We start from the raw sequence: 124901 nt of genomic DNA on the forward strand, positions 1-124901 counted from the left end.
ATCCATTTGCCAACATGGTTTGATTGAATTATGTCATTGTTTTGGTGCTTCCATAATGTGACTTAACAAGTTCACATACTTTATTTTATTTACCAGGTACCACAAAACCCTCGGGTTGTTCCATGTAATTTCTTCCTCCAATTCTACATTTAAGAAAGTTCTTTTCACATTCATTTGATGAATTTGGAGGTCATATACTACAGTAATAATTTTTGCATCCGAATGGATGTAATTCTAATTACTAACGAGTATATATATCGACAAGATCAAAATCTTATTTTTTTTAAAGCCTTTGACACAAAGTCTTGCTTTATATTTTTCAACAGTTCTATCAACTATTATTTTTCCTTCTAAAGATTCATTTTGAACCCAAAGGTTTATTTCTTTGAAGAAGATCAGTTAACTTTCAATATTGTTTATTGACACCATCTTTCCAAAGGATGAGTCTACAGAAGACACAAAAAATGTTACAAAATCATATTCGAAGAAAGTAAATGTCCTTTAACATTTTACTTAGCCTCTGAATCTCATTATTAAGTACATTATCCTTTTCATTTCCTAGGCCTTTTAGACCCTTCTCTAGACTACTCAAGTCTAATTTTACAGTCCACAATCATAGGTCCTATTTTAATTCTTTTAGGAATAGGATCTTGGACTTTGACTAGATACCCCCACACTTTGAAATATTTCAAGTTGTATTTCCTTTCTTTCCATTTCTCATATGAAAAAAATCATATTCTGATCAAACAAAATCACTTTCTTTCTAAAAGGACAAAATTTTTATTGATCCCTTTTGCAGTAAGGATAGTTCCTCCACACAAGTTTTGTGTAAAATCGAACTTATAAATTATGCATCCATAATTTCTTTCAACGTTCGGTTTTTCATTAGATTGAGGTGAATATGGCAGTAGTTTGATATTTCACTTTCCAAACATATTTCTGCACAATGAGATTTATACTCTCCATTCTTATCACTTCTTATATAATTTTTTCACACTGATTTTCAACTTCGATATTACATTGTCTAGACATTTCTATTGCTTCATCCTTACCATTTAGCAAATAGACATAGTCATTTCTAATGCAATTCTCATTAAAAGTAACAAATACTTTTTCCCACCATGAGATGGTGTTAACTTCATATCATAAATTTCAGTGTAAATCAATTCTAAGGGATTAAAATTTCTTTCAACAGATTTATAAGAATGCTCAACATACTTTAGATTCCACAAAAACTTGACATTTTTATTTATTGCACTCAAAGTTAAGCAAAACTTCTAAGTTGATCAGTTTTTCTTACAAGGTTTTGTAATTGACATGCCCCAAGTGTTCATGTCACAAACATTGACTCAAGCAAAAGAACAAATAAAAACATTGAGTTTGAAAAGCTCTTCGCGAGGTAGCTTTTTCCTCACTAATGTTTTGTTCCTATTTCTTACAATTTTGTGTGATATAAACATTGTTTAGATTGTCAAATATCCTTTTCAGAAGGACATTTTCCATAACTTTAAATGTGATTGTTAAAGAACTACCTATGAACAAAGTTTCATTGGGTTCAATAAAGACAATATAGTCCAACTGTTATTTTTATAAAAAACATAACAAATGACTATTCACCAATATTCACGTCTATGCAAATACTTTTATTATAATAGACATATCTTTTCATGAAAAATCACAACATTTTAAGTGATTTTTTTTCATAAAAGAACACAATTATTTTGAACAAGTATATATATAGTTTGGATGTTTCATACTAGTCACACTATATACTAGTAATAGAGAAATTCAACAACCACAATATCAAATATACTCCAAGAATTTTGTGGGTATAACATAATACAAAAGTATCATTAAATTTCATATCTTTTGCTCCAAAGTTAAATTAGACACCAAGTCTAATCATAAGCAAATAACCCCCACATTTCAAATGTGATCTCAAAAATATTTTTCAAGTATTTAAAAATAGTGCTGCAATTCTCTTTGGCAATGTTTACACAATGTCAAAGTTCATTCCATAGAAATACAAAATTACAAATTCTAATTCACTGGTATTTTTTCTCTATCATAAATAGACATACCACTTAATTTTTTAAATACTAACAATAAGGACAAAAAGAAATTGTACAATTTATTTCTATATTACATTGAAGTTTATAGAAAATCAAAAGTACAACATTGACTTATTATGTGAAGTTTTTATATTCTTCAAACCAATTGCATAGTCCAATTTATCCAGAGTATAAAACTACAAAAGTTTTTAGTCTACAAAAATCAGACACATTAACATTTCTCATGGAGTACAAAACTACAAAAGTTTTTTTTTCCTCCAAACAGAATAACACATATTCTTTATCACATAGAAATGTTTTTCTTATCAAATAGTCTTCCAACTATAACAATTTGACATACTATTTTATCAAATAAAAAATATGCATCTCTTATTTTTGCAAACTAAAGAATTTTAAAAGCAACAATATTTGCGAAGTAAAATTCATACCACAACATATGGTTTGCAGATCTTTTTCCAAAGATACACATAATAAAAAAAATTAAAAACCAAAGATGATAACTCTTAGAAACTATTTTCCTCCTTAGATAATTTAATAGAAGGTTACCTGGTAATCTTTAAACAGAATACCATAAAAAAAAATTGTTACATTCTCACTTCGACCTTGCTAAACAAAGCAACGAATTATGGAGAAGTAATGCATTTATCTTCTACTTCCATGATCAGATTCTCTCAATCAGTAGAATACAAAAATACTAACAGTATAATAATTTCCTTAAGATTGTTTATTGTTGTTCATCTTGTATTCCTAACATACTTAGAACAAAACTTTGAACATCTTTGTAAGAAAACAAAGTTTAAGAACATTTTCACAACAAGAAAATTAAAACTAGTAGCGAAACTAGAATCAGAAACAGATTTTTAAAAAAATATACGAAATATTTTTCTTAAAGAGAAATTGTTGTTAATATGTGTCTGAAGAATCTTACTGATTCCAACAAACTTTGCAGAAACACGAAGTTACCAAGTTTAATGAACCAGTGAAGAACAGAAGAATAGAAGAACTGAAATTAATTCACAAATCTAAAATTTGTAAAACACGTACCAGAATCTGAAAATTTTTAATAGGAAAAAGATCAAGTCCACTGAATTCACAGTGTCCCCTTAAGAAAATTATTCCCTTCTAGTATCTGAGGTTTGATTTGGAATATGACCTCCCAGGGTAAAATGATCTCAATCACCAGAGTATAGATACCAAAAACTCCGGTGTCAGCGAACCACTTAACGGCAGTAAAGTACACTTAGAATACTAGATTTAGTAGTTGAAGAAGAAGTCAATGAATTCTTTTTTAAAATGAGAGGAAATCCCTCAATTTATAGAAGACAAAGGGTGATGCGAAAAGGTTCTTATTGTGCCTTACCGGAAAGGTCACAAACCTTTGAAAAAGTCACAATCTTTCAGAATGGTCGTCACCTTTCATAAAAGTCACAACTTTCCATAAAAGTCACAACTTTTCATAAAAATTGCAACTTTTCATAAAAGTCGCCACTTTTCATCAAAGTCGCAACATTTCGTAAAAGTCACAACTCTTCATAAAAGTCGCAACTCTTCATTTTCCATTCACACCTTTTTTAAAATCCAACATATCTTGCTAGGTAGACTTGGTTGTTCCTACATGATACTTAAATATTGTTGTATAGTCGATATGATGATCATGAGTGTTTCTTGATTGGTAGACTATGCCCCCCTACTTGATACATGAAGAATGTGAACATGAGCTCTTGACTTAATAGGCTAAAGCGTCTTTGTCATGTATGTTTGTATGATTGAAACATGACCTTGAATATGGTTAAGAAGGTCATTAACTTGGAACCTTCAAACTAGAAAGGAGGTTGAGATATCCTTAAAGTTGAAAGTCGTAATAGTATCCTTCTTGTGTGAATGATGAACTTAGGGGTAGGTTGGTTGGAACGACATGAAACCATCTCTAAGAAAGTCATTAAGCTATCCTTATTGACCATTGAGTGGCAGCCCTAGTGGACCCATCCTCGGTGAGGTGTATTATGACTTGGTAGTGACTAAAATATGGTACCTTTTCATATGCCCTTGTCATTTAACTGAGAACAAAGGCTAGCATCGAGTGAGTATGCTTGGGGAGACTCTATTTAAGTTGAGACTAGAGTACAAAGAAACCTTTATATACTTGGTGCATTCTAATGTACTAATTTCATATATTGTCTTATCACTAAAGGTGTAGGTGGCAATTCAGCGGTGCCCTTTGAAGCGAAGCTTGGATATTAACATTATTTTCTAGCAAGTGTTGGTATGTCCTCACTTAATTCGAGGACGTAACTATGTTTAGCTTTTTGTTTCAAAGACATTATGATAGACTTAGATATTTCTATATTTTGATATTGAATGGGCTGTGACCCAAGATTTTCTTGAGTCTGAGATGGCTATAAAAGACTTAGCATTTCCTATGTTTTTTATGAAAGAGATTTTTAGAAGATGTGAAAATTTTTAATTCTGCACTACTTTTCATATATGATTATGCAATGAATGATGTCAAGGGCTTGTATGAGACCTTCGAGAGGTTGAATACGTCGTGTGACAACTTGAGAATACCTTTCTTCTAGGGTATACGCTCAGGCCATGACATGTCTTGAGATTGAATCTTACCGCTATCGAAAAAACTAAAAAGAAAATCATGTGCTTGGCCCATGAAAAAATAAAGCTCGAGTCACTGAGGGGTATAAGGTTATGAACAAAATAGATGCAACCAAACACACGTGGAGGAAGAGGGAACAAATTTTTTATTTGAGTTGTTTCAAGAGAATATACAGAAAGTCCCCATTAAACATAGACCTTATTTTGAATTAAACACTTAAAGTTTGCTGGGGTCCTATTACCCCACTATACCATTTTCAACCAAATTAAATACATCCTTTTTAGCAATTTCTACTCCAATTTCTCTCACCCTCTAATAAAATAATATAATTATTTGTATGGTTTAACGAGGCCGTTTTGAGAATCTAGTTGAGTATGAACAATAAATATTTTTTGGGTCAATTTTTCTTTTTGCTTTCTGTGTATTTTGTCTGAGTTTTCTTCAATTTTTGAATAATATTATCAGGACAAAGGAGAAGCTAGCATCTTTTGCCATATCCTCTTTCTAAAAATGAGTTTTTATTTTTAAAAAAACCACAGAAATTCGAGGATTGTTGTTCACATAATGTAGTACCCATCTTGTGAAATGAATTGAAGTTTGAGAGATATTGCATTGTTGACTGGTCATGGCACTGTAGCAAGCTTCCATGGCTATCAATGGTGTTTGAATTAATTTGGGGAAGAAACGGGTCAAAATGACATATTTAGTTTGATAGAAACTAGTTCAGTGGGATAATAGAACTTTCGCAAACTTTAAGTGTCTACTTCAAAATGAGGTCTAACTTCAATGTGGATTTTATGTATTTTCTCTTGTTTCAATTAGATGTTTGTTCTTTCATTCAGCAAATTCATTTTTTTAGGAGTATGTGCATAAGAAGACAAGTGTGATAGTCTCTAGAATGAGGTGTATGTGCACAAGAAGACAAGCAGGGGCGGAGCTACAGTAAGCTTAGGTGTCCAAGCGGACACGCTTCGTCGAAAAATTATATTGCATATATAAATAAAATAATCTTATAAATGGTTAAATAACATATTTTGGATACCTTGATAACATTAAAGAGTCTTTGACTCATTAATTTCAAATGCCCAGCGAAAGCTTTGATGGCCAGCGTACATGCAGGTTCAAATCCTTGTGGCTGCACTTTTTATTTCACCTAATTTATTAATACAATACTATCAATTATTACTACACCTAATTTATTAATACATTATTATCAATTATTATTACACCTAATTTATTAATATAATATATTATCAACTAAAGTAATATTTAATATTAAATTAGAGACCAAGGCTACCACTTAAAAATTTAAGGAAAACATAAAAGGGAAAAGGGTCTGATATACTCCTCAACTTTGTCATTTGGAGCTCATACACTATAAAAATGGCTCATATATATCCTTACCGTTATACAAACGGCTCACATATACCCCTGTCGTTACAAAATGGCTCACATATACCCTTCATTTAACGGAATTTTAAATAATTAGTTTTAAATTTAAATTTATTACTTATAATTTTTTTTATTTTTTAAAAAAAATTATTTAGTGGTATATATGATTCGTCTATAAAAGCTCAAGGTATATTTTAATTTTTTTCATACATAAATTATTTTTTGACTTCTTTTATTATAATTATTTGAGTTTCTTATTCTTATTTTATTTTTTTCTTTCATTCCTTAGTTTAAAGAAAAAAATTAAACTATTTTTTTGTGTGTATTGTAATTTAATTTCGTATTCGAAAAAAAATTTGGTCATCTACAATAAGTTTTACAAGAATATTAGTGAAACATAAATAAATTTGATTTTCAAAATAATAATTATAAACTAGTCATTGAAACAAAAAAAGTCAAAAAAATATGTTTGACGAGGATTAAATTTACTCATATGGGATTATATTTTTTTGAAAAAAATAATAAAAATTTAAGTTAAAAATTATTATTTTTTCATTTCCGTTAGAGGAAAAGGGTATATATGAGCCATTTGTTTACAAGTAGGGGTATATATGAGCCACTTTCATAACAAGGGGTATATCAGCTCTAAATGACAAAGTTGAGGGGTATATCAGACCCTTTTTCCAACACAAAATTTTAGTAGTCAATTGATCTTTCAATCAATTTGACTTCAATTTTTTTTCTTTTCATTGAAATTTTAAATAAAATTTAAAAGTTATTATTTAATTTAAAGTTAATAAGTAAATCCTACTTTTTTTTAATTTTTTTATAAAACTACTAAAAGTGAAAAAAGCTTCCATATAGAATTTCTTTTTAAAAGAAAACTCGTTCGATTCTACTCAGAATTTTTCATCTCTCATTGTTAGTCCTGAGAGATTCGTGAAATCTTGAAACATAAAGTGATTTCATTCTAAATGAATTCTCTTTTTTCAATGCTAATTAGTACTATGTAGTTTAATTTTAAAAAATTTGGTATATTTTTTCATTTAAAATAAATTCTCTTTAAAGTAACGTAGTTTGATTTAAAAAATAAATTATGTGTTAAATTAATTTTATTTACCTATGTGATTCTTGGACATTCTTTGTAAAATTTCTGGCTTCGCCACTGAAGACAAGTGTAATATTGCTTAGGGCATCTCCAACCCTACATTCTATTTTACTCTTTAAATATAGAATTTTCTATTTTTCCAGACAACCAACTCCAACCAAATTCTCTATTTTACTTTCTAAAAAATATTTTTTTTCTCTTTTCTCAATATTGTATTATTATTTCTATTTTCTTTTTATTTTCTTATTCCATAATATAAATATTTTCTTTCTTTTTTCATGAATAGTCATCTTATAAAATTTTATGTAATATAAATTCTAATTTTTTTTGAACTTTTTGTATTTAATATTAAATTATATATTATTCTAAATTTCTATTGAACAACTACGAATAAATAAAAAAAGAAATCAACAAGCACAACCGCAATCACAATCACAGCTTCTTTAAATCATTCACTAATTTCTTTTTCGAATATCGTTAAATCTAGAAACGACTTACCGAATTACTAAATTATTATTGTGATTTTTAAAATTATTATGTTATTCATTGTATCTATTGTTATCTTGTATCTAAATTATTATATTATGTATTATGTTTGTAAATTAAATTTTTATCTTATCATTTAAATTTTGTGCATTCTTCATGGTGAAAATTAATAAAAATAAAATATTTTTTAAAATTGTTATAATAAATTTAAAAAGAATTGCATAAATTAGAGATTTAATTAATAGTCTTATATAAAAAATAATATGTTAATTACAAAAAAATAAAATAATACTGTAATATTCAAAAAGTGAAATAGAGAGTATGAATAGTAGTTCTTCAAATTTAGAGACTATTATTCAACTCTCTATCATTATAGAGTAGAGGGTAAATTCGTGAGGACATTCTCTATTTTACCCTCCAAATATAGAGAATGGAGAGTAAAATAGAGTAAGGTTGGAGATGGTTTTAGGATGACATAAAAGAAGAGAGAGAAGTTGAGAAATATTTTTGGACATTATCACCGATTAACTTCTTAATGGAAATACAAAATTAATTTGGGAATTTCAACATGAAATTTCTGAAAAATAGAGAATAGCTCAAATATACTGCTCATTAAAAATTACCATGTGCCCCGAGAATATACTATACTAGTATGTATATGTATATATATATATGTGTATATATATATGATTAATGGTATTATTGTATTTCAACTTTTAATTTTTTTATTCCACTTATAGTAATACCAGCTTCGAGAATGTGCCTTGCATCGTTTGATCTTTATTATTATATAAAATTTATATAAGCCTAACTTATGTATAGAAACATGTGTAATATCTACCAATTGACTTAAAAAAACATGGCATAACTCATCGGTGCCCTCCTAAAATTGGCACAAACTTTCACTTAGGCACCTTAACTAGACTTTTTTTCATTTTAGACATCTTATGTCATGTTGTATTTTATTATTTTGATACTTTTTGCTGACATGATATGGTGAGTGTAATACAATCATAAAAAGCTCGTGAAAGACATTTTAAACCAATTTTTATTTAATTTTTTTCCTTCTTCTTTCCTATTTTTAGGCCACCATTTTCCCTATCTTAAGGTCCTTCAATGGTGAAAAGTGTTGAAAGTGATTTTAGATTTGAATAAACTTATGAATGTCGACTAGATTTGATGGTCAAATTGGTGAAATATTTTATTGTTAAATCATGACAGTGCAAATTATGGGTGAAAGTCGTAATTATGACTTCACTAAAAAAATTCTAAATTTGATAATTTACTATGTGATATTTGGCCTTAATTACTATCTCCAATTCTTCATAATTTAATCCTCTTTAATGATTATTTGGACAAAAATGTCAAGTGTCATTGATTCATTGGCTAATTTTTAATTTTATTCAAAATTGGCTTAACCCATCGGTGGCCCCTTAAATTTGGCACAAACTTTCACTTACACACCTTAACTAGAGTTTGTTCATTTTAGACACTTTATGTCAGGTTCTATTGTGCCATTTTGACACTCTTTGCTGAGATGATATGATGAGTGTAATGCAATTATTAAAAGCGCGTGAAAGACATTTTTAGCATATTTTTTTTAAAATTTTTTTTGCTTCTTTCCTATTTTTGGGCCACCATTTTCCCTACCTTAAGGTCCTTTTAATGGTGAAAAAAGTTGAGTAATTTTAGAGTTGAATAAATTTCTCTATGTGGATTGAGATTTGATGGTCAAATTGGTGAAGAATTTTATTGTTAAATCATGGCAGTTCAGATTATGTGGTTGAAAGTCGACATTATGACTTCACTAACAATTTTTTTTTTCTAGATTTGACAATTGATTATGTGATTTTTGGTCTTACTTACTATCTCAAGTTCTTCATTAAAATGGCAGTCCTTAGTTTAGAAGCTGAAAAAATGACCACTTTGTTAGTGTATAAAGGAATCATCCTACGAATAAAACTAAAAAGTATTGAAATATGACGGTCACCGGAGAAGACGAAGCGGGTTGAGTTAAATTTGTTGGAAAATACGAGTAGGGTCGGGGATGGGTGGGTGAGGGGGTTCTCTAAAGTAATATTTTTTTTAAAAAATAATTTAATCCTCTTTTATAATTATTTGGGCAAAAATTTTAGGTGTCATTGATTAATGGGCTAACTTTTAGTTTTATTCAAAAGTCATTATTAAAGAACAGTTTTTGTGTCAAATGACAAATATGTTCATTTAATTTGGTACTTTGACACGTCATCGGCGAGTTCTTTAATTTTTTTGTTGATTGTAAAAAAAGTATCAAAATGACACAATATAACCTGACATAAGGTGTCTAAAATGAATAAAGTCTAGTTAAGGTATCTAAGTGAAAGTTTATGTCAAGTTTAAGGGGTCACCGATGGGTTAGACCTTCAAAATTCATTATTAAAGAATTGTTTTTGTGTCAAACGACAAATGTTTTCATTTAATTTGCTATTTTGACACGTCGTCGACGAGTGAGTTACACTCACTTTAAATTTTTTGTTGATTGCGAAAAAAGTGTCAAAATGATACAATACAGCCTGACATAAGATGTCTAAAATGAATAAAGTCTAGTTAAAATATCTAAGTGAAATTATATGCCAACTTTAAGGGTTCGCCGATAAGTTAAGCCAAAACACAATAAAATATACATGTCATCATATGCATACAAAATGAAAAATGTTAAACAAAGCAATATATTAATCTGAATAAGAAAGAAAAAACAATAAATTAAAATTTTCATAAGTCTAGTGGACTAACATTTTATGTTCAATTTATAAAGGAAGAAACTATGTATGTCGTGATAGAATTATTAACATCCCAAGAATAATCATAATCAAGCGTGATAAAATTTAATAGATGGTTAAGAGAGTCGAAATGTGAGAAATATCAATGGAATCCTTACCAATCACATTGAAGATGAATTTAGAAGAAGAAGAGGAGGGGGAGAACATCAATGGATCTAGTCTAATATGATTCACTGATCAGATTATTTATAAAATTCTGAAAGTTACTATTATAAGTTGAAAAGAACTTTAAAACATTAAATTGGTATAGAAAAATGATAAGTCATTTTAGAATACGGAAATAAGTGGCACTATCAATGAAATTAATTCATATGTATATATACTCAAATACATATTAATTATATTATTTGATATTTTTAATTAATGATAGAATTTTTAATAAATTAGGTATTTTATAATAATTTAATTTAATATAGGGGGAAAACAACAATTTAATTATATATATGTATGTATTATCATTGTTATATTTTTAATGGAAAACTGACTTTTCAAATTCCTCAGGCATTTTACTATTTCATTAAAAAAAAAAGTAAATTTCTACAATCCCATAATATTTATATTTAATATATAAATTGACTTTTCAAATTCTACAGAAATGTTACTATTTCATTAAAAAGAAAGTAGACTTTTTAACATTCCATAGTATTATTATTATTATTATTATTGTTATTATGTTTTAATGAAAAAATGACTTTTCAAATTTCTCAGATATTTTTTTAAAAAAAAGTAAATTCCTAGCATATCATAATATTTATATTTAATATATAAACTGACTTTTCAAATCCCTCAGACATATTACTATTTCATTAAAAAAAGTAAATTTCTAGTATCCCATAATATTTATATTTAATATATAAAGTGACTTTTCAAATTCTTCAGACATTTTACTATTTCTAAAAAAGAAAGAAGACATTTAGCATCTATATTATTATTATTATAATAATAATAATAATAATAATTATTATTATTATTATTAGAGGAACCTCCAAAGTTTAAAGTTGAAATACCAGTTTATCCTTATATTTAAGAAAAATAAAAAAATCATAAAACCTTTTAGAGAATTGATATATTATTAATTATTATATATTAAATATAAATATTATGGGATGCTAAAAGTCTACTTACTTTTTTAATGAAGGAAAAAGGGTCTGATATACCCTCAACTTTGTCATTTCCCCTTGTTATAAAAGTGACTCATATATACCCTATCTAAAAATAAATGGCTCACATGTATTATTTTCCTCTCACGAAAATGAAAAAAAATTTAATTTTAATATAATTTTTTCTAAAAAATATAATCTCATATGAGTAAATTTAATCCTCGTCAAACATATTTTTTTGACTTTTTTTTATTTCATTGATTAATTTAAAATTATTATTTTGATAATCATATTTATTTATGTTTCACTAATATTCTTGTAAAACTTACTGTAGATGACAAAACTTTTTTCTTCGAATACAAAAATTAAATTACAATATAGACAAAAAAAATAGTTTAATTTTTTTTAAATAAACTAAGGAATGAAAGAAATAAAATAAGAATAAGAAGCTCAAATAACTATAATAGAAGAAGTAAAAAAATAATTTATGTATTAAAAAAATTTAAATATACCTTGAACTTTGATAGAAGAATCATATATACCGCCTATATAATTTTTTAAAAAACTTAAAAGTAAAAAATATAAATTTAATACTATTTTTTAACTACTGTTAAATGAAGGGTATATGTGAGCTCATTTTGTAACGGCGGGGGTATATGTGAGCCGTTTGTATAACGGTAAGGGTATATATGAGCCACTTTCATAACGAGAGGTATATCAGCTCCAAATGACAAAGTTGAAGGGTATATCAGACCTTTTTCCCTTTAATGAAATAGTATAATGTATGAAGATTTTGAAAAGTCAGTTTAGCGCGATTCTGATTCTCAATTTGGTTTTCTGTTCTGGAATGAATCTGTTCTAATGAAAGACCTGCCTACACTGAAGAGGGGCTGGTTCACGATAATGAATGGTGGTATCGATCGGGGTAAGCACAACACTCATTTCTGCAACCCTTGTTGCAACTGATAGACTCAAAAGTAAGGACACGAAAAGTTGTCTTAAAGGGTCAGTTACAAGAAGAAGGCGGAGGAAAAAAGACGAAAGAGCAAGACCCAGGAGGCTCGCAGCTACCACAACCATAAGCACTCCGCTCATTTGTAAGCCCCTTTAGCCAGGAGCTTACTTCGAGTATTTTGACTCAGGTGGCAACACGTGACAGGCGAATGACATGATTCTCGAGGAGTTACACGACTATATATATATATATATATATATAATGATATATGATATGTATATATATAATGATATATGATATGTATGATGGATCGAATTTTTCCAACTTGACCAGATGATATTCTTACTTCAATAGTTGAACGGTAAGTATTAATAGTCTCATTCAATTGATCCATATGACAAAAAAGATATGAAATGTACATTCATATTCATCATATACGTAATCTGAGAATATGGTAAGTAATTTTATAAAATATTCTATTTATTGACACGACTTCTTCTACAATATTGAAATTTGTTACTCCCTTTCTCTTTCTGGGTCTCTTGCGGCCTCTTTATTGCTCCTTTCGATGAGGCAACAACTTTTACCTAAAACTCGACTTGATTGTGCAGTGTGATGCAAAAGGGGAAAACATGGAATGAGCTGATTCCGCTTCGGATTTGCATCCTGATCCATTATCGCTGCTAGACTAAAAAGAAGGTTTTCTGTTGGGCTTGAACTAATTTTTGAAAAATGAATCTCTTTTCAACAGAAGAAACCGTCTCAAGTTTCTAACCACTTTTCAAATTTTAATATTTGATTATTTAAAAAAAATTTCATATAGATCTAATTAAAAACGACAAATCACATTTTCAAAGAAAGTTTCTTCCGATTAAAAAGCACAAATAAAGCGTGATTGCTCCATCATCTTCCGACCATCCCGATTCCTTATGTGAGTAGTGGTGTTGGTGTAACTCACATACATGTCCAAATGGGGAAAGTAATTATCAAAATCGATTAAGACATTGGCTTTTTGTATATATCGAAAAACCCTACACTAAAGTTATCATCTTTTTTGTCTTTACTTCAACACTAACCGTAGACACAGCTGACAGCCGAATAGCTCTCTTCTTGCTTTCAGAAGCAATGGCCCTCAAAATCAAATCCCGCTTAGTAGACCAGCCTCCTTCTGCATCGTCCTCTGAAGATCAAGAACTGGTGGAGGAATCCCATGAAGAAGAACAACAACAATCGGGGGAGGGGGAAGGAGAAGAAGAATCAGGGGAAGAAACTGAAGAACCCAAGACAGCTCATCCAGTTGTAAAGAGATTCCTCACTCAGAAACTCCAACTTTCTTCTGAGTCCGGCAGCGAGAATGGGTCAGGATCCGAATCGGAAGCCGAATCGGGCCATTCCCTGCCTTCCCCTTCTGCATCGGACTTCACCGTCAAGCCCAGTGTTCCTGCTAAAGCTGCTGCCCCATCGAAATCAGTAGCAAAGAGGCCGCAAAAGGCCCAGAAAGAAAAAGGGAGGAAGAAGCCCAAGATTGCAGAAGAAGAGGAGAAAAAATCAGCTGCTACTCCTCGATTTCTTTGGAGCGATGACGACCAGCTTGCTCTGCTCAAAGGGATTGTTGAATACAAGGAGGTAGAAGGAATGGAACCTAATGCCGATATGTCTGCGTTTCATGAATTCATCAAAGGGAAGTTGCAGGTTGAAGTTTCAAAGAGTCAACTCAGTGAAAAGCTAAAGAGGTTAAAGAAGAAATTTTTAACTAATGTGAAAGGTGGTGAGGAGCCAGTTTTCATGAAGGATCAGGATTTTTCAGTTTTTCAGCATTCAAAGAGGATTTGGGGTGCCCCTGGAACAAGTAATGGAGTTAAGGAGATTCTTACCAATAGCACTAATGGCAAAGCTAAAAAGGCTGTTGAGATTAAGAAGAGTTCTGAACCTAAGGAAAGTGCTAAAGTTAGCAAACCCAAGGATGATGAGAAACATAAGGAAGTAGAGGAACAGGTTGCTGTAAAAGAGGTGGTTAGGGAGGATATAGTTAAGGATGATCACCAGGATTTCCAGTCCGAATATCCAAGATTGGCTGCATCATTTGAAAGTATGGCTGGCATGTCTGCAATGTATCCAAATGGTTCAAGTTTTTTGAAGGAGAAGTTGAGTTTGATTGCTACTGACAAGGCTAAAGAGTTGGAGGAGAAGTGGAAGAAACTGGAGGATGATGAAGCTGCCTTGATGGTGAAGCGCTTAGATTTCATTGCAGAGCATTACAAATTGGTGGTTGATGCAATGAGAGGTAACTAGATGCTGGTGGATCATGTTTTTATTGGATGCTATAAGTTTTGATACTGTTTCGGTTGAGTTTTGCGTTTTGTTTCATATAGTCTTGTTTCTCAAGACAATTTCTTCTCGCGTTGATGTACTTATGTTTAGTCCGCGAGGTAGATTTAGTTTTTCAGGTTAATTCATACATTTTTATTGCTTATCTAGTTTTACTAGTGAACTGGTTTGGATGATATCTGCTGTGTTGCTTCTTTTTTATGTTAGTGTGGTATGGAGTGATTGGCTCTATTTAGGGATTGCAGTGAAAGGCCTACACATTCCTATCATTCAATGCCATGCATGGTGGAAGCAAGCTTAGGAACAGCTGAAGTGGAATGTCTGGAGACGTTCTGGTTCATCCTTTGTAATATGTTATTTCCTATTCGAGATGGAAATATATTTAAATGCGATCTTTCTCAGTTCTTGCAGTTTATGTTGATTCACTTTGTTCTCAATTGTTGTGCATGCCAACTTATCATACCAGTTAATTGATTTGGGGGGGAACAGTTTTTTCTAGATATTTACTTATAGTGTGCAATGTTGTCAGACAATTGTCCAATCCTATAGGTTTTAAGTACTCCTGTAACTCTAAAAGAACTTAAATTATAATAGAAATTAGAAAATTTTCTGTGACTCTTTCTTTTCCAATCACATGTCCCGTACTCTGATCCTACACAAGAACAGAATCATCAAAGAAGGTTACAACTTTCAAGTTTTTTGTTAATTTGCTAATAGAAATAAGATTATATGTACATTCAGGTGCAAAAAGGACCGAGTTTAAAGGTATGAAATGATTTTGAGGATATAATTAAATATTTAAAGTGTGCTATCTCTAAACGCTTAAACTTTTAGATGAGATGGTCACATAATTTTATAGTTTCATTATGCACCATAGCTCCATCTTATGGTACAATTTTAGCTCTGAAAACTTCAAATAGTAAACTGAAACTATCAATCATATGAAAATCACATCTATCTCCACATAGAAGTTTTGTAAAAAGAAAACTATCTTGGAGGTCGTCTCAGTAGTATATAACTAAAGTTTTATCTATATCTGAATAACTTTAGGTATGTGGTGCCCAAACTATATATGACTAAAGTTTAGCTTTCCTTAAGTTTAAGCAATAATGATTCAGTTTATTCATATGATTAAAATTCAGGCAATAATGAATGTACTTCAGTTATATCTAACTCAACTTTGAACTTATGCATTCTAAAATTATTTTAAATGAACAAGTTTATAATCATTCACGTGTTATGAACGTAAGTTAAATGATAATTCTAAAATTGGGCATCATAGCATATGGAGATGAATGCAATGTGCATCCAAAAAATGTGTTTAGATATGAGTTGCCTAATGTATATGTCAGCTATGGTTGTTATTGACATGTCTACACATTTTTTGCCGATACCTGATTGCTATCTTCTGATGAGTATTAGCAATTTCGTTGAAATTGAAGTAGCCTTATTTTTGTTGAGAACACAATTTTGTAATTTAACTGTGCTTCAAAAAGCTTATGCTTTTAATAAGACGTTACACACTTCAACAATTTTCATAAGAGGTAAAATTTTGGATTATTTAAATGAATTTGTGTTTCCAATTAAGAGCAAGATTTAACCAATCTGGTCTTTGCCCACAATCAAGTAATATGGGTTTAGGAGTATATGCCAAAGTTCCTGAGTTTTTTCATTTCCAAAAAGTTCATAGACTAAGCAATTAGTAGTAAAAATGGCTGAAATTTGGATGTTCATAGGAAATAAGAATATAATATGTATCTATAACGAATACAATGTGGAAGAATCTGTAATATTCCACCTTGGAACTTAAATACGGTGTTTTCCTGAAATCGGTAACCTTTTCAACCTATTCCTTTGAATTTATTTGTATTGCATGAAAATTTGAAGATCATTGTGCAAGATAGACTGGAGTCACCTTTCTGATTCCCCAAGCCAGCCTGGTATGTAAATACGTATTCCTGAGCTGTTGCTTCTATCCAGCAAAATTTCTTACTTTGTATCTTTTTCCAACTTGAATAAGGAAAAAAACATTATGACAAACTTCTGTAGTCCAGTTCTCTGTATCTGGATTCAGACAGTTCAATTGCATAGGCTAACAAGTTCCAATGCTGCCTCTTTTAGTTGTTGAATGTTTTGATTCATTGTGCCTATAATAAGGCCATTAAATTTGAATTTTCAAAAGATGCAAGATGGAGAAGCATATGTTGCATCATAGTGAAATTCACAAAGACAATGTTATGTTTGGTATTTAGAACTCACTCTAACTTAATTCTTGCCTTGTCAGAATATTATAACTTGATGAGATCTTCTGTATGCAGGCTGAGCTAATATGGTTCATTGCAGGTAAGAGTTAGAAGAGGGTACTGAACTTGCAAAATTTCTGGAATATTATATTCAACAGACAGGAAGTTACAGTTGCTTAAAACAGGATATAGATTTGTTGACAAAAAGAACCTTACAAAAGCCCATTGAAGATTTGCCTCTCGGAGAGAAGAAAATTTTGTTGGAAGTGCTTAAGAAGGGAAAATATTCCAATTCATGTTTCTGAAAGTGACTATGCATCCAGTACTTGGTTTAGCAAGTACGAAGAGCTTTTTTCACAATTGTCAAGAGTTCCCAGGAGGTACCTAAGAAAAGAAAGAAATCAATTTTGCCCCAAAAAGGGCTCCAGTTCCGTCCCTCGCTCCATGTCCAGTCCCTGCAACTGTTCCGTCTCTCGCTCCCTCTCCAGGTCCTGCAGCAGTTCTAATGCTCATTCCATCTCCAGGTCCTGCAACTGTATGACCAGTTTATGCTCCAGTTCCTTCTATTGAAGTGCCCTGTAGCTCTCCTCCAACTGTGCAGCCTCCTGTAGTTAAAACCTCCTGCAAAGCCTCAAAAACTTCGAACTCATACCAATTCTTCTAAACCTTTGCCTGTTAATCTTTCAGATAAACTGCAAAATGGTCCTCATTCTAAGGGAGATAATCAGCAGCATCGAAATTATTTAATTGCTGCAGTGGCTGGTTGTTCTGTAATTCTGTTGCAGGAGTTTCCTTTTTAGCTCTGTTGATATTATTTTTTAAGAATAAGAAGAAAGAAGTAGTCCAGATGACGGGCAAAGGGATGGAAACCGTATCTGACTTTGAATGCGGGTGTCTATTTGCTTCTATTTATGATGATGGTTAATTAATCTCGTCGTATCATTCTTTTTCATTACATTTCAGTAATTTGTATTGTCAGGTTCTTCTCTAAATGTCAAGAGTGCAGTGCTGTTAATGATGCTTATCCTCATAAATCTTCCGAAGCAGACGCGGAACTGTCAAAACCTGAGATGAATGCAAATGCTCATGCACCATTACCACTTCCTTCAGGAAATCTCCACCTCCAGCTCCATCTCCTGGTCCTCCACCACCCCTCCTCCTAAACCACCTGCTCTGAACCCACCTCCACTTCCAAAAGTTTGCCCTCCTAATCCACAAAAAAAAACCCTGGTAATTCGCCGAAGCCTTTACCTCTTGGAGCACATCAGAGAGGACGTTCTTCTGAGACTGGGGAAAGGGACTCATTGGGTGAATCTGATGCTCCTAAAACAAATTAAAACCAGCGTTTCGGGGCAAGTTTCTTGCGAACCCTGACCACTCTATGGTTTGGCATGAAATTCAAGCCAGCTCGTTTCAGTAAGCTTCACACTGATCTTGCTATTTACTTTGCTCCTGCGTGAGTTCTAACTGTTTCTGTTTTTACCATTCTAATTGCTGAATTTATTACAGGTTTAGTGAGGATATGATAGATTTTTTGTTTGGATATATACCAGGATACCAAGGGAAAGATAATCGAAGAAAAGCTTCCTCGTCCTTAGACCAAACATCAAAGTGTATTCAGATTATTGATCATAAGAAATCACAAAAGCTAACAATTCTTCTCAAAGCCTTAAATGTGACAACATCAGAAGTTTATGATGCTCTCGAAGAAGGTAAATCTCTCTCTCTCTCTCCCCCCCCCCCCTCCCCCTATGGTGGCTGTAATCTGTGTTAGAATAGTAATAGTACATACAATCCTACTTTGAATAGGAATAGTAATGGTAATATGAATAGTATATAGTGTCCTACTTAGAAAATGATTGTATTGTAGTGTCCTTGTTGGAAAAGGAGTCTATTGTAGTGTCTATAAATAGGGTCTCTACTTAATAGTGTAGAGACAATAATTCAATTATATTTTCCTCTTATGTTTCTCACATGGTATTAGAGCTTCTACGATCTTGGTAGAAAATCAAAGAGCTTCCGCTGCCGGCAGACAACTATTACCCGTATATGTTGCCCGTCGCGCCAATGATTATGTTAACAAAATAGAACCAATGATATATGCATGAACACTATATTCCAGGAAAGAAATCCATGCCTCATTTGTTAGCACTTAATGTGGGTCTGAATCTCAATCATTCAGATTCGCCTTATTGTTTGGATTGAATTATAAGTTGGTCAAACCTACTTTTAAGTCAGTTTTTGACTTCTGGATGTGTTTGACAAATATAAAAAATAACTTAAAATAAGTTGAGAAGTGTTTGACAAGGTTAAGAATGACTTAAAATAAGTCAAAAACCAAAAGTGGGTCTCCCCCTACTTTTTATTTTTTGACTTAAAAGTCATTTCAATTTGATTTTTTTATTTTTGACTTGAAAGCTACTTTTTTTAAGCCAATTTAAACGGGCGTGTTTGTTTATGAGGACTGAATCCTAATTATTCAGATTCAGTTCATTAAGTTCGTTTTATTTCCTTACAAGCCTCTTAATTGGTCCGAATAGATCTGAAACTAGATCTGTAATACAATTTTAACACCATTCAGACTCAAAATAAGACTCCTATGTTAATTAAACTACATCACAACAAGTCATAAAAGTCACGTTGTTTTCTTATTTAATCTTAATTGCATGCTTACCTTTATAATTTCCTTTATTCTTATTAACTTAATATATACCTTTTACTTTCATAAATTAATCAATATATTTGATAGCACTGTGCCATCTTTTCGGTGACTATTTTTTTCATATTAAATTTATGTAGCATCATGCCATCATTTCGGTGACTATTTTTCGTATATCATTGCATCGTACCATCTTTTCATGACTACTTTTTTATATTGATTTTGTGTAGCATGTGCCATCCTTTCGGTGACTACTTTTCTTTTCGTGCGTAGCACCGTGAATCTCTCCAAACTACTTTTCATATTTAATTTGTGTAGTACCATGGATTTTTCATGAATTACTTTGTCATATATGAGTTGCATAGCACCGTGTCTTTTTCGATGACTCCTCAGATTTGTTTCATTTGTCTTTCCGGTGACTCCTCGAATCTGTTTTGCGCAGTATTGTGCCTCATAATTTTACCCATATACTTTCTCTTGTTCATTAGGGTTGTGTCATCAATTCAATCCTATTCATATTATTTCTCTTTTTCAATAGGATCGTGCCGTCAAACCGACCTTTTCTTTATAATTTATATTTTCCAATTGGGTCGTATCATCATTTTGATCCTACCCATATGGTATTATTTGTTAGATTATGACCACTTTTAACCATCAAATCCAATACTCCGATATATGATCATGTTCCCACCAGTTTTTCGGTGACTTTCATGTTTAATATCGACTCGTTTATTGATTCTAACATGATCCATATACTTAATAATAGATGTTGAGCACTTCCAGCGATCGCTACATCGTGAAGAAGTTTATAGGGAGCAACCACCTATTTTTTTTGCTCATGGGGAGTTTAGTAGCCTTTTATGTTGATTACGTAAATCACTCTATGGTCTGAAATATTTTTTGCAAGCTTGGTTGTATTATGCATCAAATTCAATATTTCATGAGAAGACCAAACACATTGAGATTGAGCGACATTATGCATAAAATCCAGTATTTCATGAGAAGACTAAGTTCATTGAGATTGATTATCAATTTTGTGAAGTTCAGTGATCAACTTGTAAATATCTCTTCAAGCTTCTCATTTGTCCTCATACTAATTATATTTGTAACAAGCTAGATACATATGATTTGTATGCACTAGCTTGATGGGGAGTTAGAATAGTAATAGGTATATACAATCCTACTTAGTGTAGGAATAGGAATAGGAATATGATTAGTATATATGTCCTGCATAGAAAATGATTGTATTGTAGTGTCCTAGTTGGAAAAGGAGTCTATTGTAGTGTCTATATAAGGGTCTCTCTCTAATAATGTAGAGACAACAATTCGATTATATTCTTCTCCTGTATTTCTTACAGGTTGTATGAATCCTTTTTAAAATTCCATTTGATTTGGTCCATTTCCTTTTTGAAATTCCATTTGATTTGGTCCATTTCATTCCAGTACTAAATATTTTATCTTAAAGAACAATTTTTTGGATTATCTAATACAAAAGGACTTCCCATCTCACATTGATCCCTAACAAAACTAATAGGCCCTTGGCAAACACCTAATCTGAGTAAATATAACATCAATAACTTAGCATAATTCCGACTAGTTGGTATCACCTATACGAATCCTTTGCTTCATTTTGTTCCATTCTTAGCTATGTCCACATTGATTTTGAGAAAATGTAGTGGTAACTTTCCTACATATGGTTTTAGGCTTACCTCATTCTCTTTTGGCGCCTGAATTAATCATATTTTTTCACCTGTGAATGGTACATTTGGGAGTCTATCTATGAAATGCTAAACCATCCTAAGAAGCTTTCCTGATTTTATCCCCTCTGTCAGATGTGTTTATTTTAATCTTTTTAGATTTTGTACAATCGCATATCATAAACACTCAGATTGTGGATATGTTAGACCTTTGCAACCCAACATTTGCCTCCATATAATATGGTTAGATATCCTCGATCTGATAATTTTCTAGTAACACCTCTCTGTTTTAACCTTTTATATTTCAAGTAAATGTGATACATTTTCATTTATAATGACATTCTCCTGGAAAAGTTAACATGGATTTGAATTAAATTGACATCTTAACATCCGCACATGCTGTATTTACTTTTGTGTTTAAGGGAAAGAAGTCCCATCTCAAATTTTCATTAGGTGTGTTGCAACATGCCAACAATCACCTAGATACCAATCACAAAAACTTTAAGGAATGTGAAGACCAGTAAGAATAAAATGTATACTTTGAATGATAGCATATGGTTATTTTGTTACAACTGGGTAAGTTGAAAAGGAAGTCGTAGTTCAGAACTTGAGGTCGCAAAATAAAACATGGCAAGTTTGCAAAGCATGTAGTTAATCGGAAAATTACACTATTCCCAAGGAAAACATTCTCGTTGCACGATGTCAAAAATTCGCTCATTTTCATGTACCTTGCTGCACACAATCGATCTTATCTGCTATTTAATATTAAATCGTGAAAATTTTGACGTCAATTGGTACTTCAGCTTAAATATATTGCAAATTTCATGCTCTTATAATTATGTATTATTTTCATCAAGAAGGTATCTGAAGCTTAACTCTAATTACTTATGTCTCTTATCAGGTTATGAGCTACCTCCTGAACTCATATGAACTCTCTTGAAGATGGAACCAACAACGAATGAAGAACTAAAACTCAGACTATTTCCTGGAGACATTTCTCAGCTCGGTCCTGCTGAACGTTTCTGTAAGTCCATGGTTGCTATTCCATTTGCATAACAGGTGGAAGCATTGCTGCTCATGTGTTCTCTTCAGGAAGAAGTTTCATCCATTAAAGAGTCCTTCACAACCTTAGAGGTAACTTGTAAAATATTGAGTTTCTTATAATTTGATGGTAGCAGTTTAGGGTGTTTTTTTGTTATTCTTCTTTGCCCTCAGTTTTTCTCTGTCGATTCTCTGCTTGGTGGTTTGCCAACTATACATTTCTTCAACTACTTTTTCTCTAGTGAAGATATTCTGCAGCGCATGAATGTGCACTTAGATACTCCTTTTAAGTGTGTGCATGTCTTCACACTTGCATTTATCATCATTCAATCAAAACTATATTTCAATTCTGAAACCAATAAGGTCAGTTATTATATGAATTCTCAATATCCATTCGTTTTGTTCAGTTTCATTGCATTCCTATATTGAATAATTAGGTCTTAAAAGACAAATTAGGGGTTTCCTAAATATCCCGCACATATCTCTATGGTATCTACTGACTAGTTTAATTTCAACTGTTTGGCATAACTCGTGCACATCTCTTGGTTTGATTGTGTTCAGTTTTTAACCAAGTCTACATGGATTTCAAAAGACTTCAGGATTGAAAACTTCTTTTCTCCGTGTGACTTAGTTCACCTCTTAAAAATCTTAGTTATTGTGTTGTCAAACATTTAAACCAGTGCATTTTGGAGGTCTTAACACATGGGGAAGCCATCTAACTTTATCTTCTGTATGTGCTACCTGCACTCTGATAGATGTAATAAGTTCCGACATTTTCCAATTTACTTTTGTCTAGAAAGGTCGTTCAGTTTCCTAAGATCATATATCTGTTTTAATGTCAATTCTTTGACAACTTTTATCTCATGAACATGTTGAGCATCTTAGAAATGCAATTTATTACCGTATAATTCTATCCTGAACTCTGTTTTTATTGGATGGAACCGTTTCAGCTTCCTTATTTGGCTCTCTCTCTCTCTCTCTCTGTCATACCTTTTTCCTGGTAGACTCAGAATAAATATCTAAATTGTTTTTGTTGAGAATATAATTAAATGATAAAAGTGTGCTCTCTCTAACACAGCTTAGGTCCTGAGATTGAATCCCACCACCATACAAAAAATCAAAAAGAATATTCACGTGCTTGTCACCTGAAAAAATAAGGTTCACTGCCCACACGTGACAGGGTGTGTTGAGAATATAATTAAGTAATAAAAGTCTGCTTTGTCTAAGGAGAAAACATTGTTGGAGTGGGTAATGAGTCACCAAGATTACTTTGTGCACCTGTATCAGATTTAGACATACCAACTGGATTAGCAAGTTCAGAAGGAGGTTTGAGGTTGATGAGGTCGTCGGAAATAGTCCTTGAGAATTGGAGGTGGAGCTGGTTGGAAAAGTTGGAATGTTGTTACGGCCTTCTTATTTTCCGTATTAGGAGAAAAATACGGAGAGGTCTCGGAAAACGTAACATCTGCCGAGATCAAGTACTTATTGGTAGAGGGATCAAAATATTTGTATCTTTTTTGTAGACAAGAATACCCCAGAAAGACACATTTTGAAGGCCTTGTGTTGAATTTTATCTTTTTTTTCAGGGGTAAGGCTATGAACAAGGTGCAACTAAAGGAAATAACATTGCACATTTTAAGTTCTTTTAGATTTATAGCAGGACTTAGAACCACTAGGACTGGAGAACTGTCTAGTCAGGAAACAACATTGCACACTATACCAAAGGAAATATCTAGAAGAAACTGTAACTAACCCACCACTCCCTCCCCAAATCAATTAACTGGTATGGTAAGCTGGCATGAACAACAATTGAAAACAAAGTGAATCAACACAAGCTGCAAAAACTGAGAAAGATAGCATGTAAATATATTTCCATCTGGAATAGGAAATGACATATTATGAAGGATGAACCAGAATGTCTCCAGACATTCCACTTCAGCTGTTCCTAAGCTTGCTTCCACCATACATTATATGATAGGAATGTGTATCTATTTCATTGCAACCCCACAATAGAGCCAATCACTCCATACCACACTAACATATATAAGAAGAAACACAGCGGATATCATCCAAACCAGTTCATAGTAAAACTACAAAGAAGCAATAAAATGTTTGAATCAACCCGATAAACTAAAGCTTCCTCACAGACTAAACCCAAGTACATCAACGCGAGAAAAAATTGTCTTGAGAAACAAGACTACATGAAACAAAATCTAAAACTCCACTGAAACAGTATCAGAACTTGTAGCACTGAATAAAACATGGTCCATCAGCGTCTAGTTACCTCTCATTGCATCAACCACCAATTTGAAATGCTCCGCAATCAAATCTAAGCGCTTCACCATCAAGGCAGCTTCGTCATCCTCCAGTTTCTTCCACTTCTCCTCCAACATTTCAGCCTTGTCTGTAGCAATCAAACTCATCTTCTCCCTCAAAAAGCTCGATCCATTCGGATACACTGTAGACATGCCAGCCATACTTCCAAATGATGCAGCCAAACGTGGATATTTGGATTGGAAATCCTGTTGATCACCCGTAACTATATCCTCCGTAACGACCTCTTTTACAGCAACCTGTTTTTTTTCTTCTATTTGTTTATGCAAAAGTTGTTTCCCCATCGAAACAGCAGCAAAGGCGGCAAGAAACCCTAGAAAGAGAAAGGGGGGAAGAAGCCTGAGATTGCAGAAGAAGTGTATCAATAAATAGAAAATTTTATAAAATAACTTACCATATTCTTAGATTACGTATATTTTGAATATAAATGTCTATTCCATATTTTTTATTGGTCATTAAAGAAATTATTAACTCTTATAGTTCGAATATTGAAGTATCATCCGGTCATGCTGGGACAACCTGATTCATAAAAATGTGGTCACATAGCACTCGGGCTAACCATAAAAATGTGGTCACATAACCGTTAACATTAGCTATGGTTAGCCTGAGTGCTATGTGACCACATTTTTATGAATCAGGTTGTCCCAGCATGACCAGAGGATATCCTTACTTCAATGTTCGAACTATAAGAATTAATAATTTCATTAATGACCAATAAAAAATATGGAATAGACATTTATATTCAAAATATACGTAATCTAAGAATATGGTAAGTAATTTTATAAAATTTTCTATTTATTGATACGACTTCTTCTGCAATCTCAGGCTTCTTTCCTCCCTTTCTCTTTCTAGGTCTCTTGCCGCCTCTTTGCTGTTGGTTTCGATTGGGCAATCGCTTTTGCAGAAACATATGGAAGAAGAGAACAGGTCGCTGTGGAAGAGGTGGTTAAGGAGGATATAGTTGAGGGTGACCAAAAGGATTTCCGGTCCAAATATCCACGTTTGGCTGCATCATTTGAAAGTATGGCTGGCATGTATCCGAATGGAACAAGTTTCTTGAAGGAGAAGATGAGTTTGATTGCTACTGACAAGGCTAAAGAGTTGGAGGAGAAGTGGAAGAAACTGGAGGATGACGAAGCTGCCTTGATGGTGCAGCGCTTAGAATTTATTGCGGAGCATTACAAATTGGTGGTTGATGCAATGAAAGGTAACTAGACGCTGATGGACCATGTTTTATTCAGTGCTACAAGTTCTGATACTGTTTCGGTGGAGTTTTAGATTTGTTTCTCAAGACAATTTTTTCTCGCGTTGATGTACTTGTGTTTAGTCTGTGAGGAAGCTTTAGTTTATCGGATTGATTCAAACATTTTATTGCTTCTTTTTCCTCGCACAAGCATTTTGAAGATCATTGTACAAGAAAACTGGAGTATTGAACAAACAGCCACGGAAAGTTATAGTTACTTAAAACAGGATACAGCTTTGTTGAGAAAAAAACCTTACAAAAGGCTATTGAAGATTTGCCTCCCCGAGAGAAGCTGATTTTGTTGCAGTGCTTAAGAAAGAAAAATGTTTAAATTCTGATAGTGACAATGCATCCAGTACTTGGTTTAGCAAGTACGAGATATTTTTTCACTTTTTTCAAGCGTTCTCAGGAGGTACCTAAGAAAAAGAAAGAGTCCATTTTTGCCCAAAAAAAGTCTCTGAGAAAAAGAATGAAACCATTTTTGCCAAAAAAAACATGCTCTTCCATCCATGCTCCATCTTTAATCCTTGCAACTGTTCCGTCTCCCACTCCCTCTCCGCGTCCTGCAACAGTTGCAACCCTCGCTCTATCTCCAGGTCCTGCTACTGTATCCCCAGTTTATTCTCCCGTTCCTTCTATTGAAGTGCCCACTAGCTCTCCTGCTGCTGTGGAGCCTCCTCCTCCAGTTTTATAACCTCCTGCAAAGCCTCCAATACTTCAAGCTTACACCAATTCTTTTAAGCCTTTTCCTGTTAATCCTCCATATAAACCACAAAATGGTCCTAATTTTGCGGCAATTAATCAAGAGCATCGAAATTATTTAATTGCTGCTGTGGCTGAATATTCCGTGGCAGGAATTTTCTTTTTAGTTGTATTGATATTCTGTGTTAAGAAGAAAAAGAAAGAAATAGCTCCTATGGGTAAAGGGATGGGAAACAGCCTCCCAATTTGAATGCAGGTGTTTATTTGCTGCTATTTATCATGATGGTTAATTAATCCGTCAAATCATTCTTTTTCATTACATTTCGGTAATTGGTATGATATGTACTATCAGGTTCTTCTCTAAACGTCAAGTGTATCAGCTGTAAATGATGCTGATCCTCATAAATCTTCCGACGTAGACACGGAACTGTCAAAACCTGAGATGAATGCAAATGTTTATGCTCCAGTACCGCTTCCTCCAGGAAAATCTGGACGATTAGGATTTGCTTTCCTATTTGAGAAAAGGAGACGATTAGGATTTGCTTTCCTATTTGAGAAAAGGAGATCTGTGTCACTCTCACTATGCTTCACGCATGAAATTCTACAGCTTTCAAGGGCTCGAATAGATTGATTTGAGAACTTGTTTCAGGGTTGCCCCGTGGGAGAACTTTCATAATCTCTTTCGCTCTCGGATCTAATTCTCTGCTTAGTGACTCGAGGTGAGGCATTGTGTCGTCGAACAGAAAGAAATTTGCTCTTCCATTTCTTAGTAAGAGTGCTCCTATGTTAGCAGGACATTTCGTGCAAGAACTAGGTTTGAGTTAGTGCACTAACTAGGTTGTTTTTTCTCGCCTAATGGCTCTATCTCTGAGGTAACCCAGACAAGTGGGAGGCATACGATTCTGCCAGACTATTCTATTTCATTCATTCTCCATTCCATCTACTCCGGGAACCCATAATATGACGATTCTTTCACATATGATCTTTTTCGTGAATTCGACATCAGTGATCGTAGACCATCCTTTCTTCTTTCCATTCCAAAAAGGAATAGTTGGCTGATAGGTGCCCAGCCCAGGAACATGTAGTGGGTACCGGCTCGCCGAAGACTCATTCTTTCCTCGGGGATGACTTCTTGCTGACCTAAGCTCAAAGAGGTGAGAACTCTCAATCGAATGTGATCGACACGACAGTCCCATCCTTCTGCTTTCCTTTGTATGAAATGAGGGCCCCACCTCCACCACCTCCTCCGAGCCCATCTCCAACTCCAAAAGTTTGCCCTCCTAATCCACCAAAACGTTGGTAATTTGCCAAAGCCTTTACCTCTTGGAGCACATCAGTGAGGACGTACTTCTGAGGGGGGGGGGGTGACTCTCATTGGGTGAACCTGATGCTCCTAAAACAAAATAAAAACCATTCTTTTGGGACAAGTTTCTTGCTAACCCTGACCACTTTATGGTTTGGCTTGAAATAAAAGTCGCTCGTTCCAGTAAACTTCGCACTGATCTTGCTATTCACTTCGCTCCTGCAAGAGTTGAACTTTTTCTGTTTTACCATTCTGATTGCTGAATTTTATGACAGGTTTAATGACGAGATGATGGATTCTTTGTTTGGATATATACCAGTAGACCAAGGGAAAGATGATCTTATAAAAGTTTCCTCATCCTTTGATCAAACCTCACAGTACATTCAGATTGTTGATCCTAAGAAATCACAAAATCTAGCAATTCTCCTCAAAGCCTTAAATGTGACAACAGAACTTTATGATGCTCTTGATGAGGGTAAATCTCTCTCTCTCTCTCCACCTATGGTGGCTGCATGAATCCCCTCTTAGAAATTCCATTTTGGTCCATTTCACTCCAGGACTAAATATTTTATCTTGAAGGACAATTTTTGGATTATCTAATACTAGAGGACTGTCCGTCTCACATTGACCCTACATTGATATATATGTCTATAACAAAACTAATAGGTTCTTGACAAACACCTGAGTAAGTATATATCAAAATGATCTTGACTAGCTGGTATCACGTATAGACTATACGCATGATTTGATTCATCTTGCTCTATTCTTTGCTAAGTTCACTTTGATTGTGAGAAAATATAGGGATAACTTTCCTACATAGGTTTACCTTTGTTCTCTTCTGACGCATGAATTTATAACTGTTTCACCTGCAAACAGTACATGTGGGTCTAACTATGACATGCTAAACCATCTCAGTTGATCTTTTCTAATTTAATCCTCTACACGTGCTGCTCGGCCTTTCTGTCTGATGTGTTTATTTTAATCTTTTCAAATTTTGTAAAATCGCATTTCTACAACACTCATATTGTGGATATATTGGACCTTAGCAACCCAACTTTTGCTTCCATAGAACATTGTTAGATATCTTCCGATCTCATAATTTTCTAGTAACACCCCTCTGTTTCAATCTGTTATATTATTAGTAAATGTAATTCGTTTTCACTTATCATGTCATTCTCCTGGAAAGGTGAACATGCATTAGAATTAAATAAGTATCTTAACATCCGCACTTGCTGTATTTACTCTTGTGTTTAAGGGAAAGAAAAAGTATCTAAAATTTTCATTACGTGTGTTTGCAACATGCCAATAATCATCTAGATACCAATCACAAAAACTTGAAGGTATGAGAAGACCAGTAAGATGAATTTGTACTCTTTGAATGATAGCATATGCTTATTTTGTTACAACTGGATATGTTGAAAATAATGTTCTAGTTCAGCTTGCAAAATTAAAAGTGGCAGAGTTTGTAGAGCATGAGGTTAATTGGTAAACTACGGTATTACTTCAATCATTTACATTTGGTATGGTACTTATTTGATACACTGCTCTTTAGAAGATGTTCTAAACAATTCTAAGGAAAATATTGAAGTTTCACGATGACAAAATTCCCTTATTTTCATGTACCTTGCCACATACAATCGATCTTATCTGCTATTTAAGATTAAATTGTGACAGGATTGACGTCAATTGGTGCTTCGACTTACATCTTGTAACTTTTGTACAGTTTCAATTATGTATTATTTTTTTCATCAGGAAGATGCTGAATCTTAACTCTTTTACTTAAGTTGCTTATCAGGTAATGAGCTGCCTCCTGAACTCAGACGAACTCTCTTGAAGATGGCACCAACAAACAGATGAAGAACTAAAACTCAAGAGAGTATTTGCTGGAGACATTTCTCAGCTCGGTCCTGCTGAACGTTTTCTTAAGTCCATGGTTGCAATTCCATTTGCCTTCTCATGTGTTCTCTTACGGAAGAAGTTCCTTCCATTAAAGAGTCCTTCTCAACCTTAGAGGTAAAGTGTAAAGTTTCTTATAATTTGATGGTTGCAGTTTAGGGTGATACTTTTTATCTGTTGATTTTCTGCTTGGTGATTTGCCAACTTATAACGTAACAGTTATAAACTCTCGAAATTTCACACAAGTCATTAATCAATACAATTCAACTTTAAACTAAACGAATTTGTGAAAGTAAATGTTTATTTCTTTTATATCAAATTTTGAATTATTTGACATGTTTAATTTTATTTGGGGGATATATGAAACAATTTTTTTTTTTTACCCTTAAAAAGCAAAAGGTGGTGCATTCCTTCTCTCCAATCCCTTCACTAAATATATTTGTTGTTGGGTAAAATTTAATCTCCTTTTCCTAATTTAAATTTATGAAATTTGAGATAATAATTTTGTCAGTTTTCTATTAAATTTTACAGTTTAGCTATTCATAAAATAAGTGTCTTGTTCAAATAAAATAATTTAGAGATAAATATCAATAAATATTACTTTTAAAAAATGTTTTGACATATCAAAATTCAATGTTATTTCCAAAATACAAATTATACAATAATTTAAAAATGTATGAACAAATATAACTTAAAAATATACTTACATACAAAGTTCAATTTTATATTCAGTTTCAAAATAATACAATACTTGCAAAACAATATTAGCAAATATTGCTTAAACATATATTTGACATATATAAAAGGTCAAAACATGTATCTTGTTTGAACAACAAAAATTTAGCATACAAAATAAATTTTACTTTCAAAATTCAAACACACAATGTTCTGAAAATAATGTTAGCAAATATTATTATTTAAACATATAAATACATATCAAAATAATTTAGTTGTATATGTCGTGTGTGCGCGTGTGTTTGAGATCATATTTTTTTAAGCAGCGCTAATTTTTTAAATTTGGTAACAACTGATTTTATTCAATGTAAATATTAATACCATTATTAGAAACTAAAAGAATGAAAATTTTCATAAACGAATTTTATGAAATTACATTCCATGGGCATAGTTTACATAGTTTCATTTCATGGGTATAGTTTAAGCATCAGATTAACGTTCAAAATCAAATATATATATATATTTTTTTAAAAAATTAGATAAATCTATGAAATACTCGGGCGTTAATAATCCTATTTGTATATATACAAATTGATTATATTGTATATATTTGAGAATTGTATATAATTGTTATACAATAATTGTGTGTAATTGATTATGTGTTATTAACTGTATATGTGACCATCATAATATGTATTTTTTTTAAAAAAAAAATTTGTGTAGTCTGTTTGTATACAATATTTTATTATGTTCTTATTTTTTATTTTGTTTTTGTATATATCTAGGGATTTATATAATGTACAATAATTTTGGTATATGTATTATATTTATATAGGTGCATCAGCAAATTTCATAGTTTTTTTTAAAAAATAAAATAAGAAAAAGTATTCATTACCCCCCTGAACTTGAAGCTTTTTAGTCAGTGTACACCTAAATTTTATTTCGTTTTAATTACCCCTCTGAACTTGCTTATTCATCCAACACGTATACCTTTTCTGTCCACCCGGCATAGAAATTGAAATCAAACTCTACAAGGCGTGTGAGAGAGCGATTTTTTGCCACATCATAAAGTTACAACGGTAATATACGTAAAATTTTTATTTTTTCTTTAATATTGGGCTTATTTTAAGGATTTTTCTCTCTCTATTCTCTAGCTATTTATTCTTCTTTATCCCTTCTCCCTTTTCAAATTTCAGATTTTTCTCACTTTTTTTGTTTTAATTGTTATTGCTAAATTCATGAACTATAATAGAAGACTTGTTTGTTTATGTGGGGCTCCTCCAATTCTTTAAATTTCATGGACAAATGACAATCTTGGACATAGATTTCTCGGTTGTAGACACTATGGGGTATGTACTGTTACTCCTTTTTTACTTTTTATTTGACAAGTTCGTATTATGCAAATTTCATTTTTTTTAACTTTGATTTTATGAAATGCAGTCCTCATTTCGAAATTCTTGTAAGTTTTTCGATTGATATGATCCTAAATTTTCGATCCAAGCGAATATTGTTATTTTGGGTTTGTTGAAGAAAACCAACAAACAAGAAGAACAGCTCAAGTGTAAATGGATATTGAAACTGATTTTGGGTATTATTTTGATATGCAATGTAATATTGTTCTTTTATTTAGTGTCGTTGAATTTTATTTTTTTTAATGCAATTGTTATTAAAGCAAAATCATTTGGTTCTAGGGTACTCATTTTGTGTATTAGTTTGGTTTGATGTTCTAGTAATGTATGTTTTTGCTGATTAAAACTATATATAATATATATATATATAGGCAATTGCCTTATCCTTTTTCATCAATCTACAATTACATGTAATAGATAATATGATACCACGAAATAATAACATGAAGGCAACAAACATAACATAACTAGTGCTTTTTTATCATTAAAAAAAAAGCATCATAGTGATTCATTGTTTCAACCAACAACAACAATAACTTAAGTCAACCAGCAAAACATAAAACAATCACTACTTTAAGGTTGGTTGAACAACCATACAAGCACCAAAACACTAAATAGTAACTACTTTAAGTTTGGTTGAACAACCACAGAACCATCAAAACATAAAATAATATTTCAAGTTTGGTTGAACAACCGCAGAACCATCAAAACATTAAACACTATTTTTAAGTTTGGTTAAACAACCACACAAAAAGCAAAACAAAAACAGTCAGTAACTTAAGTTTGGTTGTTACACCACACAACCACACCACTAAGAAGTTTTCTTTGTGGGTGGGTGATTTTCCTTTGGCTTGTGACCTTGTTTGAATGTCATCAGCTTTTGATCTGGTTTGAATACGACGCATAACACTTTTGACTTGAAGTTCTTTTTGAGTCATGACCTGTTTGTCTTTCCACTTCAGTCCCTTGGTAGGTTTAAAATCAATATCACCTGTCACATGCACAGAACTCACTACACCAGTATTAACCCTTCTCCTGCTAGACAATCCTTGCTGCAATATCAACTACATAGTTATTTTGGGACTCACATTTAGAAGACAAATATAATTTTGACAGTTTTATAAGACACTTACATTATTACACGTATATCCAGTATCAACAACAAATACACCTTATCCAACAACTTTAGGCCTCTTCTTATAACCACTTTCTGCACCTCTTCTTGTACCAGTCTTATTGGTGCTTGCTCTTTCATAGTGACCTCTACCCCTCTTTTTTTTCAGTGGTGGACTAATATGAGTGGAAAAAGAATACAACAAGAGATTAAATTAATAAGTAATCTAACATAATTTATGAAAGCAAATCAATATGAATGTATCTCTAGAACGGGTGTTGGTGTCGACTTAGGTTTAGAATTTTTTGGACAATTTCTCTTGTTATGATTTGGTTCTTTGCAAATTGAACTAGTCATTACTGTCTCCATTCTTGGCAACTTTCCAGCTTTTCTCACTTCACCAATTTCTCTTCTTCTGTTCTTTGGTGGCCTACCAGACATTTGTCTTGCCTCAGATGATTCAACCATTGGGTTTCCACTTTCAGGCCACATTTCCATGTTTGGGACTGGTTGAATGAAATGAGAATATGTCGTCATATATGTGTCTTTTCTATACCAGCTAGATATTACTTGTGATGCATCCATGTTTAAGTAGTTCATTGTTGCTATACCCTGTGCACATGGGATACCTTTTAATTTTCATGATCTGCAACTACATTTTTGTTGACCCAAGTTCACAGTATGCTTGTATACCCCTTCTAACACTTCAAATCCAACATCACCATTCCATTCAATGTTGCACTGCATTGATCTTGTTACATTTGTATTGAATACCATCATTGCCATTGGAGATATTCCATATGTCCATGTTTCATCAAATGATCTTGACTTACTCACTCTATTCATCACCTTAACTCTAATTTCTTCCGACATAGTTACAATGGTCTTATTCCTAGGTCCCAAGATCAAGGAATTGAAACTCTCCGCCATGTTGTTATCTATACTATCACACCTTGAAAATGTCTGGATAAAAGCTTTGCACCATATCTCCTTGTTGTATTTGATAAGGGATTCAATAATGCCTATTCCCAGCTTGGACAGGGCATTTATATTGTACTTAAATTGTGCCTCAAATGTTGATCTAGCACAAGCCCAAAATTTCTTCCTTCTCTCTAAGCCTCTGAAGTTATGTGACCAATTTGCTAATATGTGTCTAACACACATTCTGTGCTCACACTCTGGAAATAGTTCATCTACAACAGCTATTAGTCCCTGTAGTTGCAAAGCAAAACAAGAAAGTTAAATTTTGATCCAATTAAATTAGCAATTAAATTAAACATAAACAAAAGAAAGATATTCAATTACCTTTAGCATATCACAAATGATAGTTAGCTGGGAACCATTTCCTAGATTAAGATCATATTTCGAAATAGTCATGAACCGTTTTCATGTCAACTTGCTATCAATATCAATTACCGCCCATGCTATTGGATATATTTGGTTGTTTGCATCTTTAGCAACAGCTATCAAAAGTTGACCCCTACAAATTTCCTTTAGAAAACACTTATCCAGCTCTATACATCTTCTGCATCTTTGTTGGAAACCTTTTTTCATAGCATCAAAACAAATATAAAAAAAGTGAAATTGTTTATCCCATTTCCTGATTCTGAATCTTTAAGCTTCACAACACAAGTGCTACCAGGATATGTTTGTAGTAACATATCCTTGTAGTCTAGGATTCTGTTAAATTCTGCCACATGATCCCCTATAATTTCCTTTAAAATAATTTTTCTTATTTTTAAACAAATTGTCTTGCCTACATGAACATTCAACTCTTTCCTCACCAATTCTTATATCTCCCACCCTTTTATACTAGGTTGAGAAATAATCATATCTTTCAATACTTGCATAAGAACTTTGAATTACACAAACTATTATTGGTGGTCCTGGTACATTTGTGCCTTGGATTGTATGTCTTGATAGTAAAGTTTTCACTCCTTCCTTCCTTGTTTGCATACAACAGCCATGGACAACCACTTCACTCTCACTCTAGTACTTTCATTCACATACTTATCTAACTCAACTCTTTTTTATAGCATATTTTGTAACTGTCTCTCTAAAATGCTTTACACTTTCAAATACCAAATCACACTGCCATATTACAATATCACAAGAAGAATCATATACCACCCTATTACTCTTCTTTCTCCCCCTTAAACTTCCTCCTTTAAGTTCTTCATCAAAAACAGGTTCTTCTTCATCACTTTGAAAACTATCACAGTCAGAACTGTCATAGTATGACTCATCCTCTGTTAGCTTACCCTTGAAATTCTTTTTCCCTTTTTCAATATCCTCATACCCTTCATCAAATCCAACTTCACCTAAAAAAACCTTTTGGTTTTCCTTCTTCTTTCTCCTCCTACTTTCTTTAAGTTTTCTCACATCTACCTTAACAATTCTTAACTCCTCATGCACATCACTTCCATAGTCAATAGACTGGTCAGAACAGACGGAATCACTGCCTATGTCTTCCTCTACGCACTTAGCTCAACTTTTCTTTAATAAAAGGTTCAGTTCCTTGTTGGACAGTTAGTTCAACTTCTTCTTCAGTATCAGTTCAATCTATTGAAGAACAATCATCATCACTTTTTTGTTCGACCCTTGCAACCCCATCATTTTCAAGTCTTTCAGTAGCTGGAAAGGAAGAAGAGGAACCTAACCCTGGATCTGATTTTTTTGGTTGTGCAGTTAAAGATTCTCCGTGTGCATTAAAAGACTCAACCACTTGACTTAAAGATTGACTAATTTGACCTTCACTGGGACCCACATCATCCAAAATAGTGTCATTACACACATAAATATCTGTTGTGTCCCCATCACGCATAAATAATGTCATGCTACAAATGTCCATGTCATTTTTCAATTCCACCAAATCACCCCTAGAGATGGAGCTGCATATGTTTTTCCTAACTTACTAATCTCAAAAGACTTAGCATAATCTGTAAGTTCAGGAATTGATAAATGATCTTCTTCCATATTTTCTACATATTCAGTCCTACCCCCAACATATATTGGATCTACCTCACTCACCAAGATACCCCCAAATTTGAACCTTAAATTGAGGTACCTATTAGCCATAAGTCAACCTATAACCACAATAACAATCAGTATATTGTATAATGCAAGCAACAAAATCGAAGCATATACAATAACATCAAAACAGAAGCAACAATTGGTACTTAGTATAGTAGACATATTACTCATCAACATACAATAGGCATCCCACACAATATACTTAAACAAATTACAAAATACCTTACCATTTAACAATACCAGAAACCCTAGCACTTAAAACCTTAATTTTACCAAAAAGCCTTAATTTTAAACTGATTATCAGAAACCTTAATGCTTATGCATGAATAAGGTAAAAAAAACTTCATAATAATACATTCATTAAGTGAAAATTCTAGTTGAAAACTATTAGACCCCTAATCGGAAACTCAATCGGAAACTATGGCGAAATCTCAAACAAAAAATAGGGCAAAATATGAATGAAAAGTAAATTAAACATACAACAATACATCAAGCCTTCACGAAATCGAGTGGATAATCACTTACTTGTTAACAATTTCAGACAAGATCCAAAGAACCAATCGACACCAATCGACCAAACACTTCACGAAATCTAGCAAGTCTTTACTCCAGAACTGCAACTGGCAAAAATCTACTCGTTACTTTGTCGATTACACTTGTCAAATCTACTCGTGGGAGGTTTAGAGAAAAGCAAAGAGGTTTAGAGCAAAACGAAGAAGCTTCTTTGAGAAGTTTTAATCGATGTGAATTGTGAAGGTTGGTCCCGAAGTTTTAATTATCTAGGTGATAAAATATTTATCTAGGTGGCAAAGTATTTATCTAGGTGTCGTGCGCGTGTAGACACGATCGTAGTGATCAGTCAGAAAAGGTGTACGTGTTGGATGAAAAAGCAAGTTCAGGGGGTAATTAAAACAAAATAAAGTTTAGGTGTACACTGAATAAAAAGTTTCAAGTTCAGGGGGTAATGAATAATTTTGCCAAAAAAATTAATGATTAAACTGATTGTATTTTATTATGTTCATAATTATTTGTATTTATTGAGAAATTTGTATAATGTACTATAATTTTGTATATGTATTATAGAGTGATTTTAACAAAATTTCTTTTATACAAAACTAAACATTATTTGTATACAAATATCTAATGCCCCTCATAAGACTTTGTATATGTTACCTTAATATATGACTCACTATATACATAACTTTGGTAATTGATATACAACTAATAGAATATACAAATAAGGACTATCTCATAATACTTTGTATATATACACTTAATATACAATCCACTAGTTATGTAATTTGTGTATAAATTATACAACCTAATGTTATCGATATTCTTCAGATTTGTCTAGTTCTGATGAGGCAGATTCAATCTCTTCTGAATCAATGTTTATGGCTTTTCTCTTACTTCCACCTTCAACAATCTTAATGCCGCTAAATTTCGCGTTGTTGATGACTTTATGAATTGTCATTTGGTCATTTTCTTTCTTGGATCTCATTCTTCAATAGATTGTTCAACTTGAACTTGTTTATGTTTTGTCATAGACCCTACATTGGCCCCAAAATCACGAGTTAACCCAATCGAAATGAAGGTGGGTTATCAACAACATTGACATGCAATGACATACCTCTCGTAGTCCTCATAGATGGAGAGGAACCATTCATTCCGATTTTTTTGACAGACTTGTAATCTGATTAGTAAAAAATATTTAAAACAAATATATATGAAAGAACTAACAAACATAATACATCAAGAAAAAATATTAAAAGCCAACGAATTTAGTGATTACCTGCGAAAAGTGGAAGAACAATCAAGGGAAAAAGTCAAAATTTTCCCAATTCGAAATTCAAATTAGAAGGGAAGAGTGATTTTAGGAGAAATATATGGAATGAGAATATGAGAGATAAAGTTGATTTTGTATAAAATTATGTAGAAAATCTTTGAATGACTATTTTTATTCCGTATACAAATAGGTAGAGTAAATAAATTAAATTATACCCTTAACTAATTACTTAAGGATGTTTGTCATCCCATGTAATTTTCCATTAAAAGAACATGAAAATTCATCCTATAATTTGATCTAGCCCATTTAGCCCGTTAAAGAACATGAAATCCATCCTTTAACTTGATTTGGGCTCATTTAGCCCGTTAACTACACTAATCAAGGCAAAAGGCTAAGTCAGATGTACTTTCCCTGGCCCCATCCCCACCCCCTTTAACATTAGCTAGGGTTAGCTTGAATTATGTATGACCATAATTTAGTGAGTCGAATTTTCTTAGCCTGACAAGATAATATCATCACTTCAATATTCGAACAATAAAAATTAAAAATCTCATTCAATTGATACATAAATGACCAAAAAAATGAAGGAGTAGACATTAATATTCAAAATATACGTAATCTAAGAACATGGTAAGTAATTTTATAATTTTTTCTATTTATTGATTCATTTTCTTCTGCAATCTTGGACTTCCTCCTCCCTTTCTCTTTCTAGGTCTTTTATGGCCTCTTTGTTGCTGATTTAGATGGGAAATCAACTTTTATAGAAACAACTGGCTTAATTGTGAAGGCTGATGGAGAAGAGAAAGGCAGGAATGACCTGATTTCATTTCGGATTTGAATTCTGACTCGTCTTCACTTTTGAAATCAAAAGAAGATTGAGATTTATGTGGGTTTGACCTGTTTTTTTTAGTATTTGGTCTCTTTTCAATTTGAGGGGTTGTCTCGAGTTCCTCACCATTTTTTAGATTCAGAACTCTTTCTAACCTCAACACTCTTTTTAGCTTTGCCATTTGAGCTATTGTTAACATTATCCTTAACCCCTCCATTACTAGATCCTGGAGCGCCCCAGTTCTCTTCGAGTGCTCAAAACCAGAAAATCCTGACTCTTCGTGAAAACTGGCTCTTCACCATCTTTCACATTAGTCAAAATTTTCTTCTTTAGCCTCCTTACCTTGTCACTAATTTGACTCTTGGAAACTTCAGCCTGCAACTTCCCCTTGATGAATTCATGGAAAGCAGACATGTCGGCACTAGGTTCCATACCTTTTACCGTCTTGTATTCAAGAATCCCTTTGAGTAGAGCAAGCTGGTCATCATCGCTCCAAAGACTCCGGGAAGTAGCAGCAGACTTTTTCTCCTCTTCTTCTGCAACTTTGGGCATTTTCCTACCTTTCTCTTTCTGTGCCTCTTGCGGTCTCTCTGTTGCTGATTTCGATAGGGCAGCAGCTTTAGCAGCAACATTCGGCTTACGAGGAGGAGGAGTTGATTTTTTTTATCCTAATTTTGGTTTCCTTCCTCCCTTTCTAGGTCTTTTGCGGCCTTAAGTTGATTTTAATGGGGCAACAACTTTTGTTGAACCGATGCAGAAGGGGAAGACAGGGAATAACCTTATTCAGATCCTAACTCATTTTCGCTCCTGAACTCAAAAGATGATTGAGATTTTTGTAAGGTTTAAACTGATCTTTATATAATGGATCCCTTTTTAATTTGAAATTTATATCAAATTCCTTATCACTTTCATCACAAATCCCATTCCATATGTGAGTAGTTGTATTGGTGTTATTCATAAATTTCACTTGGAATACACGTCTAAATGGGGAAAGTGATTATCCAATCGTAGAAGGGCGCGGCAATCGATTAATACATTGGCTTTTTGTATAAATTGAGAAAAACCCTACACAAAGCTTTCATCTTTTTGACTCTGCTTCAACACTCACCCATACACACAGTTGACGGCCGAATAGCTCTCTCTTCTTGCTTTCACAAACAATGGCCCCCAAAACCAAATCCCGCTTAGTAGACCAGCCTCCTTCTGCATCATCCTCTGAAGAACAAGAATTGGTGGAGGAATCCCAGGAAGAAGAAGAACAACAATCGAGGGAGGAAGAAGGAGAAGAAGAATCAGGGGAAGAAACTGAAGAAGATGAAGAACCCAAGACATCTCATCCCGTTGTAAAGAGACCCATTTCTCAAAAACTAGTTCAGACACCACAGAAGCCCCAATTTTCTTCTGGAAGCGAAAATGGGTCAGGATCCGATTCGGAAGCGGAATCGGGTAGTTCTCTGCCTTCACCTTCTGCATCGGCTTTCACCGTTAAGCCGAATGTTGCTGCTAAAGCTGCTGCCTCATCGAAAGCAACACCAAAGAGACCACAAGAGGCGCAGAAAGAGAAAGGGAGGAAGAAGCCAAAGGTTGCAGAAGAAGAGGAGAAAAAGTCTGCTGCTACTCCCCGGAGTCTTTGGAGCGATGATGACCAGCTTGCTCTACTCAAAGGGATTCTTGAATACAAGACGGTAAAAGGTATGGAACCTAGTGCCGACATGTCTGCTTTCCATGAATTCATCAGGGGAAAGTTGCAGGCTGAAGTTTCCAAGAGTCAAATTAGTGACAAGGTAAGGAGGCTAAGGAAGAAATTTTTGACTAATGTGAAAGATGGTGAAGAACCAGTTTTCACGAAGAGTCAGGATTTTCTGGTTTTTGAGCACTCGAAGAGAATTTGGGGCGCTCCAGGAGCTATTAATGGAGGGGTTAAGGATAATGTTAACAATAGCTCAAATGGCAAAGCTAAAAAGAGTGTTGAGGTTAGAAAGATTTCTGAGCCTAAGAGAAGTGCTAAAGTTAGCAAACCAAAGGATGATGAGAAACAGAAGGAAGAAGAGAAACAGATTGCCGTAAAAGAGGTGGTTAAGGAGGATATAGTTAAGGGTGATCAACTGGATTTCCAGTCCAAGTATCCACGTTTGGCTGCATCACTTGAAGCTATGTCTGGCTTGTCTAAAATGTATCCTAATGGAACAAGTTTGTTGAAGGAGAAGATGAGTTTGATTGCTACCGACAAGGCTAAAGTGTTGGAGGAGAAGTGGAAGATTCTGGAGGATGATGAAGCTGACTTGATGGTGAAGCGCCTCGATTTCATTGCGGAGCATTACAGATTGGTGGTTGATGCAATGAGAGGTAACTAGATGCTGATGGATCCTGTTCTATTCAATGCTACAATTTGATGAACTTGTGTTTAGCCCGTGAAGTAGAATTAGTTTTTCAGGTTGTTTCATACATTTACTTGCTTATTTAGTTTTACTAGTGAACTGGTGTTTATGATATCGGCTGTGTTGCTTCTTATATATGTTGGTGTGGTATGGAGTGATTGGCTCTATTGTGGAGTTGCAATGAAATGCCTACACATTCCTATCATATAATGTATGATGGAAGCAAGCTTAGGAACAGCTGAAGTGGAATGTCTGGTTCATCTTTTGTAATATGTCATTTCCTATTCTAGATGGAAATATATTTAAATGCGATCTTTCTCAGTTTTTGCAGCTTGTGTTGATTCACTTTGTTCTCAAGTTGTTGTAGCTTGTGTTGTCCTTGGCCTACTTGTTATCTCCTTGCAATGTTGATTCACTTTGTTCTCAATGGTTGTTCATGTAATTGATTCGAGTGGGGGATAGTTACGTTTTCCTCTAGATTTTTCCTTTGGTATAGAGCGCAATGTTGTTTCCTGACTAGACAGTTGTTCAATCCTTGAGGTTTCTAGTCTAGTTATATATCTTAAAGAACTTGAATTATGATAGAGAAATTCCTTACTGGCGCTGCTTATTAGGTGTTTCCTTTAACTGCTGATTCTCTATTCTTTCCTAGTGAAGATATTCTGCAGCGCATGAATGCACACACAGATACACCTTGTATATGTGTGTGCGTGTATACACACTTGGATTTATCATCATTCAATCAACTATATGTCAATCCTACGAGTCTATGACAATTGAGGTCAGTTATATGAATTCTCAATATCCGTTTGTTTTGTTCAGGTCCATTGCAATCCCTATACTGAATAATTAGGTCTTAAAGGACAAATTAAGATAGTTCTAAATCTCCCACTCATCTCTTTATGGTATCTTCTTACTAGTCATCACTCATACAGATCTTTTGGTTCCATTTTGTTCTGTTTTTAACCAAGTCTACATTGATTTCAATAGACTTTAGGGCTTGAAAAAAAATTTCTCCATGCGACTCAATTTCACCTCTTAAAAATCTTTATTATTATTTCGTCAAACCTATAAAACAGTGCATTTTGAAGGTCTTAACACTGGAGGAAGCCATCTAACTTTATCTTCTATATGTACTACCTGCACTCTGTTAGCCCTCCTAATTCAATTGTATATTGCTCTCTCTCTCATACCTTTCGAGGTAGACTCAGAATAGATATCTAAATTGCTCCGTTATGCACCATAGCTCTATGTTACGTAACAATTTTAGCTCTGATTTATGTTTCCTGGAAACATATTTCCCATTTGCTTGCAGTTGCGGAACATCAATTGTGCTGGTTGATGTTGTCGCTCTTTTTTCATACATGCAGAGCATAATCCTGTATGTTCTTTACAAGTCTAGGGTGTGATTCGTATGGCGGAAAATGTTTTTCAGTTTTTCACTCGGAAAATTAGCTGAGGAAAAGGATTTTTCTAATCGAACTAGGGAATCAAGTTCCATATGTGTCATTTCATTCGTTCTCATATCATCTTTTTTGTTTATTTACCGAACACTAGAAAATGCATTTCTTCCCACACCCCAAGTATGCTATCGTGCTTTTGGAGCAGTTGTTTGATTCTTTGCAAATGATCAATCTGTTGCCAGGGCAAATGATTATATTTTCTGTTGATACAATCAAGTGTGATCTTAGATTTAAGATACATATCTTGTAATTAGTTGCGATTATCAATAATATTGTCTACAACACAATCATAGTACCAAAACATCTTCATTACATTACAGCCCCAATAAACAAAAAATAAATAATTTGGATTATAGGGCAAGTAGCATTGAGGCAGTAGAATAATAGGCAACAGCAAAGATGGCATGGATGAAACACAAAATTCCACCAATTGAGAAAAAATGGTGATGTGAAAACCCACAAGAAGCTCTTGATTTGTTGTTTGCCATTGTCCCTATAACCAGTAGTCCCATTCCTATTGCCATTATGATCCTGTAGGGAAAAAAAAATAACCACAAATTAAACCCAACAAAATATATGATCTTCTTATTTGTTTTTATCGATTTTTAATGAGTTAGCTTTTTTGATTAAATAGTTACGGTTCATTTCTTTAAACATACAAGAGTCAAACACATATTATATCTTTGGTTTATTTCATGTTGGGCCTAAATATTACGTTGTTTATGTTTCAGATGTCCAATCTTGAACACATGCATGATGTTTGATCATGTCTAGTCGAAGAAATGAGTCATTCAATGTTCTTTTTATATATAATCTCGAATAATATTCTTTCACCTTGTGAAAAATTAGATCTAAGGTCTCAAACATTTCATAGTAAGAAAAACCAAAGTAAATAACAAAAAAAAAACTCTCCGTTTCAAAAAGAATTATCTCCTTTCTTTTTTGTAAAAGAATGACCCCTTGGTAATACTTTTGTTTTAACTTTCCACGTGACATACTTTGATAAACGAATGAGTTGAAGAGGTACCATGTAAAAACAAGACAAGCCATTGATAGCTTTCTACTTGGGGATGCTTGCTTAATGTCATCAGTAGCACAAACACTGCAGCCACCAAGAAGATTGGCAAGAACATGAGCAATGGCAAGAAGAGATGCTGCAGCCACACCTAGTACAAATGCATCATGGCTTGGCTCTTTACATTCGAATAACCATAATCGAAGATGTTTTTCCTGTTCCAAAATCCCCAAAACACAAAACAAAAAATCAATAACAATTTTTCTACATTCTTAGGTATTTTTATTTGTTATAGCTAGTAATAATTTTTAGAAGTTACTAGTACCACTTTTTATGAATGATTTACCTATACATACTTTTTAGGTGATCTATATTGTTAAGAAGGGAATGGAAAATGTTCTTAACTTATATCGATTTGGACGGACCTCCCACGTGAGATAGCTTTTGAGATTGAGTTAGACTCAGATATCATTTCTTTACATGCTATCAAAATCAGACCCATCTCAATTTGTTATTTGACCGATGTTGGACGCCATTATATATAAGTGTTCACACTACAATTGAGGTCAGTGGCGGAGCCGTGAAGGGGTGTCGACCGACATCCCTTCGTCGCAAAATTACATTGTGTAGTTAGAATAAATTTTTTTTTTTATGTATATATATTACATATTGACACTCCTTGGCTTCTACACGATTTTATTTCTTTAGATTTTGACACCCCTAAGACAAAATTCTAGCTCCGCCACTGGTTGAGGTTTGGGCGTGCGGGGGAATGTTAAGAAGTATCATATCAATAGAGGCATGAGAAATTGCTCTCTTTATATGGACTTGAACAAACCTCTCCTCGTGAGCGAGCTTTTGGAATTGATGTAGACTCTGGCGTTGTATCTTTACTATATATTGGTTAATAGGAGTTAAACTTAAGTCAAATATTATTAAAGATAAATTTCTCTCTACAGATTTGAGTCGTTCGTTATATATAAATAGTAGATGTTGAATTTCTTTAGTAAAAATCCTATCGTAGCAATTTAATTTGTTATATGAAGTTGAAAGAGATACCTGGTTTTGAGCTGCTTCTGCTTTGATTCCAAGAATGCCAGCAATGGAGTCTAAGGCCACAATCAACAAGCAGACAAAAATACCAAACAATTTAGCCATTTTCTCATCAATTTGTTAAGTATCTTCAACACAAAAAATGTATGTAAGTTTTTGTGTTGCACTTTGATACAAGAAAATGCTGATTTTACATAAGATATACCTTAGTATAAATAGGTGAACTTTAATGTAATGGGTTTTCAACTTTTTATTGTTAGTATAAATAATACGTGCTCCCTCCATTCTTTTTTTAATTGTTATTGTTTTTTTTTTTGACAGTTAAACTATATGAATGTTAACTAACAATTTAAGATGTATATTTTAATCATATTGATGTGAAAAAAGTTGCATTATACAGTACTTTTCGTATAGTTTTTAAATATCTAAAAAAAATTATTTTTATAATATCGAAAGAATGTAATTTAATTTAGATTTAAAAATTAATTAAATTTACTTTTGAAAAAAAAATATGCAACATGACAGCTAAAAAGAAACGGAGATAGTATTTGTGTAGCTTTTGAGAAAAGCTTATTTTGTCCTTACAATGGTAGCTTTGTTTGTGCTCTTTTGCCTACTTTTTTGCTCGTCTTTGGATTCCCTAAATTGCATAGAAGAAAAGTTGGGTATAAACCAGCTAAGGAGTTAAAGAATAATGATGTGGCTTAGGCATCTATCAATCACATGAGCAAAGAAAAAAAAAAGGGTAAATTGGTGAGTTTCCAATGCATTTTTTTGACTTTGAAATTAAGGTACATAATACATATATAGGGAATTACATTGAATTGGTAATTTATCTAATTGTTCCTACCAGAGCTAGCTCAATTCAACTCTTCAAAAATAATAATATTTGTGTATATATACACATCTCGGTATTCGATACTTACAGCGATGTCTCAACTATTTTAGATTCAACATGTTAATCCTATTAAAGAGTTCGGTACTCACATTAAGGCCCTAACTATTTTGGATTCGAACACATTAGGCTTACTAAAGGGAGAATTGCACCACAGGAGGAATCTTTCGATTCCAAGATTTGAATCACGATGAAATAACCACAAATATTTTTAAAATAAGCATTTACGTGTTAGAATACTCTAAGAAAACAAGGAATAGAAACAATTTTTTTAAAGTAAATAACACAAATCCATGCTAAATTCCATTTAGCTACGGATTATATGCAAATTCAATTAGATTGGAATTATCTAGCAGCAAGGGATTATCAATAAATTCCGTAGCTAATTTCATATTTTCTATAGGTTGAAAATGACAATAAACTTTATTTTAAAAGATACTACTATTTAATTATTTTTTCTTCTTCTCAGTTTCATAAAAATTATTAATAGAACACTTGTATGATCATGATGCTAAAGAAATTAAAGTAAAGGATCGAAAGGAAGAATAAATGTAAGTTCTACAAGAATATTTTATATAGTTTGCACAAGCTAGCATCAGTGTTCCTTGAGGTAGAAGCAAGAATTATAATCTTTACATAGAACAACTAAAAAGTTAGTTTTCTCATAAGACTAGACTCTGAAAAAGTTGCAACATTTATTTAAATATTAACACTTTCTGATGTGGTTATGTTTCATATTTTTCGTTGGTATATATGCTTGGGGCGGAAGGAGAGTTCTAGCTGCCAGTTCGGATAAATTTAATAACTTTTATTTAGATATTATATGTCTTAAAAAAAGATTTATCAAAAATTATAAATATTAGGAGACCAAATCACCGAAGACATAGGAAGGTGTGGACGGAGGTCACATATTAGGATGAAAGGTTAGTAGATAGTGAAGTGTTGTCTTGTTGTTCGAAGGTTTAGGCCTCGTTCGAGTATGCTTAATACTAGTCTATTCATCTAGTTCTTGCTTTATATATATTTCATGTGTTGTTTATTGAACTCTGAAGGGTAGCTCAACTGGTAAAGGCTTGAGGACAAAGTCCTTCAGGTTGCCAGTTCGAGCCCCAGCAGGGCCACTGGAGGCATTACAAATTGGCCGCGTCTTCAGAGCTCAGTGGAACTAACCGTGGTGCACCCGCCTTGAAACAGCGGGATCCGATAGATATAGCTAATCGGATTCGCAAAGCAATATTCGAAAACTACGGCAAAAAAAAAATTATTTATTGTGTTTCTATCATCACATTATTTTGTTGTTGTTCCTTTCTGGTATATATTTTACAATGTACTTGTTATAATTGTTTTGCACTTGAACATGTACTAAATAAACAATCTCTCAACGATTCTATCTTCACAAGATAATATAAAATTTGCGTACAATATTCTACTAGTGGAAGTCCATGGAATATGTTTGTTGTTTGAAGACCAAATTGGTTCAGATATCAAATTGGGCCTTTTAGTTTGTGTTTTATACACAGATTCTAAAAAGGAACATGAGGCATAGTCCATAGCACAAATATTCACAAATAACTTGTGGATCTCCCGAGCAATTTTTTTATATATATTCTATTTTAAAATTGATCTAAATCAAATTGAAATTTGATATATTACGTTCTAAACAATTTTAAATGATTAAATTCAATTCAAACTTTTAAAATCAATAGCTTCGCTTATCTCTCTCCTTCCGCCATCAATCTCATCATAATCCAACCAATTTTTCTATACAGCACAAGTTTTGCAAATGTTTATAAACTATTTGCATAACTTTTATTAAAAAAATGGCCAAAAGTTAAAACACCGGTCCTTATGAAGGATATACTTAAGGGCCCGTTTGGATAACCAAACTGTGTTAAAACGGATCCAACAAATTCGGACCCTAAATTTTGGCCCGGTAAATTTGTTCTTTCTCCTCTCGCGATTTTCTGTCTTCCATTGAAATCGAGCTCTGTAAGTTATTATTTTTATCTTCGAATCTATGTCGCTTACGATCCAAAAACCCTAACACTTTTTGCTGCTATACATAGAAAACCCTCGTTTGTGCTTTTCATGCTTGTATGTTGATTAATGAAGTTGCTCTACTTTGTTTGTTCAATTTGTCTTGTGTCTTGGAATATCCAGATTTTCTGTTAGAGCTGTTTCATCAATCTGAATCAATGAGGTTAAAATAATGAGAAGAGAAGCTTAACAATCTAATACTTGCTTATTTGTCAATCTATACATACCATTTAACCCCAGGTATTAGCTCAATTGCCATGGTTTAAGGGACTTGTCTAGGTTACAAGTTTGAGTCCAGTGGAGAAGGGTAGAGGGGTAACCCATATCTTATCGAGTTTTGAAGGCTGTGATCAGTCATAGCCGTCTAGAAATAGCAGTTTGTTATGTCAAAGGTGTCCAAAATATGTTATTTAATCATTTTACTTGAATGTATGCTAATTTTTGCCGACAAAGGACACCCTTACTACTATGTGGCTACGCCACTGGCTGTGGTTGGCCTAAAGGGTTAGTTCTAGACGGATTTCTTGGGTATTTAAAAAAAGCTATACATATCATTTAGGAACATAGTTTCATTTCCACGAAACGAGTTTATTGCCATTATTCATGTGTTGGGAATATGTTCTGTAAATGCCTTAAGTTAGTTTTAAAACTATTTTGATTGTTCAGCCATCTTTGATTGTGTTGTTGTATGAACGGATGAGCTTTCCGCAATTTGAAATCCGTAATCCTTTTGTTTATTCATTCATAAACAGGGTACCAGGCTAGGGTCCCATAATGGGTGTGGAACCGCAAAAAGACCAACCGAAAGAGATGGACTGGAAAACTCTGGGTGGAACGGAGAGTAGTGAGGCTAATGTTGGACCAGCTGTGAAGAAACGGCTTCCAAAAAGGATTCGACAAGTTCCTGAGTATTATTTTCTTCCACGAAGATCCTTACCATACTCCATCGCCTTTTATGGGTCGTTTATTGCTGCAGGTGTTGGTGCAGGAATGCTACTCGAAGCATGGATCAATAAGAAGGTAAAAGGTAATCATATACTGCTTTGATTCAGATCAAATTTTATTGCGTATATGTATACTGTTTCCACTTTAACACTTTGAGCTTACATCAGTAGCATGTTTTATACATAGCATATAAAGCCTTTTCACGAGTCCATTTTGGGATCTCAAGAGACATGTATGGTGTTGTAATGTTTAGAAGTCTATCCCTATACGATAACGAAATACTAGAGGAAAATTCTCAATTTTTCGATCTGGGTGTTAGATTGTCATAAGATTTCTACTCTATTTTTTCTTCTTGTGCAATTGAGAGTGATTCATATTGATGTAATATACTCGGAAAGTCCTTTTGGGATGCGAAAGACAAAAGGATAATATTTACGGCATAGTCCTGATCTCGGAGAGTTCTTCAGGAACTGATCTCTTGCACAAATTACACTCCCTTTTATGCACCTATAATCCGTGATCTTACTTCAGAGAACGTTATACTAGCTGACGCGCTGACTTTAGAAGAGTATATATCGAGTAACAATGACACGAAAGAAGAGTAGTGTATTGGTTCTTAGCTACTTGTTCTCTTGCTTCTTATGTTTCTGCCTCATCTATCATTCAATCCATTTTTTTCTATAATCCACCTTGCTCGAACACTTTTCTAGAGATTGAATTGAACCCTTCACGCGTTTGGGAATTATTGTGGTTAGGCGTATATCCTCATTTGGAACTCGAAAGTCTAGGAAACCATATTGTTAAGCTTTCCCCAAAAGCCAAATCCACTTTAACGGTGTCTTAATGCCTAACCATCTGACAAATTCTAGAGAAGACATTAAGACGCTCAATTGATTTCTGTCGACACTCAGAAACCTATTCAAACTCAGCAATCATTTGTCATGTATTTTTCATCTACACTGATTTTCTCTTGTTTGTTCTTTTAAATTACTTTGTTGTCTGATGGCAGAGGATGGAGGAGTCATTTGGGAGTTCGACAAGTGAACGATGTGTTCTTTTCATGTTTGGATTGCTACTGCTTTTGCCTCAAGGAGTTCACTGAAGATGAATAGCATAACCATTACTACATGATGATAAATGCTTCTTCAGCATCCAATTCAACTTGTAGGTTGTAATATTTCAGGTGCACAGTGCAGAACAGATGTGTTGAATTTGGCAAACAATACTAAAACATTAGGTCGTATTTTTACCTTAATAGCTTAACCTTTGAATAAATAGAGAGGCCAGGCAAGTGGCCTTCCTATGAATATACCCTGATACTGAATAGTTTCGGAAACAACATCTCTACCTTCACGAGCTAGGTGTAAGGTATTCGTACACTCTACTATTTACAGTTGTTGTAGTACGACTTTTCATTTCCTGTTCGGTCTTTCAATAAGTAGTCAGCTGCGGGCGTAGTCAGACTTAACATTATTGCTGGACCCTGCATGTGGGACCATAACGGGTATGTTGTTGAACACTGAATGAACAGGTATAGTAATATTGGATATTGAGCAATTGAACATCAATGTAACTATAGCCATTGAGGTTCTCAGGCCAATTTTGAGCTACCTACAATGATTGGAAGAAAAAAAGGCAGGAGGAAAATACTGACCAGATGGAATGGAAATGACGAAATTCATAAAACGCGAGTCTATACATTTAAATTTAGATATCGATTTTTGAGTTTTCGATAAACACATCGTTAAATCGAATTTAAAGATGATTCATGTCACGTGCTTTACATGTAATGATTAGGAAAAAAGAGAAAAGACTAACACTACTTCATAGTTAAGTGCAGTTAACAATTTCTCAAATCTACAGAGTTTCTCTTCACTCCTATGGGCTAAACTTTCACTATTTTTTCAACCAAAAAAGGAAACAAAAAAAAAAGGATTTCCCAAATTAACTATGAGCACCTGAGAATCGTCTTGTTCAAGAGAGCATGCCGGAAAGAAACAAAGATCGTCGGTAGAAAGCGTTTCTCTGAGCAATTGTCCTGTACTGAACCAGCTGTTCTACGGAGTAAACGCAGCAGCCTTTTGAGTAGAGATACGTCTGAGCAACAGGCGAGTTCAGTAAAACCTGTAAAAGCTGCTGCCTGTTTAGCCTCGCTAGTGTCCCAAAAACGCTAATTGCCTTCGCTTCATGATTTAATCCATAGCTTGTACTTTTTCCATTTCTATCCTGATCGGAAGAAGCACCTCCTTCTACCAGCGGAGGCATGCTTTGTAGGACGTCAATTTGCGCCTGTAGAAACTTCACGTATTTGTACGCCTCTTCTAGCATAGTTGACGTATCCATTTTCTTGTCCCATGGCAATAGCTTCTCTAAACATCTTATTTTCTCGCTTAGCTTCTGCCTTCGCAATCGAGTTGTAGATGAACTATACGGCTGCCTGTTTTTTAGGAGGTTACTCATTACTTCTGAAACAGGCCTCACCGGTTCGACGACTCGGTTTTCTGTTGTGACCAGTGATGAAGAGAAATCCAAATAGTTTGGTTGTTCCATGCAACGGAGATCTGGAAGACTGGGGTATCCAACACCGTTAGAGAAGAAGTTGAACGGCTCACACAACAAAACCTCATTGTTGTATGGATATAACTGGAGATTATCAGTTACTGGTTCTAGTTTCGGGTATTTCAACTTTTGATCAGCATCTGGATTGATCTCCGTCTTCTTATCAAGCCATGCAAAATCTCCAGTAGAGAACTCATGAAAAGTCCCCGAACTTTGCTGGATTTGAGAAGAAGCAGTAGTACCAGCGCAGAGCATATCATTGGTGAAAGAAGGGCGAAAATTAGATGAATTAGCTGAAAAAGGTTTCACTTCGCCATAGTAGCTGTGGTCGAGGTTCAAACTCAACAGAGACTGATAGCTCAATCCATTATACATGCCGTTGATGAAGGCTTCATCAGACTCCATAAGTGGCAACAATAACGCTTCTCCGGCATTAAACTCCGGTTGAACGAGAGGTAATTTTCTCTCCATAGCCCTCACACAAAACACGCAGAAAAATACAAGGGATATTCCATAGATGGTATCTGTGATTCCGGTAGTGTATATAGGGTATTAAGGGACACGTGGTGGGATATGACTAGAGGTATATAACCGACAATTAGCTGTGCGTACTGTTGATACTGTCTCTAAAATGTGTACTATGCCGTTTCATTCGAAATTCGTTTCTTTTTTTTTGGCCGGTAGAGTTAAGCCCGTTGATTAGATTTTGATCCAACGGTGGAAATGTAGGTTCCTGCCCGTAACATGGAAAGCACCTCATCGGATACGAGCTCCTCTGGATAAGGACAAGAAAGAAGTGAACTACTCATAAAAATGGAGGGTTAAAAAAGAAATAAAAGTGAAACAGAAAGATGAAAAGGTAATAATTGAGAACACGTCACTGTAGAAAGTACCTTGATTTGGCAGATACGGATAACGCTGTAAAACTTTGCCGTTATCATTTCTGCCATTTTACAAACTCAAAAAAAAAAAGAACAAATTATTGCACCAAAACTGAATATCTACTTAATCCATTTACATCTAAAATAAAGATTAGGAACTCATTCACTAATTTTTCTTTTCCCATGACAATGAATTACATATTACAAAACTGATCAAGAATGAAAAAGGGAATAGAAACTGTACACAAGAATCAAGTGACGAACCAGGCGGCATAAAGAAATCAAAGACTAGAAGCAATCACCTATTCTCCCCCTTCCCAATAAGGGGAGGGATTCGATTCTAACATCGAAAACCTTTTCTCTAAGCAATCAGTATCCTAACAGCGAGTGTGGTCCTACTAATGCAGCTCCGAAAAATTTCATCTATCCCACTTGGCCTGAAAGATTGCAGGTCTATGCTTAAGCCAATGTACCATCTCCCTTTCTAGGGGAGACTTGTTTAAAATACCATCCAGCATAGGACTGCCAAATACATTGGGACTATTCTTAAATGACCATATCCGATCCTTTGGCCATGCTCTCTGCGGCTGCTTCTCCTGCCAAGATAAGAAGAAAGAAACTTGAGTTGAGGGGAAGCTGTACAGTATATAATAAATGCAACACTTGAAATTGACTAAAGCTATACAGACAAGCTTATCAAGCTATGTAGTTCACAATATTCATTGGCTGCCCAGTGTTGCCTTCTAAATGTTAGGTGGGGTGTCTGGCTTTTGCCAAGATTAACAATGAGATGCATAGGGGGAAAAGGAAGAAACTCACAGCAAGAGAAGACAACCACAATATATAACAGCAATGTGATCAACAACTAAGTCACACTTATATTATTCCGAGTATATTCTTCCTAAAGGGTATTGGGCATGTTCTGCTTAGAAGGCATTCCTCTACTAAAACATATGGCATTGAGCTGTAGGTTTCTTCTGCAATAGACAACAGACTAAAATAGAGGCTGCTCTTCTGAAACTAACACAAGGCTTACCATTCTAGACAGCATGAACTTCACAGTCCTTGGGCCGTAAACACGTTGCCGGGACGGCTTCTGGACTTTAGCATAAAAAGAGCCAGCTTCAGGTAAAGACAAGCAACCCCTGCTCGCCTTGAAAAGACAATTCTCCGGATCTGCATTAGCTTGGTTATACCAATAAAACAGCTGTCCTAAGCAATAATTTTCACCATATGTCTTGCGATACTCGTGAGTACCAGGTCCCAGCTTATCAGTATATTTGGGTCCCAGGTCTAAAGGACTTATATATACAGGAGGTGACGTTACAGTCTTGTATTCCTGCAAAGAGAGAAGATATACAAGTCAAAACCTACACAATGCCCAGTGAAAAGGATATACCAAAAAGAAGTTTTGACAGGATCAAGTAACATACTCGTATCCTAAAAAAACACTTTGTATATGCATATAAATGAATCAAGTCAGCAGCAGCATCATGTCGAGATTTGTATGTGCATGGAAGATCTCGGACCTCATCTCTCAACCTAGAACAAGGATGTGCAAGTCAAGAAAATTGCTCTTTGATAAAAATAAATAGCTAGAATATCATGGTTGACAGTTGACACTACTCACCATATTAAGGATTTTCGAAGGCCCGTCTCGAGATCATCTGACCTGGATGGATCATGAGCTCGAATCTTGGCCTTGAGATCGTTTAGCATACTATCTTCCAAATGAGGAGCCATACATTGAAGCAGTTCCTCAACAAGAGACCCCTCTCCTCTCCAGATAAAAGAAACAGCCTCTTCAGGATTAAGCCTCTCAAGAGGAGGGGGAGCCTTTTCGGGGTCACCGAAAACACATCTCATTACATAACGCACCTGCCAAAAGCACATCAGCAGCTCTTAGATTTAACTTTATCTCAATACATCAAAAGAAGTCCTCAGCAGCCAATTCTTAAACAAGAAAAACGGAAGGAAATGTAAGGATGACTTGGTCAAAAAGGAGAATCGAACCTTGTCAAGAGTCAGAGCCAAGTTCTGAAGCCTTTGATTGTAAACACCCTCAGCCTTTATTATTCAAGAAAAGATAATAATTATAAGACGAAACCTTTGCACATGCAGATAGAGGGAATAGAAATGGAAGTATAGAACTCCATCTGACATCATGCATTGCATACTAACCTGAATCTCGGATTCGTTTTTCTCAACTTCCAGACAAACATCTGAAAAGTATTTCTTCTTCTCTTCCAAATTATGTTTGAGTATCTCATCGGGAAGCTTCGTCCTCTCAAAATTGATAAACCTCACCTTCAATAATAGCATATAATTCAGATAATGCTTTAAAAAAAATAAACAATGGTAACCTATAATCAATTCAAAGCAAAAGCATACCAAACGAGCTGAATAAGCAATCAACCAATGTGGCAGACCAGCAAGTAAACAACTTCCAAGTCCAGCTTTACCAAGATCAATGTAATCTTCTTCAGAAACTGAATTCAGTTCGCACGCCTCTAGCATCAGCTGGTGCCGGTTAAGTAACCCATGGTACTCCTGGAGCACCTGCATTCAACAATAATGATTCAGGTGAGGAGAAACAGGACTACTGAAAGGCATTAAATATGACTTACAAACAAAAGTTCTCATTCAAATGATCAAAGCATCCTTCAAGTAAAAAATGTGAAAATTCCAAAACACCAAATAACCTCAGTCATATAACAGCTTAAGGAGAAGCCAAAGTTAAGATAATTCTTCAAAACTAAGATGGAGAATGTACCTTCAGGAAAGCCCCTTCACCTGTAAGATTCAAGTAACTTCCACGGCACACCTGGCTGCCGCATAAACAGACAGACGCTTCATACTCTTCTTTACTCTGTAGCATGAGACACCACCATTTAACCAAAATTATCCACAGAAAGGAAAAAAAGAGAGGCCCTATCCTCAAGCTTAAGATCTTTAATATTATCTAAAAACTCACCTCCGTAACAGAATTGTAATCAAAAGTGACCTCTTCACCATAAGCAATTGGTCGTGTACTATAAATTCCAATCTGATACTGACCATCAACAGCTGTTACTCTGTTCACAAAAATGTACATAAAAGTCATGAGAAAGACTATAGATTTAAACCAGTAAGGGGAAAAAAGAGGGGATGTCACATAAAACACACACATATTAACACATCTCTTAGGGGAAACCATAATAACACTGACATTAAACTGTATTTCAACTTCTTTACCAAAAAAGGGAAGTCCTTTTCTCTGGGAAAGCAAATATCAGTTTAAACGTCAATGGGAAAGGCACAAGCAGCTGAAACAAATGGTCAAGACATTTGTTCCAAGTACAGACGGATCCAGAATGTTCGACCTATAAGAGGTTCTTAGCACTAACTTTACTTCTAAAATCATGGGTTCATATCTAAATATTTGTTGAATTTTTAGTGGGTTTTAAGATATATAACTATGCGCGTCGTCAAAAATGCTATGTTTGAATGAACCCACTGGCTAAGGGCTGCATCAACTACTGTAGAAGATTTCCCACTTCTCCATTTTTTTAAATCTATTTTTGGAATTGCGAAAACATGTGACACATGGGTTCATTATAATATCGGTTCAAAATAAATCACACTAGAGCAAAGGAGGAAACTTACTTTGCTTCACAATTAGGTCTGCACGAGTGACAAATTCGACTAGCATAGTTAGCTTTGTGCATTGCATCAACAACAACTAGATCATATCCATCAGCATCACCCTAACAAGAGGAGGAATTATAGGGTTAGGAAACATTGAAGAAAAAAAAAGTATAGAATGGACAACATATCAAAAAAGGATACCTTAGGCCTCTCGAGATAAATATTGTAAAACTCCGGTGCAGGATCATTGTTATTCCTTTGCAAGGACCGAATTCCATCTTGCTTCTCAAACCACTTCCAAGCAGGATAAACCTGTATGTCTCGGGAGAGACGTGATTATAGTCATCTTTTAGAATGTACAATTCTCAAAGAAAAATTAAGTAAAATGATACTCAAAAGCTGGAGGAATTGTACAGGTATAATCCAGAAGAAAGCACTTTATCCCTACCTCCCCCAAGAATTCGACGACAAAATCTTCCTCGCTGAAGCCACCTTCTTTGTTGCACACAACCCCAAGACCCTGACGAACACGTCACAAGTTCATCAAATGTTGGATGAAACAGGATGGGCAGCATTTTACCCAAATACAGAAGTAATAAATATATTTTTTAGGTCTCAGAAATAACTATTATTCATTATCCTTACCTTTCTATAGGCAACATAATTGTCCTCTGGACGAGTATCGATGGCATTCAGCATGAACTGGCATAAACGTATAGTCCTCTTGTCCTGATCTTTGTCTGCAGTTTCCAGAATCTCTTCGAAAACAGGCTTCAGAGAATATATCATTGGTGTGTGACTGCCCGTGAAGCGCCGAACTTGCTTGTTTAGAGTACGAAGGAGCACGTCTTCAATAAATAAATGCTTGTCCAGAAGAGACCAATCCGATTCATCTGGCATGGAATCGAGGAGAAGATTATGAGTGTATGGATCAATACCATAGACTTCCTGCTCTATCACCTCTTCTCCAAGTGTTTTCCTTGGTTTATAATCCTTCACTTCTGGAATTTCCATATCAGACTCCTCAGTTCCATTCTTCTGCACACTAAGCTTCCCAGCATAATCCTCTGGCAAAGAAACCAGCATCTTTCTTTTCACTTCTTTCTCATCAGCTACAATAACATAATGATCGATGACTTCATATTTCCTTGTTACCGGAGGGACCAGGCTAGCCTTCGTCATGCGAGCACCCCATTCACGATCATCAGCAAATGAATCAAACCCATCATCTGGAGTAAAATAATCTTTTGATTCTGCAGCTCCACATTCTGATCTTAAATCCATGTCACTTTCTGTCTCTGAAGCAGTACTCTCATTGTCACTCGAAGTATCACCAGAAGATCCGCTAAGATCATCAGATGTTTCACTCCCTGAATCTAAGGATTTCAACCTCAACTTGGATAAGCGTCTTTTGATTTCTCTATCACTTGCAAACTCTCCATAGTCAGATACACCATTAACATAGGAAGATCCATTGCTTCTGTTGAAGTATTTCTTTTCAGACATTCTAGCAGGATTCTTTTTGTATTTTGTTGTACTAGAAGAGAATCCTGGAGGAGACTCATCTTTTGAAGTCTTCATCATCTCATCTCTTGTACGGAATGACTTGGGATCTTCTTCCAACCTAGTAGCAAGACGGATAAATAGTGCAATAATGCGATTCATGTCTTTGGCATCACCACGATTTTTTGATCTGAGCCACAGCATTTGTAAAATCAATCAGAAATCAGAATTTTCAGAAATTATGTTAAGAGTAGAACAGAAGTGCCACACAAATAATAGAACCATTTGCACCATATAGATTAAAAAAAATTTAGTGTAGTACTCCACAACAACCTTTCCCTTCATTCATCAACCACACAAGAGGAAAGACACGAAGAGGAAACCAGAAAAAGGCAGTTTTGGCATTAGAAAGCAGCAAGGAAGACAAGCATTCCCTAGAGGATTGAATATATGGACTATGTTCCTCAATGTGTGTGGGTGCACTGGGTACATCCAGCAACATTGAATGAGGCTATAATCAGTTGGAACGGGCAGAGGGCAAAGAAGCAGCTTAAAGACTTCCGGAGTGCCATCTCTCAATGCATTTCTGGTCATTATGGAAGGAAAATTATACGTTTTGAAAACAAATATACAACAGTACACTTGGTCAAATTTAAGCCTGCATCTTTACATATTCTTGGTGTAAACATGAAGGTTTACTGAAAGGTAATACAGTTGTTGACTTTCTAGATCCCTTATTAATCCGAAAGAAAAAACACCTTCTTATGTGCATACTCTAGCACTTTCTTGGTGCAATCAACAAATTCTCACTTTAAAAAATTGCAGTACAGGTCCGCTCACTATCACTGATTCATTCAGTCCCTCTTTGCACCTTTAGCTTTTTAGTTCCCCGAACGCAGTGACTTGAATCCTAAAGGAGTAGGCTTTAATGGATCTGTAAACCCAGGGCTCATGGTGAATGCGTGTCATTGTCTAAAGAGTATTTCATCATTTTTAGGGCTCATTTCTAACAGGGAACAGTGATTTTATCAGATCTATATTTCTTTCAGAACATACTGTTTTCCTTAAAAATGAGACTCGAACATGTATATGCCACTTTTAACAAGGCAACCACGATACTATTGATTGCAGGTTGACGAAGTTGCTAGAGTTAGGCTAGTTTTGTATATTACTGGGGCAAAATTGGTAAGTTTTCCAAAGATAATTGGGTACAATGGGCCAAGGGTTCATACAGTTTACCTGGCTCGTTTGGGATTGATTGTAGTTCCTGATTGATTAAAAAGAACAACTAAAGGTACAATTATGGTTAAAATAGAGGTATCAGATATGCATTGTTCTCCCAAACAGAAATTCACACAATTCTGCTGTTGCAAAGATATGCCGACACTAAAAGAATCATACACAATACGGAATGCAAAACTTACTTTAGCGCATCCCTGCACATTCGACTTATATCCTCTTTGGCAGATTTCAAGCCACGACTAGCATAAAATCCACTTCTGATTTTCTCCTCAATCTCTCCAACCTAAAGAAAGGGGGACAGGTTTTAGAAGCATCTAAACAGTATTAAGAAAGAAACTAAGCAAAAAATAATAGTACCTTTGGAACAAAAAATTCGAAGGTATTTTCTTTCATTATCTCCCTTAGACTTGAGGCAAGAAATTCCTTCATCCTCTTGAAACAATTTCTTGATTTCCTCATTGCCAAATGCCTCAATTGGGCATCCCTAGATAGCATGGATGAGGACTTCCTAGCATCAAAAGCCTTTGAACGTTTATACAAGCTCCGGCGGAATAACTGGTTGGCAAACTCTCTCTTGTCCGAACTTTCCAAGTAGTCTCTCAGTCCAATTGAATCATCCATCTGATTTTCCTGACTATTATAAGTTCTATAAGATGATGCGGTTCTATCAGAAAAGTTTTTGAGACTCTTAACTTTCAAATTCGAGCTCCTGCTCCTAATCCAATTAATATTTGGAAATTTAACAGCAAGATCGTCAAGTTGGCTGCAACCTCTAATATCTATATAGGATAGACAAGAGAATGAAAACAGAACATCCTCAAGCATTCTGGGAGTTATGCTGGTACAATCACGTAAAACCAAGGAAGTTATCTTTTCTTTGTTGTAGCCACTCTGCAAAAAGAAAAAAATAAATAAAGAATGTGTTACTGTGGAATCGTAATTTCTTGGCAATTTTCTACTTGTTAAAATTTTCCAATTTGGCAGCCAGTAGGAGAGAAAATAAGCAACAGAATGTCATGAAAGCAAAAGCATACCATTATCGTCTGCATCATGGAATCAGTGCAACTGGAAGCAACAGATAACAGGTCAACCTGAGGGGAGATACCCTTATAAATCTTTACGATGGATCTCCAATGCTTACAAGTTAAAGAAGCATAAACAAGAGATTTAACATCAGCTTTAAGGAAATGAAAGACCCGTCCAAGCACACGATCATTCAGTAGATCCCAGCTTCCATTTTTTATTCCATATGTAGTAATGGTTTCTCTATTGAAAGTTTCATCACTACATAGATCATCAAACTGGCATTCATCATTCTGAAATACCGATATGTCCTCTTCCATTTCATATTCTTCCTCACTTCCATGGCACCTCGCCTTCTTGCTGGCGCGAAAATCTATCAGAGAGAGATACTTTAGAGAATGAGAAGCAGCACGTAAACGGGGAGAAAGACCGAAAAAAAAGAAGAAAATAGTTGAGCAATCGAAGCCTTCTTAGCATAACAGACCCTCTCCTTTCTGAATCCAGGATGGCTTGTGGCTTTTCGACATAATTTGGAACAAAGATAAATTTCTATAAATCACAAATAGATAGAAGGGACAGGGAAGGAGAGGAAGAGGTTCAAATTCTAAGGAAAGAAGCGACTCATTCATCACATGCAACAAAGTTGTAACAGAAAGTGGGCGTATGACTCAGACATCCTAAAGACAATCGCATTACAATAAAAACTAACAAGGGAATCTTCTGAAGCAAGGAGCACGAACCTGGATTGCTCTCTTTCTTTGGTTGTCTTGCATTTATCCAGGGATCCAGGACCTCATTAATAGCAGCAGCAAGTTCCCTGCTCTTGTATGACTTCATGACCAACTCATGAAGCTTTCCTTGGGTATGCCCAATAAACTGAGGATGCATGCCATGAAATGTGCAAGGAGCACCACTAGGTGCACTTAGTAGAGAATTCTCCAACTCTGACTCAGAAGCTCCAAGAGTCTCATTGGGTGTTTGGCACATCTTTGACAGATCAGATGTCTTTGAACTTGAAGCAACTGGGACCCAGATCCTATCCACCCTTCTGAAAGCACTGCTATTTTCTGGTATAACACCTTGATCAACCAATACCTGCAACTCAATAAACGAGAAAGGCCCTCTTTCATGCCCAGCCCCGTCAAGGTAGTACCACTCACCTAAATGTAACTGTAACTCATCCGCTGAGCAAAGACGATCCTTTGGAATAATTAAGGGCATGATGCTCTTGCTGGAACCATGTAATTCTTGGTCCTGCCTACTTTTCGAGCGATAGACGGCTTCTTCTGACGACCTCTTAGTATCACCAGTCACCACATATGGTCGTGATGACCTCTGAGGATGTCTATCTTTTCCTCTAACTTTAGTGTGAGGCTCAGATACAAATGACCCATGCTCCTTAACTACACATGCATTAATCCTGATCACTGGAAGCATCATCCCTTTAGTACCCCTTAGCACTGGAGGTTTAGATTGATTGGGTCTTCCGACAACGTTACTATCATTCCACTCATCAGGAGTAAAAGCCCATGATGGAAGATCAAGCTTTCTGCTGTGTGACGGGTTATACAATTCATCTTTCTGCGGCCATCTTGGGTCTTCAATCCCAGATTTTGACATGAGGCATAGAGGATAACCGTCATTGAGAACAAGTTTCTTTTTCCACAGCCTATCTTGTGTGGCTTCATCGATTCTTTTCCAATCACCACCCTTGCATGACCACAGACCAGAGAATAATTCAGCTGGGTCACTGCAGAAGAAATCAGTTTCCTTGTCACTGGTCCTCGGCTCTGTGGATTCTTTCTGCACCTCTGAACTAAGTGACAACTCGTCTGAACTTTGATTCCAGTGTTCCCCTACAAAAGAGAAACCAATGCATACTTAATCATAAACTTCCTTACCAACAAGATGGAAAAAAGTGTATACATATGATGCAAACAACAAAAATGGTTAAAGCAATTCAAAAGCATATAAACAAAATGACATGATAAGGGACTAGTCCTGAAAAAAACAAACTCTGAATATATTCAAGTCCAAACACAGAAGAAAAGTCAATCAACCGCATAACAAAAGTTCTGATACAGATACTAAAAAACATATATACAAGCCTTTATACACAGTAAAGATATTATCTTTTACATCTACCTGTACCACATAAAATTCTATTAAAGAGTAGTTTTAGGTTTTTCCTCCGTCCCCACCCCAAAAAAAAAATTAAATCAAACATTTTAGTCTCAAAAGTTAGGAGAGAGGCTGATCACAGCCAGTGACGAAATTGGGTGTGCTGGAGATAACTAGTCAACCTTTACAATGACACAAGTAAATTATCTACAAAAAAATAAAAGAAAAAGAAATGCAAGATCAAGTTAGACTTGGTACAGTCCAGCCTCCAAACTTTTTCTCTCTCCAAAACCCCAGGACAGGCGAACAAACATAATTTATCTATTTTAATAAGTAGGGATGAACAAATATAATTGGTATGAAAGTAAATTATCTATTAAAAAAAAATGAAAGGAAAAGGAATCCAAGATCAAGTTAGACTTGGTACAATCAGTCCTCCAAACTTTTTCTCTCTCCAAAACCCCAGGACAGACGAACAAACATAGTTTCTTTAATTTAATTAGTAGGATAAACATATATAATTGGTATGAAATATTGACTGTCATTAATTATTTCAATTACAAATCATAAGGAAATTAATAGACTGTGACTTAGATAGGATGCACAAATTAGCTGATACCTCAGGGTAACTTCAAACTGATCAAAAAAGAAACAGATCTAGCTGAAACTCAAAATGGCAAAGTAACATAACAATATCATCTCCTTCATCCAAAAAAATAAAAAAATATAACAATCTCATCTCATGGTATTAAACCCCACTTCAATCAAGCTAACAACTGCTACTATTCACAATTTTCCTCCTTTACATTCACATTCAATTGGCTTCAGACTTGCTTATTTTTGTTTTGAGAAAACCGCAGTGTCGTTCAACAAAAGTTACTGCTACCAGTTTCAGAAAGTAAACAACCATAGCCTCAATGAGTGAAGAAACAATTGTATACAGAAACGTGAAATTTACCAAACAATGACACCAATATTAAGTAGTCAGATCTTCACAGGAAAGATAACGTTTTCAGCAATTATTATCTTAGGCAGAGAGCTGAGAACTAAATCGGCAGTAATACCCCACGAGCTATATATTCTCCACATACTCTTCAATGAAAGATGATCAAATAACTTCCTTTATCACATAGGCAGAGCAGTGGAAAACTAAACACCTTCAATGATCACCAAGGATATATAGAGTTGAAGTAGAAATAAAAAAATGAATTACTTACCTTCAGCACTTCCCCATTTCTCCCACTCCACGTGCTCCAAGGTCACTTGCAGCACTTCTGCATAAGAGAATAGCAGACGGAAATATTAAGTGTCAGAAGAAAAAATCTGAGCACTACCATGAATAGAGAGATAATTCTAAGAAAAATCATGAGTTACTCACCACCAATGATCTCCAGTTCCCTGCCAGGAGTTACAGAAAATCCCTCTAATAGTGCCCCTACTCTCTCATCAATATGATGTTCGGAAGAAGGTTCAGCTGCAGTCAAATTATCCCCATGACATGGTACAATCTCTGATGGAGGAGGAAAAGTATCCACAGCTACCTGGTCATTAAGTTGAGCTAGATCACACTTATCTTCCAAGACATTACCAGAAGCCTCGGGAGGGCTCACCATCTGTGTAACTACATCTGAAACAACTGATGGAAAATTTACAGTTGCCATCGGAGAAACTGCATTCTCAACAGTAACCCACCTTTCACTATCTGCATGTTTGACAAAGTGGTCAGCCACAATATACCCCTCTTCCACCAGTGACTTCAGCTTGCATAATCTGGAAGGTCCTTGTTCCACACCAAACTGATCGACGTAATACCACTTTCCAATGGCTCCTTCTGCTACAGTTGTAACATGTGGTGGGGTATTGCATATATCCATGTCTTCTTCCATAGATGCCGCCTCCTCAACAGCTCCATTTTCCTCTGAAGGCTCCAAGGCATTCACTGCAGGACATTGAGGCAAACCATCATTGTTTACTGGATGGTTGCCACTTTTAACAATTGAGCAGTTACTATTTTCAGGACAGCTTCTAACCTCAGAGTCCTTAGCATCTTTCATACTGACATCCTTTTGGTTATTGAACTTCCCTTCATGCTTTTTGCCTTCAAAATGACTATCCTTTTTATCACTTGGTCCACTTTTCCGACCTGTGTCTCGATGATAAGTAGTCCTACTCCGATCACGTGGGGACGGCTCCATGAAGTTAGGTGTCCTGTCCCTCCTATGATGGTGGCGGCCTTGATCTTGTGGGGACCACTCTGAATAACTTGGGCTACGGCTTCTATGATCATAATGACGACTCCGGTCATAAGGAGACCTACTATGATCAAAGTGACGGCCTCGATCATAGGGAGACTTCTCACGGCGGGCTGGGCTTCGATCCCAGTTATCAAGATGGCGGGCCCGGTCACGTGGGGACCTCTCCAAATGACGAGGACTGCTATTAAGTCTGTCATAAGGAACTTTAGATGTCTCATAATGCCTGGAAGAATACCTGTCAGGTGGAATATTCCTATTAGAAGGAGCATTCTTGTGCAACTTCTCAGTAGAACGCCGCAGACTGTGATCTACTGTGTATACAGCCCGACTTCCATCATCAGAAAGCTTCCTGCTTTTTGAACTTGAGAAGTCATCATACTCACCCCTGAACTTACGGTCATTTTTATCTGAATCAGTACCGTGCCGTTTTAACCTATTACCTGAGAAATAATCTCTAGCAGGATTATTGCCATTTCTCAGTTCGCTCTTGGAAGGACCTTCTTCTCCAACAATCTTGGAACTAATCCTTGGATTCCTTTCTGGAATGCTAGGTTCATATCTAGACAACCTCTTCACATGCTGAATTCCACCACTTCTACCACCATCTTTCTGCCCAGAATGCTTACCTGAGGAAGGTGGTGTCCATTCATGGTCATTTCTCCATCCTTTGTCCTTGGCCGAAGGTGGTGTCCATTCACGATCATTTCTCCATCCTTTGTCCTTGGCCGAAGGTGGTGTCCATTCAAGATCATTTCTCCATCCTTTGTCCTTGACCAAAGGTGGCGTCCATTCACGATCATTTCTCCATCCTTTGTCCTTGACCGAAGGTGGCGTCCATTCACGATCATCTCTCCAGCCTTTGTCCTTGACCAAAGGTGGCGTCCAGTCTAGGTCCCCTTTCCAACCCTTGTCTTTAGCAAAATCATACCTGCGTGTTCTGCTATAGTTAAAATCATCCCTTGCTGAGCCCTCACCTTTCCGCCACCTATCAGGTACAAATTCACCTGGTTCATAACCAGTATCATTCTTATCAAACTCCCCTTTTCTGTCAGACTTGTCAGAAATATAGTTAGCCTTCTCCCATTCCCCTTTGCGCCACCTTCCTTTTAGAAACTCACCCCTTTTAACATCAGGTGTGATCTCCCCCTTCTCAATTTCACTCTTTATCTCATATTTTCGCGAAAATGATTTCTCCTGAACAAGTTGTCCGTTGTCCACAGGTAAAGTACCCAATTCACCCTCCTCAACTTCATCTTTTGCAGCGTCACCATTAGACTCAATTTCTTTAACAACACTCTTAGAACTCAAGTTCACTACTTTTTTCTCCCTTTTTGCCTTCATCTTACCATTCATCTTTTTCTTCTTCTTCTTCACAGTTGCTGTAGTAGAATTTAAAGAAGAAGTACTGAACGTGCTGCTGTTAGTCTTGGGTGCACAAACTGAAAAAGGCTCCATAATATGCTGTACAGGCACACATGCAACGCCTCCATCGCCCATGGAAAGCTCAAAGCTCTTCCCCACCGCCAAAACCGCACCACAGTCGCCAGAACCAAACCCTAATAATTTCCTTCTTCGCCAGGGTTGTTTATGCTCATACTTGTCCAAACAAATTCAGCTTGTCCAATTCCAATCTCCGCCCGAGGAAAAAAAACCCTAGAAACATCCAGAAAACACATACAACAAGAAACATAAAGATTAAACAAAAGAAAATCGAGTAAATTAAGAAGAAAGAAGAGAATGTAGGGTTTTGAAAAAGAGGGGAAAACTAATAGTTGTAAAATTGACAGTTCTAGGGTTTATAATGTTCTTAAAAGAGATACATACCAGTTGAAAATTGGGAGCTGAGTCTTGAGTTATGAGATCGAAGAAGATAGCTGAGTCAAACTCCGAGTCGAATCAAGTTTGTTGATTGTAGAGAAGAAGATGAAGCGCGGGGGATCGAATGGATTGTTGATTTTCGCAGAGAACGAATCTCTATTTTTCGCCTTTCTCTTTCTTTTTCTCTCTCTTTTTCTCTGTATAATAATAATACTAATTAATCGCTATTATATAGGTTTTATTATATTTTCCTTTTCTGTTTCGGGCTGGGCTTTTGGCCTGAGAAGAAAGAAAAAAAGAGACAAAACCTCACTTACTATTTACCCCTTCTTTTGTACCTTTGTAGAATTTTTATGTTGGCAATTTCTACCGGAAATGGTAACGGAAAGGGCTTTATCCGGCGGTGTTGGCAACGTCACGCTGGCGTGAACTCAAAATAATCAAATTTCAGTAGTAGGCGTGAATTCGAAATAGCCGGATTTCAGTGATAGACGTGAATTCGAAATAGCCGAATCTCACTGGTTGATGTGAATTCGAAATAGCCGGATTTTAATGGTCGGCGTGAATTCAAAATAGCCGGATTTCAGTGATGGACGTGAATTCTGAAATAGTCAGATCTCAATGTCGCATCGCCGATGTGGATTAGAAATAGTTGAATTTCAATGTGGCGCCGGCATGGATCCGAAATAGCTGGATTTCAGTATCGAGCCTGTGAACTCAAATAGTCGAATTTTCGTATCGCATCGGACTGAATTTGAAATAGTCAGATTTCAGTGGCGCATCGGCCTGAATTCAAAATAATAAAATTTCAGTGTTGCATCGAAGTAATTCAAAATAATCGAATTTCAATGATGCATCGACATGAATTCGAAATGATTAGGTTTAAATTGGGGTAGCTTTTAACACTTATCTTCATACCATCTGGGTAGACTTAATTCCCTAATTGTTTTAGTCTTTGACATTTGAGAGGATTCAATAGTCAAGTTGTTGATTGGGTATTGATTTTGAAACGTGAAAATTGAGATCTTTGAGGGTAAATTTATAGTACTATTTTACTTGGAGAGAAATTAAAATTTTGTGAATGAAAATCTAAATAATAATTTATTAATGGAAATTTATTTAACGAATAAATTTTCAAGTTAAGTGTGATCTAAAATATATGGTTAGTATTAGCTAACTTGCTATCATTATTAATAGACTTTCACTAAAATAATAATTTGGGCAAGTAAATATGATTACTATTCTAGTCTAGTCAATATAAGTGAATTGTTGAGATTTTTTTACAAATTAAATAAATAATTTATTCAAAAGTAAAGAGAATTGTTGAAATTTTACTTATTCACCATTTGTTTTAATAACAATTTTAATATTTTATATTTTCAAGGAAAATAGTTTAGAAGAATCAAAAAATTTATTGTGGAAAATAACATTTAATTTATATATTTAAATATATTATAACTAAATTGTCAAGACTTTTTTCATATAGTCAAATATTAAGTAAATTATTAAGATTTTTTCATAGTTTAAAATAAGTGAATTGTTCAAAATTCAAGGAAGTTAGTAAAGTTTTTTTTTTCTTTGTTTATCTTTTTTTTTAATAAAGATTCTTAATATTTTATATTTACGACTAGAATAGTTTAGAATAATAAAAAATAATGACCAAAAGTAACTTAATTTACATATTTAAATATATATTTTTAAATATAAAAAAAACAATTTAATCACTAGGATTTTTTTAAAAATTAGACTCTCAAAATTTTATATTTTTAAAGTTAAATTTGATCCAAAATATATAGTAAGTATTAGCTAACTTGCTATCATTATTAATAGATCTCAAGTAGAAAAATAATTTGGGCAAAGTAAATATAATTACTCTTTCTAGTTCTAGTCAAATACAATTAAAAATTGTTGAGATTCATAATTTTAAAGAAATAAGATTTTAAAACTAAAAAGAATTGTTGACATTTTTCTTATTTACCCTTTCTTTTAATAAGAATTTTAACATTTAAATTTTTCAAGGGAAATAGTTTAGAACAATCAAAAAGATAATTGTGGAATAACATTTCATTTATATACCTAAGTATTTTTCTTAAAGAGTATATAAATTAACTAAATTGTTAGGATTTTTTTCATAGTTAAAAATAAATGAATTGTTCAAAATTATTGAGACTTTTTTCATAGGGTTTTTTAGCTCAATATTAAGTAAATTATTAGGACTTTTTTCATAGTTTAAAATAAATAAATTATTCAAAATTCAATAAATTTGATATAAAAAAAAAAATTTCTTCATTTATTTTTTTTAATGAAATTCTTAATACTTTATATTTTCTCAAGAATAATCAAAAGATCAAAAGTAACATTTAATTTATATATTTAAAGACTTTTCTTTAGAACCATCTGCCCGGAGGGTAATTATTTTTCTGAAACAAAGAGAGGGTTATTTTTGTCATTTGGTAAAATGGATCTTGAAAAATAATTAAAAAAGTAAAGATCATAGGGACATTTTGGTAAAACAAATTGGGGGTAAAACCGTCATTTGAAACTTAAATTGGAGGGAAAATATCTTAAGTTGGAGGGAGTTCCAAAGTTCATTATCTGAATCCCGCGCTCCCCAAAATTATAAGATGTGTTCTACGTCGCGGTAGAATCAAAAATTTTTAGTAACAAATTTAAAATATAAAAAATAAATACATGAAAAAATTTTAAAAGTATTTTATCAACTTAAGGTTGTTTTTTTAATCCAAGAGAATTCTATTGTACCTCTTCGCCTAGACGAGGAATATTTTTTGTTCCTTTTGCAATGGAATACAATCGATTTAAGGAACGTTTGGTCCGAGAGATAAAAAATAGTCATAGAATAAAAAAATAGTGATGAGATTAAAAAATTTCTATCTTGTTTAGTTGTCATGTTTAAGATAACTTATCCAGCATTTATATCATACTGGTATGATAAGTTATCTCATATACATTGATAGATAAATCATTTCAATATAACTAATTCTAAAATAATTAATTATGAAATAACTTATTTCCGATCATAAAGAAAAGATAATTCACATATCCAATAACATAAATTCTCTTTTTTTTCTGTGTTGTTTGTCAAGCAGCAAAATGTATGCTTAATGGAAGATGGTACGAGGTACAAATAACATTGTAGAAGGTTTTGGTTTTCTTGTGTAAGAATTGAACAAGTGTTTTCTTTTTAGTCTTTACTCCTATGTTTTGTCAAAAATAATAAAGAAATATTGAAAAAATTATTGAATTTTAATATTTATTTATTTTTGTTTCTAGATTATTGACATTTTCAAAAGATTATTTTATTTGACTGATTAAATTTAGATATATTCTAATATATCATATGACATAGTAAGTAATCTTAAATTAATGGAAAAATATGAATCTTTAAATAAAAAATTGAGAAAAATATTGAAAACACTTTTAAATTTGGCGTGAAATTATTGGTGTATTTTACTCATATTGCAAGATCAAAGTGATCAGGGTGTATTTATGTTTAGTTAATCCAGTAATGGGGTGTTTTAAGATTAATAATATTTTGGCCAATGTTCATCCCAAATTTAGCTAGCGTTTGACCATAAATTTTCAAAATATTCATGGCAAATATTATTTGGTGAAATTTCACCATGTCGTTGGCCATAGTATTTGGGAAATGTATCTTACTTTTTTAGAAAAAAGTATGATTTATACCTTTAAGTTTTTAAAAACTAATCATAAATTTGTTCTACAAGTCAACTGGATCTTCGTTGCAACATATAACAAATAGTGTCCATGACACTGAAGATGTAGTAGTTTGGAGTGAGTGCAACAAACATCATTTCATACATTGTGAATTAGACAATGCACATGACTTTGTTACCCTGAATCGATTGTTCATCATTTTCATCAACGGTCATATCATCACTTTCATATTCACCGAATATTTGATCACTATTTTGGTGTTTATGATGTAAAAAATTATAGAATTCAACGCAAACAACTAGTATAGAGGGTGTTTTTTTAAAGATAAAAATTTGGTGTAAATTTTCAAATTTCAAAAGATCTCAAATAATGAGATTTGACCCAAGTACTAAAAAAATTAGTATTTGGAAATTTAAAAAATTTGCCAAAAATATATTAACAAACACTATTTGATAAATTTTTCTTCAAATATTATTTGAGAAATCTATAACCAGACGGATAAGCAGAGATATCAACAACTTTTGCTATCATAAAATATTTCATTTTTTGTTCATACAAACAAGTTATAAAATAAAATTAGCATGCATAGAATATTCAGGAACATCTACCATTTTTATATCCATACCAAACTCTCAAGCACTTGTATAAATTATTGTTACTAACTTACTATTAGCACATTATTATTTATAAAAATGACTTGATATATTAAATGTTATACAACGCAAATCAAACTCTTATGTCATAACTTGAAAATATGACTACATAAAATGCTATATACCTAATTTACAGTTATTATTTCATAAAACTATCTACTTTTTTTGATAGAGAAATGTCAAATTATATGTTATTTATCTAAATATGTAAACAATACTCAAAACGTCATAACTAAAGAAACTAATTCTAGAGTAAATATGCAAAAAAGCAAATATAATTATCATGCTTCAATTAAAATAATTCTGAAATTTTTGGCTGATCTAAAATTTGTAAGAAGTTGGACCCTAATTTAATCGTAGTAATGTAGAAAAAAATTTCAATCAAATATATAGTAATTATAATCCACGATAATATGGAGACAATGAGACGATAAAAATTTAAAATATATCACATCAAAAAATGGGAAGAAAGGTACCATAATAATAAAGTCAATGAAGCAAAAAATAAAGAAACGATAGTATGAAAATAAAATTTTCCAATGAGATAATAATAAAGAGATCAAATAATGCCAAAGTTTACCGTTTGAGGATCGTATGGACCACCAATTAAATTCTTCATCATCGTTGATGCTTTTTTTTTTCCGGTGAGATTTTAATAATAATCGTGAATCGAAATGAAAATCGTTTGTGTTTCTTTTGTTCAACGCTAAGCCATATAAGAGAGCATTTACAAGATTTGGGAAAAACCTCCATGATCCTGGCATGATAGATGATATTCAATATTTTATCACTATAAAGTGTTTTCACAATAATTAAAAGAAAAAAAGATAAATTAAATACATATAAGAAAAAATTTACCCAATTAACCAAAAGGGTTTAATTGAAGAAATAAGTAGGTGACCTCAAACTCATAAAGGAACCTAAACATCAAATCTTTATTTCAAAAACTGATTAATAAAATAAATTCTAGTTTCTACTATTTAAAATAGTAAATAAACTAACCTAAACTAGTTACAATAATACCATTGAGTTAAAAAACAAGAAGAATAATGAAATTATTTTGTCTAGACAATTAATTACTTAAAATGTAGTTAAACTACCACTTTAGTATATTATAAATCGACTTCTTGCTTCATTTATTAAAAAATCTTCTAAGGTGTTAAAAAAAATTCTGAATCTAGTTGTTATTGGTCTTTATATCCATAATGATTAATTCATGTCTCATTAATTAGTATATGAATGAATAAGAAGATGGGTTTTATTTTTCATGTAAAAGTATGATAAGATGGATTGTTTTTTAAGAGAAGTAATATTCTTTCTTGTAAAAAAATATTTTTCTGATTTTTGTTGAAGGATTTTATGGATATTAATGTTATAGAGGGAGTAAAAATAGACAAAAATTAATTTGAGGATAAATATTCTTCTCATAAAAGGAAAAATAGTGAGGAAAATTCTAGATGCGAAAAGATTTGATAAAATTTAAATTCATAATTCCTCCTCACTAGAAGTTCTACAAAAAATATATAAAATTGGTAATGACTAAATTATTAAGTAAAAAAAATACATTATAAAATTATTAAAGTAAAATACCCACATTAAAAGGTTAGCGCCTATAATATCAACAACAATGAAAATAATAACAGTTATGTAAATGATACGAAATTGAATAAAAATAAATAAAATAATATTTCTAACTTTACGAGTCACGAACAAAATAAATATAAAATGTAACATTAGCCATGGTCCCTAGTATGACCCTTAATCAATCTTATTAGATCTTGCCATGAAAGTTTTCTATCTTCCACTATGTAAACCTATGAATAAAGGTAATGTAACATTTTTAAAGAAGAAGAGTTAGTTTATAGATCCTTAAACATTTATGTTGTTTAATTTGGTTTTGGTTTCATAGCATCCACTAGATCCAACTTAGGACCAAATAGATTTTATAGCATTCTATAAGTTTTGTCTGTCCTAGTTGTACAAAATTTATATGATTATATAGATATATATTATATAGTTTCTTATTGAGTTTGCTCTCCAAAGTTGCTCTCAACTAGATATAGTAGTAATAATAGTTTTTTATATAAATTGATGATATTTTTCTGTTATTTTTTCCATCTTTTTCAGATTTATATTAGTTATCATCGCGGTCATAACTTTTCACGAAACATGTTCATTATAAAATAAAGGGATAATGCCCAAGTACCCCCTCAACCTATGCCCGAAATCTCAGAGACACACTTATACTATACTAAGGTCCTATTACCCCCTTGAACTTATTTTATCAATAATTTTTTACCCCTTTTTAGCTTACGTGGCACTATCTTGTGGGCCCAATGATGGTTGACTTTTTTTTTCCGAACTAGTGCCACGTATGCTAAAAAGAGGTAAAATATTACATATAAAATAAGTTCAGGGGGGTAATAGGACCTTAGTATAGTATAAGTGTGTCTCTGGAATTTCAAACATAGGTTGAGGGGTACTTGGGTATTTTCCCTAAAATAAATAACACAAACTTGTGTTGATGTTTCAAGAGCAAATTAAGAATCCTTTTGAATTGACTTAAAAGTTGATCAAAATGGCCTACTTGTCACGACCCAAATCGGGCCGCGACTGACACCCACACTTACCCTCCTATGTGAGCGAACCAACCAATCTAAACCTTAACATTTCAATATAATATCAACAGAATGTAATGCGGAAGACTTAAACTCATTAATAAAACCCAATTCAATAACTTCTAAAAACTCAACAACTATTATTATCCCCAAAATCTGGAAGTCATCATCACAAGAACATCTACTTCAAATTACTAAACTAAGAGTATTCTAAGAAACTAAAATAAGTAAAAGCTAGTCCATGCCGGAAGTTCAAGGCATCAAGACATGAAGAGGAAGATCCAGTCCAAGCTAGAAGCATTAGCTCACCCTGATATCCGGAGTAATGAAGACTGGCTAGAGTTGCGGTTGAGTTGAAGACGATGGCACATTTGCTGCACTCCACAAATAACAAAGAAGAAAACATAAAAGTAGGGGGTCAGTACAAACACAAGTACTGAGTAGGTATCATCGACCAACTCAAAATAGAAAACAGAATATATCAGATAACATCATAAAATCAACTAATATCCTTAGCATGCAGCATTTACAGTTACCATAACCCTTGGTTACAACACCAAGCACATCAACGAGGACTCCCGCCTCCTCGTCATACTCATTTGGGAATTAGGTTCATTAGATTGAATATATTATCATTTTTCAAGATTCATTATCTTTATTCCCCTCGTGTCGGTACGTGACACTCCGCTCCTCATATACTATCCTGGTGTCGGAACGTGACACTCAGATCCTCATTCTATCCTGGTGTCGGAATGTGACACCCGATCCATATTCTATCCTGGTACCGGAACGTGGCACCCGATCCATATTCTATCCTGGTGTCGGAACGTGACACTCCGATCCTCATATACTATCCTGGTACCGGAACATGGCACCCGATCCATATACTATCCTAGTGTCGGAACGTGACACTCCGATCCTCATATACTATCCTGGTACCGGAACGTGGCACCCGATCCATATACTATCCTGGTGTCGGAACGTGACACTCCGATCCTCATATACTATCCTGGTACCGGAACGTGGCACCCGATCCCCTAATCTCACTACTTTCGTTCATCAAGCCTTCTTTTATACCAAGGCATCATCATTAACAAAGTAGATTAGGGTTCTTTTTCAAGATTTAGGATTCAATAGCTTCATCATGCTTATTTCATCACAATTATATCATCACAACATGCAAACACATAATTAAGCATATAGAAGGGTTTACAACACTACCCAATACATATCATTCGCTATTAAGAGTTTACTACGAATAGTATAAAAACCATAACCTACCTCCACCGAAGATTAGAAATCAAGCAAGCAAGTTCCCAAAGCTTTGTTCTTCTTCTCGTTTCTCCTCTTTCTCGTTCGATCCCCTCTCTCTCTCTCTTTCTATTCTTTTCTTTTTCTTATTCAAACCCTCTTTCTTTTACCCTAATTAGCATATAATTAAGAATAAAAGATGGCAATAATAACCCACTAATTTACTCAAGGTTACCTCTTTTAGCCCCCAAGTAATTGAGTTATTAATATTAAACCACTAACTTTATAATTATAAGCCGGAATAGTCAAAAACGTCCCTTAAAACATTAAAGAAATCCGACTCTGCCTGGGATTACGCAGCCTGTGACGAGCCGTCGTGCCTGCGACGGTCCGTCCTGCTGCTCCGTCACAGAGTTCAGAGACTCAATTATCTGAAGAGTCTGTGACGGTCCGTCCTGCCATTCCGTTACGAAGTTCAGAGAGTCGATTTCAGTACCCATTTTTCAGAATTTCTAAGTGTTTTGAAATGAGACACCCTCGACGGTCCGTCGTGCCCATGACGGTCCGTCGTGGGTTCCGTCGTCCCAGCCAGTTTTTCCAGAAATAAAATCTGCTGCTCAAAACGACTAAACAGGTCGTTACACTACTTATGAGTTTCTTCATTATTAGTACGATCATCTATGTTTTAGCCTGCAAATCTATACTTACATTAGTAAATGCATGCAATAACATTGTGTCATGAACTGTAAGTTAAGGTAGCTCTATTTCATTTAACGGTCTTCGTTTGTTATTGATTATTCACCTAGCAAGAAAGATGCTTGATATATAAAAAAAATGTATATTTTATGTATAATTAATCTATATTTAGTTTTTCGAGTGTATCATAATTTATTGTCAATATGTAACTCATATATAGGTAAGATATATTGTATAAATAATGTATAATTTTTATGACTTTGAACAAGCTATATTATATAGTCAGTGTATATTTTATACGGCTTTTGTTTTTTTATGTAAATAAAAACATGACTATATTTATCGTAAACTAATTGTTATATGAGAAGATTTCACAAAAGCAAACATAATAGAAATAATAAAGCTCTATAACTGCAGTTTTAATAATTGCGCTTCATAGTTATAGTTCTGTTTGATATGGAGATTGTGGTTTGTGTATTTATGCGTGTTTATATATTTCGCTTGTGATTACACAAAATTTATATTTGTACATTTAGGAATTTTTCAGAATTATGGTTATATATTTCACTTGCCAGTATAAAAAACGAGGTAATTTTTTTTCCACACATCGTATACAAATAGCTAAGGTAAATATATACAAAATCATGAATTTATACAATTAGAAGCTGAATTATACAAATTCTACATTTATAAAAATCAAACGGATGATACAAATTAAGCAAATAGCAAAAATTAGAAAAAATGTAGCCGCGAATTACATTTTTCTTAAACTGTAACTATAATACCTAACATAGACTAAATATTAACTATTCTGCATAATTTTCTATTATTTTATGGAAAAATTATAATAACTATAGTCATTTTTGTAAGTTACTCTTATTTTATGATACATATTTGAATTGAAACTTATCATCTTTTCTGGGAAATTACTTAGGCCTCTTTCTTAAAAGGCCTTTTTAAGTTGTTGTTGGACTCTTCTTATGTTCTTTTTTTTCACTGGGCTCAGAATAGTCATCTTTGTTGGATAAGACATACAGATGGATGGCCCAAAGCCCAATTTAATTTTTCTTCATGACACTCCGATCTTGAGTAATGAATTTGGCTTCAAACTTTTTAGGCGTAATACATAAACATGACTCTAAATTTAGATTCAACGAATAATCATGTCTTTCAATTTTGAATTTGCATAAGTAAACACTTAAAAGGAACAGGTAGACACACGTATCCTAAATAACATAATACACGTAGGACGTCATGTAAGACATAAAATTAACATGTAGGACGAATGTGTTTATTTTTTATGTCAATTATCATGTCTTTCAATTTTGAGTTTGCATGAGTAAACACTTAAAATTATATAAAATAGAACAGGTAGACACACGTATTTTAAATGACATAATACATGTAGGACGTCATATAAGACACAAAATTGACATGTTGGACGAATATTTCTATTTTTTTGTGTCAATTTGTGTCTTTAGAAAGTACTCAAATTAACTGTGTAAATCATCTTTACGTACAATAATTGCAGGAGAATTTATGTTTTCTTTTATGCAAAAGGTGCAAGTTGACATATTGAAGACAAATGTGAAGACCACTTAGGATATAGATATAACATGTAAAGATATTTTGGAGCATATCTTCTTATTTTAGATCAAGTTATGTTTGTTACATATATAATGCATTTGACATTGGTAAATTAGTTTTATATTTTTATGGACTATGGTACAAGGAATTTCGTAGAGACAATATATCCGAGTCGGATTTGAATAACGTATATAAGGTGAATTTTAATAACTTCGTCGATTGATTATTTGAATTTTTATCTTGTTGATGACTTTTTAGTTTCTCACTTGTAATTCTCTTTCTTATTAAAAAAAAAAGGTTTGTTATTTTTGGGGCATGTTATGTCTTCAATGAATTGATATAATTAGTGAGGAAGGTATTTTTAAAAAATATCGTTTGGTTAATTTTTTTTCATTTAGAAAAACAACTTTTTTTTATTTTTTATTTTTAAGAATTGAGAAATATAATGATCCTAATGAAAGTAAAGAAAACAAATTTCATAAGAGACGTTCCCACATTGATGGAACTCTTTTCACCCTTTCATAACATGCTTCATCTTCGCCTCACCCGTGGACCCCATTCACCCCACCCCATACCCGTATCTCCCAACCACCTCCTATAATATTTATATCTTGATTATATATAAATATCTTTTGAATAATATTTTTTGATAACGTATCAAACACACAAAAAAAAAAAAGAAATTCACTTCCTTTTTTCTTGTAAAAACATTTTCAAGAAAATATATTTTATAAAGAATATTTTTTTATCAAATAGGGGTAGATCTAGGAATAGATGAGAATATTCATCCTACTGCCCTAAAAGAACTACATTGAATCCCTTAAACACCATTTAACTCAATGCTTTAGAAGTTTCAAAATTCACCTCAAGATTTCGAGTTTAAATGATAGATACTCTATTTTTATTTTTCAAATTCTTTCAATAAAAATATCAGATCCGTCATTGATACCGTAGACATCCATAGCTAGCATGACCTTTCTATTTATGTGATGAATTTAAACCTGATGACTCTAATTTGTCAGCATCATTCATAAATTTTGTAGTAGCACCTGTCCAATTTCTTTGGGGCCCAAATTATTTTTGGTTAGATAGATTTCAAAATTGTAAGAAAAAAATTGAGATAAAAATCTAATAAATGAATGTGCTTCTACTGAATGCCATGGTTTTGAGGGAAATTCAATTTCATTTTCACCACAAAAAACGTAACTAGCCATCACGTGATGATAATCACTATTCACTAATTATCTCATTTACAATTTGTGGCTCCACTCTACTTAATCTGTTTCTAGAAAATTCTGTTCACACTGCTTCTAATTTAACAAGCAAAAATATCAAAAATAGAATCTACTGTGTGTTCATATTAATATTGCATCTCAAATTGTCTTATTCAGTTTCTCACAAATTTAATTTTTAGAATTCGGTTATCCGATCGATAGCTATCGAATTATTTATCCATGTGTGTGATGTTTATGTTTCGTAAAATATATGTACAAGGAAAAGCTCAAATGAAAAAAATTATTTTTCTTTATAAGTAATTAGATATAGAAGATCGCTTTTATTAATTTATTTTTATAATTATTTGATATTCGAAATTTAGAGTAACTAATAAATAATACAATCAAGTGGCAATTAACAAAGACAAACGCCCAATTGCAACGTGGGGATTACCATAATTTACTAAATATGGAATACTTAATACAATTCAAATTTTATCAATATGGTTTGTGGTGCAGTCTTGGATAAGGAGAAAATTCTGTTGTCCAAATTTAGTTGAAGCTTCAATGTGGATTCCAAACACCGAATGAAAAATTAAAAAAATACCGTTCAAATTTTCATATATGAATATTACATACTATGTACGTATGTCAACATTTCAAGTTATTTAGGGCTTGTTTGGCTTAAGTTGATTTTTTTTAAAAAAATTATATTTTAAAGTCAAACTTTAGAGATTTTCAAGTTAAAACGAAAGTAAGAATACTTATTTCTAACTTTTAACTTTTAAAAAATAATTTTTATAATTTTACCAACTTTTAAGTTAAAAGCTAAAGGGAAAACACCCTCTTTATTTGATTGTAATAGTTAAGTTTGTCTGGAGTTAATAAAATCTCTATGATAACTTTCGAGTGAAATAATATGATTTACTATACTTTTATATTATAGTATTGTATAATCGAAATATCAAAATGACTGAAATATTTAGTGGTGTATTGTGTGCAAATTATATATGAACTAAAGCTAACCTTTATCAATATTAAATGTTAGGTTGAAATGTTACTTTTTGGGGAAATTTACGTTTAACTTGTCAAGATAAAAAGATAATTTTTGAAAAATCTAAGTACAGTTCACGTATAATTGACTTATTTAAGATTTGAAATTTTATCGCACAGATTTTTTTTGGTTCTTTTCTTAGCCCGATCTGATTCATCAAAATTTATACAAAAATAATCCAACATAAACAGTTCTACATACTGATTCTAATAAAAACGAATAATTCTATTCCATGATCTCAATTAACATTAGTACAAAAGATAAAACAAAAAAGGAGAAAATATATACTCCAAAATTCCGAAAATATGAATCACTTATATTCACAATTCATTCATTCATATATACTATAACATAATTACAAATCTCAGAATAAAAATGCCGTCGGAGCAAACGCCGGCACGGCCATCGGACCTGCCGATTTCCTGCCAAAAAGAAATCCACAAAAATTAGCTAAAAATTCCTTCCTTGTAGAGAGAGAATTTTTTTCAATGTGATTAAATTACATACCAATAATCGTCGCCGTGTCTAGGTGATAATTTAGATCTAGAAATCGATTTAGCTTTAATTTTAGCAGCAGATTTGGCGCAGGAAGACGGAGGAACAACAGCACGTTCGTTTCTTCCTCCTCCGTTACCGTTACGGTCAACAACAATATCAGACATCACTCTTTCTTCTGCTATTACTCGAAGCCCCGGTTTCCAATTCGCTCCATTTCTGGATTTTACTATCCTTCTCCCCCTTCCGCTGCCCACAGCGGAGGGAATCGTCGCTTCGCCGCTATTCCTCTCATCTTCAGGAATAGCGGCGTTGATCGCTGTTGGGGTGATGGTTGCACCGCCCCAACATAAAGCGAATTCAGGTAGAAATTTCATAATAAAGGAGAATTAAAGGAGAGTTTTATGAAGAGGTTATTAAGGTGCCAGGCAGTGAGTGGGTTGTTCATGTATTTATAGTGTGTAAGTGAGAGAAATTGTGATGTGACTATGTGAAAGTAACGGCGGTGTAATATGTGTGTGGTGTTGGTGGGTACCCTGATTTTGTATGCTGCCGTTTGATTTTGTTTTACGACTATAATATTACTCAACTTTATCTATTTTCTTCAAATTATACTTGACATAAAAATTACATTATCTCTCTCCTATTAAGATGTCAAGTCACATTATTTGTACGGAAAAGGACCTAAAATACCCTTAAACTATTAAAAATGGTATAAAATTACCTTCCATCCATCTATTAGTCCTAAAATACTCTTGCTGTCTACCTTTAGGTCCTATATTACCCTTTATTTTTAACTGTCACTTTTTAAATCCAATTAATTATTTGATTAATGATTTTTGAAGAATGCAAAGTACACATTGAATCAGCTTAATAACAAATTTTCCACTTTTAATGGAAGTGCTGACGCTGACTCTGCTTCTCTAGGTAACAAATAAGTACTAACTTTTTAAAATATTTTTAGGGGAGGAAAGTAAATGTACCAATATCGCAAATATGAGAGACTATAAGTGCTTCATATAAAAAATCAAGAATCACTTTTGAGCTTTAATCCAAAGACGAGGAACTATTTTGAGCCTTTCCTCAAATACTTTAACTTTTTAAAATTAAATTTTGAAGTAAATATTTTAATTTATTGAAAAAAGCTTAAAAGTATTCGAAAACAAATAGACAGAAGGAACCATCTTAATTACACCTTATCTTAGCTGCCAAACAGAGTATTAAGTCAAGTTGTTATAATTAACCAAAAAAATAAGAAAAAAAGTCAAGTTGTTATGGAAGTCAATCAGCTTAATAACAAAACTTTAAAAAGATTAACGTTTAGAGAAACTATAATATAATAATAAAAATAACGTTTAGAGAAACAATAATATAATAATAAAAATAATTTCAAGATGAAGTCAATACATAGATAACGTGCTGCAATCTTAAACATGAAGTATTTTTTTTTAATTTGGTGTTCTATGTTTCTGTTTTAATATAATTAAATTAAGATATACGCAAACTTAAAGACAGAAAAGACATTTTTAATATATAATTTATTTTTTAATATCGTGAACTTGAATTTAAAACTTCTTATATTAAAAATAATTTTTTTATTTTTTACAACACAACTCAGATGGGTTAATATTCATTTTTATCTTATCTATTATCTTACTTAAGTTGTAATTGGGCAATTGGCAATATATTATTTAATTAATTAAAATATGTATATTTAATCCCTTCAAGTAAACGATATATTATATTTAAATTATTTTTAGAAATATATGAAATGACAATACAACCTTAATATAAAATTATGTAATTATATAGTAGAATGATAATTATTATGCAAATTTATGAATATTCACCGGTAAAGAAATCAAAGTGCATACTATAAATAACTGAATGTTAAATATACAAAATCAAATATCATAAAAACTAAAATTTATCAATTATTAAAAGATTAAAAATACTAATTTAATTACTAATTATGTCTACACTCTAAAGTCATTTACGTGTAGGTAGTGGAGTTATTTTTAATTAAAGCACTATATAATAATAATAATGATTTATCATCAAACTTTGTTGAATCGTGGTAGAGTGTAACAAAACTTTTTTATTTAATTCTGCTACTTGCATTTTAACAATTAATAATTCTTAAATGTTTAGTGGACATAAAAAAATAAAAATGAAAGCAATAGTGGCCGATTATCGTAGAATTTTTAATTCTTCTCGTAAATTTAAATTATAAGAAGTACCTAACTTATATTTAACGCAAAAATAATTTAAATATTTACGGAATACCACCACAATAGTACACAGCAATATCTCATAAAATAGCATATTTAATGTATATTTATAAATTATTCGAAGAAGATATGTATTATGTGAGAAATTCCAAAAGCTTATCCATATTTGTCCACAGGATTTGCATACACACTATTCGTTTCGATTGTAAAATTCTTAAACATATTATTTTTTAAATTTTAATATGTGGACTATACTGATATATTGTTATATTTTAAATATATCGTATATAAAAGATCTCATGTGTTTATTAGTTAAACTCAACCCGCGAACCCACAATCAAATAGCAACGTTGTAAACATGTTTTACCACTAAACCATGCCTTTAGCTAATGCTAAGGATTCTTTTTGAAATGATATAGTAGATGTTAAATTTCTTTGGTTTATTTTTTATATTTTAAATTTTTTAGTAAAAAATTTATGAGCATTAATAATAATCTGTCACCAAACCATGTTTTCTTTCTTATGAAAATGTTATTGATTGAATGATGACTTGTATAGTAGTTTCAAGATTTTTCTCAAACCCCACTATGTAATTGACATAGTTATTGGGTATGCTACTCATACTTATTGCAATTGTTGCTTTCAAAATGGGAATTAGTTACATTCATTATTATTTTTTATGGCAAATTCTAATAAAATATATCATAACATGCATTCAATGTCATTGGCCCTCCCACCTCCACCTCCATCTTCTAATCTAATTTGCTTATTATCAATAGCTTCCACTTATTGAATTTAGTGGTCTATATATATTATTTATTATTGTTGTTTGAAATGTATTACTACTATACTATTTATAAGTTTAAGTTATTAGCAAATATATATTTTTATTTGTTTAATTATGTCTTCAATATTTTCTTACACCTGATGATTTAAACACATGATTTTATTTTTTTTATAATGAGTAGTGATAAGACTTAAAACTTTCGATTTTATGATACATCTTGTGTGATTGTGTTGTAAAGAAATGAACAATGAGCTTAACTCAAAGTGTCTCAAACCCATTCATGATATGAAGGTCGTTTAGAACCATATAAGAAAGTCAAAACAACAAGCTATATGGAGCATCCCGAGCATGCCAAGATTCTCCTATTCTATTTTCTGTGTTATACCTTTAGATTAGACATCTAGAACGTAAACAATATATGACGAGAGTGCAATATCAAGAAAACAAAAACTTGAGATGAGAGCCCAAAAGTTCCTGATTGGGTTGGAGACCAGTTTTATTGGGCCTAAATAATACCAACCTCATTGTCCAAACAGGCCTTGGATCCAGTATCCAACATATTCAAATTTGGGCCTGACTGGAGAAGTGCAAATCTGTCTTTTGACATCCCTATTTAACTTGTGGCCCTTTTTTTTGGTTATTCTAACAACTTTAGAATAAGGTGTTTTGAAATTAGTATTGATCAAATTTAACTTTAGTCTTTGAAGTTTCATATATTTGAAGTTCAATTACTTTTATTAGTAATATATGACTCTAATTTCATTCAATCTTTTTTATCTTATTTTTGACACCTTTGGTTGAAATTTAGTTATTTTTGTCTGAATATCAGTCAAATTTAACTGAAGATAAAGTTAATTATTTGTAACTGACTTCAGTTATTTTCGCTCAAACTCCAATCACATGACTAAAGTTCAGTCAATTTCGCCTTTCTTCAGTCATATATAATTAAAATTTAGTTATTTTTGTCTAAATTTCAATCAGATTTAATTGAAGCTAAGGTTAACTACTTGTAACTGACTTTAGTTATTTTCGCTCAAACTCCAACCACGTGACTAAAGTTCAGTCAGTTTTGCCTTACTTTAGTCCTATATAATTAAAATTTCAGTCAGATTTAGCTGAAGCTAAGGTTAAAACTTGTAATTGACTTTAGTTATTTTTGCTCAAACTCCAGCCACATGACTAAAGTTCAGCCAATTTCGCCTTACTTCAGTCATATCAAATTGAAATTTAGTCATTTTGTCTGAATTTCAGTCAGATTTATGTAACGACCCACTAGGTCGTTTTGAGAACTAGGACTAGTTCGACTCCTTTTGAAAATTTAAGAGGTATTTTAAACTATTTGATAACTAGGAGTACTTAGTTGATACATATATCTATATTATAATTAATATACTTGAATAATAATTGGGTCAAATTCTCTTTTTTAATAACCCTTATCATTTGACTATATAATTAAAACAAATCAGTTAGGTTATTTTAGAAGAAGAACAAAAAAATATAAAGGTTAGAAACTACCTGGAGACGAGAGGGACCAACGGCTGCGGAGAACATTAATCTCCAGGTAAATCAATCCAAATTTGTAAAGGTTTATGTGTAATTGTATGGTACACTTGCATTAATATAATAAAATAAGATTTTGAGGGGATTAAAGTGTAATGTATAGTTAATGTTTTTTTTAAACTATAATGTGGCATAGGATTTATTTGATAATGGCGGCCAATGATTGCTTAATCATTGGATACAATTGGTTCTCATGCAATTATATGCATATTCCTTTACAAGTTAGACATTTGACAGTACCATTTGAAGAAAACGAAAAAAAAGAACGTGGTCTGCATTATCGTATTCCTTGATTTTCTTTATTAATTCTTATTTGTATTTATTTTATCAAATTATGATACTAGTTTTTGATATATTGAGATAGGAAATTAATTATTGGGTGTATATTATATGATTTAGCATTGAATCTAGGGTATTTGGAGAGGTTAAGTTTAAGTTCTTGGCTTGAAATTTGACGAATTGGCATATAAATTATACCAAGATTTGACGCTTGATTAGAGATATGAATGAGTTTAGGGTCTATGATATATATATAATAATATGAATGTCTACAAACTCGCTTATTTATGAATATTGCATCATTGGTAGATCGTGAACATTAAGAAACTTTGCAAAAAGGGAAGGAACTATCTTGAAGATTCGTGACACGAATTTGGCACTTGAGGTATGTTAAGACTTTTTAGACTTGTTGAAGGACGTTTTCCTAATTAAAGATTAAAAATGAAAATAGACAATGGAGTAAGGGGGAAAAAGTGGTGGTCTCGTATCAATGGTGTGACGGGCATTGGTACGAGTACCGGTGTTATAAAAAGGAAAATTTCTATTATAGAATGTGGATTAGAATTTGAGAATGCCAAAGCATATGGGCATTAGCTGATATATTATTGATTTGGATTCCTTGTGTGATTGTGTTTTATTTAATTCACCCGTATAGTTGTGATAATTGAGGTGGTTATGTATTATGTTCATATTGATTGATTGAGATGCATCATCATCCCCTTTATTGAAATAATATTGTGCACATGCATAGACATGAGACTGAGTATAAGTTGGGCACGTGGAGATCGTCCGTGCTGGGGATGGTGAGATGTTAAGATTGTAATTTGGGAACGTGGAGACCGTCCGTGCGAAAATTGTTTGATATTATGATAGTGCGTTGAGATCGTCCGCACAGACACGTGGAGATCGTCCGTGTCGGTATATGGACCTCGCGAGTCCCCCATGGGTCATGAACTCTCGATGTATTTCCGAGGAGTATCATGTATATACGGTTGAGTGAGTACTGGGTATTCTGAGACATATCATTACATGGCATCATATTGCATTGCATTTCATCCCATCATTCATTCTTGATGACTATAGGTTTCGTTTGGTGTTTGGAAAATATTAAATGTTGATTTCCTTTATTGATGAAACTTAAGTAGTAAGTGTAATATATATATATATATATACTTGTACAATCTAAGAAATTATTTTCTTATATAACTCCCGTCACTACTTCTTCGTGGTCGGTCAATGAGACATACTGAGTACACGTGGTTTCGTACTCATACTACACTTGTTGCACTCTTTGTGGTGCAGATTCGATTCCAAGTAGGAGCACATCTCGAGGAGCAGTTTGAGTCCGAGTTTGGAGTGTCTTGGAGTTGTGGTGAGCTGCTTGGCTGTTCCGTGGCCCACACCTCCCTCTATCTTTTACTTATTCTGTTATTCAGTATTCAGACAGGATATCCCTTATGTTAGATTTGCCTTTTTGGTTTCAGACTTGCATCGTATTTTAGAAGCTCTTGTACTCATGACACCATTTCTTGGGTAGTATTTTTTTTCAGTTTTCCGCATTCGTACTTATAAGAACTCAGTGTTGGAGATTTGGAAATTGTTGTCTTTTCACTTCTTGTTAGTTAAGTTTGTTAAAATATGTTGGTTGGCTTACCTATTGGTTGGGAATATAGGTGCCATCACGACTCGTGATTTTGGGTCGTGACAGATTTAGCTGAACTTAAGGTTAATTACTTGTAATTGTATTTAGTTATTTTCGCTTAAGCTACAACCACATGACTAAAGTCTAGTCAATTTCGCCTTTACTTCAGTCGTATATAATTAAAATTTAGTCATTTTTGTCTGAATTTCAGTCAGATTTGGCTGAAGCTAAGGTTAATTACATGTAACTCTGACTTAAGTTATTTTCGTTCAAACTCCAGCCACATGACTAAAGTTCAACCAATTCCGCCTTACTTTAGTCATATATTGAAATTTAGTCATTTTTTGTCTGAATTACAGTTAGATTTAGCTGAATTTAAGGTTAATTATTTGTAACTGACTGTAGTCATTTTCGCTCAAACTCCAGTCACATGACTAAAGTTTAGTCAATTTCGCCTTGACTTCAGTTATATAAAATTAAAATTTAGTCATTTTTGTCTGAATTTCAATCAGATTTGGCTGAAACTAAGGTTAATTACTTATAAGTGACTTTAGTTATTTTCACTCAAACTCCAGCCACATGACTAAAGTTCAGTTAGTTTCGCCTTACTTCAATCATATATAATTAAAATTTAGACATTTTTGTCTGAATTTCAGTCAGATTTAGCTGAAGCTAAGGTTAACAACTTGTAACTGACTTTAGTTATTTTCGCTCAAATCCAACTACATGACTAAAGTTCAGTCAATTTTGCTTACTTTCAGTCATATATAATTGAAATTTAGTCATTTTTCAGTGTGATTTAGCTGAAGATAAGGTTAATTATTTGTAACTGACTTTACTTATTTTCACATAAACTCCAGTCACATATAACTAAAATTCAATCAGTTTTGCCTTGCTTCAGTCATATATAATTGAAATTTAGTCATTTTGTCGGAATTTCAGTGAGATCTAGCTGAAGCTAAGGTTAATTATTTGTAACTGACTTTACTTATTTTCGCTCAAACTCCAGTCACATATAACTAAAATTCAGTCAGTTTTGCCTTACTTCAGTCATATATAAAATGAAATTCACGCATGACTAGAGTCCAAGCAAAAATGACTAAAATCCAATTATCTTTGTATGAACTTTAATTATATATAACTTTAGACTCCGCATCTGAAATGTGTGTACGGTCATGTGCATATGCAGTTTCAATTTGAGGAAAGCTCTCTCAATTATTATTTTTTCTATAATCTCTGATTAAACTAGAAGCATTCGATTCATATTTTTTCCCATAATATCCGATTGAACTAAAAACATTTCATTCATATCGACATTATACGTGCACCACATTCTTTGGTGATATAAGGTAATAAGTATAATGCTCGTCTTTTTGTGGGGATTAAGAATAAGTGAAAAATGCATATAACATCACTTAAAAAGAAGATTGATCAAGTTGTTGTTGCATACGGTGCTCAACTTCTATCATTGTTCTATCAAATCTCCGAATAATGCGCTGATGATTCCAAATTTCCAATTACATAAAAATACAAAAAAAACAAGACAAATATATTATAACTTTCCTACACATATATTTTACTAATTTCGAAATTAATTATTTACACTAAAATTTTAATCTTATATGACTGAAGTAAAATTTTATATATTATAACTTCCATACACATATATTTTACTAATTGAATCAGTCTCAATAACTATATTTATAAGCTTTTATGCACACCAATTTCAACAGCTAATTAACTCCAAATATGACAAATTGTGGAGTTATTTCGGTATATCTAGAGTTGTCGATATGAGTTAGGCCTGTTGGACCGATCTGACATGACTCGTGATTTGATAGGGTTGAATTACGATTTTTCGAGCCCACTTAAGAAAAGAGATTTTTAACTCGGCTTGAATAAGTCTGTTGATTTGTGGAACTTGAGAAATATGAAGGAATGGAAGCGGTCCATGGGCCAAATAATTAATCAAAAAATAAAAATGAAATAGAGTATTAAAAATAACGGAAATTTACACTCAAAATTTGTTTAAAGTTTGAAATATTACAATTTAAATACAATTTCCTTTATAAAATATATATTATATAAAATAAAAAAATTCCTGAAATTTCTAGGAAATCACTACATAGATTATCATAACCTATGAACTATTATTATAGTTTTTGTCTTTTATTACGGTTGTTAGAAAAAAAAATTAGATTAAAATTTCTATTTAGCTATTTATGTTTTTACATGAAATCAAACTTAATAAATATTACATAAATTCATTTATTTGTGTATTTGATTAATAAGTAGTAACACTAACCCTATGTAATATTGTCTTATCGATATTTATGATAATATTTTTAAATTATAATTTAATTATAAAAAAAAACATAATTTTAAGAAAAGAGGTCTGACCTTGCTAAGTCCGTAGCCACACACTTGTGGACTGAATCGATCATTTTCTGGCTCACACAAAAAATGAGCTAGCCTAACCTAACCATTCAAATCGCAAAACCTATATAAATCAGCCCGAATGAGATGAACTAGCTTATATTGACAACTCTATGTATATCCATGAATATATAATTTTATCTATAATACAAAAATAAAGTTATAATTTTGTTTATTAAGTACATAATGCATGGATAATTTAATTAAATTAATTAAGTCTATTTTAGTAACATCCGCCATCTTGATGATGTATATGTTAACTTGTTTTTATTAATTCTAAAAAATGAAGTCTAGCAGAATTAATATATATCTAACGATATATAAACGGAAAAAATTCCTTGGTATTTTATTTATGACAAATTATTATTATTCTTATTATTATTTTTAGCTACGGGCTATTTAAGGATAAATTAGCATTAACGTTATTCGCAATTATATTTGTCTCCAATGAACAATTGTCTGGTTTTATGTACGGTTCACTCTCACATCATATGTTCGGTACGGAAGGAAAATATTTCTAAATCTTTTATGTCGATTAGATAAATTTTTCAAAAAATATTTTTTTAAGAAAATAAATTCTTTAAAAAGAGCAAATGATTTTTTTTTGATAGAAGTTGGATAAGTTCACAAATAGCATTGCGCCTCATTAATTTCTTTGTTTTTATTTATTTGTCGAATATTTTCTAATTTGATTTATTTTTTAACTTGTCAGCTTTTGAGAAATCAAGGAAGAACATCTTTTTTCCTATTATCTCCTCAATTTATTAGTATTAAGTTAATGTCTTTAAAAAGTATAGAGTAAATATATTCGACAGTCTATTAATTAGTAGAAGTAAAATGGTTAACTCATTATATCAGTCATTATTTTATTAATAGGCGTGTCTAAAAAATTGACATGTAAAAATTAAAGGGACAAGGGAATATTTCCTTTCCAACCTCCAATAGTGGTGATCTTCATTTGATTTATATACACAATATACAAGAGAAATATAGAGTGAAAGAGTTAGTCAAAAAGAACGTTTTTATTAGTCGAAGAAAAATATTTTTTTTGGAGCTTTGAACTCAACTCTTGTCCAGAGTAGAGTTATATTTTTGTGAAGATTGTTGTATTCTGGAGGAGACAAGTCAAAGAAGACTACTGCTGGACCGGTGAAAACATTTGTTGCAGTGTGGTTGAATCTCCTTAAACAGCCGTGCCTCAGCCTAAAGAGATTTTATTTCTTTATTTCATTTTCAATCGTAATCTTGTAATTTCTGTTATCTTGTAAGTTTTCACTAACACCCCACACACCAATCCCCACCTCCATGTAAAAAATCCAATTATTTCATAAAAAACATTGGGATAATGCCCAAGTACCCCCTCAACTTATGCCCAAAATCTCAGAGACACACTTATACTATACTAAGGTCCTATTACCCCCTGAACTTATTTTATTAATAATTTTTTACCCCTTTTTAGCTTACGTGGCACTATCTTGTGGGCCCAACGATGATTGACTTTTTTTTCGAACTAGTGCCACGTGGGCTAAAAAGGGGTAAAAAATTACATATAAAATAAGTTCAGGGATAATAGAACCTTAGTATAGTATAAGTGTGTCTCTGGGATTTCGGGCATAGGTTGAGGGGCTACTTGGGTATTTTCATGAAAACAACTATCAGTCAAAGGGAAATAATGCAAAAACTTTCAGATAGATTAGTGACTTGTACACTACTAACTTCCACTGGCTCACAAGAGTCCTTCCTATATGTACTATTAATTGTAAGTTAGTAGGTGAAAGGACACAACATTGCTCAAGTGGAATGTTGATAATTTTCAATTTCAATGGCAGATTGCAAATCTCAGAGTTATAATTTCACATAGCTTTTCATATCCTTGACCACGAAAAGTTCCTAAACATATGAAACACTGGAGAATTTGTACCGTTTAATGCGACGTAATTGAATTTTATTTAACACGTCAAAGACTTAAAGCACATCGTCTTTTGTTCTTTTAACTATTTTAAGTGTTAATAACTATCACGGAAAAAATAACAAATTTCAACTATAGATATATATTGAATTACTTCTTGACATATTTATTTTTCTTTTTTTGAATTAACTCATTTTAAACCTTGGCTCTCTCCTAACTAGGAATATAATTAAATTTGAAACGATCAACTTAGCTAGACATAAATTCCTAACACTAAATAACAAATTTGTCCTATTATTCACCAAGAAGATGCAACAAGATTTCCTCACTCTAATTAAATCTTTCATTAATATCCGTTTATATATATATATATATATATATATATATGCATTTTCGTCTTCTTGATTTTAATTTTCTTCAATAAAAAAATAAATATTGTTTAACCGAGTTACCATCTCAGAAATCAACTACTTCGAAAACGTTGTCCACCGTTACATTTTTAAGTGAAAAATTGTTTTGGCTTTATATGTGACAAGATGTTGATTTTGTCTTATACTGTGGCGTTAGTTGACACTACAAATCAAATTTGATGATTATGTTTGTGAAAGGAAGGGAATGAATGGTACCATCAATCACTAAACTCAAAACAGAAAACTGGATTAACACAACAAAAAAAAATTAATTAAAAGAAATTAATGTTATATTTAGTTTTAGTAATCCATCATTAGCTTAATTAGACAAACTAATGGCCGGCTAAGGCAGCTATTTTAACCCTTTCTCCATTTTAAGTACGTAGTCATGACTAATAATGCCAAAATTATTTGTCTTGCGAAGACTACGTACCAACAAGGGCAGAATTAGTGTTTACGTTGAATACGAATACGATCAAACTCAATATTTTGATTCAAATCATATATTTATCTAAATTAATATGCTTAATGTATATAAATTATTACTTTAAAAATTCAGTATTGTAAAAGAAATTAAATTTTAAATTTTAATTTCTCTTCTCATGCAACCAAAATATAATTAATTGCATATGGTAGACCCCAATGCTAAATGCATGGTACTCAGCATGGAGTGCGGCAACTTACTTTGTCAATTGTTTTTTTTTAGAGATTAAGAAGGAATATTGCCATACCATGATTAGAAGAGTTTGCAATGTTTTTCCCCCTTAAATATTTGTTTTAAGGCTCGATTAATTCAAATCATGAAAGTCTTACATTAAAAATGAAATATTCTTTATTACGTGTGACACGATTTTCAAAGTACGAATAGAAAATTCTAGTTAAGAATGAAGGAATAATAACTCCCCCAATCCATACGAGTTCCTCCTTAATCAACATGTGTTGTGGTACACTGATAGAAGTGTTTCATCCTTATCAGAGGTCTTCGGTTCGAGCTCTGGGTATGGACAAAATCGCTACTCCTGAATGGGCCCTATATAGTGCGCCATCCAAATTTAATCGGGGCTCTAATATGGTCTCCGAACAACGCATAAAAAAAAAAACTGTTCACCAACCTTTTGGTGGTTAGCAAAATTTGGTAATCAATTTACTTGATGAAGTTCTCTAAAGTAATATTATTCCACACACCAAAGAGTATTCAAATTTGAATTCCCTTCAAATAGAAAAAAGAATGAAAAACAGGTTAATTACTTAATATGAAAAAACTGAATTAGATTTCAAGCTTATAGAGACTAGGTCCTTATAGTACATGCATGTTAATTAATCTAATATTTTAGGGTGAATTTATAGAGTTCTAACTTGGTCCATATAGCTAGAGATCTTCAAATCAAACAAACAATTTTGTTTGCTAACAAAACAGTAAGAAAGTAATTGGGTAAGGAGAATGTTAAAATCTCTGACCATCTTATTTAAACGTTTAAGTTATTAAATAAAGCAATTTTTTATTTATTTATTTTTTGTTTAACACGACTCTTCACCCGCAGACCTAATTATTTTTTTTCATAGTTCAAGCTTGTGAAATTTCTTTTTGATACTCCTGATCAATCTCTACTTGCTCTGGTACTATATTGAAATACATCGAATATATTCCAGCCGTATATATATTAGTAGTACTCTTTCACTAATCCCTCTCTCTTTTCTTGGATTACTTAAACATATCTTTGCTTCATCTATATATATAAGATATATCTCCAGTCTGATTACTCATTTTCTTCCATATTTTTCTTCAAACTTACATGCACGTACATAAAACAAAACCTTACATATTTTTTTAATTCCTTATATATAATACTTAGTCATACATCACTCCATCATGAAAAAGGAAATCCTATTTCAGTAAGACTTGATCTGATCAATCGTATAGTTTAGATTCAAGTTGGTCGTTGCTTCCATTTTATTGTGTTTATCATTATACATAGTAGAGTCAAGTTTCAATGAACTCTACAACCATTCCCCTCCAAAACCCTAGTTTTTTCAACAACTCTCAAAGTTCTCTAGCAGGAGCACTACAAGGATGCATTGGGAGCCTTGATGGAGCATGTTTGGAGAAACTATTACTTCATTGTGCAAGTGCCTTAGAGAACAATGATGTAACTTTGGCTCAACAAGTCATGTGGGTGCTCAACAATTTGGCTTCTTCTAATGGAGATCCAAATCAAAGACTCACATCATGGTTCCTTAGGGCATTAATTTCAAGGGCTTCTAGGGTTTATCCTAATGCCACAAATTTACATGGAAGTAGTAACCTTGAAAGGAGATTAATGAGTGTGACTGAGCTAGCAGGGTATGTGGATCTCATCCCATGGCATAGATTTGGATTTTGTGCATCAAATAGTGTTATTTATAAGGCCATTGAAAGGCAAACAAAAGTTCACATATTAGATTTTAGTATCACTCATTGTATGCAATGGCCAACTCTCATTGATGCAATTGCTAAGAGGCCTGAGGGTCCTCCTTCTCTCCGAATATCGGTGCCTTCATGGAGACCACAAGTTCCTCCATTGCTCAATGTGTCAAGTGAAGAAGTTGGCCAACGTTTGGCAAATTTCGCGAAATTTAGAGATGTTCCTTTTGAATTCCATGTGATTGAAGACTTGAACTATGACATGTTCTTGAGCCAATTGAATCCTTCAACTCTTCAAATTAGAGATGATGAAGCTTTGGTTGTGAATTGCCAAAATTGGTTAAGGTACTTACATGATGATGAACAAATTAAGGGTGCACTTTCGTCTCGCGACATATTTCTTGATAGGGTTAAGGATTTAAACCCTTGTATTGTGACTATTGTTGATGAAGATTGTGATTTGGGAAACCCAACTACTTTAACATCAAGAATAGCCACTTGTTTTAACTATCTATGGATACCTTTTGATGCATTAGAGACATTTTTGCCTAAGGATAGTAAGCAAAGGCTAGATTATGAAGCTGAGATTGGCCACAAAATTGAAAACATTATTGGATTTGAAGGGAACCAAAGGATAGAGAGATTAGAGAGTTGCAACAAGTTCTCACAAAGGATGGAAAATAGTGGTTACATGAGTGTACCTTTTAGTGAAGAAACAATAAAGGAAGTCAAGTCATTGTTGGATGAACATGCAAGTGGATGGGGCATGAAAAAAGAGGAACATGACATGCTTGTATTAACATGGAAAGGTCATAACTCTGTCTATGCAACATCTTGGGTCATAGTCTCACCACCCCATATGGACATGAGTAGCTTATAATAATAATAATAGTAAAAAAATGTTGCTAAATTTTATAATTTTTCACATGCAAGTGGTCTTTTAAATGTATAATGGTAGATTTAAATTAAAGTAGCTAGCTAGAAAGGGCCAAAATTGAAATGAAGTTTCATTCTCAAAGTGGTCCATTGGATGAGAAGTGACAATATAAGATTTGCTTTTTTATTTCTTTTATATATATATGTTTTTGTCATGGTGCTATTGTGTAAACAAGACAAGGGCTAAAAATGCTAGGAATCTAAGAAAAACTTTAATTTCATCCCATGCCACAAATGTATTATTTGTCAATTTGTGCCCTACTACTATCACATGAAAGCTGAAGAACAGGGAGAAATATGTACTCATATCAAGTTCTTTTGAAGTGGTAGAAATAATCATATTTTCATTTTTCTAAAGAGGCATGAGCTCTTCTTTAGTTATGGAAGCATATATCTATTTATGAGGCTATTCTATTTATTTTAACTCTCTCTCTCTATATATATATATTGTTATTAGTACTATATAATATATAGAAGAGTGAAGTGAGAGACGACCAACAAAATTATAAATAATCTTATTTTTAGGGTAATATAAAATTGTAATTATGATGATCATGTGTCTATCTAAAATTATGTAGGATCCCATTTTTCTTAGAATAGTACTTATTATTTTTATTATGTTTCATTAACACCTTGTCTTTTTTGTACTAAAATAAATATGATTTAAAATGTATCAAATGACGGTAAAAATATTTTAATTAGAGAGAATTAAAATAAAAAATAATAAATGAAATAGATTGATAGATAAACTAAATGAAATTAAAGTAAATTAAGAGTCTTACTAAATTTATAATAATAGTACTTTGATTAGAGTTTTCAAATTTTGCAAATCAAATATTGAAGAGAAATAATGATATTTTTCCTGTTCAATTTACGTACATTTATAATAAGAATATTTCGATGATAAAATGTTTTATATTTTAAAATTAACCAAATTAAAATTTATTTAATTATAGTAGATTATTTACTTTATTACTTAATATTGTTATTTTTTTCTCTCAAAAAAGAAGTTAAGAATCGAAACCCATGAAATCAATACATTGGGTTAGAGAAGTAAATAAATTTAAGTTGGTTACTATTTAGATAGAGATGACAAAAATAGATTCCTAATAGTAATTTTAATAATTATTCAATATTCATATGGAAATTCGATTAATTAATAATTATGCAATATTCATATGGAAATTTGATTAATTATACTTTGCGTCGAAATAAGGCCTATTCGGATACAACGCTCCCTATTAAGATTTTTTTTATATCCAAAACTCAAAATCAAGATATACGGTCAAAAGAGAAGCAACATCTCTTAATGTTGATGCACTATATTCTTTGATGGTTATATATATATATATATATATATATATATATATATATATATATATATGCATATATGTATATACATATATGTATGCATATATGTATATACATATATCAAATAGTTAATAAAAACTATGTTCTAATAGAAATGAAAACAAAATTATATAATTTTAAGACAGGAATTCAGCAAATAGGACAAATAAAGAACTAACTAGATCTTGATAATATAGTAAAATTTTTAGATCAAATAGAAATAATAGGAGAAAAACCCTTAAAACATTGGGAGAATAATCACATAGTATGCAAGTTAGATATAATAAACCCAGATTATGTAATAAAAACAGCCTCAATAGAAGCTACAAATCAAGATCAAGAAGATTTTAAAATACAAATTAAAGAACTATTAGAATTAGGAGTAATAAAAAGATCTACTTCAAAACATAGATCTGCAGCATTTATGGTAAAAAATCATAGTGAAATAGTTAGAGGAAAAGCTAGAATGATTACAAATTACAAAAGACTAAATGATAATACTAGAACAGACGGTTATAAATTACCAGACAAAACAGAATTAACAAATAGAATCCAAGGAAAAACAATTTTTAGCAAATTTGATTGTAAGCCAGGATATTGGCACATAAAAATGCATCCAGATAGTATAGAATGAACAACTTTTACCTGTCCTGAAGGACATTTTGAATGGTTACATATGCCATTTGGGTTAAAAACCGCATCTCCAATCTTCCAAAGAAAAATGGATCAAATATTTGGAGAATATAAAATTTTTTTGTTCTTATTTAGAACTGTATTTATGTGGTCTTGATTTTAATACTGCACTCCATCCCTCAAAACTTCCATCTGAATTGAAGTATCTTTCAACCACATATTATTAGTCTCACTTAGACACACACTATTTTTTAAAATAAAATTTACCTCTTGGAAGTCATTTTGTTTAGCACAAAAAAGGGGGAAAATGCACCAATTTCACAGTAAAAATTAATTCGTTTTACATAATGATAAAATTAATAAAAAGAAGATCTTTGAAGGTTGATTTTTTATATCGACCTGTATAATTTATTTTGAGGTTGATTGATATTGCTTAAAAGTGTGTGTATATATATATACACACACACACATACACACACACACACACACACACACACACATGTGTGTGTGTGTGCGCGCGCGCGCGTGCGTGCGTGCGCGCATGCGTGCGTGCGTGCGTGTGTGTGTGTGAATTAAAAAACAGAATAATTTTTTGTATATAAAATATAGTCATTACTAGCGAAATCAGATTTTCTTTAACTACAAAATACATTTTGACAATAGAGACGATTTTGTCACTGGTTGAAGTAAAATAACTGGCGACAATATAATTATGCCGGTAGTAATAACCTTTTTAGTGACAAAACATACTATTAAGTAAAAAAAAAAAAGATATACGTACTTTTTACAACAAATAAATTTGTCACAACTGCTTAAGGATTTGGGGACGATTTTTCTTTTTGTAGTTAATATAATATTTTCACCGATGAAGCACTAAATCGTCTTTGTATACTTTAGTGATGAAATTATTTGTTCGTGTAATCGAATTTGTTGTAGTGTATAAACATGAATTTCTCAACTCAAGGACCTCTATGGGTAACATATAGTAGCCTTATGATTAGGAATATAATACCCAAATGATTAGGAACTCAATACTCAAGACTTAGACCTTGAAGATACTAATCCTCTCAAAGATACTCAACTATCAAGTTCATGCCAAATTTATGGGCATGAACAACTCGACTTGAGGGTCTAAATAACAATATGGAATTCAGCTATATCATTTTTCTCATTTCCATACTTGCTTCATCAAAACATAGCCCAAATCAATAGTTGATCTCAAAGGATTTACAATTGAACTGAAAGACTTTCTTGAACTCTACTCTTAGCTCTTTCTTGAATTTGAATTATGAATTTGAGAGTTATGATTCATGATATGAAAGATCTCGATGATAATGTAGACTCAAGAATACATTTTCATCATTCTCATACTCACTTACTCGAGTCTTGAAACAAGTTATTAAAAATTAAAGAAGACTCCTCAAAAAATCAAAGGGATTTTCTAAAAAAGATTCGAAAGAACTCTCAAGACTTAACTCTTAGCTCTGCCTTGAATTTAAATTATGAATTCAAGGTTATTATTTGTGGTAGGAAAGATATTGTTATGATTAAATGAATTTAGATAGTTAATCATAATGAACGATCAAGAAAACATTGTATGAAAATAAATTCGTTGATACAAATATGCATTTTAATATTTAATCTCAAAATAATAAATTTAAGATTGAAATTTTATATATATATATATATATATATATATATATATATATATATATATATATATATATATATATATATATATATATATATATATATATATATGAGACCAAAAGATTAATCATATTTTCAATTTTCTTGTTCAACTTGCATCTTTTGAAAATGTCCTATCACCTGTTGTCTTTTTGTATGAGGACCAAAACCAGCCACTATGTTGTTGTTTTTTTAATTTAGAAATGGCATGAGTTGGTCATTTATATCCTTCTATTTAAAGTTTAATTATTTTTAAATAATACTTCTAAATTCTAATATAGTCCACACAGACTGTTGGATGCAAGAAGATGCACATCAAGAAAAAGTTGAAAATGATTTTATTGAGGATCATTTGATGCTTGTGTTTTGCCACAAATGGTGTAATTTTATGCATTATGTAAAATCTATTATTGTGTACAGTGACTAAACTTACAATATTTTGTGATGTTGATTGAGAAGCATGTAGAAATTTCAGGAAATAAATAACAGGCTATGTAATGAAGCTTGTATACTATTTAATATATTGAAAATCAAAGAAATCATAAATGTGTCAAAAGCTCAACAAAGGCATGATATTAAGGGTAGGGGTGTAAAATCAGCGGGTTAAGTTGAAATTGGAGATACAAAAATGGGTTGAAATAGATATCGGGTTGGGTATTGATCTGTCCAAGTTTACTTTGAGTTCAAATGAGTTGGGTTCATATGGGCTAGAAAATGGGTTGGATCTCGACCCGCCCAATTTGATTCGATTAATCTCAATAATTTTAATAAAGTAATATTTAACTTTATAATCACAATCCGAATTTCAGCTCAAGATTTTTTTAAAAAAAAGTTAACAAATTGATAGATAAATACTAAAACATGTTAAATATATAATAATTCATACATTTAATATAGAATATAACTTAGTAAATAGTTTTAAATCGGGTTGAAATTAGAAGTTGAATTGGGTTCAATTGAGAATTCTCCTATAATGATTAGGCTTGAATATGTAGAGATTGAATCCAATTTAAGTTATATTGAGCCCAACCGTTAAAATTTTGGACGAATTAGACAGATTACTTATGATTGGGTTCATTTTTACCCCCTAATTAAGGGTTTCAAAAAAAATTGTGGGTAGTTGAATTACTTAAAGATTTAAGCATAAACAGAAAATTTCTGTGTGGCCAAGAAAAATGGAAGGTCTTTGGAGAACACTAGTTTTGACATATTTTTCCAAATAAGATGATGTATATCATGTATTTTATTGTATATCACACACATTTTGTGAATATATATATATAATATACACTAATGATATACACATACATGAGACAAGGACGGTAATAGGAGCTTCATTTCCAGCGTATTTTATGACAAACAATAGTATAAACTACCTGTAAATTATATGTATATCACTATAAATCCACATGTAATTTTACTGATATACACATATATACATGTTTTAGATACATTGGTATGCAAAAGTACCTAACTTAAAAAATGTAAGCCCAAAAATTCATTTAGAATGTCATGCCACCACTTAGATATACCTTAATGATTAATGTCATATTATGACAACTATTTATAGTTGTCGACATAAATTAGGAAAAACTATAAGATATAGCAAATATCAATATGTATATTTGAAATAAATAGCTATAATTTATTTACTTTATATCATATGAATATAATCAAATACTAAATAGTAAAGTTAATCATTACACATGAATAATCATTTCTTTCCAATTTTATATGTATATTCACAAATATTAACATAATTTTAAAATTATCTCGCTCGGCTTAAGTTCTGTATAAATAAGTTATTCCTCTTATGACATAATTTGTAGGTTCTAAATAAAACTTTTGTCTTGTTCGACATAAATTTTATAGATATTAAGTTGCATAACTCGTGTTATGTTACAGTATAAAGATATAAATTTCTACTGAACGAAAATTATTTGATATTCCGCTGTCAGAATAATTACGACTGCTTATTTTTTTTAAGTTATGATGTTGAAGAGTATGATTCAAAAACCACAATAACAAAAATTAAAAACCACAACATCATAATATTTTTTTTATTTAAGATGTGTTGGACATGTTAAAGAACTTTAGTTGATTTCAAATTTCAATTACATTTAAAATATTGTTAATATTTATTATTATTTATAATAAAAATACCATTCTAAACTATAACATAACAATATAGACAGACTCTTAAAAAATAAATATATAATTATTAGAATAAAATATTGTTAAATAAACAATGATTGTTAAATAAAAATGTGACTGCATTTAAGATTTCATTGCGATTATTGAATAGTGCCACATGATTTTCATTTGACTGCAATAATGACATCAACTACACTTTAAATGCCAAATTCAAAGTTTGGTCGATGGACTATATAATAAATAAAAGCAATTCTGAGAACACTTATGTTAAGCTGCGTTGAAACATCACAATTTATTTTAGTGAATTTATGTAAATTTTATCCGTTTAAAAGTTAATTATTTAGATATATTTTATTTAAATTATACATAATATTTCTTATCTTATTTTAGATACAAGGGCCATGCATATCATTTAGAGTGTGTTTGGTACGAAGGAAAATGTTTTTTTTCAATTTTCTTGGTTGGGGCAAAAGTTTTAGAAATGTTTTCTAAATCAACTCATTTTCCTCAAAATTAAGGAAAATGACTTCCCTTCAAAAATTAAGGAAAACATTTTCCAAAGCTCTCCTCCAATTTCAAATTACTTTTTTTTTTTTGAAAAACATTAATTTTTAAAAACATAAAAATATTTTCAATTTCAAAATTTTATTTTTTCACCCGATCCCTGACCCCCCAACCCCACCCCCTCCCCAAAAAGTTAATTTTGCTTTTTAATAATTTTTTCAACTTCAAATTTTTATTTTTAAACTCTTACCTCCCTGGCGAGCCCCCTATCCACCCCTACCAGCCCCCCACCCCCAAAAAATTAATTTTGCTTTTTTAAAAACATTATCAACTTCAAATTTTATTTTTTTCACTCCTCTCCCATCCCCTGCCTCCTCCCACTACCCCCACCCCAAAAAAACTATTTTCAATTTCATAAATTATTTTCTACTTTAGTAAAAATAAAAGAGGTTCCTCAAAAATATTTTTCATTCATAAATCAAACAGTAAAAAGCATTTCCGAAAAATATTTTCTACTCACCAACCAAACATGAGAAAATAAGTCCAAAATCTACTTGTTTTCCAGGAAAACATTTTCTAGGAAAACATTTCCCATGGAAAACATTTTCCTTCATACCAAACACACCCTTAAAATACATAGAGATGCATGTATCCAATGATACATATATCTAGTGTAATATATTCACATGCACATGAGATTATACGAATTTCGCTTGTCTCTCTCCTTTTTTACACGTGATAACAAAAATACATGCATCTAAGTGTAAGACATTTAAGAAAATATTTTACATTTTTTATCTATTTATTTATGAACGTAATTTGCAACACAAATAACTATAATTAGCTGATTATTATAATTAGTATTAAATTATAATCAATTCAAATTGGAAGAACTTAAACGGAGTTTCCATTTAATTTATTCGAACTAAAGTAAGTCACTACCGTTGCAAGTTTGCCCCGCTAAGATATGCTGATATTTTGTGATCCCACACTATTTATTTGCGAATATATCGATAATCATTTAAATTATCAAATATGTTGCATTTAGATATTTAAATTATATATTATTTTTTGATTGAGCACATAAATACATGATAAATACAATTTTTACTAAACTTTTAAAAAATATTTTTACGTGGAAAAGGAGAATCAAAGAATAATCTCGATAGATTTGTATGTTTGGATCTCCTTAAAAAGAGGATGACTAATTATTTATTCATGACAAATATGAGTTATGTTGCAGTGATGGACTGCTTCTGATTTGAGCCTTAGATATGAAAATAATCTTGCTGGTAGCGCTAATCTGGATAGGCTATAGCGAATTCAAACTTTTTTAAAGCTCTAATATTAGCTTCAGACACTGAATGTGAATTTAAAAAATATATGTTCGTATTTTCCCCTAATTTTTGGTAACTTTGTATTTAGCTTTGATTTTGTAATCATTTTATTGTTTGATTCAAAATAGATTGTCATAGATTATGCTTTTAACTTTTTCCAATACATTGTGGGTTCTACTTATATTATTTCTCTACAAACAGGAAAAAATCTCTTTTTGTGGTATCTTTTTTATATATATATTCTTTTTATATATATAGGTTTGTTGTCACTTAATTTGGATTTTGGCATATACAAATTGGCTGGATTTAATATGAGATTACAATGAAGCTAGGGACCTTATATGTTTCTTGTGGACCCTTTAGTTTAAAATTCACTTTTGTTATTGTCCACCTTTAATTCGAATTGAAAGGTACTGATATATGAAACTAAGGTTAGTGTAATCTAATAAAATTATGGCCGTGTTTATCGCGAAGGAAAATATTTTTTTTAAAAAAATGAGTACTTTTTGTGTGCGTGAGTTCGAAATGTATAAATGAAAAAATTATATATAGTAAACGTATACAAAGAAATATTATAAGTAAGTTATAACGTCATTTATGAAATTTGTTCTTCTTACTTTCGAAAAAATATGTTTTCTAAATTTTTGATCAATCAAGCACAAAAAATTTTAAAATATTATCTTTCAAGAAAACAAATTAGTTACTTAGGAGTTAGTGCAGTCATCATTTTAAAAATATAGCTTATTTATGAACTGAGAAGATCATCGATCATATTAGTGGATGTTTCATGAAAACTCCTCGAATATGAAAACGTCTTTGTCAGAGAGTATTTTATTTTATAATATAAAATTTTTCAATACGAATTAAAATTAATCGAACTTCATCAATTCGTGTACCAGATATCAGAAAAAAGCTACCCCTCCCCATCCAATAAAGAAAACGTAAAAACGAACTGCAAAAGTTATTCACGTGAGTCCTGTTTGGCTGCTGTTTTAACAGCATAAGGTTACTTTTTTAACAAACGCCTCCTTACAAAAATAAAATAAAATTTGGGTGCAGAATAGCCAACCCGTTGCGGTTTAATTCAAAGATAAAAACATTTTATAGTATGAGCATTAGTAAAAAAATAAAAATTATTTATTTTTTAAAATTTCAAGATAACTCACATCCGTTATAATTTCTGTCACAATTTTTATATTTCGAATGAAAACTCTATAAAAAAAAATTTTATATGCATCGGATAAATAAATAATTGATACTGAAAGAATTATCAAATTTATTGGTCTATACATACATAAAAAAAAAAAGAACACAATAATATACAGGCAATACAATTACCTAAACTCGCACATTATTTATTAGTGTTACAATGTACTAGTTAGCGAACAAGTCCACGTACAATTTATTCAATATATTCACTCGTATTTAAATTCACTCTATTTTAATATAAGTATCAAATAAATAATATATATTTTGAAGGTGAAGAATCAAGATGCTCTTGCATGAAGCAAGTGACTAGGACCGACTGCAAATAGAATATTATTAGGGTGGACGAATTATATATATTGAAGCCAACCGACAAACTTTATTATAATAAATAAATCAAGAAAGTGCCACGTAGCTTAGAGATGTAAATTGATATCCAACAATATAAAACATGAATATAAAGTCTTTTTTATATTATATTTACTTCATATTAATTTTTTTTATTAAATTCGACTTAGAGCCTGTTTGGCTCAGCTTAAAAGCTGGTTAAACTGACTTAAAAGCTGATTTTTTACTTATTTTGGTAATATTCAGAATAACTTATTTTAAGCCAAAAGTTAAAAGCTAGGGTAGAGGTGTTTTTTTTTAAAAAACTTATAAGCTGTTTTAAGTTGACCACATTTTTATCTTTTTGCCCTTAATATTTTTATAAAATTTCCAAATTATCCACGTAACCCTAACATCTCTTTCTTCCATTTTTCCCTTTTCACGTTTGGCATAGCAATTTTAGCACTTTTATCCAAACACATAACTGTTTATTTTAAAAATAAATTTCAACACTTTCAAAAGTATTTTTTAAAGCTATTTTTATTAAGTCCATTCAAACGGGCCCTTAATACTGCAAGATTAATTTAAGGGTGATACTGATTGTCATCGTACTTTCTTGGGTAAGGTCATGTATAGTGATGGGATCACACACTTTAATGGCAAATATTTTGCAATGAGAAAAGCCATAATGACTTTAGTCCAAGATTAATAGCACTATATGGCCATGATTGATACTACAATAATAGTTGCTCTTCGGAAATTAATGAATAATTTTATGCTTAATTTTAATTTGTCTCATCATTAATTATAAAAAGAAATTCTATTACATCTTTCAAGATATTATATTGATTATATTCAAGGAATGATATAATAAAATTAACTTTTTATTTACAATTTCTTAAAAATGTATAAAATCTATAGTGAATAAATATTGTTAGATAGAAGGAAAATAAGTTACAAATAGAGGTTACAATAATGAAATCTACTTCTACTGGTACTTAATTGATCCATGTGGTAAAAGGTAGCTTAATCAAAATTTTAATTTTTCTTTTTGTATAAATACGATGAAAAAATAGTATATTATAAAATTTAATTAAAATTTTTATCGTTTGATTCTAGAACTACAACTAAAAAGGAAATACAGAAATCACGAAAGTAGCTTCGTGTTTTATGTTAGGCCCAGTTACATTATGTTGGATAGAAGTAACTACATTTGCTAATCAAATATACAAAGATAATACTGATTGGATTTAAAATACATGCTTTATGTATAATTTATATATATATTAATGTACAAAAATATATATAAAAAATAATATTAATCAAATTTAAAATTTGTAACGACCCGTTTGGTCGTTTTGAGCAGTAGAGTTTATTCTGGTAATAATTGTCTGGTCGACGGATCCCACGACGGATCGTCATGGGCACGACGGACCGTCGAGGGGGTCTCGTTCCAAAACACTTAGATTCTGGAAATTTGGGTACTGAGAACAACTCTCTGAACTTCGCGACGACATGGCAGGACGGACCGTCGTAGGCACGACGAACCGTCACAGAGTCTTAAATAAAATCAACTCTCTGATCTTTGTGACGGAAGCAACAGGACAGACCGTCGCAGGCACGACGGGCCGTCACAGGCTGCGTAACCCTGACTGGGTCGGATTTCTGTTAAATGTTTTAAGGGGCGTTTTGGACTATTCCTGCTTATAATTATAAAGTTAGTGGTTGAATGTTAATAATTCAATTACTTGGGGGTTAAAGGAGATAACCTTGAATTAATTAGTAGGTTACTTTGGTCACCTTTATACTTAATTATATGGTAATTAGGGTAAAAGAAAAAGAGTTTGAATAAGGAAAAATCAGAAGAAGAGAAAGAGAGGGAGAACGATCGAGAGAAGAGAGAAACGAAGAGGAAAGCAAAGGTTTTGGGGGATAGCTTGCTTGATCGCGAATTTTTCGGTGGAGGTAGGTTATGGTTTTTATGCTATTTCATAGTAAACTCTTAATAGCGAATAATATGTGTTGGGTAGTATTGTAAAGTCTTCTATATGCTTAATGGTGTGCTTGCATGATGTGATTATGAAATTGTAATGGGTTGGAAAGATAAGGTTGTGAAGCTTAAACCTAAAACCCTCTTTGTTAATGATGATGTCTTGATATAAAAGAAGGCTTGATGAACTAAAAGAATGAGATTAGGGGATCGGGTGTCACGAACCGACACGTAGTATTAATGGATCGGGTGTCACGAACCGACACGTAGTATTAGGGGGATCGGGTGTCATGAACCAACACGTAGTATTAGGGGGATCGAGTGTCACGAACCGACACGTAGTATTGGGGGGATCGGAGTGTCACGTTCCGACACCAGGATAGTAAAATGAATGAATCTTGAATGATGTTAATGTACTCAATTCAATGAACCTATTTCCCAAATGAGTATGGTATGGAGGCTTGTGTCCTCGTGGGTGTACTTGGTGTTATTATCAATGATTCTTGTACTTGTGGTTGCTACCTGTTGAGTATTGTAGTTGATTTTATGATATTATCTAATAAATATTGCTTTCTATTTTGAGTTGACCGATGATATCTACTCAGTACTCGTGTTTTGTACTGACCCCTACTTGTATGTTTTCCTTTTGTTAAATTGTGGAGTGCAGCAAACGTGCCGTCGTCTTCAACTCAACCGCAACTCTAGCCAGTCTTCATCACGTCAGATTTCAGGGTGAGCTATTGTTTCTAGCTTGGACTGGATCTTCTTCTTCACGTCTTGATGCCTTGAAATTCTGACATGGACTATCTGTTTAGTTATTTTAGCTTCTTAGATACTCTTAGACTTAGTAATTTGAGGATAGATGTTCTTGTGATGATGACTTCCAGATTTTGGGGATAATAATAAGTTTTGAATTTTAGAAGTTATTTATTGGTTATATTAATGAGTTTTAAGTCTTCCGCATTGTATTCTGTTTATTATGGTTGAAATGTTGGGGTTTAGATTGGTTGGTTCGCTCACATAGGAAGGAAAGTGTGGGTGTCACTCGCGGCTCGTTTTGGATCGTGACAAAATTCCAATGCATTATTTTACTTTAATTAAAAAATTAAAAATATATGAATTTAATATATAATAATTTTGACTTAAGTCCTTAAACTTTCTGAAAGTTATTAGTACATCATAGTGCGGGGAGTTGTGTATATTTCGAACCCAACAGAGGACTTAACCTCTCAAATTTCCCGTGACGAAAGTTTATATTTTAGATTTTTATATGTTTAAATAAATATTTTTTTTATTTACGTAACGAAAAATATGGTGTTTTCTTCCTTCTAAATTCCTTATTTAGATAATTAAGTGTTGTTTACGAACTAAAAAACTATATTGATTAAGTACGGGTATTAATTAATTATAAATATATGAAATTCTTAAAACAAGCAAGTTTTTATATTTCCACTAAATAAAATTTTTTTAAAAATAAATTATGTTTAAACATGTCTCATCTGCATATTCATAAAAGCATTAATATCTTCTAAAACGGACCAACAACTACTTGAATATAATTAATTAATTATAACAAACATTATATTTTATGAGTCAAAGTATATGCGACACATGTTTCTCGAAAGAAAGTGAAATGACATTTGATTACATTAATTGAAAACACATGCATAACAAACATTATTGGAATCGTCTTAATGATAATAAGAAATTCAATAATCTTCGAATGTTGTAGAATTCAACATTCAAGTTGTCTCCTGGACATATCATATCACATATATATATATATACAAAGGTTATTTTTAAACAATAAATAAATAAATTAAATAACTATATATATCACATATATATATACAAAGGTTATTTTTTTAAAAAAAATATTAAATAACTATGTAAAATAGTAATAGTCAAATTTAGACTTCACTTGCATTATTATTAATGAGGTTATTTTAGAAAAAATGCATGTACTAAAAGTTTTCTTAAGAATTTGTAAAGTCAGCTATAGTTAAGCAAAATAAATAAAGGAATTAGTAGAAGACATAATATATAAACGTGTTCTTAACTTGATCTCATGATAAATTGATATTTATGTATGTCCTTGGCTCCGATTTTTAGGGTACACAAGTATGTATTTAAACTTGTTTAAAATTGAACGTCAAGTAGACACACATACATTAGATCTACGTGAAAATTCTCCTAAGATACATTCAAAATTATTTGTATTTGCCTCATAGAACACATGTATCTATTTATTTAAATTTATATAAGTTTAAGTATCTTGTGGTGGAACCAAAACTTTTATCAGCAGTATCCAAGAATAAACGATGGTATGCGTATAAGTGATCTGCTGACTACTGTCAAGATAAAACAAAAAATGCATTGTGCTATAGGGTTCTAACGCGGAACTACTTATTTTGAGTTGTTCGAGATGTTTAATTTTAAATATATATCTTTTAAATGTTACGAATAATATCCCTATAGCTCCACAACTATAATTGTTTATTAATGTATATTTAAAATTAGAGAATATAAATATTAGTTTATGCTTTGGTAAAACCTTAGGTACAAAGTTGACATATTGCATATTCAAAACTTGAACAACATGCATGGGATGACGGAAGGTAATACAAATTGAATTTCCACTTTAAAGCTTATACTTGGAAGTCTAAATACAAAAAAGCATCAATGTGTACTGACTACTGAGAAAGTAAATCAAAAAAGCAAAAGAAAGTGATAAAGATTTCAAATAATTTTTTGAACTAATCAAGTTGAAATCATTTTACCAAAAAAAGTTGAAATCATTAAAAACTTTTAGTACCTTTATATTGAAGAGATGGTTACACAATAGAAATGTTACATACTTCAACAAGATGTTATTATCCTTTGATCCAAAACTTGCATATATAAAATAAGTGCGTTTATTAGTTTTTATTTTATTTAATAATGTAAGAGAAAAAAAATACTATTTTAAAAGTATTCTGATCTTGTAGGATGACAAACAAGACATGAAAATCTTTTTTATTAGAATATTTTTCAAAAATGACAAACAAAACATGAAAAAAATAAAATTGAATTTTTCAATTTTTACTCTTTTTCTAAATCTAAAATGAAAAATTCAGAAAGGTATTTTAGAACGCTTCTAGCAAAAACACATAATTAATACTCTAGTATATATAATTAAAATTCCTTTTTATGTATACTTTTTTAAACATTGCTACTATTTTTACTTATTTTTTTAACAGAAAAATATTGCATTGTTGTTGATCTTGAAAACATAAATTGTTCTTTTCCACAAACAAGAGAAAAAGCAAAAGCTTTGATCATGCTCAAAACTGAAAATATGCAAAAGATAATGTAACAGACAAAATAAAAATAAAAAATATCAAGAAAAGGTGCTTTTGCAGTGGCAAATATGTCATTATATATATTTTTAATAAAATAAAACAGCGTCAACTTATGTTATACGGCAGAGAGAAATTTAATTAATAGAGTGACTGATCCGGAAGGAAACTGCACCTTGTTTCAATGGTTGTTACCAATTGTATTTGTACTTTCTTCGTTTTAAAATAAATGTTATTAATTATTCTATTTATTTATTTTAATTAAAATAATTAAATTTTTAATTCTAACTTTTTAAATATTCTATAAAATCATTAGATTAAATGATATATTTCATATATCTTTTAAATATAAAATTCAGAAAATATTTTTTTAAAATTTTTATGTCAAATTAAAACAAATTAAAAGGAATAAATAATAGCTCTTTTTAGTCCGTTTAAATGTAAGGATATCATTTACTAAATTGAAACTATTTATCAGATGTTTATTTGAGAGTTGAGCACTGTTAAGAAAAAAAATCTTTAACATAAAAACATAGTTGAAAATAGTTACTAGTTACTTTGGTAAAACAATATTTGTTTTGATACCAAGAAAATAATTTTAAAATAATACTTTATTTTAATTTTATTATAATATATACATAAGGATGTTGTGAGTGACTGCTCATGGAAGTAACATTTTTTGGTTTCATTTTGTGTTAGTGAGTCTGACTATTATAAATTCATATTTTATATGACTTCATTTAGTAAAAACTTTTTTGCCGATAATTTTAAGGTCTACAATTAAAAAAAATCTCATCGAGTTTACCACATCACAAATACTATTAAATATTAAATATTTGTGATACAAAAAAATGGCATAAAATAGTTGATATATAATATAAGTTTGACAGTGTGGGGGCTATTGATTTAGCATATGTTTATCTGAAATTGACTCGTATTATTTTTATAGGAATGTCAGATACAGATTAGTGGGCAGTCAACAACTCTCTTTGTCTTACCATTTTTCTCTCTTACTCTTCACAGTGAAAGTATATATATTTTTTCCCCTTTTATTATTATGTGTATTTGTATTTAACTCTGTCCCCCTTCTTTGCTTCACCCATACTCTTGTCTCTCTTGAGTTTTTATTATTATTCTCAGTTTGTATTATCAAGAATACATCTTTTTTCATTTGTCTTTATGCTTATTTCAGAATAACTTCTTGTTTTCTTCTCAAATCTATGTGGGTATTTTCCAACATTAGTTTTTTATTCAACTAAATCCTAAAAAGGGACTCTTAATTTGACTCTAATGGATGTTTCTTGTGATCTTCAAGTGGATGTCAATGGTGAACAAGTCTTTATGGTAGATAAGGTAAAAGAAACAACAACCTTTGTTCTCAATCTTTCTTGTTTTGTTTGTTTGTTCAATTTGTTGATTCTGTTCCATTTCTAATTCTCTCTTCTTGGTTCCTCTCTATTTTGTCCAATTTCTGTATGCTAAATTGTGCTCTCTCTTTTTTTTCAATAGTTGTTCGTACTCTTCAAAAATGTTGTCATACCTATAATGAATCTTCTAAAAGTACACTAATTTTGTAGAATTAGACATGTATTTTGTCGATATTTTTGAAGATTCGAGCAATATAGTGTTTGAGTTTGTCTAGCTCCATTTTGTGCTATTGTCAAGTTTATGATCATTGTTCTATATGTTTCTTTTTTGTCTTTCAACTCTCTCTACATTATTGTTCTTAACTTTTGCTACTTATTTTTTTTCACACAATTAAATTTTGTACCTACATTGTTCATGTGTGGGGCTAAGTTTGTAGTACTATTTCTCCAATATGATTTGTAAAATCACCGCCACTTTTTTTTTTTATGTTTCCGCTCATTTATTATTAATGACGTGAAATTACTCTGAACTCGTTACTTTAAACAAGATTAGATATGTAATATGTTATCATGATAGTTTTAATATGTTATTGACTTTTCGAAACAAGAAAATTTATGTCTTTTTCCCATTTATTATTATGAGGTTTAAATGTTCTTGGCCCAAATTTTGCTTCTTTCACATCTTTCTAGAGTGCCCAAAAAGGTTGCTCTCAAATCAAACTCATTACTACTATGCTTTCCCTACTTTGCTGGTATATCACAGACTTTTTTTTCCTCAATTTAATTTTAGTATAACGACTTGTCATCATTCTTTTAGAAATTCTTTTTACATTATTCAATTAAGTTTTTGCTTTTTGTGGTTTAAATTTAATGCCCTTAATAATGTTCTTATATGTCAAATTATGAAAGTGATTGAATGATGATTACTAATGTAATCTTATTTGTTGAATGCCTTGAATTGGGCCCTTAATTATCTGTCAATTCTGTATTTTGGGCCCAAGCCTGTTAGGGCGTAGCTTAGCACTATATATAGACGCTATGGGAAACCCTATTCTGTAATTCTGTTTTTGCCTCTCCATAATAAAACTGCTCCCTCTCTTCCCGTGGACGTAGCCAATTTGTTGGTGAACCACGTAAATCTGTTGTCTTATTTTTCGCGTTTATATTTTCTCGTATTATCTCAAATTCCGCACAACAAATTGGTATCAGAGCCTCTCGGTTAATCGGTGTTCTTGGAGAATTCGAGATGTCTGCTTTGAACGTGAAAATCGACAAATTCACAGGGAGGAACAGTTTCAGTTTATGGCAGATCAAGATGCGGGCCTTGTTGAAACAGCAAGGCTTCTGGGCGCCGTTGTCGAAAGACAAGAACGCCGTCGTTACTCCTGAGATGGCGATTCTGGAGGAAAAGGCGCACTCGACGATCATGCTGTGTCTCGCGGATGACGTCATCACGGAGGTCTCGGATGAAGAGACTGCTGCTGGTCTGTGGTTGAAGCTGGAGAGTTTGTACATGACAAAATCTCTAACCAACAAGCTGCTTCTGAAACAACGTCTATTCGGTTTACGAATGGCTGAAGGTACACAACTCAGGGAACACTTAGAGCAATTGAATACTTTGTTATTAGAATTGCGTAATATCGATGTGAAGATCGAGGATGAAGATGCTGCCCTGATTCTGTTAGTATCTCTCCCAATGTCGTTTGAGAATTTTGTTCAATCGTTCATTGTTGGGAAAGATACTGTGTCACTGGAAGAAGTCAGATCAGCCCTTCATAGCAGGGAATTACGGCATAAGGCTAACGGCACAAGTACGGACATACAGCCTTCCGGTCTGTTCACCAGTAGCAGAAAGGGAAGAAAAAACGGCGGAAAGAAAAATAAGCCGATGTCGAAGGGTGCAAAGCCGGATGATGTTTGTAATTACTGCAAGGAGAAGGGACATTGGAAATTTGATTGTCCGAAGAAGAAGAAGCAATCGGAAAAACAATCAGTGTCTGCTGCTGTTGCTGAAGAAGACACCAATTCTGAAGAAGATATTGCCCTAGTTGCGGATGAGCACACTCATCATTCAGATGTGTGGGTTCTTGATTCTGGGGCATCCTATCACATCTGTCCTAGGAGAGAGTGGTTCACGACTTATGAGCAGGTAGACGGAGGCAGCATCTCGATGGCCAACAGTTCTGTCTGCAAGGTGGTTGGGACAGGCTCGATCAAGATAAGGACACATGACGGTAGCTTCTGCACATTGAACGAGGTCAGGCACGTTCCATTGATGACGAAAAATCTGATATCTCTCAGTCTTTTGGACAGCAAGGGATTCAGCTGGTCGGGAAAAGATGGAGTCTTGCGGGTCTGGAAGGGTTCAAATTTGATTCTGAAAGGTGTCATGCGTGGTACTTTGTATTTTCTACAAGGTTCCACGGTTACAGGTTCAGCCCATGTTGCATCGTCAGAATTTCACCAGAAGGATATGACTAAGTTATGGCACATAAGACTTGGTCATATGGGTGAAAGAGGGATGCAAATTCTGTCAAAGGAGGATTTACTTGCTGGTCATAAGGTTAAGAGCCTAGAGTTTTGTGAACATTGTGTTTTTGGAAAACTACATCGCAACAAGTTTCCAAAGGCCATTCATAGAACAAAAGGCACACTTGATTATATCCATTCTGATTGCTGGGGTCCATGCCGTGTTGAGTCTTTGGGAGGCTGCAGATCTTTTGTGTCCATTATTGATGACTACTCAAGGATGACTTGGGTGTACATGATGAAGCATAAAAGTGAAGCCTTCCAGAAGTTCAAGGAGTGGAAAATTTTGATGGAAAATCAAACAGGGAAGAAGATCAAGAGGTTGCGAACTGATAATGGGCTGGAATTCTGTTGGTCTGAATTTGATCAATTCTGTAAGGATGAAGGGATTGCTCGACATCGCACAGTCAGAAATACACCACAGCAGAACGGTGTAGCTGAGCGGATGAATCAAACACTTCTGGAGAGAGCAAGGTGCATGCTCTCTAATGCTGGGCTAGATAGAAGATTCTGGGCAGAAGCGGTTAGTACAGCTTGCTACTTGATTAACCGCGGACCACATACAGGTATACAGTGCAAGACACCTATGGAGATGTGGTCTGGAAAAGCTGCTGATTATTCAAATCTGAAAGCTTTTGGTTGTACGGCTTACTATCACGTCAGTGAAGGTAAGTTAGAACCAAGAGCTAAAAAGGGAGTATTTGTGGGCTACGGAGATGGAGTGAAAGGTTTCAGAATCTGGTCTCCAGCAGAAAAGAGGGTTATTATGAGCAGGAACGTTGTCTTTGATGAAAGTCCTCTGCTTAGAACCATTGTGAAGCCTACAACTACGTCAGAAACTGGGAGTCTTGACAAACAGGTGGAGTTTCAAGTCATTCAGAACGAGAGCGATTTAAAGGAACCTGAAGAGGAGGATCAAGAGCCACAGACTGAAACTGATATTCCAGAATCTATGCCATCAGATATCCATCAGAGTATAGCTCAAGATCGGCCAAGGAGGGTTGGAGTTCGGCCACCTACGAGGTATGGTTTTGAGGACATGGTGGGTTATGCACTGCAGGTTGCTGAAGAGGTAGATACATCTGAGCCGTCTACTTACAAAGAAGCCATTTTAAGTTCTGATTCTGAAAAATAGTTTGCCGCTATGGGAGATGAGATGGAGTCCCTACACAAGAATCAGACATGGGATCTGGTCATACAGCCTTCGGGGAGAAAGATTATTACTTGCAAATGGGTTTTCAAGAAGAAGGAAGGGATATCACCAGCAGAAGGAGTCAAGTATAAAGCCAGGGTTGTTGCCAGAGGTTTCAACCAAAGAGAGGGAGTGGACTACAATGAGATCTTCTCACCAGTGGTCAGACATACTTCCATCCGAGTGTTACTAGCGATAGTTGCACATCAGAATCTGGAGCTTGAACAACTTGATGTGAAGACAGCGTTTCTACATGGAGAGTTGGAGGAAGAGATATACATGACTCAGCCGGATGGTTTCCAAGTTCCAGGGAAGGAAAATCACGTCTGCAAGTTGAAGAAGTCCTTATATGGACTTAAGCAGTCTCCAAGGCAGTGGTATAAAAGATGATATGTTGATAGCTGCAAAGAAGAAGTATGACATTCAGAAGCTGAAGGGTTTACTTAGTGCTGAGTTTGAGATGAAGGATCTGGGAGCCGCTCGGAAGATTTTAGGGATGGAGATCATTAGAGACAGAGAGAGAAGGAAACTTTTCTTGTCACAGAGAAGCTACATTCAGAAGGTCTTGGCGAGGTTTGGCATGTCTTCATCTAAGCCCATTGATACCCCCAGTGCTGCCAATATCCATCTCACTGCCATGTTCGCTCCACAGTCAGAAGAAGAGAAGGAGTATATGTCACGAGTCCCTTATGCCAGTGCCGTAGGAAGTTTGATGTATGCTATGGTCTGTACAAGGCCAGATTTAGCACATGCAGTCAGTGTAGTGAGCAGATTCATGGGACAACCAGGGAGAGAACATTGGCAGGCTGTGAAGAGAATTTTCCGGTACCTTAGAGGTACATCTGACGTTGGTCTCATTTATGGAGGTGATACTCAGTGCTTGGTTACTGGCTATTCTGATTCAGACTATGCTGGAGATGTTGACACAAGAAGATCGATGACTGGCTATGTGTTTACCCTTGGAGGATCTGTCGTCAGTTGGAAGGCAACTTTGCAACCTACAGTGACTTTGTCTACTACGGAAGCGGAGTACATGGCCTTGACAGAGGCTGCAAAAGAAGGGATTTGGTTGAAAGGGCTGGTTAGTGATCTTGGTCTGCATCATGATCAGGCTACGGTGTATTGTGACAGTTTGAGCGCAATTTGTCTAGCCAAGGATCAAGTCCATCATGAGAGAACCAAGCATATTGACGTGAGGTATCATTTTCTGAGAAGTGAGAAGAGAATCAAGGTGAAGAAAGTAGGAACTGCTGATAATCCTGCTGATATGTTCACAAAGCCGGTTCCACAGAGCAAGTTTCAACATTGTTTGGACTTGCTCAACATCAGAAGCTGTTAATTGCCCTGCGGGGCAATTCTGAGGAAGAGGGGGAGGCCTGGCACTATCATAGTGCGTCTGAAGAATCTGTTTGGAGAATTCAAGTCAAGGTGGAGATTTGTTGAATGCCTTGAATTGGGCCCTTAATTATCTGTCAATTCTGTATTTTGGGCCCAAGCCTGTTAGGGCGTAGCTTAGCACTATATATAGACGCTATGGGAAACCCTATTCTGTAATTCTGTTTTTGCCTCTCCATAATAAAACTGCTCCCTCTCTTCCCGTGGACGTAGCCAATTTGTTGGTGAACCACGTAAATCTGTTGTCTTATTTTTCGCGTTTATATTTTCTCGTATTATCTCAAATTCCGCACAACATTATTGAATAGTACTTAAGAGGGTCCCTGAATAACTATTGAGTATCATTCTTGGTTTGTTGAATTTGCTAGTTTCGTTTGTAAATTTGTGCAGAAGGTTATATGTTCGTATTCAGGGAGAATAAACAAACTGATAGGGAAATCGAAACGAGGGACACGATATTTAAAGGTGATATTTCATGACTTTCCTGGTGGAGCTGAGAGTTTTGAGCTAATTACAAGATTCTGTTACAGCAAAGGGAAGATTGAGATAAATTCTGTTAATGTTTCAACTCTATATTGTGCTGCCTCATATATGGAAATGAAGAAATCTGTATCAGGGAACCAAAATCTGTTTGAACTAACTGAGAAATCGCTCGAAGATGTTAGGTATTGGACTTGGTCTGAGCTTCTTGATGCTCTAAGATTGTGTCAAAATTTGATGCCTGTGGCAAGTTCTTCAGGTGTAATTGATAAATACCTGGATTCTCTTATTGGGAGGGTTGCTTCTTCGTGTGAAACGAGCCCTTGTCCGTCAACTTCCTCTGCTGACAGCTCTGGATTTCGGTTGTCTTGTGATACGAAAAGTACAGAGAGCTTGAGAAATAGTGCATTTCGAGCAACATGGTGGTTTGAGGATCTTGCTTCTTTCGAGCCGTTTTTGATTGAAACTTTGGTTAAGCAAATGGTATCCAAAAACATTGACCATGGACTTCTTAGTAAGTTCCTCTTCTGTTACCAAAAATCAAGATTTTCAGTGGCGGACGAGAAATGCAAGACCATGGAGACTGTTATTGAGATGCTTCATTTGCTAGATTCAAGCTGCATTTCCTTCAAAACCTTGTTTGGAATGCTTCGAATTACTCTAACTCTGAAGATAAGCAAGTTCTCCCGGAACAAGTTAGAGAGCATGATTGGCTCCCAGTTGGATCAAGCGACTTTGGATAACCTCCTGCTCCCGTCACCTGTTGGATCGAGTTATTTATATGATGTAAATTTAGTTCTTAGGTTATTGAAATCATTCATCAGCAAAGGGGCATGTTGTGTTCCGTTAACTCGATTGAGGAAAGTTGCTAGCTTGATAGACTTGTACATAGCAGAAGTAGCTCCTGATCCATGCCTAAAACCTTCCAAGTTCCTTGCCCTGATCAGGTCGCTCCCCGAGTCTGCTAGGGACTCATATGATGCCATATACCATGCCACGGTTATGTATCTCGAGGTATGCCTTTTTTCGTTTCTTTGCATTTTGATGCTTATTTAGACTGATACAAACACATAATTTAGGCATTGTTTCGATATTTAGCTGAATGGTTAACGTGGTTCATTCGATGACAAATTGCAGGTTCATTCAGGGTTATCCGAAGAGGAAAAGATGAACGTATGTAGTGGACTAAGCTACGAGAAGCTATCATCGGAGGCTTGTAGCCACCTTGCTCGTAACAAAAAGTTCCCTTCAAAATCTGCTGGACAAGCTCTCATAACTCAGCAAGTAAAGCTCAAAAGCTTACTTCAAGAAACCAATCAAGCCAGTCCATACCTCGATTCGCCTTGTAGTTTGCTGGAAACAGGAAGTCCAGGACATGAAGATCAACAAATCGTGCTATACGCGGGAAAGCTAGATCTTTCAACAGAGAATGAGAAGCTCAAAGAACATTTACAAGGCATGCAATGGAGAGTACTAGAATTGGAAAAAGCTTGTAGGAAAATGCAAAATCAAATGGCAAAGATGTTGAAATCAAGAATATCTAGCCATAATAATGCTAGATCATTACCTAGGCTATGTTCTTGATTTATTTTACTATAATCAATATTATTATTTTTTGAAATGTTTTGTGTCAATAGCAAAGTCTACTATTACAATTACTCCCTCTATTCCTCTGTCTCATTTTATATGATGTACTTCCTTTTTAATCCTTAATGAAATAATTTACAGTTACACAAAACATATACTTATCTAATAGACAAATTTTAAAAACCTTTTTTTTCTTTTTTAAAATTCGTGACAAATCAACTTATAAAGTCGGACAGAGGGAGTACATACTACTTTTACCCCACCATTTACTTTTTTTCTGGCTGCCAATAGTAGAATGATTAGGACTAATGAGAAAGTATTTGAGCATATAGGTATGAAAAAAGGAATTAAGAACAATTGAAAAGCTGAATTATAATTTGAGGCATAAAAAGTAGGGGGAAAAAAAATCTGATAATTCCCTGAGATTTGTGGCAGAAGGATGATGAAGGTAAAGTCACTTTCCATTTCATTCTCATATTGAGACAATGGCATGATGCTAGTTGTAAAAATTTGTCTTTAAAACAAGTAAAAGAATCTCTTACTATATAAAGATGAAAAGTTCCTATCAATAAACTGAATTGTTCATATTGATATTCTTACCCAACCCCACTCCATTTGTTGGAGGGGCAGAACAGGCAGCAAAAGGAATTTTGTAAAAAACAGACTTTTCAGAACAAAGTGTGAAAACTGGCTGTGGATGTTTGTCTCATACCATGGTTGATGGTATCTTGTGTAAACCGTAGACGCACTCACTAGCAGATTCAGAATTATCATTTATACGATTTCAAGAAATTCTTACAATACCTTAATTATTGGACTAAACCTTTTACTTGCGACAATAGGTATTGGTAATTATTATATATGTATACATATATAATCAAAATTTGACCTTTATATATTATGTAATTTTCCAACGAAGAAATGTGGCTTGACACCCTTAGCCAAGGATGGATCCGCTCCTGAACGCACTATCTCATTAGACGATTAGCTTGCAATAGTAAAGTGAGTTTACTTAATTAGACGATTAATAATCACCTAAATAATATCATATCGTATTGCATTTTTTGAAAATTTTAATATTTAACTCAAAATTTAGATTTATTTCGTATATAACTATTGAACTTTATTTTAATGTGACAGTAAAGTCACAAAACTATTTTTGATTTGTGACATATACAGTAACTAAAATTTAGTATACTTTATAGCATTATAGCAGTAAATTCATTAAACTTTTTTGTCACATTAAAGTAAAAACTTCTAAATTTCCCATAATTTAACATTAAATTCACATTGATTGGTAGTTTGTTATTGCAGGAAAGATTCGGTCACTTTATTATTATAGTAGGTAAAATTAAATCAATTAAATGTAATTTTATTTTTTTATACGATAAAATGGATAAAGTTTAATTAGTTTAAAAAATTATTTGAAATATAGATTTTTTTACTACGAATCAAAAAAAATATTACGTTATACAATACAATTTCATCATCGAATCAGCTCACCGAGAAACAAGCACGTAACGTTTTCTTCTTTTTTTAACTCTTTCCTACCTAACGCAATTATTTTGCTTTTTTATATAGTTAGTCGTACTAAAAAATTAGAAGAATCTTTATTGTCACGTAGTTACGATGAAGCCAACTTAGTAGTTGCCATGCAGATTAATTAAGGATTAACATTGTTAATAATTGGCATATAAACATCAACATCCTCCAATTCATTTTACTTGCTATATTTTGTTTTTCACTCTCATTATTAAAAATATTAGTTCGAAAGGTCCTAATATATTCTTTAATTTCAATCTAATACTTTTTTCCTTTACTATATTAATCTCTTTCCACATATATTGAATAAGGTTAGTGAAAAGTAATACCATAACTATTTTAAATTAATTATTCTTAATAAGCGCTAACTAAAATAGACTGGAGGGAGTAAAAATATTGGTAAAGTAACTTCAAATAAATTTTATTCTTTCTATTTACTTTTACTTATCCACTATTCTATTTACTCATTTTACAACACCAAAAAAGGAAATACTTTAATGTAACATTAATTACTTATTTTTCAGATTATTTTTTAAACACCTAGTATAAATATTGATTAATATAAATATTATGTTAAAATATTCATATTAATATGCTATTTTGGGGACGAACAAAGTTTAAAATGAACAAGTATTAATACACGACGTCTTTTAATAAATTTAACCCTTCGAAGTGGTCCAGTGGTTTGAGCTTGGAACTTCTAAATTGGAGGTCTCAAGTTCGAAACTCCTTGCCAGCAAAAGCAAAAGGCTTACCTTCTAAGTCGAGCTCGTCACATTAGGCTTGCCTAGTGCGGATTACCTTTTCTAATAAATTTAATTCATATAATCTAGAGATGCGTGGAACGTAGCTTGACCAATAAAACATTATTCCCTACAGAACCGACCAAACAGGGTCAAGGCGTCATAAAGCCGTTATTAACAGTAGTTAAACTGTCATTAACCTCTTTTTAATTGACTTGACCTTGGATATGAGCCTCACCTCTAATATTTAATCTAAAAAGTAGTACTTTGATAAATAAAAATCAAATATTACAGCAAAGATCAAATTAGTTAGAATCTTATAGTTAATTGAACATTTTTGTATTCCTAAATAAACTCCAGCTTAGCTTGAGGTTTTTATGAGGTAAAATAATGAGACTTTAAAATGTACTTCTTAGACTTTAAAAAGAGATGATGCAAGTAGGATTAATGATATTTGCGGTTTAATTATTACAATGTTTCGTTTTGCTGGTGTTGCAAAGAATATTAAACTAATTTTTTAATAAAACAAATTAATTTGATTTTCCTCCTCATACATGCTTGGAGGAGGATGTTTACTTAAATTTCTCGACAAAAAATTATATTATATTTATGTATATATAAGATGAGTTTTTTTAACATTTTTTTTTTTTGTATATATAGCTTTTGAATTCAATCTTTAGAACATAAATTTTAGGAGATAGAAAATTTATTTTGAGATTTCAAGTTTAAATCTTAGACATCATGACATTGTTAATTTTTCAAACTTTTAAGTGAAAATCCTATATTAGCAATTGTATACTAAAATTTTAAGAATCGAGAAATAATATTTTGATACATTACTTGTTCAAATCATTTTACATGACACTATTTCATTACTAGCTAGTTCATGTAAAAAAGAATGAAATCATTAATAAATTTGAAAATAATCTAATTTAAATTTCTCAATTTATTGTTTATCACACTCTTATTATCAAATATATGTTATTTCATATTCAAAATCGATCACGATCCATGGTTGTGACTTGTGAGTAGGAGATATCAACCGCTCATGGCTATAGTAACAAGAGAGTAGCGAAAAATCAGATAAACGAGCGTCCTGTCCTACCAAATGTGCAAGAAGAGCTTGATAAGCCAGTAGTTCAGTGAACCGGGCGAGGCCTTCGAAGAAAGAGAGAGAGAGAGAGAGCGCATACATAAAGCTAGTGTTTTAATTTCCATCATTCCAGAGTATTCCAACAATATATGTATATCCTGGTTCAATATGTACTGTGGGCTGAAGTTACATTCAACTAACATTAGGCCCATTTCAGCTTCATTCGACATCTTTTGTGGGCCGGAACACTAATAATGGGCCGGCCCAAGAAGCTATATCCAACAAGATTAGGCTCATTATTACCAATTTCAGGGTGTGTGACTCTGTGTTGCTTGGACACTCTAGATTCCTTCTTTTTATAAGAAAAGAAAAGTTACTTATATAATAATCGTTAAAGTTGAGCTGCATCGCTGCGTATTATTATTAGAAAAATGACAGAAATTCCACCTAAAGTTCTCTTATTACTATTATCCTCTATTAGTTTTACAAATGCCCGAAATCCCTCGATTTCACGCATTAGAGTAATGTATCAGCGCATCAAATTTATGTATCTCGCGCATCAGATTAGTGTATCGTGTATAAAATATAATGTATCTTACTTAACGATTAATCTGTCTCACACATCAGATTAATGTATCAATGTCTATATTATTGTATCAATATGAGAGATTTCTGTAATTATACACTTATAGGGACAAATGATAATTTCACCTTAAAAGTATGTGATTTTTGTCCTTTGCGCAATTTTATGTATGCATTAACATGTGTCTATTTACCTATAATTTTTCGGAGTGCCTAAACTTGCATAGTAAACTCAAAAGAGAAACTTACGTAAATGTATACTTCAATTATTTTGCTTTATCAACATGATCGAAATATACGCTAACAGGTCACCCATCTAATTTTATTCTGGCCTCTTTGGATTGGCTGCTTTCTAATTTGGGCCTAAGTGGTGGAGCGGATCAAGAATGATAAGGCCCATTACATCCCAATTTCTATCCTTTTTTATGTATTTTTTTCTGATTAAATTCAGGAATTAAGGTTTTTTTGACCATTTCTAATATAAAAATAGCAGAAAATAGTATTTCTAATCTATTATACGTAGAATAAAGATAATTTTTTTTTGTATAAAAATGAAGCTATGTTGCTTGCTTTCTTAGAGAGATTTCAAAAGTAGTAACGCTCAATTAATAAAAAAAAGAACAATTAATTATATGTTTAGTTCTTATCCCATGATTTTCTAGATATATAGAAAGGGTACGAACTAATCTTTTACAATAAAAGAAAAAGTTGACGATAAATATAAAATGTATGTTAGTTCTCGCTCTCTTGTAATCCGCGGAAAAAGCATATTCCATCACAAAATTTTAGAAAATGAAAATGAAAAAATTCTTTTGGCCAGAAAATTTGGGCAGAATTTGGCCAAAAAGGTATTTTATCGATGTTGGTTTTTACCTTCTTTTTTTTACACACTTTTACCTTTTAAACTTTAATATCTTTTAATTAAAAATGAAAAAAAGAACAGTTTATTTTAAATAAAAAAGATAATATAATATTTTTAAATTTCTGGTCAAATTCTGGTAAAATTTTCTAGCTGTTCAACATTACCATTTTGAAAAATCATGTTTGTTTAGTTAATATGTTAATTTTTTTTCTATCCGATGTATAATATTCAATTTGGAGTTCGACTAAATTTAGGTTTGTTCCGAAAAATTCTATGTTGGTAAAATATTTTCTAACAAAGGCAACTAAATATTCACGGGAAATCAAACTCATCTCTTTTATTAAAAAAAAAACTCTATTTGTTCCAAAAAGAATGATCTCCTTTTTTTTTAGTCTATTTCAGAAAGAATGACCTCATTCATTTTTTGGTAACAACTTTCCACGTGACATGTTCCACAAGATTAAAGGATAATTTTGTATATTTGACATAACTTTAATTTAGGATCAAATGATTAAAAATCTTCTTTATTTTCTTAAATTCCGTGTCAAGTCAAACTAAATCACTATTTATAAAACAAAAAAAGTAATTAAATACTTATCATTTCACCGCAATTCACATAAATCAATAACTCAATACATGAAAATCTTCGTTTTTTCGGAGGAAGAGATTAGTGTATTGGTGTGCATAGAATTCAACAGCCTCACGTGCATTGTATAGATATTTGGTTTTCCATGAAAAAACCCGTCCTTTTTTTTTTATCACGTGTTACATTTGGGCCTTTCTATGTCTTCTCAAATCTTCAAACTTTAATGCACTTTATGTATAATGCATAAATATTTTACTTTAATTTAATTTCATTATATATTTATATCCTTCTAGGGTTGGGTGATGGCACGATGAGTTGTTTTCTCACCGCAAATTTATCACTAGACAATGTCTAGTGTGTTTTTTTAAACATAAAAGTATCAATAGGGATAAGTTAAGACTCAAGCAAGGTGGGCTAAGATTTATTTTACTAATCCTGATGAAATATTTAACATCAAGCAAATGAAAATTAAAAGGAACTAAGTATTTTCTGATTATTGCAGAATTTATAATATATTATACGATGATATTACAAATAACTAGTTACTCAATTTGGCTTTGTTAGAAATTTTATGAAAAGCAAGCCACAAAATAAGTTATGTGGGAAAAGGGAAAAAGAAGCTAATTAGCATCCTACAACTTCATGCATGCACAATCTTGCCACTGAGTTGTAACTCTCTATTGTGTCCAAAGAGTATTCAAAATGTTATATATAAATATATTATATATAGAGTAGTGGTGGTAAATAGACGGGTTGAATTAAATATGAGTGGGTTAAAAATGAATAAATATAAAATTGATAATTTTGTAATCCTCTCATATTTGATATGGATAAAAATGGATTTTACTCATATTTTACCTATATATCATGAATACATAATTCTTTACTTAAGAATTTAATGTGGAAAAAACTTGAAATATCTAGATTTGACCCGTAGTTTATTATAATTATCCATATTTTAATTGACAAAATATAGATATAATCCCAAATATTATTCATATTTAAAATCAATCTTTCAACCCTTATTTTTTTGATGGGCTATTTGAATGGGTCAGTAAAAAATAAGTTTAAATTGCCAATACTAATATGAAGTAATTTTTTGATAAATGATATACCATCTTTACGTTATTATAGTTCTGCCCATGATTATGGTAGACTGGTAGTCTATATTACTTCCTCATGTCACATCAAATTTTACACATTTCTTAATAAATAATTACTATTTTCTTCGTTCGATATTATTTGTTATGATTTCTATTTTTAGAGTTAAATTATAAAAATTTTAACTAACATTTAAGATGTATTTTTTCATCATATTAATACGCAAAAAAAATTGTAATTTATAGTACTTTTCATAAAATTTTAAAATATCTAATTTTTTGTTTAGAATATCGAATTAATGTGATCTAATTTAACTTAGAAAATTAATCAAATTGACTTTTGATAAGCGCAACATAACAAACAATTTCGAACGGAAAAAATATATTATAGTATCCGTATTAATTGATGTATACTCTTAGTATAATTTGAAGAATAAGTTATTCACGTGGAAGGTAAAACATAAATCAATAAATATGTTTCGATTTATATGTTAAAATTGATTAGTTGTTAGAGACGAATAAAAATGGATGGAGTAAATATAAACCCAATGAAAAGATGGGTCCAATAATAGAGTTACTATATGTAGCAAGTAAGAGTAGTTGATGGCACACAAGTTACTTGTTGGATTTTACACTCATTTTTGCAGAATATCGATAAGACATGTTTGACATAAAGATGTGTGCCTTTTCACATTTCTCACGTCACTTGCCTTACTCTCTACTCTTTTTCCCCCAATGGACAAACTTCTTCCTTCTCCCAACCCAATTCAAGTTTCAAAATTTCATTCGATATTCTATACTCATATTAAAATTTAATTAATCTCATATATGTAATGTGTAGGTCTTCATTCGGAGAGGAGGGAAAAGCATTTTCTATCAAAGGTTTTTCTATATTTATGGCTTGAACCATAAACTTCTAGTTAAGAAATTAGAAGGGAAAAAAAAGAGTCTCATCTGTTACATCATATTCGTTAACTGATGAAAAAATAGTCAGTGTTAAATTTTGTGCTTCATAGAGTATAGAGTAGATTTCTATAGATTAAATGACCTATCACTATTAATCACCATCTTAAATTTTGTGGGTTGTCGTAGAGTAAATTTTACGTATATATTGATACATAAAATTGAATTATTATTTGAAACATTTATAGTAGGATTTTAACTATGACACATTGTATCGACTTGACAAGTTATGCGAATTCACAACAAACATGTGTGTGAAAAGGCAAAAAAAAAAGTAGTTTTTTTTTTTTATAAAAGCATAAAAGTTAAAAAATAAATTCCAAGTGCAATTTTTTTTTCTTTAAATTTTTGTTTGTCTGCTTAGAAGATGTGAAGTTTTTTGAGTTCTAATTTAATTTTTAAAATATATTTTCTCTTCAAAAAACTAAAAACATCTCGTGTAATAAGTCAATTTATTGTTTTTCTACGTCAACAATAACAAGTATATTATATTTTCTTTTGTTTGAGTATGCAATTAAAATGTATTTTAGTTGATGTATCAAAATAAAGTTTCCTATCAACTTTAGGTTACGCATGTGCTCAACCAAATATAAAGTTTTGAATATTCGATAACATTGAGTTCGATTTCCTACAATATAATCCTCTCTCCCATTTTCCATCTCCACCCCAATTTATCGTGTTTTTTATATATGAAAAAATCCACTAGAAAATGACCAAGCTAATACTTTGTGCTGTCCTTCAAACAATTAAATCGTCTGAATGGTAATTATGTTACATTGAAAAGTATTGTACCTTTTATAATAAAAACAAGTTAAGCCTTTGACAATTTGGGCATTGAATCAGAAGCCCA

At 32.6% G+C, this 124901-nt stretch overlaps 11 protein-coding genes, 2 long non-coding RNA genes and 2 pseudogenes across 21 annotated transcripts; 9 read left to right on the forward strand and 6 right to left on the reverse strand.

Annotated features, from left to right (window-relative positions):
• The first annotated feature begins 13425 nt into the window (after nt 1-13425).
• Nucleotides 13426-15278, forward strand: LOC101244970 (STOREKEEPER protein). 2 transcript variants are annotated; one of them, XM_010325492.3, is made up of 2 exons: nt 13426-14824; nt 15076-15278. In XM_010325492.3, exons 1-2 carry the CDS (start codon nt 13666-13668, stop codon nt 15102-15104), a joined length of 1188 nt encoding a protein of 395 aa, XP_010323794.1. In that variant the 5' UTR covers nt 13426-13665; the 3' UTR covers nt 15105-15278. The 2 variants fall into 2 exon arrangements, with proteins under 2 accessions (XP_010323794.1, XP_004243440.1); XM_004243392.5 differs by lacking the exon at nt 15076-15278 and having other exon boundaries at nt 13426-15044.
• Nucleotides 15279-17057: 1779 nt separating this feature from the next.
• On the forward strand, nt 17058-24100 carry LOC101245476 (formin-like protein 3; annotated as a pseudogene).
• Nucleotides 24101-25491: 1391 nt separating this feature from the next.
• Nucleotides 25492-30151, forward strand: LOC138337557 (STOREKEEPER protein). The gene is made up of 3 exons (XM_069287478.1): nt 25492-25518; nt 25695-26049; nt 29875-30151. The coding sequence occupies exons 1-3, from the start codon at nt 25492-25494 to the stop codon at nt 29922-29924; spliced, it is 432 nt and encodes a 143-aa protein (XP_069143579.1). The 3' UTR covers nt 29925-30151.
• Nucleotides 26056-30265, forward strand: LOC104648394 (uncharacterized; annotated as a pseudogene).
• An 8786-nt stretch (nt 30266-39051) lies between these two features.
• LOC109120782 (STOREKEEPER protein-like) lies at nt 39052-39384 on the reverse strand. Its single transcript, XM_069287479.1, has one exon. The coding sequence runs from the start codon at nt 39382-39384 to the stop codon at nt 39052-39054; it is 333 nt and encodes a 110-aa protein (XP_069143580.1).
• Nucleotides 39385-39396: 12 nt separating this feature from the next.
• On the forward strand, nt 39397-41540 carry LOC101243904 (STOREKEEPER protein). Its single transcript, XM_004243388.5, has one exon. The coding sequence runs from the start codon at nt 39993-39995 to the stop codon at nt 41184-41186; it is 1194 nt and encodes a 397-aa protein (XP_004243436.1). The 5' UTR covers nt 39397-39992; the 3' UTR covers nt 41187-41540.
• A 1375-nt stretch (nt 41541-42915) lies between these two features.
• Nucleotides 42916-44977, reverse strand: LOC101244202 (protein VASCULATURE COMPLEXITY AND CONNECTIVITY-like). Its single transcript, XM_004243389.5, has 3 exons — nt 44748-44977; nt 43701-43903; nt 42916-43204 (listed from the first exon to the last, which is right to left on the reverse strand). The coding sequence occupies exons 1-3, from the start codon at nt 44844-44846 to the stop codon at nt 43024-43026; spliced, it is 483 nt and encodes a 160-aa protein (XP_004243437.1). The 5' UTR covers nt 44847-44977; the 3' UTR covers nt 42916-43023.
• Nucleotides 44978-47340: 2363 nt separating this feature from the next.
• Nucleotides 47341-49925, forward strand: LOC101244502 (uncharacterized). 8 transcript variants are annotated; one of them, XM_004243390.5, is made up of 3 exons: nt 47341-47625; nt 48426-48700; nt 49628-49925. In XM_004243390.5, the coding sequence occupies exons 2-3, from the start codon at nt 48448-48450 to the stop codon at nt 49660-49662; spliced, it is 288 nt and encodes a 95-aa protein (XP_004243438.1). In that variant the 5' UTR covers nt 47341-47625; nt 48426-48447; the 3' UTR covers nt 49663-49925. The 8 variants fall into 8 exon arrangements, with proteins under 8 accessions (XP_004243438.1, XP_010323792.1, XP_010323789.1 ...); XM_010325490.4 differs by having other exon boundaries at nt 47452-47569; nt 48426-48693; XM_010325487.4 differs by having other exon boundaries at nt 47457-47625; nt 48426-48693.
• Nucleotides 49926-50276: 351 nt separating this feature from the next.
• Nucleotides 50277-51790, reverse strand: LOC104648393 (transcription factor LRL1). The gene has a single exon (XM_019214798.3). It carries the CDS (start codon nt 51646-51648, stop codon nt 50593-50595), a length of 1056 nt encoding a protein of 351 aa, XP_019070343.1. The 5' UTR covers nt 51649-51790; the 3' UTR covers nt 50277-50592.
• Nucleotides 51791-52156: 366 nt separating this feature from the next.
• On the reverse strand, nt 52157-65862 carry LOC101244888 (histone-lysine N-methyltransferase ATXR3). The gene is made up of 20 exons (XM_010325486.4): nt 65654-65862; nt 62953-65482; nt 62792-62848; nt 60194-61309; nt 59465-59826; nt 58788-59321; nt 58613-58713; nt 56331-57378; nt 56134-56205; nt 55887-55997; nt 55704-55804; nt 55033-55132; nt 54832-54927; nt 54450-54617; nt 54240-54365; nt 54072-54125; nt 53689-53936; nt 53492-53600; nt 53095-53397; nt 52157-52654 (listed from the first exon to the last, which is right to left on the reverse strand). Exons 2-20 carry the CDS (start codon nt 65324-65326, stop codon nt 52478-52480), a joined length of 7257 nt encoding a protein of 2418 aa, XP_010323788.1. The 5' UTR covers nt 65327-65482; nt 65654-65862; the 3' UTR covers nt 52157-52477.
• Nucleotides 65863-78620: 12758 nt separating this feature from the next.
• On the reverse strand, nt 78621-79362 carry LOC101268883 (uncharacterized). Its single transcript, XM_004243387.4, has 2 exons — nt 78924-79362; nt 78621-78838 (listed from the first exon to the last, which is right to left on the reverse strand). Exons 1-2 carry the CDS (start codon nt 79286-79288, stop codon nt 78781-78783), a joined length of 423 nt encoding a protein of 140 aa, XP_004243435.1. The 5' UTR covers nt 79289-79362; the 3' UTR covers nt 78621-78780.
• A 4052-nt stretch (nt 79363-83414) lies between these two features.
• On the forward strand, nt 83415-85365 carry LOC138337142 (uncharacterized). The gene is made up of 3 exons (XR_011210568.1): nt 83415-83490; nt 84078-84153; nt 85071-85365. It is a non-coding gene; the product is annotated as an uncharacterized lncRNA (long non-coding RNA).
• Nucleotides 85366-91537: 6172 nt separating this feature from the next.
• FSR (GRAS family protein FSR) lies at nt 91538-93638 on the forward strand. The gene has a single exon (NM_001375439.1). It carries the CDS (start codon nt 92157-92159, stop codon nt 93444-93446), a length of 1290 nt encoding a protein of 429 aa, NP_001362368.1. The 5' UTR covers nt 91538-92156; the 3' UTR covers nt 93447-93638.
• Nucleotides 93639-108933: 15295 nt separating this feature from the next.
• Nucleotides 108934-116614, forward strand: LOC101268292 (BTB/POZ domain-containing protein At3g22104). Its single transcript, XM_004243385.5, has 3 exons — nt 108934-109383; nt 114904-116007; nt 116131-116614. Exons 1-3 carry the CDS (start codon nt 109321-109323, stop codon nt 116575-116577), a joined length of 1614 nt encoding a protein of 537 aa, XP_004243433.1. The 5' UTR covers nt 108934-109320; the 3' UTR covers nt 116578-116614.
• LOC138337245 (uncharacterized) lies at nt 109840-114936 on the reverse strand. The gene is made up of 2 exons (XR_011210804.1): nt 114810-114936; nt 109840-110333 (listed from the first exon to the last, which is right to left on the reverse strand). It is a non-coding gene; the product is annotated as an uncharacterized lncRNA (long non-coding RNA).
• Nucleotides 116615-124901: the final 8287 nt, after the last annotated feature.

This window comes from Solanum lycopersicum, chromosome 7 (genome assembly GCF_036512215.1).
Source record: "Solanum lycopersicum chromosome 7, SLM_r2.1".
Taxonomy (NCBI): domain Eukaryota; kingdom Viridiplantae; phylum Streptophyta; class Magnoliopsida; order Solanales; family Solanaceae; genus Solanum; species Solanum lycopersicum.

What these genes read in the sequence shown, in the direction of transcription:
- LOC101244202 (XM_004243389.5), bottom strand. Translation starts at nt 44,846, where the DNA reads ATGGCTAAATTGTTTGGTATTTTTGTCTGCTTGTTGATTGTGGCCTTA. An exon ending in CAGAAGCAGCTCAAAACCAG is followed by an intron (nt 43,904 to 44,747) that starts GTATCTCTTTCA and finishes ATTTTGGAACAG; the next exon opens with GAAAAACATCTTCGATTATG. An exon ending in GCTTGTCTTGTTTTTACATG is followed by an intron (nt 43,205 to 43,700) that starts GTACCTCTTCAA and finishes TTTTCCCTACAG; the next exon opens with GATCATAATGGCAATAGGAA.
- LOC101244970 (XM_010325492.3), top strand. Translation starts at nt 13,666, where the DNA reads ATGGCCCTCAAAATCAAATCCCGCTTAGTAGACCAGCCTCCTTCTGCA. An exon ending in GGTGGTTGATGCAATGAGAG is followed by an intron (nt 14,825 to 15,075) that starts GTAACTAGATGC and finishes TTTTTATGTTAG; the next exon opens with TGTGGTATGGAGTGATTGGC.
- LOC104648393 (XM_019214798.3), bottom strand. Translation starts at nt 51,648, where the DNA reads ATGGAGAGAAAATTACCTCTCGTTCAACCGGAGTTTAATGCCGGAGAA.
- LOC101244888 (XM_010325486.4), bottom strand. Translation starts at nt 65,326, where the DNA reads ATGGGCGATGGAGGCGTTGCATGTGTGCCTGTACAGCATATTATGGAG. An exon ending in AAAGAAAGAGAGCAATCCAG is followed by an intron (nt 59,827 to 60,193) that starts GTTCGTGCTCCT and finishes TCTCTCTGATAG; the next exon opens with ATTTTCGCGCCAGCAAGAAG. An exon ending in AGTGTTTTTTTAGGATACGA is followed by an intron (nt 53,398 to 53,491) that starts GTATGTTACTTG and finishes CTCTCTTTGCAG; the next exon opens with GAATACAAGACTGTAACGTC.
- LOC109120782 (XM_069287479.1), bottom strand. Translation starts at nt 39,384, where the DNA reads ATGCCCAAAGTTGCAGAAGAAGAGGAGAAAAAGTCTGCTGCTACTTCC.
- LOC101243904 (XM_004243388.5), top strand. Translation starts at nt 39,993, where the DNA reads ATGGCCCCCAAAACCAAATCCCGCTTAGTAGACCAGCCTCCTTCTGCA.
- LOC101268883 (XM_004243387.4), bottom strand. Translation starts at nt 79,288, where the DNA reads ATGAAATTTCTACCTGAATTCGCTTTATGTTGGGGCGGTGCAACCATC. An exon ending in AGACACGGCGACGATTATTG is followed by an intron (nt 78,839 to 78,923) that starts GTATGTAATTTA and finishes TCTTTTTGGCAG; the next exon opens with GAAATCGGCAGGTCCGATGG.
- LOC101268292 (XM_004243385.5), top strand. Translation starts at nt 109,321, where the DNA reads ATGGATGTTTCTTGTGATCTTCAAGTGGATGTCAATGGTGAACAAGTC. An exon ending in AAGTCTTTATGGTAGATAAG is followed by an intron (nt 109,384 to 114,903) that starts GTAAAAGAAACA and finishes AAATTTGTGCAG; the next exon opens with AAGGTTATATGTTCGTATTC. An exon ending in CCACGGTTATGTATCTCGAG is followed by an intron (nt 116,008 to 116,130) that starts GTATGCCTTTTT and finishes GACAAATTGCAG; the next exon opens with GTTCATTCAGGGTTATCCGA.
- FSR (NM_001375439.1), top strand. Translation starts at nt 92,157, where the DNA reads ATGAACTCTACAACCATTCCCCTCCAAAACCCTAGTTTTTTCAACAAC.
- LOC101244502 (XM_010325490.4), top strand. Translation starts at nt 48,448, where the DNA reads ATGGGTGTGGAACCGCAAAAAGACCAACCGAAAGAGATGGACTGGAAA. An exon ending in AAGCATGGATCAATAAGAAG is followed by an intron (nt 48,694 to 49,627) that starts GTAAAAGGTAAT and finishes GTCTGATGGCAG; the next exon opens with AGGATGGAGGAGTCATTTGG.
- LOC138337557 (XM_069287478.1), top strand. Translation starts at nt 25,492, where the DNA reads ATGACCAGAGGATATCCTTACTTCAAT. An exon ending in GAGGATATCCTTACTTCAAT is followed by an intron (nt 25,519 to 25,694) that starts GTTCGAACTATA and finishes TTCTCTTTCTAG; the next exon opens with GTCTCTTGCCGCCTCTTTGC. An exon ending in GGTGGTTGATGCAATGAAAG is followed by an intron (nt 26,050 to 29,874) that starts GTAACTAGACGC and finishes CTTTTACTTAAG; the next exon opens with TTGCTTATCAGGTAATGAGC.